Source organism: Spodoptera frugiperda, chromosome 23 (genome assembly GCF_023101765.2).
Source record: "Spodoptera frugiperda isolate SF20-4 chromosome 23, AGI-APGP_CSIRO_Sfru_2.0, whole genome shotgun sequence".
NCBI classification, from domain to species: Eukaryota; Metazoa; Arthropoda; class Insecta; order Lepidoptera; family Noctuidae; genus Spodoptera; species Spodoptera frugiperda.
The window spans coordinates 10040179-10160679 of NC_064234.1; the positions used below are offsets into that span (position 1 = coordinate 10040179).

The 120501-nt window shown below is 35.7% G+C and overlaps 4 protein-coding genes across 7 annotated transcripts; 3 read left to right on the forward strand and 1 right to left on the reverse strand.

Annotated features, from left to right (window-relative positions):
- The first annotated feature begins 11807 nt into the window (after positions 1-11807).
- Positions 11808-14571, forward strand: LOC118272174 (piggyBac transposable element-derived protein 3). The gene is made up of 2 exons (XM_035588526.2): positions 11808-12021; positions 12305-14571. The coding sequence occupies exons 1-2, from the start codon at positions 11986-11988 to the stop codon at positions 14270-14272; spliced, it is 2004 nt and encodes a 667-aa protein (XP_035444419.2). The 5' UTR covers positions 11808-11985; the 3' UTR covers positions 14273-14571.
- Positions 14572-17698: 3127 nt separating this feature from the next.
- LOC118267103 (ras-related protein Rab-37) lies at positions 17699-116982 on the forward strand. 4 transcript variants are annotated; one of them, XM_035580896.2, is made up of 6 exons: positions 17699-18059; positions 42513-42686; positions 48753-48863; positions 112935-113043; positions 114089-114199; positions 114840-116973. In XM_035580896.2, the coding sequence occupies exons 1-6, from the start codon at positions 18054-18056 to the stop codon at positions 115079-115081; spliced, it is 753 nt and encodes a 250-aa protein (XP_035436789.1). In that variant the 5' UTR covers positions 17699-18053; the 3' UTR covers positions 115082-116973. The 4 variants fall into 4 exon arrangements, with proteins under 4 accessions (XP_035436789.1, XP_050558986.1, XP_035436785.1 ...); XM_050703029.1 differs by lacking the exons at positions 17699-18059; positions 42513-42686; positions 48753-48863 and adding exons at positions 56929-57097; positions 110608-110929; positions 111908-112018 and having other exon boundaries at positions 114840-116982; XM_035580892.2 differs by lacking the exons at positions 17699-18059; positions 42513-42686; positions 48753-48863 and adding exons at positions 56929-57081; positions 110608-110929; positions 111908-112018 and having other exon boundaries at positions 114840-116981.
- LOC118267138 (uncharacterized) lies at positions 30581-32247 on the forward strand. The gene is made up of 2 exons (XM_035580948.2): positions 30581-30999; positions 32036-32247. Exons 1-2 carry the CDS (start codon positions 30673-30675, stop codon positions 32192-32194), a joined length of 486 nt encoding a protein of 161 aa, XP_035436841.2. The 5' UTR covers positions 30581-30672; the 3' UTR covers positions 32195-32247.
- LOC118267137 (3-oxoacyl-[acyl-carrier-protein] reductase FabG-like) lies at positions 51154-52187 on the reverse strand. Its single transcript, XM_035580947.2, has one exon. The coding sequence runs from the start codon at positions 52042-52044 to the stop codon at positions 51292-51294; it is 753 nt and encodes a 250-aa protein (XP_035436840.1). The 5' UTR covers positions 52045-52187; the 3' UTR covers positions 51154-51291.
- Positions 116983-120501: the final 3519 nt, after the last annotated feature.

Genomic DNA, 120501 nt, shown 5'->3' on the forward strand with positions numbered 1-120501 from the left:
TACAAAATGATTGTAATAATGCAATGGTTCCATATTATGTCTGTATATGCAAAACAAGTAGCGCCACCTGTTGAGCTAATTATGAACAAGATAAAGTTGAAAGAAGTCTCAGATCTGGAAATCACTCTGTGAGTTGCGAGCGTATGTCTTGTGACTGGTAGATATAATGACGATGATGATGAATAAAAGAATCATTCTCTTTGTCTTTGTCAGTTGTGATTCTTTTAATGCGACCAAAGCACTCACCTCTTCCTCCCAATCCCGCTACAACTCTTATAAGCTACGGTCTATAGTAGATAAAACCACAAAAACACTGGAATACTGAAGACCGTCCGTTATGGATCCCGCAATGAAATAAATCAAAAGATATTATTAGAGGAGAAAGATCAGTACGGATTTGTAGGTAATATTATAAATATGAAAGATTGTTTGTTTGGATGTTTTTTTGTCAATCACGCTGAAACTAGTGAACGGATTTTGATGAAATTTGGTATACAGACAGGGTATGAGCTGACTGGAGTGATAGGATATTATCCCACGGGAACACGGGCAAAACCGCTAGCAGAAGCTAGTACTCTATATTTCTTAAGTTACCTATTCAGATAAGAACTTGTTTGGCACGCGATAAACTAATTTTATGAAAAATGATGTATGTGAACAAATGGTGTAAACACACCCACGACAGAGGAGAAAATCCTAGTGTAGCGAAGTATTTTTTTACACTCTAGTTTTGACGAATTTTGATAGTCAAATTGCCTATTTACCTGTAATTTACGATGGAACCCAACCAATTTACGATGGAATTATTGAAAATATTCATTATGATTTTTGCACAACCAGAATCGGTCAGTTAAAAAGTCGAATCAGTCCACGATGCGCGGTCACAATCGTGCGCACTAAAAGTCTCAGCAATTAAAAAATATTCTTTGTTCATTACATTTTTAGTTAATCCAATTTTACGTTCATATTTTAGCTTGGTATTGGATGAAATTTTAATTACTTTTACTTTTAAAAGAAAGAAATAACGAATTTAAGGAAAATAAAGTTAAGTAGTTAGATACCTAATAAGTAAATGCTTAAGTTATGTCAATTTTGACTTTCTCGGTACTTATCTGAAACAATATCAGAATCTTTATAAGTAATGGTGGAATCTAGAAATTGTCTGATGCAATACTTTAGCTGCACGCTGCACCTAAATCAAAATAAAAATTATCTAGCTGATGCCCGCAGCTACGCTCGTAGATCACGGACTTTGTGACTTCATTTTCTAAAATAAAAGTAGCCTTACTTACTCTTTAGTATACCACCTACCTACTAATAATAGCCCGTAAAAATCGATCCAGACATTACAGAGTTTAGTCGGATTAAACAGACAGACAGACAAAAATTTAAAAAAATGTTATTTTTATTAACAGTCACACCAATTTTATTAATTAATCTGGACATCTACGTTGTTAGTGTTATGATACTATGTAGTCAATTCTATTCGTAATCAGTGAAGAAAATCCATCCAGTCCAATAACCATTCACCCACTGGTTACCAAAGAAAACTGAACTCTTGTCATTTCACCACCGCACGGAACCCTAATAAATATTTATCAAGTTATAGTTGCACAAGAGATAAGGCCATGTTCGACAAACTTTAACTACGTGTCGATCATCCCTCGTCCCTCTTCCCTCCGAGCGACCCTCCGGGAGGGAAGCCCCGTGATGGAGGCCACGGGTTAGTAATTAATAATTCACAATATCCAGCATGATATTTTGTTTGCTTGGCTTGTGTTTGGAGTTTAAAATTTAATCATTTTAATGATTTTAGTAGTTTTAAAGTTAGAGGGTGGTAGTAATTGCAAAGGTTAAATGTAGTTGCTAAATGAAAATATTTATATTGGAGGAAAAAGTAAGACTGCAGACAAAAATGTTTCGGATTCGATTCCTGGGTCGGACAAAGTATTTGTTACTGAGCTAAGTCTCAATTAATAAAAGTTCGGAGTCTTAAATTGTGCCCGGTATACCTATATTACACACAATATATACCCCAATATATGTAATTATATTGGGCTTATGACATAACTGGTCGAAAAGAACTGTTACATAAATAACTATCACGAAAATATGTATGACAAAATAAAAATAAAAAATGTATTTACAGTCAAGTTCGTTAATGTTACCCTAGCTGATTGACTTCATTAGTCGAGTGGTTGCAAGAGCGGCAGGCGAACAAGAGGTCTCGTCACATACGTGAATTATTTTAGAAAATACTAATGAATAGTGAAATTACATAATTTCACTGCAACCCAAGATTGGTTTGCTATTATAAGTAGATTAACATAACATTTTTTTTATACGACGGTGGTCAAGTAAAAACAGCTTTACTCTAGTATTGCGGATATCCATGAGCGAAGCCGATTGCTTCCCATCAAGTTATTTGTCTGCTCGTTTGCCGACCCATGTAAAAAATCATGTATGGATCCATAAAGGTGTTCCCACACAGCAATTATATAACGTTATACAACATTGTGTAACACTTATAATAGCATGTAACATGCTCTACAACCACTGTTATAATTTGTTTAAACACAAATGTTATTGTTACACATTGTTGTATAACGTTATATAACCTCTGTGTGGGAGCACCTTAAGAGTCTCCCATGTACTCCCTTCTTGAAGATCCCTATATTGTAGGCTTCTGGGGAAACTTCCTCAGGGTGTCCATTCCATATATTTAGAACTGGTGGAGGAGTACCTAAGCAGTTTTTGTAAAAAAAAAACAAAAATCTTAGAAAATATACTTTGTACTTTGTTTGATACACGCATTTTTCTTCTAATAATATGTTATAACTATGGGCTCCTGAACAGTTCGTGTGACTAATGTGCTATCGTATCTAAAAGTTAATAAATAATAATTAGTTCGGTATATCGCTATAAAACTCCTGTAACACTATTTGAACTTGAAACTTGAACTTTTGTCTATTTCGTTACCGAAATAACTTTGCCTTTTCAGAGTATTCAGCAACTACATTTCCATAGAATTAGCTTCTCTATTCACAAAACTTTTCAAAACATGTTCACTGCTTCGTTAGTCTACTTACTTAATTAAATTATCTAATTAAAGGGCAAGGTTAAAAGGAAGTTTCAGAGTCAAAGTATTTTAGTTCTGATTTTGTATAATTACCTGGATAGATAGTACCTATGTAACTTCACGAAAAGGCCAGGGGAGAAAGTTTTAAAAAAAGTACCGTATCTGTAATAAGAACTATAGATAAGAATTAATAAATATTTTGTTTTTATGAGAGTAATGATGGAGTTTCTTACTTGATATTCTCTAAGTACTTATTCAAATCTAGTAAGTACTAGACTTCATTGATGAACCCACTAACGGACTGGATTAATTAATGAAAGACAGGCTTTGAGTTAACTTTAACCCAATCTTCCGCGTTACCTTTTTAATTATTATACTCCTTCTCCTTAAAAATCACGTTAATCCGTAGCACTGCTTTAATTTAAAAATTAGAACTACCGTAGTGTAAGCACAGCTAGCCGTTCTCACTGAATTCTTCAGTAATTTGTCATTTCGTGTGGGACACCATAGTAGTTTTTAGTCAATAAATGTAAGAGTCTGATAGCCCCTTACATCTTCTCGAAGCAGTCTTTCATGAAGATCTAGATATATATATATCCAAAACATGGTAAACTATGTCTTACTCATTTAGTAAAAAGAGAAAATTTGAGTGCTTATACTTAAATGAAACCTATTAGCCTACCATCCGAAGAAATTGTAATGTTCGAAAATAGGTAACCCACTTGCAATTTAAATTATATGGGCGTAATAATATTGCCCTAAAACTACTGCTCCTCTACTTATCCCTTGACAGAAAAAGGGTGATAGTAATGTATACATACTATTGTAGGTAACTTAATTGTGAGATTCACGTAACTCTAAAGGGAACAAATAAAATTTTACTACTTAGCTGTAGCACTCAAGCAAAAGAGATAATTAAAAAAAAAAAAAAAAATAAGAAAAAGGCTCAAAATTGTTACATCTACCTATATTTATTATTTAAAAAACACCCAGACTCTATGATACTTATTTAATAGTTACCAATTTTTTTCATAAAAATTTCAGTGCTACTACGAGTTTTACTCTCTGAACGACTTTCTAAGACCTTTGTGATTATTATTTTACTTTTAAGTTAATTATTATTTCACTTCTATCATAAATCTTTTTATTTCTCCACCAAAACATCTTCCTTACACCTTAGTCGTTTATTTAAAGGACTTTAACTATCATTATTTTCACGCACAATCGCCATGACAGAACACAAACAACATTTGTTCAAAAACTAATCCTTTTTAGCACTAAAATAAATTATAATCCTTTCGTAAACAGTGTCTACAATCATATTAAAGTGTTAAAAATAATATTTAATCTAATTTTGTAATAATATAAAGAGTAAAACGTTCCCCTTTACAAACGCGCGCCCTACGCTCTCTCGAATATTTAGGCCTACATGAACGGTACAGCGGACTAAAGAATTCCGCGCTGCGCTGTTCGCCTAGTACATATTGTTATAATTATTGCTTCATTATTACCCGTAATACTATTATAACTTATAACTGAGCATTATTAATAATAGTGTTTGCAATATAACATTGATTTTAATAAATTGGTTATGTTAGTAAGCTGAATTATAAATGTCGGTCGGAGAGTATAGAGATTGGTAGCCTGTTTCCTACTTTAAAACATGATTAAGTTCTAGAAATAGATCTGTTTTTAGAATTAATAATTTGTCTTTATAATAGTTGATATGTTAAAAGACATTATTTATAGGTCGTTTATGTAGCAAACGTTAGTTCTAATAATAAAATTCCCAGTTCAATTTATTAGTGTTTAAATGTCGTCCTCATTATCATTAAAAGTTTCATTAATGAGAAAACTGTACGATAAATTGGAATAGTTGTAACCAAACAATATTTACTGTAAGTAAAGTAAAATTATTGATTGATGTAATAAATTAATTATTTTAAATACCGGCTCAAAACTCATTCATCAAGTTCATATAAAAATCATTTAGGCCTACAATTACGTTCAAAACGAACGACACTGATCTTGATAGCCTTAATTGCAAAAAACGTACTTGAAAATGAATAAAAACTCCTTTCTAATTTATTCTTAAAAATTCAGTTTGTATCGGCCGCTTTCTCGCGGGTCACGACTTCACAACATCCGTTCTCTTCTGAATGCACAATGGGAATACTGACGTCTCTTTCTGGCGTATGTAGTTTGGAGTGTTCTTGTCTCTTTCCCGCCGTCACGCGACGTTGTCAATCCTCCGTGCCGTACGCGGCGACCTTGTCATGATGTGTTCACGATACGAACACTAGGTATAATTACTGAAGATTTATAGTTTAATTTACGACGCCACATTATTTTTACTTGAGAATAAAATGTAATAGATGAGCTGTGACGTAATTCGGTAATTTGTTATGATTTTTAACATGTTTTCGACGTTCCGTCAAGTGATTTGTTTAGGTAGGTAGGTGATGTCATGCTGTCATCGTTGTTTTAAGTTTTTATTTAGTTAGTAAAATGTGTTTTTGTAATGAAATAGGAAAACTGTGATGGTTATAATTTTATTGGAACTTGAGTAGTTTCGTTTAGTTAGTGACTACACGCTTTTTATCCCCAAAGGGGTGAGCAGAGGTGCACATTACGGCACGTAGTGCTACTGTACAATGTAGGCCCATTGTCTAATGTTTGAGGCCCAGTAATACTTTGCCCGACCAGGGAATCGAACTCGAACCAGTTTCATTTAGTACTCAAGCAATTAAAATAAATAGCGTTACCTATGTTACTGAAATTCAAGAAACAGTTCAGGGCCCTGAAACCAATGGAAATTGTACTAAAAGAACTTAATAGTTGTTTTGATGATAAAAAGATGCTAATTGACGTCAAGATAAATAGTCATGACCAATGTGGAGAAATAACAATAACGACCTTCAAACCACCAAGAAAAGAGCGTATGATTCCTTTCGTCCGGCAACGTACCTGTGACTCCTCTGGTGTTACGGGTGGCCATGGGCGGAGCTGATCGCTTACCAAGTTAGCACAAGGTTACCATCTGTCCCCCTCCCATTATACATATAAAAAAACAATGACGTATCTACTTACATGAATAAGAACTCGAAGGAATATGAAATCAAATAAACCGACTTCACTAAAAAAGTTAAAAATAACCTTAATTTCGGAAGTCGGTGTTTCTCGGTATTATTTGTTTGTTACACCGACTTCCGAAATTAAAGTTATTTTTAACTTTTTTAGTGAAGTCGGTTTATTTTTTTGTAAAAATTATTTTATTTCACACTTTTTAGTTGCGATACTCAGTATCGCAACTAAAAAAGTCGGTTAAAATTCTCTATCTCAATAACTACTTTATTTATTTGTATTGTCACAGTCACTTAATTAACTTTATTGTGATTTCTATGTGAGTATGAAGTTCCATTGGCCATTTCTGGTCTTCTTTATCAGTTCCACCTCTTCAAAGGTTACTTTTTGACCGTAAATGCTTCAATTCTAGATGAATATACCAAAATCACTATACAATGTGATAGGGGCGAGACTTCTAACCCGTTAAGGCTGAATACTACATCTAATTTTAACGACAAAAGTCCTGGGTCGAAGGGGTCGAATCCCCTCCCCCTAAAAATTATGGCTATTTTAATATTTTTTTTTACTTTTTTTGATATCAAAGGTTGTATGCGTCGTAGAAACAAAAAAAAAAACGACAAACGGTAGCTAATAACCTTGGCTTACTAATTGAATACTTTTTTCATATGTTTGATAATGTTTTAGTCAGAAAAAAATCATTGGTGAATAATTTTTACCGAAAAAATCACTATTTTCCAATATTTTCGATTAGGGGTTCAACCCCCCATATTTTTTTTGTCGATAAAATTAGATGTAGTACTCAGCCTTAACGGGTTAGAAGTCCCAAGCCTATCACATTGTATAGTTCCCTATAATATTTGAGGAGTTCCCTCGATTTCTCTAAGATTCCATCATCAGATCCTAACTTGGTGACAATGGAACCACCTCAGAACTATCTACTTTCGAACAAAAAAAGGATTTTGAAAATCCGTCGACAATTGACGGAGTATTAATTAACTTTATTGTGATTCCTATGTGAGTATGAAGTTCCATTGGCCATTTCTGGTCTTCTTCATCAGTTCCACCTCTTCAAAGGTTACTTTTTGACTGTAAATGCTTCAATTCTAGATGAATATACCAAAATCACTATATAGTTCCCTATAATATTTGAGGAGTTCCCTCGATTTCTCTAAGATCCCATCATCAGATCCTAACTTGGTGACAATGGGACCACCTCAGAACTATCTACTTTCGAACAAAAAAGAATTTTGAAAATCCGTCGACAATTGACGGAGTATTCGATGAACAAACATACAAAAAAAAAAAAAAAACATGACATACAAACAGCCGAACATAGTACCTCCTCCTTTTTGTGAAGTCGGTAATTAACTAAAGTGCAACACGAGGTATCAAACAGATATTTTACAAGTTACAAGCCTCACAGTACTGCACACCTATTGTCACAATGCATATGACTATTCAATACTAGACAATACACATAACTAAGTAATGCAAATGAATAAAATAATTGTTGGTGTGTATTAATATATATACGGCCACACGTCAACCCATTTAACATAAAATATATATATATTATAATGTCGTGGTGACCCACGACACGGTTTACGACGCCCGCTTCTCATGCATGAGGGTGCGACTTCGATACTCAGCAACGGCAAGCACCAAAGTTACTTTTTCCGAGTTATAATGTACATTGTAAGGATTATGAGTAATACTCATAACAAACACACCACTGACAAACTGTGAAGGAAAACATCGGTAGGAAACCTGGACTTATAATTTCTAATTAAGTCTGAAATTGCCAACCCGCCATTAGCAAGCGTGGCGATTAATGTTCATCTTCTCCGTGTGAGAAGAGGCCTTTGGTCAGGAGTCAGGAGTGACCACTTATAGATTGTTGATGTATATCATTTATATACTCCTACTGAAGAAGATATTTATGATGATGCAATGATAAGCACCGTGACGAAGATCGACCGTTTTTAGGGGAAACTATGTTAACCAAGAATAGTTTGTAAATAGAAAAATGCTCCGAAACGAATGCCTACAAATCGTCGAAAGAATATAATTTAACAACTATTACGAATGTAATGATACGGATGCGTAATGTACCTTTTTTTTGAAGGGGAAAATAAATCCATTGACTTCTTCCGCCTTGGGTGAGGCGGAGTGTCAGAAATTCTTACTGACTAAAAACCACCCCGTTCTTTCTCCTGCTTTAAGCCGGAGCACCGGTAACCTGTTACTTTGTCCGCTGCTCCGGATCCGGTCCCAGAATATTTATAGATCCGATCAAAGATAATGGCCCATAGTACCGTACGGATGATACTGATGACAGCCACCCATGTCATCATGCCATGACATTGAGTCGAACTAAAAGACTCGGCCAACCCTAACCTAGGGAAAAGCCAGGGGATAGATAGATGTAGATATAGGCAGGTATAACTAATCTAATTATAAAGCGTGGACAGATGACATTGTCAGACAGGGCAATCATGCGGTGAATGCAAGGGTCATTTAGTGAAGGGGACGTAGGGGCATTCGTCATCAAGCGTTGGCTCTGTGATGACAAATCTTGTGACAATCCACCACCAATAAATAATGGACTACGGGACAAAGGATTAAATAATGAATGATGATCAACATCACCTATGTACATACATGCACGCCTGTAATACCAAAGGAGTTCCCATAAACTTTGATGAGTAGGAATTGTTTTGAATGGTTATCTAGATGATTGACATTAGATTCCAAAATTCAATCACGAGGGTGAGTAGTGAGAGATAATGGTCAGTAATTAGATATAGAGAGAGAAATGATCTAGTATAAGTAGCACTTGTCTAGACAAACAGGCTACAGATACTGAATTGATTAGCGTATTCACAGCAGCCCACGTTTAGATAATTAGCATGAATTAGTGATAGATATGACTATTAAAATAGCGATTTTTATTTTCTCGGCATTTTATTATTGTCAAAGTTTTATTTCATTTTTATGTGATAAGATAATTATTAGATAATAAGATACTTATTGGACACATCAATATGAAATATTAACTTGTTGTTATTTTACCTTGTAGTAAAGTTATTGTGCTCCATCTCGAGATGGGAGTCCTCTGAGGATGTCCTCTGCCCTATATAGGGGACATCACACACATCATCATCAACAGCCTATAAGTGGGCAACTGCTGACAAAGGCCTCTTCTCACACGGAGAAAGAAACAGTACGCTTGCTCAATGCGGGATGGCTATTTCAAACTCATAATTAATTAGATTTTTTTAGGGGACATAGTACTTAAAAATCAAGTCAAGTCAAACTTATTTCCGTGTGTTGGTGTACTTGCATCTAAAGTATCAAGTTAAGTAAGCAATTAAGTATATGACTGAAACCGACTCCAAAAAAAATGGCACCAAGTGACTAAATCCCCTTTTCTATCACTACTAGAAATAGGTCACATGCTTAAGAAATAGAAATCCAAAAAGTTAAAGATAACATTATAGTAAAACATAAAGAAAACACTTGCAATATCATAACATCTTATTCAAATGCAAACGGTGAAGTCTAAATAATCCGACATCACATTATCAATGGCCCAAAACGCTCGCGTGCATTGCTTTATTTAAAAACTTACAGCCGAACACGTCCTGGGAATAATTTCTTCTGCTGACATGTAAACACGGATGCCTGGACCAACCACACCAAAAAATCATAAGTCCATCTCACCAACAACGTGAAAGAAACTCTAGAGTATCAGGATAAAGTTGTTAATTCATTGTGCTGATTTTGGATTTACGTTTTGGTTTCCAGAATGTTTTGTATTTATTCGTAGTCTATTTTTGGCTGCGGTAGGCGGTCGCTCCAATACATCTTGATTTTTTATATCTTTTTAAGAGCCTTTTTGTAGCTCCGGGCTATGTCTGGATTTAGTCCGTATTTCCGGCTATTGTGTTCGGGTAATTTTTCAATTAAAAAGTCCTTGGTATTTGATTTTAAGGTTACTGCGGAACGGGTGCGAGTTGTTGATGATTGTTTTTATACGAGTAGTGGCAATATGCAATAATAAATGAATCAGGTCGCCGATTATTGATAAACATGGTTGTAAAATTGGAACTGATGAAAAATAACAAACTTCTTCCACAAACTGAAACACTTATTTAAGTTTTCTTCTTACTAGTTCTTACGATGTATTTTAAACATACTAATATATTTTTAATATTTACCTAATAGTAATGTGACAATGGGACAAGGACTAACTGCAAATAACGTTACTAATGAATTGTGAATGTCTATTAGGTAAATATTATTCTGCAAACAACAGTTTTTTTATTTATATATTTTAGTGCTTAAGCATGTTTTAATGCTAACAGCATTCTCTATCACTCATCCTTTGAGTAGTGCAGAAACGTACGTGGTAGATGATAAAGCTGCAAAATGGCTATGGGAGGTACATACCCCGTATTACATACATACATAACCTCACACCTATCTACCTGGAGGTAGGCAGAAATAATGGAACTCCAATTGCTAAATACGAATAGGTACATACCTCTTTCCCTTCATACCCCGTGTTCTATTCCATAAACTATTTTTATCCTATACTTAATTAACTTAATAGAGAAGAAAATAATTGACGAAGCACTACAAAACGAAAGACCAAGAAAAAGTTCACATAACGCTACAGTTACAGTATAAGTTTTCCTCAAAGTTAGCCTCAAGTTTTCTGAAACCAACAAACAAGTCTAGCTCACTCCTTCGATACAGGAGCTATAATATTTTATGGGAAGTCTATAAAAGTGCACTACACTGATGCCATCTACCAGTTTATTGGTTATGATCCAATTTCGATACGTTGGAGAATTTATATCTCAACACATTTCGTTTTATTTTTCGTTCCACTGCGACCGTTCAAAGTTTATTTGATTGTGTCGTCAAGTCGATTATGTTGCCTTCTACATTGCTGTTGGTATTGGGTTATGAGAGAATGTTGTCGATAACATTGAAATTGAAGATAGTATAAAAAATCGAAATTGCTAGATAGCTTGTATTGGAAACTATGGTATTCGATTGTTGTGTATAGCCAAAGCATCTGTGTTTACGTTCATAATTGAGCGGTATAATAAGATATTTTCTGCATCCACAGCTACGTAATACAGCACATCTTTGGTGGAATAGCACCCTAAAGTATTTGACGGCTAAGAAGACATTTTTGTCATCACTCCTATTCTTCTCGCGAGTGTGGTCGGAACTGATTAATGTTAAGCAATAAACTGTCATGAGCTATTGATGCTAATAAAGCTTTCTTTTTGAAGGGGAGAAAATCAAATGACTTATCCCGCCTTGGGCGAGCTGAGAGGGCGTATCAGACTGACAGACTAAAAACAGACGGACAACAGAATGCTGTTCCTACTCCTGCTTTTTTAAATGCGAGTCCCGCTAGGCAGTCAGCAGCTCCGGGTCTAATTAATAAAGCTAAAGAGTTTATTTCAGTTCGTAATTACTTGAAACCATCTATCGATTTTATAAACATATCTATGTTCTTTAAGCCTTATTTATTTTGAATGTTTTTAAACCGTCTAATATTTTTCATGGTTAGATACTTCACAACGTATGACGTAGTTCAAAAAAGGAAGAGCCCTGTATTAACCCTTAAATTGACATTGTATGCCCCAACATACATCAACTTTGAAAAAATATATTGTTAAAGGAAATAATAATACGACATGGATTAATGTTTTTACCAGCTTGCAATAGTAACTATTTTTGGTAGGAAATATAAAACAGATACCTGGCATCACTAATTTTGACATTAGTAGAAGAAAATGGCGACCCGGCGGCCGGCTGTTGTTCTGTCCAAGGTATTTATATTATTTTATAAATTAATATAAGGTTTAGAAAAAATTCAATGACTGAATTCTATGCTTGATATTATGATAATATAATTTCAATAATAAGTTTGAAGTTTTTACGTCTTGAAATGGTTTTATTTTGGGTGCTAACATGAAGTATGCTGTGACATACATTGCCAAGTTTGCAGTAAAATACCCCTAAAACAATTTGTATGTCACGGCATACATTGCCAGTTCTGGGGATATGCTTTGCTTACTTTATGTTTTAGTATTGCTTTTTCTTTGTCTGCAGCAAAAGCTTGAAACTCGTGGTGGTAGAATTTTAGCGCTTGTTCCTGCTCATAATGCACCTTCTGACGATAGCGAACCTTCCGATATTGAAGATGAGATACGTGTGCACGCTCCGCTTTCTATGGCCAGTTCTTCTGCACCCTCAATTGAAAGCTCCTTAGAAAGACTAAACCTTTTAAATGATGAACAAGAGCCCACTAACGACAATGTTCGCCTTACACCCATTTTCCAAACTGTTTATTCCAGCCCATCTCTAGAACCGAATTGTAATAAAGTACCAATATTGAGTGACATCCCATCATTTCCCGCAACACCTGCGTCACCTGTAACTCCTGCTACTCCTTCTGCAACAGCTTCACTTCTTGCACGCTCTGCATCTGTTGGTTTAGAAACACCACGAAGAAGAACAAGATCACAACGTCCTATAATTAGTGTTGCTCAACGACCTAGACGAATACAAAAGTTCACTCTGAGCTATCGTTGGAAAAAAGCTGTGTTTCGTCATTTGGCTTCTGTGGAAGAGGAATCGGATCCTATCGGCGACGCCACTATCCAAACCCCCCTGGAATATTTCTATAAGTTTTTTTCTCCTGATATTTTGACACACATTCTGGAACAATCAAATGCTTATGCAGTATCTAAAACTGGACGTACTCTAGGTTTATCTGAAGACGAATTGCGAGACTTTATAGCTATACATATCATAATGGGTGTTGTGAGCATGCCATCTTACACTGACTATTGGAGTTTGCGATATAGGTACAAACTAGTGGCTAATCTGATGCCACTAAAACGCTATCAACAGATACGTCGCTATTTACATTTCGTTGACAACAATATCGAAGATTCTGATAGATATTATAAAATTAGGCCGTTGGTGCAAAAAATAAGGGAAAATTGTTTAGCTCAAGAAAATGAGAGGAGGTTTAGTATTGATGAGATGATGATCCCATATAAAGGGACAAAAGCGGGCAAGCGTCGTCAATACATGAAAGACAAACCAAATAAGTGGGGGTTTAAAAACTATGTACGCGCTGGAGTGTCTGGCATGATATACGATTTCATCTTGTATGGAGGAGAGGATACATTTAGATTCCATACTTTTAGCGAACAAGAAGCCTCTATCGGATTTGGAGCGCAAGTGGTGATCGCTTTGTGCAAAACTATAAAATCTAAACCTGCTTTTGTATTCTGTGATAACTTTTTTAGCTGCCCAGAGTTATTTTACATACTTAGAGAAGAGTATGGGATCTTTGGACTGGGAACCATCAGAAACAACAGGTTACGAGGTGCAGAAGCTAGTCTGCCTTCAGAAAAAGAAATGAAGAAGAAACCCCGGGGTAGTCATGCTCAAGCCATATGCAACAAAAACCGCCTGGCCGTAGTACGTTGGCATGATAACAAAGCAGTGACATTGATAAGTTCCTATGTAGGCGTTGAACCAGTAGCTACAATAAAAAGGTACTGCAAGGACTCTAAAACTAAAGTTGACGTTCAATGTCCGCAAATAGTGAAGGAGTACAACAAGCATATGGGAGGGGTTGACTTGGCCGATATGCTTATATCCTTATATAGAACCCCCTTCAAGACAAGGAGGTGGTATATTGGCATATTTGCCCAACTCCTGGATATATGCATAAATAACGCATGGCTTCTCCACAGAAAGGATTCAAAGTCAAAATCTATGCCTCTGAAGGACTTTAGATTCGAGCTGTACGAGGGTCTAACAAAATACCAACGTTCCGAAAATGGTACCAAAGGCACAAAAAAACGAGCACCACAAGCTGCTCCTGCGGAAACGTCACGGTATGATAACGTTGGTCATTTTATGACCATGACCACCCAAGGACGATGTCGACTGTGCTCCAAATTAACTGTAGTACAATGCCTGAAGTGCCAAGTCCGACTGTGTTTTGTTACCGGTAAAAATTCTCGCAACTGTCAACTACAATACCACATACCAAAGTAATTTTTGCTCATTTAAATTTATTTTTGCATTAATAAACATTTATTTTTATAATAATGGTGTTTTTGTTTCAAATACTTAATAAGTCCAGTAATTGGTAATGTATGTCCCTACATACTACACTTTTACAGTATGCAGTCTTGAGAAGTTGGCAGTGTATGTCGTGGCATACATGAGTTTTCAGGAAAAGCGAGCTTTTCAGATTTTTTCTGAAATTTTTCTTTAACAGTTTTAGATGTGTTTATTAACTTTTTATTAAAAAAATACTGTTTTTATCAATTTTTTTTCTATGCCAAATTAAGGGTTAAGATATTATGCCACTTAGTCTGTCCGTCTGTGTAGGTATATTATAAGCCCGCTCCTTAAAATTTCCAAAGATAAAATCTTCGTAGCAACAAGATAATTGAGGCACATTACGCAATTGATGTTCTCACGGCTATGTAATGCGACGTGACTTATCTGATAAGAGGATGAAGATATAAAGATGTGGAGAAAGGAAATGAGCATCTTATATTATTAGGGACGTAGGTAGGTAGATAGATACTTACACAACCTTATATGACGTAGATAGATACTTACACATTACTTATAAGAAGCTAAAGTCTTACTTATGGGATTTTTGTTTTTGAGAGGGAGAAAATCATTCATTGACAGTCAATGGATGATTTTCTCCTTTCTTTCTTCTAGTCAATGATTGACTTCTTCCGCTTTGAGCGAGTCGAGAGGGAGTATCAGACTCGTATTGACTAAAAACTACCCCGTCCCTACTCCTGATTTTTTTATGGAACTAAACGACCTTCTTTTCAAGCTGGAGCCTCGGTAACCCGCTAGGCAGCTAGGCAGACCACAGCTCCGAGTAGTTTCTTATGGGATGGACCGGTAAACGAATAAAAGGATCACTCAGTGGTACGCAACCGCCGCTGCCTATGGACTTATTGCCACTCACAAGACCTGCGATGCTACAGGTGTGCTGCTAGCCTTTTAGGCGAATCAGGCCTCCGGTATCCATACGCACATGGTTAAATACTACGCAAGCGTTGATTGACATCAGTTTTTGATGAGGCCGTGGTATGACTCCGTTCAAGCCGGCCCAATCACGCCGAAGCATGGCTCTCCGATTTGTTGGTTGGGTCAGTTAGTTGAAGATCGAGCACAGGGACGTACTATTTTAGAGGAATTTATATCCAGCAGATGATGGAAAGGGACTGAAGAAGATGATGATGATGAATGTTAGTTTACTTTAAATTCCTTGTTGTTTAATAGGAATTGTAGATAACAAGGTTTTTTCCTGTCAAAGTATAAGAAAGATATCTTTTTCCATGCAGAGAATACTTAAAAAGCAGGTGGTTTAACTATGTACATTTTGCTGCAGGCGATAAAAACAGTAGGTAAAATAGTAAAACAATAATTATAATCAAACACAGAATAATTACTCATTAAATTCAACTTTTTACAACAATGGCTTCCTCAACTCGTTATAAACAGCAGCCGTGTTTATAAAGGCAATAATGTTTGTGTTGCTGCAAACTAATGATGCAGTAATAAGATAATTACTATTCTACTAGACACTGCAACACGTATCAACTCATAATTAAATAGCTCTATTACAAAAGCCACTTCAATCAGAAGGTCAGAAAATCAATTGATCTTGCCAAGCGTAAATTCCTGCACGGAATTTAAAACATCGACCACTAACGCCATCTAGTTCAATAAATGCGAACTACTAAGACAGCGTGCGTCGCTTTTCATTGGGTGAAAATGACGTTATCGTCACCTTGACGTGCGAGACAGATGTATTGGTGTGTTCTGTGTGTTAGAGTGAGACAAAACAATAACAAAGAGGCATCGATTCGGAGGTCAGCCGCGCATGTCAAGTGCATTTCGATAAAAATAAATTGAGTTGCGACTGGCTGTTTAGACGTTTCGTTTTAGCAGATAAGGAACGCGCGCATTGATGTTTTATGCTGCACGTTTGTATATGCTAGATAATAATTGAAATAAATTACATACTGTTATGTACACTACATATATTTTAATAATTTAAACATCAAACGTCATTCGTGTCTTAAGTTTAAAGGATACTTATTGATAGAAATTAATAAATCTTAAATTCCATTTTAGGCAAACATAAAATGCAAAGTTATGAAAAAAAGCAAACACCGATGTTTTCTAATTAAAACTGCGCTCCTATAATAAATGAATCCAATTTTCCTAAAAAAGCCTAAACATACATCAACACATTGACAACTGTGAATACAATAAGACTTATCCGCACATACTAATGGTTACTTAATGTCGTGGCGGATTGTACAAATAAAGATAACTCACGCAACCATTACTATCCACACAAAACCACACATACAAAAAAATACTATCAGAATACTTCCACTATCAACCTCTCTTTCTATCCCCATATTAAAGTCTATTCTCATCCCTCTCCCACGCTTTTCACTTATCCTCAATTAACAATTACAAAGAAATACTTGTCAAAGCATTTTCAATCCTATCCCTAAGGCAAATGGGTTGCATTTTTACTAATAAATCTTTTTTCGACAGATAAAATATTGTTGCGCCAATTTCAATGTATGTGTGTTTAATTCACTCGTACAAATAAATGAAAAGAGGGAAGTGCCTACTAAGGTAATCGATCTCGATTGTGAAAATAATCTCACTTAGTGACTTGCTCTGTCTCTTTCTACTGTATGGAATTAGAAGATGACAAGTATAATACGATTGACGGGAAAATCCGATGAGTTTGTGAAGTAAGGTTCACCCTTAAGCGCGTGGATCGATCCTTTTCAGTCGCTTGAAACACACGGTACGAGTTTTCCACGGATTTATGTGGTCAGGACAATTTATTTTTCGTGCCTACATGTGATGTGTGTGCATTCTTTAGGTATACAAAATAACTTACTGTTGTAGTTGTTACATTATTTAAACCATATTGGTACGACATTTTCCGGGCAATCGGGGATTGGGAAGATTACGGTAGGGTCTCCGATAACCTCACAGAACAAAAGACAGCGCAATCTTTGTTTCACACCAGTTTTCTGTGTGGTTGTGGTATTATTTCGGTCGAACTAAGAATTAACAAGTACTGTAATAGGGGTCTATCTATCTAGATATTTTTTCGAATAAGATGAATCATACCAACGACTTTTACTTAAATATCAGATGAGACAGTGATACTACAGGATTGTCTCTTTTATGTTTAAATCAATTCGCAAAACAATCTCAAGATATGACCGCACGTCGAGATACATCGCGAAAACCCTCACCCCGTGTGTACAGGAACTCAATCACACACACAAAGACATTCCACCCTAAACATACCCTTCCTCACACGCCAACAGCACACACAAACGCAATTCCATGACGTTGAACCCCGCACACATACACAAAACAGCATGCAATTTTCAACCTTATAGCTTCAGGGCAGTTCTGAATGTGTCCTACATCCACCGATCCCTTAGATAACCTCAAAATTTCAGTTTTTGACCCGAAGTGATCATGTTATCGACTATGCACAGATTCCTTTGGACTTTGGCCTTCAGTGTTTGCTTAGATACGTAGTATTTCGTTGTTTTTATATAGTGTGTCGTTTTTTGTGCGGTGTGGGTGTGTTGTGGTGGTATTTGGGACGGTTTCGGCCAATATTCGGTTGTGTCTGGATGGGAACAGTTGTAGGATGTGTCGTGCAGTGCGACCGTCATTTGTCTCCGTCTTATGATAGTGTTGGGTTTTGGGGCTAGTGGATGATTGGCAGCTGTCCTCGGTGCATAGAATGAGCGTAAGTATTTACTTATTTTTTAATATTTTTCTATTTTTTGTGCAGTGCCTTTAACTATTAGTATTTTTTTTATAGGAAGCAACAATTATGTAGGTACCTAAATTTACCGTGTAATATGAGATGAATTTTTAACATTCATCAGAAAAAAATATCTCGACAAATATTTTCATTTCAAAATAATTTCCCTTTATCCGTAACACTAGATTTGCCTGCAATTTTCCTCCAAGCCGGCACCACGTCTCGCAATAACCTCTTTAAAATATTTCCATCAATATTTTACAATATAACAGTGTTAAAATAATGATCATTGTTATCTAATAATTCAAGGTTACGTTATCAGACGACCATGAAAGTTAAATGCAAGGGTGACCATGGCAACCATATGGATTCAATACAATGCAAATATACCTATTATAATGCTTATTATCTAATATTTATCTTCAGCTGATAACAATAAATTATTACGAATATAATATTATTGGTTTTGGACAATGTAAGCTTATTAACTGTCGCTTTTAGTATTAGTGGCTAGCTGAACTTGTATAGGGTGTAATACATTATGAAAATATTTAGGGTGAGTCGTTTTGTTATGTGTTTCTTTGACAGTACTTTTCTTATCTACTTTAGAAGTATTTTTCCTACTAATACATATTATTATAAATACGAACTCTTTGACTACTCTACTTTATAATTATTTTAATTTAGTAATGCGAAAGTTTGTGACCATTTGTGAGTGTGTGAATTTTTGTTAATCAATCACGTAAAAACGGTTGAAAGGATCGAGATGAAATTTGGAATTGGGGCAGATTATGGTCTGGAATAACACCTAGTAGCCTATATGTGCCTTTTTATCCTACGGGAACGCGGTCTAAAAGCTAGTATATTAATAATTATATGTTCATTTAAATATCCATGGTAAGTAAAAATGTGCTATTTATCGTTCATTTTTATTGTTAATTTAGAAGTCGTTAAATATGGCCGTAAATGTGTCATGAACTTTATTAAGATATACGATCGACTTTACCTATTTTGTGATCAATACATTTTCTACCTAATGCCCTTGGTAATTAGGTAGTTACTCAATTAATATCACGTGGAAAATGTCGTTATGTATAATTACTTATATAGGCAGGCGTCCTCAGGCTCATGCGAGGGTGCTCCATACACATTTTCCACTTTGGGGTAAAAAAGGGCGCTTCTTTCAATGAGTACCTACCTATATCGAAAGAGTTTTGTTACCCGACTTAATGTATTGTGTTATCCGACTAATGAAGGTTCTCAGTTTAACCTTTATGTATGTATGTATGTATGTATGTCTGTGCGCGATTATCTCGCGTATGGCTGAAACGATTTGATTCTTTCAGCATTGTATTTTACAGACTTAGAAAAAGATACTACTACTTATAGAAATATTTCCTGACTTAAAAAAATGGAAGGAATTAAAGAATGGAAGAAAATTGAAGGCGTTTCGCCTTTTTTATTTAAAAAAGTTTTTTGTAATGTTGTTCGCTCCTGTTTAAGAGCCAACCTCTGACATTTCGTTTCGAACAAAATTCCGTCGAAACTTTCTCAATAGGTACTCATCATAATATCGTTAAGCCCTTTTGTATCGGATTGAAAGTTTCCAAAGAGAACAGTTACGGTACATTCCTTGGTTCCTTTAATTAAACATCTTTTACGTTGTTTTTGGTCTAAAATTTCTTAGTACAATGCTGCTAATACAATGATAACTTTAGAACAGTTATTTTAACAACACTAACTTATTTTTGAGGGGGTCAAAGTCAAAGTCAAAGCATTTATTTCAATTAATCCTAAATAAGGCACTTTTGAAACGTCAAATTGAATTGTCCGTCAGTCTGTCTGTCAGTGAAGCTAGGCGCTCGTTCCAAAGTGTAGCTTCGAATGGAGAAGAACGAGCAAGAAACTCCATCGTTACTCTTTTAAAAAAGAAGTTTTTTACAATTTCTCTGATACACTATTTATCTATTGTATATATATGTAGGAACAATGTAACTACAATACGTCAAAACTAACGGGACAATAAAACCAATTTGTAAAGAAAATAAAATAGCGGGTTATTTCAAACATAGTGCCCACATATGTACACTTACAATTTTGAAATAATGCTTCTATACAAATAATAATAATATATAATTTAATCTTTCACATAAAAAAAAATATCTGCTTGATGCCACAGGATCCCTAGACTGCATTGGAATAAATTAATACTTTAAGTTAACGTGTAACTAGTGATCGTATTTGAGCATTGTCTAGTGTGAGCGAGTGTCCAGTGGAGCCGGACCAACATGCTGCCACGCATTTTTATCCTCAATATAATCTGACAGTTTATAATATGCCTGTTTACACAGTTCACGCTTTATACAAGATTTAAATTTTTTCTCGTTCAGATTCAGTATGGTAGTTGGTAGTTTATTATAACATTTAACACAAAAACCCATGAAGGATTTCTGCACTTTGGACAATCGGAATTGCGGTATAGCCAACTTATTTTTACCTCTCGTATTAAAATTGTGTCTGTCGCTTCTTTTTTCAAACAATTGTTGATTTTTTCTTACGTACATAATATTTTCGTAAATGAATTGAGAAGGCACTGTAAGAATATTTATAGTTTTAAAAAGTTCTCTCAAAGATTCACGACGGGGCAAGTTATATATTGCTCGAATAGCTCGCTTTTGCAAAATAAAAATTGATTCTACATCCGCGGCCCGACCCCACAGCAAAATGCCGTAAGACATTATGCTGTGGAAATAGCTAAAATAAACAAGCCTTGCTGTATTTACATCCGTTAGCTGCCTAATTTGTCTGACTGCATAAGCAGCGGAGCTTAGTCTCCCCGAAAGTGCTTTTATGTGGGGCCCCCATTGTAATCTGTCATCTAGTGTGATACCCAAAAATATAGTCTCCTTAACAAATTCCAACTTTTGTCCGTTCAAAGCAACATAACATTCGTTATTTTGTACGTTTGGCAAGCAAAATTTAATACATTTGGTTTTTTTCTCATTAAGCGCCAAGTTATTAATAGTAAACCTATCATAGACTCGAAGAATAGAGCTGTTTACGTCGTCAAAATTATTCGTAAGTCGACCTATTTTAAAAATCAGTGATGTACCTATCATCTGCAAACAGCACCATTTTTGGTTCATTTTCGAATATGAGAGGCAAATCGTTAACGTAGACTGAAAAAGGAAAGGACCCAATATTGAACCTTGGGGAACGCCCATTTTTATCTCAGACCCTTGTGAATTAACACCGTTTATATGAAATTTTAGCTGCCTATCCTCTAAATATGATTTCAATAGACGGAGCGCAGTGTTTCTAATCCCGTATACCTAATCATCCACTGATTTCTCTCCCCTTGGGCGAGGCGAAAGGGACTGTCAGACTCTTGCTGACTAAAAACCACCCCGTTCCTACTCCTGCTTTTTGAGCCGGAGCCCCGATAACCCGCTAGGCAGTCCGAAACTCCGGGTTGGCATCAGCCCTACTGGGCCCCATCTGTGATTTTAACAACACTTAGGTTAATTAAAGACCACTTTTGTTCTTGTCTCGGTCTGGTCTTGGATTTGTTTAAAGTCCACGTTGGGTAAAGGTGCATATAGACGATCGATGAACAATTCAACGGATGACGTCATAAATCCTACATCGCACATTTGAAGTTTAATTGCTAATAAACATATAGGCCCAAAGCTTACATACAGTCCAGTAGCCTTAATACGAGTGTCCTCTACGTTTAAAGCAATCGAAACGAGAGCGCGTCGGACGCCTAGTGCCACGGACAATCGATGACGATGATTGATGATACATTTGTGCTCTATGTAATTTAAACTTTCTCAAGTTATGATTAGTCTAGCTTCTGCACGCGGCTTCGCTGACGGTCCCGTGGGATAAAAGTCTAGTCTATGCGTTATTCCAGACCATAATCTATCCCTTTTCCAAATTTCATCCCGATGCCTTCAGTCGTTTTGACATGATTGAGTAACAAACATATACACCAACACACGAAGTCACATTTAATTATAATATTAGTAAGATTAAAATGGTTATGGGTATTTCATACTTATGTCGAACCCTGTGTAAATGTAACTTTACATGATATTGTTATATCCTGTTATTATGTTAAACTAAACTCAATACCGAAGTTATTAAAGTCGTTAATAGTTCATCAATATACCTACCAACGGAAAGTTGATCGAAGAAGTTTGAGTTATAGGGACATAATTATTTTAATGACATGGATAGACAAGTTATGATATTACTGATCGAAACGAGAGCGCGTTCGGCGTTCTGATTGGTTGATTTATTCTAGCTAGCCAATCAGAGCGCCGAACACGCTCTGTTTTCGATCTCGTTGAACGTAAAGAAAATCGTACTAAGGCCTTAACTGAAGTTAATAATTAACTAATTTTACGGGCTGCAAGTGCGACCGCCAAGCAAAATAAGGATGTTGAACTAAGTAAGTAGATATAATTGGGCTATTATAGGTATTGAAAAAAAAAACTGTAATAGCACGGAATTTTAATGGTATAAGCTGATAAAGAATCAGACTGATCACCATGGTAAGCAATCGCCGCCGCCCATGGACATCGGAAACACGTTACAAGTGCGTTGCCGGCCTTCTGGGGTTTAGGAAATTAAGGGTTGTAAGGGAATCGGGGATTGGGAAAATTAGGGACAGGGGTAATTGGGCCTCCGGTAACCTCACACCACGAAACACAACACAAGCGTTATCACGTCGGTTTTCTGTGAGGCCGAGGTATCACTCCGGTCAAGCCGACCCATTCGTGCCGAACCATGGCTCTCTCACACTTCTGGAATTGTTCCTAGTATTTGCCATTGGGCTCATCTTTTATTTTCTATTACTTGGAACTGATAAGATAAAACTAGTAAAAGGGAATTCAATTTATATTAAATTGAATTCCCTGAATTGATGTGTACTTGGGGTAGGTATGTAAAAATTCAAACCTACATATGCCCAGACATAACTAAAGTCAAAGACAATGTCAAATCATTTATTCCAATCAAACCATTAATAGTTAGGCACTTTTCAAATGTTATGAAATAAATAATAGTCTGTTTGATCATCAGTGAAGCTCTCGTTCCAAAGTGTAGCTTCGAATGCAGAAGAACGAGCAAGAAACTCCATAATACCTTTGCTAAAGAAATTTGTAAATATATTTTTCTTTCTCCTAGACCTACAATAGGTACAGTTCTTCTTTTGATTAATTAATTAAGGTTGTGACATCAATGAGAAACAGTACAGCCGTGTCTTCAATATTTCATCAACTAATAACGTACGAAGCAGTGCCTCATTCAATTACGTGCCTAATTCCTCTTGTTAGCCGGAATGAGGTAAATAGTCAATAGTATCTAATATTAGAAACTAGTCTGTAATATTTCTGTGACCTTTATTTACTAGAAGGGCAGAATATTTATTTACTTACTTATTTATTTCACATGTAAGAATACCTCATTGGCCGAGTGGTTGCAACTGCGATTGCCGGGCAAAAGGTCTCAGTTCGGGCAAAGTATTACTGAGCCTTTTTCGGTTTTTTGAAAATTTCTCAGTAGTAGCACGGAGTTTGAAAATGTGCCCAGTACATGGCAATAGACACAAAATCTATTACGTGGGAGTTACCTATAACATAATTGTGCAAAGTGGGTGTACATCGTACAGTGGCATTACGTGCCTTAATGTGCTCCTCTGCCTACCTCTTCGGGGATAAAAGGCGTGACGATTATTTCACATATTACGTTTGCCATTAGACTTATGATCCATTACAGAGTGCGACAAAGTAACTTAACATTAAATAAACTTCTTTACATGAAAACTATACTTATATTCTATTAACAACATAAGTTAACTGGAAACTCAACTCAACATAAATTAACTCAATAAATTGACTGGAGCTATATTATATTTTCATGTACATAGGTAAGTAAATTAGCACTAATTTCACTAGGTACTTAGGTACATAAGTTTAACTGGCAAATGGTTCATATAAATTACATTCCATGTCCAAAATTAGTTAGCATAGTGGCTCTCTAGAGCCTTTAAAACCAGCCTGCCCTCGGTCTTTCATAAAACATTTTTTTATTTGTTAACTTACGCAGTTTAGAATGAAACCATTTGAATAATATAACCAGCCATGACTAAGCACACGATTTCCAACCTTCTTGTCAACTGCGGACTACGTAGCGGGTTAAGCAGGAGGAGAAACGGGGTGGTTTTTAGTCAGTAAGAGTCTGACACTCCCTCTCGCCTCGCCTAAGACGGGAGAAGCCACTGGATGATTTTGCCCCCTAAAAAAAAACTTAGCGGGGGTACAGGGGCTCCAGCTCGAAAAGCAAGATTAGGAATAGGTAGGAATTTAGTTAGTAAGAGTTTGACACTCCCTGTCGCCTCACCCTAGGCGAGAAAAGTCATTGGATGATTTTCTTCCCACAAAAAAACCTTCCTGTCAAAAGTGGAGATTGCTTATCGCTAATCTTCATATTATGTGAAGGCAAATTATAATACTCCAACATCGGGTTGTCACGAGCTATTTGTATATTTGTAAATGATATTGCATGAGTACCTAATAAAATTGTTAGTTATGCTTTACCGCGGCACTGTTCCAAATGATTCACGCTACATTAAAATTAAATGATAATTTCATTAAAACAATGGACATGACGGGATGTTCCAGCCATTGATATCACCAAACATTACTAATTCTGTTATAATATCATAATAATAGATATTGTATTATGTATGGGATGAATTATCTCTACAATACAAAAGTGTTCATCATTCCATTGGTGAAGTAGTTACCACGAAAATCAGTTCACGAACAAAGGGAGTTTTAAAAACCTAATGCGATCCCTATTACCATGTCTGTTGTTAAAAAATACTTTAATCATGTCTTGTAACTCCCATAAAACACTGCTTTATTTGGCACGGGTAGGTACTGGGACTCCGGCTCAAAAAGCAGGAGTAGTAACGGGTGGTTTTTAGTCAGTAAGAGTTTGACATTTTGTCTCACCTCACCCAAGCCGGGAGAAGTCATTGAATAATTTTTCCAAAAACTACGTAGTTATGTTGAAACAGGATATAATATATCAAAAAAAAAAACAGTTTACTAAACACTTCTGCCAATGCATTTTATATCGTAAGAAATGAGATAAACAAATGTTAAAGAGCTGGTATCATTATTCACTACCTACTACTTATAGTTAGGTACTTACATTTTTTTCTTCCAATTCGATTCTCACGTCCACAAATAATGGCAAAATCATTTGAACAAATATTGACAGATATGATGGTGAGATTTTATTAGGTTCTAAGAAATAAATAACTCATTGTCAGCCTCTTACTTGGGTATAAGAAAAACTAACAGCAAATATATCACGTAACCGATGCCATTAGGACATTCTGTCTTGTTTGTAGAGCATATATCTAAGTCACTGAGAAAATCTGACACCCACACTTATTCTAGGTATATGTTTTGCCCGCAGTTTCTTTTAAGGTATTGCCGTACAGTTTTACGTACGATACAAGACATATATTAAGAAATCTCACAAAAAGGCTTCTGTTTTATAAACAAAAAATCACTCATCAGACACAATATTTAAAATTAATTACATACAAACGTAACCTCACGCCTGTCTCCTGTCTCTTATTGGGGTAGGCGAAGACAATGGAACGAATCTTACATACCTCTTTCGCTTCATCAACAGTTTTTACTCTTTTCATTCATGCTCGTCTGTTAATGTCGCTTTTGATTTATCGCCATTCTTTAATATATCGCCGATCTGGTCGTTATATTCAAATTTATTACCCATAAATTAATTTCACCTACCTATATCCATACACACATCTATCAAACACAGCCCAGCAGTTTTGGCGTGCCAAGCTTCACTAAACCATTTAACATGTTATAGACAGCATTTCTTTGTTCGTATTTCGATATCTGTGACCCGTCCTATTCGCCCTCGGTTAACGACATAGCCAATCGTAAAACATCCGATTACAAAGGTTAGGTTAGATTACAAAGCGTGTTTATTGCTGTGAAGCACTTAGAACGGTCCTGTTTAGCACGCAATGTATACGTTACTTTATATAAACGATTATTGCTTAAGGAAAATGCTTTGACAATAGATTTTGTTTTATATTTGCATGCTTGCATTACTCAGGCTATTTTTGTGTTTGAATAAATAAGTAGAGACAGAGATAGGTTATGCGAGAATAAAACATGAAGGTCGTTGGAAAGACGTGCCATTTTTGAGTAGGTATTTTAGTAGAAAGAAAGTTTTGCAATCTTCTTTAGATCGTAAAGGAAGATTTTGTATCATGTTTCAAAAAATGTACTGGGGGCCTATAAAGGTTAAATCGGGTGAAACATTTCTAATACAATTAATTTGAAGAATTTATTGTAGGAGAATTACTTACCTAAAGCATTATAAAATGGTAACTAACAATAAAATATGAAACAACTGCAATTCATTTAATAACTGAATCGTGTGTTTCTTAATTAAATATTCCCTGACGGACAGACTATAATTTGTTGATTTTTGAAAAGTGACCTGGTAAGTTATGGTTAAGTTGAAATAAATCCTTTTGGACTTTTGAAACATATCCAACTCCTCAATACACACAAATAACAATGTATTCAAAATAGCCGATTAAGAAAAATACTTAACAAATCTTCGTCTGCGTCTCATTTCTGAACAGACAAAAGTTCACAAGCGAATTATGTTAAAATGAATCTGTACGTACAACTCAAAATGAAATTAAAACCATGAATAATTGATTACAACGAATCCCCAAATTTCCCAAGCTTTGAAATCCCACGATCGTTTCGTATTAAACTTGAGAAATATAAGTAGCTATTTTACAAAGGTACAGTCGGCAAAATTTCTCTTGACCCAACAGGTAGAACTTGAGTTTATTGACCCAATACTTGAGTAGGTATATTAGATTACTAGCTTTTACTCGCGACTAAAAGATCCCGTTTCTAAAGGAATATTGAAAAGTCTTAGTGGTTTACTGTTCAAATAAACTAATGCCAGGCAATTTTCAGACGTTCTCAAACATATTTCTGGCATGACAAATACTTTTTTTTATGGTATAAGCCGGTAAACGAGCAGACGAATCATCTGATGGTACCCATGGACACCAAACACTTGAGGCGTTACAAGTGTGTTGCCAGCTTTTTGGGGGTTAGGAATTTAAGGGTTGTTGGGGAATCGGAGATTGGAGAGTGGAGTAATTAAACCTCCAGTAACCTCACTCACACAACGAAATACAGCGTCATTTAACGACGGTTTTCTGTGAGGCCGTGGTATCACTCCGGTCGAGCCGGCCCATTCGTGCCGAAGCATGACTGTCCCACACTTTACTAAAGGACAGAGATAGAGCGATATTTAAGAACGTATAAGATGAAATTGAGTAGCATTTACGAGTAGATAAACCAAGTTTTAGCTTTCCACAACCAATATTGACTCTGCATTGTCTATCAATCACTCCGTCCCAATGTCACTCGGATACCAGCAAGCGAAGAGTTTTACATAAGATATATTGGAGTCCAGATTCACCTTTGATTCTGGTTTATTTATCTCTGACATTTTTGGAGAATGTTTTCAGAGAGAGGATTTAAACTAGATTAGGCTTATCTGCTGAGTTTTAGAATTTTTGGAGCTCCATTTTTTGCGGGCGATACGACATTTTAGAGTTCGGCCATTTGAACTTAGATAAAAAGTGGTTTAAGACTCCTCTTGTATGAGATTGGTTGAGTGGTCGCGACTCCCGGACAAGGTGTCTGGCGTTCGATTCGTAGGTCGGACAAAGTATTGCTGAGCTTTTTACGGCTTTTAGAAAATTTGTCATTAGTAGCGCGGAGCCTGGAATTTTGCCCAGTATATGGCAATAGGCTCAACCCCTATTACATGGGACTTATAACACAAATGGTGAAAAGTGGGTATACATTATATAGCAGCATTAGATTCATGACGTAATTTACACCTCTGCCTACTCCTTCGGGTATAAAAGGCGTGACGTTGCACTCATATAAGATTAAAATTAAATAGTTGCTCATAGAAGCACTACCTATTACGGACTAATAACATTGAATTCATTACTCTGATTGATTTTAGCAATCCAAAGGTATTTATTACGTACTAGGTGTGGTGATACCAGGGCTAGTATACCTAGCCAAGTGTAGACTAATGTCCTCTTTATATGCACTTACATAATATTTAAATATAATTTATTTATCTTTTATCAAAAGTCAATTTGATCAAAATATAAATAAAATACGGTGTTCGATATTTTCCCAGATTTAAAAGATTAATTTCGTCACGACATCGACAAGCGGGTATAATTAAGGTACCTACCTGTCTTTTATGTTGACTGTACTTATTTCGGATTAGGCTCAGGAAAGCCGCTTCCGAAATTCTCGCAAGATAAAAAAGATTTTCGAGAAAAATCCGTCACAATGTCAGTTTAATATCTTTTAGAAGAAATCTTACGTTGTGGAGATGAATTATTTTCCGTTAAATTATTTTAATATGTGGTAAGAATTTCTGTGTAAACTTCGAAATATATGGGCGTGCTACGAAACTTTAGATTTTAAAAAATCTACTTTAGATTAAAAACATCTAAGTAGTTTCATACTTTGTTTAAGTTTTTGTAGAATAATCTAAATGTTTCTGTATTCTGTCGTCTAATTAATTACCTCTCTCCTGTGTGTGTTAACAGCAACGTCACGCCTTTTATCCCAGAAGAGGTAGGCAGAGGTGCGCATTACGGCACGTAATGCCGTTTGTGTTATAAGTCCCATGTAATAGGGGGAGAGCCTATTGCCATATACTGGGCACAATTCCAGACTCCGTGCTAATACAAAAAAAAGAACTGAAAAAAACCCAGTAATACTTTACCCGACCCGGGAATCGAACCCGAGACCTCTTGTCCGGCAATCGCACTTGCGACCACTCGACCAACGAGGCAGTCTGTGTGTTAGGCTGTATGTTAACGTAATTAATAAAAACTTCAAACCTTGCATGTATTACAACAAAAATTATTTCAATAATCATCTCCAAAACAGCATCTCAATCACTCAAAGTATCGTCCTCTCGCTACCCTAAGAGATTATTTGCGGATTTTACATTGTATTCATACAACAGCAGCGAAATCTATTCTTATACTCGTATACAAAAGAAATATGGGACTTGCCATTCATTTGTCATTCTTTATCCCCATTGGTGGGCTTATTTATATGTTTGAGAGTAATGCTGAATGAATGCGTTGGGCGAGTGGCCGCAACGATTGTGGTTCATTACGTATTTTGAGTCTAAGATTGTGGTAAAACAGTGTTAATATATAACCGAACTGTGATTAACAAGAGAGAGAGGGAGTATCAGAATTTTACTGACAAAAACTACCCAATCCTTACTCCTAATTTTCGAACCGGATCCCCGGTAACCCGCTAGGCAGTCCGTAGGTCTTGTTTTTTGTATAGATAAGGCTTTATGAATGCGATAAACTCAGGAACTACTAGCCGTAGTATTTACGGTTTCTACTTTCTACTTATATATAGTGTGATCCCAAAAGAAAGTTTAAATATAATTGTTTCTTATAGTTTTGACTACGCGAGTGAAGCAGCATGCGGAAAGCGAGTAAATAAACAAAAACAATCACCCTTTAGGCTTTGCACCGACATCCCACATACTGTACAGTATATTAAAGTAGACAGGATCCACTCCAGACCCAGTGGCTCTCTAGAATATTTATGTGAACATGTTGTCTTACTTACAACTTAGTTTACAGGCTCGGGTCGAGGAATGTGTGCTTAGGGACTTTAAGTTTATTACGTTTTCTTAAAATTAACTTAAACTAAGTATGCTAACGTCTTTGGGTATCTTATTTTTAGTCTTAATATGAGCACTTGGTAATTACTCAGGAGTGAGGAGACAAACTCCGTAATTTAATTAAAAGGTATGAAAGGTAAGAGTGTTGTAGTTATAACGAAGAGATTAGTTTAAGTACCTTCTAGAATAGCTGCACTAATAATACTGATTTGTTGCACTCATCTCTGCCCCAACTAAAAACGGCCCCATGAAGCAAATACAAAGAGGAAATGTTATAACTGGATTTCCCTTTAAAATAATGCGTGACACATTCCAAAAAGCCATGCCCCTCTCTATTTTGCAACATGCAGTCCCATGCTACAAACATATTGCCAACTGTCCAAATTTAATGTGCCGCTTTCTGAGCGCTTATTACCTATCTACATCTTTTTACTTATAATATTATTGGACAAGCCCCATTTGTTTTGTCACTGTGCACAATCACATTATGGCATCTCCTCTTTAAACTAGATTCATGGACGCTTCAACAATAAAACGAAAATTACAACAATCTTCAAAATAAATCTTATTTTTTAATCTGTGGTAAGCGCGTTAGAAACCTTTATTTAATCAGTTTCATTTTGACATCTATGTGCTGTCAAATCAAAAAGCAACAATTACCAGTGAAACAGTTTGTTGTGAACATTTGTTTACAAACAATAATTATAATAATCTTTAAGTACTTTTGAATTCCTATAACTCGTTAAAAATGCCACGGCGCAGAAAATCCAATCTTTCTAGAAGAACCCGAGCCGCAACTAAACGTCGGAATGTTAAGAAAGAATTCACTGATGAAGAGCTTGCGAGCGCACGGGAGAAGAATCGGTTAAGTACGGCCAGATACCGTGCTTCAAGGACCCAAGAGGAGAAGGAGAAAGCACGTGAAAAGGCCAAATTGGCTATGAGAAGACGTAGAGCTGGTCGCAAAGATCAACAGCGTCTTAGAAGCTTTAGCAGTGACGCTTCTAGTGATATTTTAATTCCGATTGATGTCTGTGATAACGATATACTTCAGCGCATTGAAACAGGCAGTAAGGTGCAGTTTACGGTACTTATGTAGTTTAAAAAGGAATAGGCTTTAAACAAAACATACATACCTTTTTTAACGTTGCCCCAGACTAGGGTTCTTTCCTGTGTCGTGGGTTTACAAACATACAATTTCACATGCATAATGATATCTAGACCCGACACAACAATTTGTAGATCTCACAAAGAGGTTCCGTGCGTTGCACGGCAGCAGGTTGCCCAGCTACCTCGTCTAGTGTGCAGTCAATATACCTACTTGTGAATTCGAATCCCATCAGCTCTGCAAATCCAATTGAGTCTTGATTTTCGTTACGAATGAACGCCTTTTAAAGTAAAAGTAGCTTTAACCGACGAGCATGCATGAAAAGACTTTTTGTCACATATTTTGGCCACTTTTCATCTATTTATTCACTTGACACTTCCGAATATTCACAAAATATAATAATTAACTAACTATAGCTACTATCGGTCATTTTGGAGTGACAAAAATTTAGTGAAGCGTGAAAAGGTAACGATGGGATAAGCGCCTGGGGTAACAAACACTTGAAGTTTTTTGTTTTTACCCTTAAACTTACCCTTTCGTCTCGATCCATGCTAAGGCAATGGAGCTCGAGATAGGCGTGGTGTCCATGTATGTATTTACATGTATATTATGTACTACGTGTTGTGTTCAAGGCATTTATTATAAGTAGTAAGTGAACTTCGGTCTAATAACAAAGAAGGTTTGAATAACTTTTTTTTTTTAAATGGGAACCGCATTCGCCGTTTAAAGTGCGAACCACAATTGTTTTAAGTCGGTTCCTATACCTAAACCTTCTCCTAAGTCTGAAAAATACTATGCTAAAAACCGCATCAAAATTGGTTCAGCCAAACACGAAATAATCGCATACATACATACAGGTTAAACTGAGAACCTCCGTTTTTTTTTGATCGGTTAAAATTTGAGAAAATTTATAGAAAAACAATAATGTAAAGAGGCATCTATTGCAAAATACCTACCTACCTGTCTACACCAGAAAAATAATCATCATACTTCGTTCTTTTAGGTACCAACGTCTAAGAAAATAAAGGACCAAGAAATGACCGAGAATGACCTTAGACAAGCATTTGAAGAATTAAAATGCAAGAATTTAGCAAATAACCATACGAAGTATTTCATTACTAGTGAACGAGCAACATACTTAATTTATATCAACAAGTTTTAAGAGGAACTTGCTATAAAACTAAATACAATAATAAAAATTGTGTTATATTTTAACTTTAGTATTCTCTTCGATAACCTATATCAACAATTACAGAAATTTAAAGCTAAAGTTATTAGACATTTTACATTTGCTAGCAATAGGCATGCTAGTTTTAAGTATGTTACCTAGTAGTTTTAAGTTTCTCAGTAATAGCACGAAGTCTAGAATTGTGCCCAGTATATGGCAATAGGCCTCCCTATTACATGGGACTTATCCAAGAGAAAATAATTTTGAAAAGTGGGTGTACATTGTACGTGCCGTAATGATCACCTCTGCCTACTCCTTGTGGTTAATTCTTTTTAGTTTTAAGTATAAACTCTTAAGACGCACTTAACTCATATTCCCTTCGAGTCGTACCGTTGGTAGTACGCTCAAAAATCAATCAATTTACAAGCATGCTCAAAAGTAAGCAAGCTAATTTAGAGAAACATGTTGAAAGTTGCAATTATAATTCTAATATAATTCTACCAAATCTATATATTAATACGTGATGCAAAAACTTTGGACCACATTTTACGAAAATTGCGCGGACGTAGGAGCATAAAATTTGGTATACTTATAGTTTATGTGTAGGAGAAGTGCATAGCGCTAATATTTTTCAAAAATAATGCTTATAAAGTACATTAAATCAATAAATAAAACATTACTCACACATGCATAGTATCTGATCGTATTTGACAAAACGTCAAAATCGATAGACATTGCGATGATATTCTCACGTCTCATATGAAAAGAGTTTTATAAAAGAGTTTGAATTAAATAAAAATTATCCTTCAACGTACGTTAAGTGGTATTGTAAATTAAATCATATATGGTCGAATTTCGGCCACTAGGCGACCACTAGTTAAAGTAAATCCACAAAAAGAGAATTCTACCAAAACCTGTACGAATATCATTAGAACTTAAAACGGGATTTTTACCATGTTTATTAATGTCTATGAGTTTCCGATATTTCGGCACTGTTGCAAGCGCCATGATCATGGATGAACTCATAGAAATTAATAAACATGGTAAATATCCCGTTTCAAATTCTAATGATATTGTTAGTGACCAGTTTAAAAACTTATACCTATACAAATATCAAAAATAGATAACGTTATGCAACGATTTCATATAAAATTCAACTTTAATATCAAGCCATCTAAATCCAAAATCCAATTTTCATGGACCTAATTTCTACCAATAATGTCATAGCTATTTGTCGAACAAATTGAGGGTGAAATGACGCTCGTTAGATGCGTGGGATTCGGTTCCGAGCTATTAAACACCAATTGCGAACGAGTTACATAAGTATATGGAATATGTACTAAACTAAGATAGGCACATATCAACATTTTCTGCCTGAAAAAGCTTTTATCCACGACGTTCTGTGTCCGTAAAAGTCTCATTTTTGTCTTATTCTGAGAATCTCCGGATTTTTCTTAGGAAGTATTTTCGTACATTTGCAGTTTGCTTAAGAATCTACTTATCTTTATGCCTAATATGTAAGATTCACGCTCTTTTTTATCTGAGAAAGCGAATATTCTTTGTAAATACTACTTAACTAGCTTAAGAGAGCGGTTTCACCCGTGCCGCGTTCCCATGGAATAAAAAGTATCACCCAAGTCACTCCATAACCCTGTCTGTATACCAAATATCTTTAAAATATAGCCTGATTGACGGACAAACCTCCGACTCCACAATATTAGTGTGATTAGTGTGAATACGCTGCAAGCTTATGCTCTGCGCGATGATACAAATGATCAATTTCCAAAATCCAAAAATATCAATAATGCTTCGTCTGACTCAGAAAATCAACCCAAGTACCTTTGCTCAGCAGGGTGCCCTGAAAAACACTCAAGACCATTTGAATTAAAACCTAACCTAAAAAGATCACAAATCATTTTAAAAGATAGGGCACGACACTGAGGAATCAATACAGTCAATCTAATTTACACAATTACTCCAACGCGGCCCCTTTTCCTCACCAGTTGAATGCGACATTGACCTATTTATGGGGGGAGAGTGGGGCTACTCGACCCGGTAAAAATTATTATGGAAATTTCGTTTCCTTTTTACTTTACATGCATATTGGGTGGATAATAGAATCTCGCCCATCAATGACGTGTTAGGGGAGTGCACTATTTATTTTTTATATGAAATTGTATTTCATTTTTGTGATTTTCAATATTTATTTATGTAAAGTGATGTAATAGATTTATATTTTGTATTTGTAGAACGTCAACTTTTTGTTAACTAGGTGAATAATTTAATTGTACAATTTGTAGGGTGGACAGAACGCCAAAAAATTTCGTGTGATTAAAATTAATTAAATTAAATTATATGTATGTATGTCACGCATACTATACCCGAAAGGGTAGACACAGGTGCACATTATGACACTACAATGTACACCCACTGTTCACAATTTATGCTGTAGGTAACTACCATGTAATAGGGGGTGAGCCTATTGCCTTATACCGGGCACGTTTCCAGAATCCGTGCTACTAATGAGAACGGTTTTGCTCGATACAGTATAGCAATACCGTGTCGGCCAAAACCCGGATCAAACCCGAGGCCCCTTGCCCGGTAGTTGCACTTACGATCATTGGCCAACGACGCAGTCAATGAATATTATTATTATTCTAATTAAATTAAAATATAATAATAATATTCCATACGGTCAGCAAGGTCCAAATAGTTACTAGTTAATTAAAAACCATACTTCATATACTTACTACTACTTCAATACACTGGTAATATAGTTCCATCCAATCAATACATTTCTCTCATCTGAAATTCGTCGAAATATTAATTTACATCTGAATTTTGCTGAAAATTCATCGCCGCTGGTATTTTGATTGAACGATTCACAGTAGCTATACGGTAAAATTCGGTCTGTGGTTGATTAAAATCTTCTGTAGGTGTATATTTACTTTTATGTAGGTATGTGATTGTATGCAGTAGCTGGATTTTTAATTTAGAACCTTTTTGTTTAATATTTAAGGTTTGTTTTGTCTTGTTCGAGTTAGTGATCGCATATATATTGCAAAGTATGGCGATAGGAGTTATATGTACTTTCTAAGATTATTTAGATACCACTGACAAACGATGAAGGAAAATATCGTGAAGAAACTAGGACTTATAATTTCTAATTAAAAGTTTGAAATCCAACCCGCATTGAGCAAACCTGGTGATTAATGCTCAAAACGTTTCCGTGCGAGAAGAGGCCTTTGGTCAGCAGTGGTCACTTATAGGCTGTTGATGTGATGTTATAGCGATAGGCTCAAGAACTTTTGCCTACTCTTTTGGCATTAAAAGCTGATATGTTATGTTTTATTTACTTTTCAACATCAGCACCGCTTCTTGAATTAATATCCATGAAGATAGATCTATGTTCCATAAGCGTGACATCTTGAAGAGATTTCACGAACTAAATAATATCGGCGTAGCTAGCGACACGGGCGACAGAGCCTGAAGTTCAGGCGGACGAGATCACTGAAACTTTGCTCACTTTCCCAAGACGCTGGATAGATGGCGTTGTTTTAGAATTTAGTTTGGGAATATATTTTCTAGTGTTATTTTCTATGCTAGTCGCATGTTTTTATAACGTTTTCATAAAAAATATTGAAGGTCCATCCGTTCTTTAAAGGGATGCAATCTGCAGGGTGCATCCTCTCACAGTTACACAACACGTCTAAAAAATTAACATTCTTACTCAGGATACTAACAGTCAGTTGCAGGAACGATCATAAGTGTGGGAGATTATTGCTTCGGCACGAATAGACCGGCTCGACCGGAGTGATGCCACAGCCTCGCAGAAAACCGACGTGAAACAACGCTTGCGTTTCGTTGTGTGAAGGAGATTACCCAATCTTCCTAATCCCCGATTCCCCAACAACAACTAAATTCCTAACCCACAAAAGGCAGGTAACACACTTGTAACGCCTCTGGTATTGTGGGTGTCCACAGACGGCAGCGATTACTTACCATCGGGTGATCGGTCTGCTCGTTTTCGTTTTACATCATAATCATACCTATTAATTTTCCGTCTACAATAATCAGTTTCAACCTAAAAATAACTGAAGTAAACTCAATTTTACAAGCAAATAAGTTAAAAGGTTTTATTTATACCTACGTTGAGAGAAATTATAAAAAAAGACGTTATTCGAAGAAGCTGTATAAAACGTTAACTTTAATTGAAGTTCGAGTGGCCGTTGGAAATCTTTTGATTAAAAAAAAATGTATTTCGACGAATCTGGAACTTCAATTTAGAAGTCGTTTTACAAATATAGTAGACACGTGTCAGATTTATGAAAAAATATTACTTTTCTAAGTATAACTTGCCTGGATTTTTGGGCAAGTTATTAGTAGGTATTAACTACTTACAAGCCCTTATAGATTATATACTTATAATAGGTGTCATGTATTCTTACTATATTTATGTATAAGACTGATATGAAGATGAAGTGTATTTTACACTGCTAAAAAAAACTACATATTATTTTTTTTTTTATGAAACACGTCGGTAAACGAGCAGACGTATCACCTGTTGTTAAGCAAGCGGCGCCGCCCATTGACACTTGAAACACCAGAGGCGTTACAAGTGCGTTGCCTGCTTTTTGGGGGTTAGGAATTTAAGGGTTGTTGTTCGGGAATCGGGGATTGGGAAGATTGGATACCTAATAGACCAAAAAGTTTATCTATACTCATAATCGTCACTGATTCAGAATTTCAGATGAAGTGACAATCTAATGTGTTTCGATTTTGAAGAATTGTTGATAATAGCAGATTTTGAAGGTTGATAAATAACAGCACGGATTTCTAAACCCACCATTTCCCTTTCTACATAAAGACACAATCAATCCCCTACCCCAGGTTTTAAGGTCGTATATTACCTCGGAAATAAAATGAGCGTTACACGGAGAGCGTTTTATCGCGAGATTTATTATATTCTTTCGGGAACGACATTTTGATGGCGATGCAAACAGCCGACGGCGAATCGTTGTAATGGAGTGATGATACTGACACCTCGTTTACATAGATCGAGACCTTTATTATTCACGGTTATAGGTATCATGTTCTTTTTTTATACGGTAGGTACGCGTAAGGTAATGGATATGTGGTATGCAGATGAAGGAAACTTATATGGCCACTGTCCTATATACGTAAACAACTTTATATCATATGGACAGAATGTCTCATTGGTCGAGTGGTCGCAAGTGCGACTGGGCTTTTTTCGATTTTTGGAATACATTTCATTTACAGTTCTTAGCACAGAGTCTGAAATTGTGCTGAGTACATAGCAATAGGCTCACATTACATGGGACTTATAAGACAATAGTGAAAAGTGAGTGTACATTGTATAGCGGCATTACGTGCCGTAATGTGCACCTCTGCCTACCCCCTCGGGGATAAAAGGCGTGACGTTACTATAGACAGACAAAAGAGAGAAACCATAGAGTAGACATTTATGCTATCACCCCATCTATAAAGTAAAACAATTAAACACTCCTCACAAGCACCCATTAAAGTTTACAACTTCATATCAGATAGGGTCTTGTTCCACTTGTCCTGTCCGTCCCGGGACATAGGGACCTCTGGGATACACGTCTGGCGATAAGATAGATGATGTTATTATGTTTTACTACAAAACATATAACGAGGAACCAGAATAAATAAGAGAATGTATCTTTTCTGTCTGACGTTATTATAAATTTATTGTAGAGTAAATAAATCGAACAAATCTTTAATAAATTAATTATGATGTTATCGGCTTAACCGATATACATAAGGATATATCTCACGAAGGTTATAAAGGAGATGAGACAAAATTGCGCCACGTACTATAACAACGTGGCATGTCATATAAAAAAGTTTTTTTTTTAATATACCTGTTTTTAATATATCCAACAACTGTAAACAAAACATACAAATGTACATTTCGTACAGGAAGAGTAGAATTAAATATCGACGCTCGGAACTACTCGCTGCGCTGAGGTAAACAACGGCTTCAGTAATTGATCAATATTGAGTTGCCAGGTACAACAGTACCTGTATATTCCAACTGTGGAATGAGGTTCCTGCCGAGGTTTTCTGTTCTCAGTAGGTAACAAAATGGGTTACTTCAAGAAGGTAGTAGAGTAGAGTAAATAGGTTTCTTAAGGATTGGCAATGCATCTAATGCCCAAAGTGCTGCCAGCTTATAAAAAGCCAAAAGCTTAAAAGGGCCGAGTATAAAAAGAGGGAAACCATCCATAGCATGTAGGTATCTTCCCATATATAAAACATACCTTAACTAAATCCGTTTCCACCAGTGGTATACTATGTGGAGGTACCAATGAATACGATTGGTGGAAACCAAACGCATCCACAGCAACGTAACATAGCACATCTTAGGTGACAACACCTTAAGACATCGATGCATACACCATATCAAACGACAAGCCAATCAATACTACAACCATTTCATAGAACAGCAAAAGTACGTATTAACCAGTACGTAACAATTCCTCATATTACTTAGAAATTCTAAAGACCTCTATAATGTTAGCAACATACACATGAAGCTATACAGTACCAGTTTATCATTATCTCGCTTTGTATCACCTTTCCGCACTTCCAAAGTTCAGTTTATACTGGCTATTGTAACTTGATATGCAGCCGTGTGTGCAAACTCACACAAACACGGAATAGACACGCTTTTGAAGCTTAGAGATTCAGTTATAAGCTGGTCTTTGGCACTGGTAGGTACTTTGGTTATGTAAGGATATTACCAAGCTGAAGACGGGTATGACTCAATTAGGCATACGTCTTTGAGTCACAGATTAATTTGTTTATCGAGATATTGATCCTGTATGTAATAATGTATGATTTCTATAGATTTATCTCTAAAGATAGAGAGTGGAGTTTTTGTAATTCTGGATTCTGATCTGATTCGATTGGAGGCCCGGAGATGCGGACTACCTAGTGAGTAACCGGGGTTCCGGTTCGAAAAGTAGCAGTAGGAACGGGGTGGTTTTTAGTCAGTAAGAGTCTGATACTTCCTCACGCCTTGCCCAAGGTACGGGAGGAGTAACTGGACGACGAACTCCTCCTCTCAAAAAGAAAAGAAAAGTTACCAAAAAATAGATACTTACTGCGGACTACCTAGCGGGTTTACCGGGGCTCCAGCTCGAAAGGCAGGAGTAGGAAAGGGGTTGTTCTTAGTCAGTACGAGTTTAAATGAAACGAAGACAAGAGAATAAGACGGTAAACGAAGATGAAATGTATATTTTAATTAAATTAAAACTTACAATTTCATAGTAATTTAAATGTAAATGTAAATTAAAGGAAAATAAACATTTCAGTAAATACAATTTTCATTTGAAAACTTGAAACTTGAATCGTTTTCTAAGAACTCTTCAGTTGTATCTGTCTAACTCTCTGGTTTCATTTCAGGGAATATTTTCTGTTAAAATACTGTTCCTCTAAATTCTAAATAATTACTTATTACAGACTAGCTTCTACCAGCTGCTTCGCTTGCATTCTCGTGGGATAAAAAGTATCCTACACCCAAGTCAGCTCATACTCTGTCTGTATACCAAATATCATCAAAATCCGTTTGCTTCTTCCACAAAGTTGTGTCGGGTCTGGGTTCAAGTATGTGAACTTGTAACTGTCTAAAAGCACCCACGATTCAGTTGGAAGAAAAATAAAACGTCCAGATTTGTAAAATATACTAAAATAATATTTTGTTTATGAATATCTTCTAAATATTCTCAACTGAGCGTTAATATGCTCCAGATTTGTGTTTTATATAGTTTTATTAAAATATACTAAAATATGTTGTTTATGAAACTTTATTTTTGTTGAAATCACTTTTGTTAATAAAATATTAAAAATTTGTATACCTATCGAGGTTTTTATGAAGAAAATGCAATAAGTAGCTATGTTTTATATTCGGCTTTTATTTTACACCGAAATTGAAAATGGCCGACACGTTTCCCATTCCCCTTCAAACGCGAATATTTTTATAATTAAACTTCAATCATTGATGTTCTTTTGAAGTTTTCAAAATTTAAGGGGAAAAGGAGCAGTAATTTTGATAAATAAATCAAACGAGTTGGCCTCGAAAAATACACAAAAGCCGTACTGCTTTTAAAAAATATATTTTTCATAATTATTTAAAGTGGACTCACATTTAATTGTGTCACTTGTGACGTAATATTATTTTTTTCAATTCTTGTAAAATATATTTTTTTTATTTGAGGGGGATAATCATCCAAATACTACTCCTGCCTTGGGTGAGGTGAGACGGAGTGTCAGACTCTTATTTACTAAAAACAATCCCGTTCGTACTCTTGCTTTTCGAGCCGTAGCCCGGTAAACCCGCTAGGTAGTCCGCAGCTCCGGATACATGGACTAGTTACTAGTCCAGTGTTAATTGAAATATTTTTGTGATTTTTAATAGTTACTCTTGCTGTTCCGTAGCGCAACTGTACCTCGCACATAGGTACTGGTACATTGTCGCCAGTTACTCATATTATTGCATTTCAGTAGTGTTGTATTTCACGTATTTCAAACGTAAATATTAATCGTGCATTCGAATTTCAACCTTATGACACTGCATTACGTTACATTCATTAAAACTTCAACCTTTGAGCTAAAACTAGACTTGTACACTATTCCTTTAGCATCAAGTTTTCTAAGGAAATTGTACACATCGCTTCACAGGAAAACGCTCAAAGAGTGCATTTTAAAACGTATTTTATGTGCATTTAAATAAGATGTTATTTACTTTGAAATGTTTTGAAGAGTACCTACTTTGTAAAGTTGGACGTGGACGTATTTTTATGGAGTAGAAGAACTTATCTTTATATCATTTTATGTTGCATATTAAAAAGAAAGAAAGAAAAGACATGAATTCCCAAGCAAATCAAGGAACATTGTATACCTACTTTATTAGAGACTGCTATGTCTAGTACTCTGTGCTATACTATGTTGTTTGTATTAGGTACTAAGTCTAATACATAGTTGTATAAGGTGTGAGGGTTCAAGTCTCTTTGTACTAAGATGGGCACTACGGACACCAAGTCAGCAGGACAGGACCTAGCATGAATATTTTAGCCACTTACGGGGCTCGTGGATGTCAAGTAAATAAGTAAAATAGAAACTCCTCAGTAAAAAATCCATCTAATAAATGATTGGCAGACCACAACTGTGCGTTTCTCTCACAACTTTCTGCCAAGTACCTAAGTAAATAATGACTTTAAAAAAAGAGCGTATTCTTTTTGTAAAGACCCGCAACGCACTTAGGCCTCCTCTGGTGTTGCGGGTATATCCATTGGCGGCAGTAATCTTTTGCCATCAGATGAGACGTTTGCTCGTTTGCCTCCTATTCCATAAAAAAAAACAGAACATAAACGTTTTATTTTCGCAAATAATGAGAAATGAGATAAATGAACCCCTAAAACTAGTCAGGGTTGAAAGAAACCTTAGATAAAGCTTCTGACAGATATCTAGGTATCTACAATGACCTAGATATAAACTAAACTGACAGGCTAATAACTCTGGCAAAAGCCCTTTATATTATTTTTTTGTTTTATAAACATAAAATGACGTCTTATACTATATCGTGTAAAACAGTGGTTTACAAAGGGACTAGGTACTTTAATGCTGTACAACATAGGTACATATAACCATACGCCTGTCTCCCATGAGGTAGGCAGAGACAATGCAACTCTTTCGCTTCTTTGCTCTTGTCTCTCTCATCTATAGGTAATCCATTTTTAACTAAAAATCTGTATTTACCGAATTGAGAACCTCCTCTTTTTTGAAATTAGTTCAAAACAAACAAGAACAAATTCACATCAAATCACCATCAAATTTTAGCTCAAATGAGAAGTACCTAGCATCTATATATTAATACGTGATGCAAAAACTTTGGACCACATTTTACGAAAATTGCGCGGACGTAGGAGCATAAAATTTGGTATACTTATAGTTTATGTGTAGGAGAAGTGCATAGCGCTAATATTTTTCAAAAATAATGCTTATATAGTACATTAAATCAATAAATAAAACATTACACACACATGCATAGTATCTGATCGTATTTGACAAAACGTCAAAATCGATAGACATTGCGATGATATTCTTACGTCTCATATGAAAAGAGTTTTATAAAAGAGTTTGAATTAAATAAAAATTATCCTTCAACGTACGTTAAGTGGTATTGTAAATTAAATCATATATGGTCGAATTTCGGCCACTAGGCGACCACTAGTTTATCTAAATCCGCCATTTTGTTTTGTTACAGCAAATGGCGACAGACGACAGTATGAGTGACGATGTGTTTGAAGACGACACGCTGCGTGCGCCTGCGCAGTCAGCACAACGAAGCACCCCCTCCCCCACTGGGTACAGGGACTACCACCCCCCTGCTGTCACCCCTTCCCGAACACAGGATGATGATGATGTGATTATTCATAAGGTATGACGCTGTTCTACTTTCGTAATTTTTTTTTAATAATGTTCGCACCAGAATTTTCTTAATACTTTTTTTGAGAGGGGAAGATCATCCAATGACTTCTCCCGCCTTGGGTGAGACGAGAGGGAGTGTCAGACTCTTACTGACTAAAAACCACCCCGTTCCTTCTCCTGCTTTGAGCCGGAGCCTTTGTAACCTTTTACGTTGTCCGCAACTCCAGAAATTTTCTTAATACTTGTCAAACAAATTGTTCTGAGCGCAAATAGATCTCACGATTATTTTTAATTATTAACTAATCAATTCTCCCAAACGATGATGTCATAGATTTCTAATAATAATGACATTGACATACAGACAGTAGGCAACCGCATTGACTATGTAATAAATAAATTAGCACTTACGATATGATCATGATTCCAATAAGTGCAGTTGAATGACCTGGTAATGACGGACTATCATCGTCATTAGCGTCATCGGGATGATGCCATTCTGTTTGTTTAGGTCATCTACCTGTTTTAAATCGATGACCGTTCAATTTACTGTATAATGTATGTATGTATGAGTGGTTATTGGCATACCAAAACTTTCATTAAATTTAGTGCAAGTCTGCAACGGAATTTCAGTGAAGATTGTGATTGATAAAAAACGTTGGCAGATTATATTTAATCACATAAATTTAGATCATCATCGTCCCACTGCAGGGCAAAGGTCAAAAATAAAATAATTTAAGTCGTAGACTGTTGTCTATCTCCAAGATCTTATCCTTAAATGAAAATTCGTCACAATTACTTTAGTTGTTTCGGAGTAAAGTGTAGCAAACGAACTATCATCTGTATTTACCACAGTAATATAAATTGTTATATGAACTAGATTTTCTTCTCATCATTTTTCATCCACATTTAAATCTCATTAACATACACTAAGTATATTATAATTCTTTTATAATCGATATAATATACTACACACACTAGTCTTTGTCTCGCTGGAGCCTCACTAGTCCTATTGTCTGCTAATCTTGTTGGCTCAGCATACAAATTGCTTGAAGTATAGCAAGTACGAGTAGAGTAGCAAACGTTTTATTATGTTGAGATTTTTTCCAAAATTTATTTTTTAAACATTTCCCTACACTATGTTTTTCTCTTGTATCGTGGGATTCGTAGGTACGTTTACAAACATACAATTTCACATGCACAAGACACCCAGACCCATAACAAAAATTTGTGGATCACAAAAAGAGTTGCTCCGAGCGGGAATCGAACCCACTATAAGTTGCACGACAGCCAGTTGCCTAGCCACTACACCAACTGTGCAGTCAAGTTGATATAAATTACTAGGTATAGACTTGTCAAGTGGTTGCATGTAAGCCTGCTGAGCAAGGGATCTCGGCTGCCATTGCCGGTTCGGGAAAAGTATTTATTAAACCCATCAAAAACATCCTGTAAAAAACCCAAGTCTCGCAGCTCAGTCTTTCTACCGTCAAAAGTTGTGAGATCCATGTAATACCAAGTCGGTTAATCTATTTAGTGTCTACTTGAAGGACCTTCTGTCTTAAGTTATTACATAAGTTATTATCATGCCAATATTAAAAATATTTAACGTTTTAAACAAATAGATCGACTTGGACATCGCTTGATTTGATTATTAGTATGTATCACACTACACAGCACGACGGGCCAGCGACCAACAGGAACGAGAGTTTCAATCGCGTGAGGCGCGAGAGACTAAAGAATCTAATATAATATTGTAATATTCATTTTGTTTTCATGCGATGTCCAAGTCGATCTATTTGTTTAAAACGTTAAATATTTTTAATATTGGCATGATAATAACTTATGTAATAACTTAAGACAGAAGGTCCTTCAAGTAGACACTAAATAGATTAACCGACTTGGTATTACATGGATCTCACAACTTTTGACGGTAGAAAGACTGAGCTGCGAGACTTGGGTTTTTTACAGGATGTTTTTGATGGGATCTCACTTCTTTTTGTAGAGCCTTTCTTTTTGATACCATCTACTTCTAACGAATTTTGTTAAAGGTCTTACAACCACCAACTGCATAAATAACTTTGTAATCCCATATATTTATATGGGATTACAAAGTTATTGATGCAGTTGGTGTATTTGGAAAACTGGACCGAAATTACAAAATATTTAAGTTTTCCCATGATTAAGACACTAAACTCTATATGTATTCCAAATATGAAGCTTCTAAGTCTGCTAGAAGTGCCTTGGACTTTTGATGATCGGTGAGTCAGTGAGTGACAAAATTTAGAAACTTTAACAAGTTGTCATTCTTAAACTACTGGTTCAAATTGACTGAAATTTTAAATATTCCGTGTTTATACAATGCCGGATTAGTTACTGAAGATTCAGGTTTCTTGCTTTATCCACAACCGAATTATAGGGGTCGAAAAAGGCCCGAATTGCTTCGAGAAAAGGATGGTACCGCCGTGCCGCTTTTTTTTTGCTCGACTTGGCGGGGGCACTGCCGTGCCCCAAATTTTCAAACACAGATACGGAGTCCGCATTGGTACAGACCTGCTATGAGACAGGCTCACATGTATAATGAGTACGTTATGATATTTTACCTACATAGGTAGGAAAGTACATACTTTTACATACATATATTTTTGACAAAGCATACGTGTCCCGTACTATTTACCTCCGTGTGTAAAGGTCCATTATTGTCCCAGAAACGGAACACCAATAAAATTCTACCCCAACCACAAACCAGGGCTTTTAGGTAGTTTGAAACATTTTAAAACCAATCTTCTATAAAGGCACAAAGGCAAAAATAGAGCACCCACTATAAATAAACCCTTTATGAATTAATCTGCTTTGTTGAACGATACCTTTTATAGCTAGATAAGAGACTAAAGACTAAGCTACCATATATAAGTACCAGCTTATCATCCTACCCTTACCTGCCAAACTGATTTATCAACCTTATGTTCATTGCAATAAAGTTGAAAATCCATTGACGAGTTTTGATATTTTAGTATACTTTCATGTGCCGCTATTGGTCAGTTATTACGTTATACAGTGAACGGTAGCAAAGAGCTTTGATAACCTTGTCTGTCCTTTGAGCGACCTTTGGAATACTTCATCAATCTGTGGTACTGGAGCTAAACTGATAGGCTGGGATTGGATTTGGTATAGCATGAGATCGGTTCTTTATTGGCAGTTGAAGGGGTTCTAAAATTTATAGAATAGAATCAGGCGTTTCTTTGCGGAAATCCATACTACACTAACAATAGAGTAAGATTTTTAGTTTTCATTTTTTTTATGAAACACGCCGGTAATCGAGCAGACGTATTACCTGATGGTAAGCAATCGCCGCCGTCCATGGATACTTGAAACACCAGAGGCGTTACAAGTGCGTTGCCGGCTTTTTGGGAGTTAGGAATTAAAGGGTTGTTGTTCGGGAATCGGGGATGGGGAAGATTGGGAAGGGGGGAATTGGGCCTCCGGTAACCTCACACACACAACGAAACACAACGCAAGCGTTGTTTCACGTCGGTATTCTGTGAGGCCGTGGTATCACTCCGGTCGAGCCGGCCCATTCGTGCCGAAGCATGGCTCTCCCACACTTTCATTCCTTAGTTTTCCTAAAAAACAGCTTAGTTATTACATTTTCGTAGCATAGCAACATAGCGCATCTTCAGTAGCAAAGAGCCCAAAAGAGTAGGTATCTAAGCATAATGAATTCAAACAAAAATGTGACTAATTACTGACCATCAAGCGAACCGTCTGCTCAATTACGGTGGTAAATGAGCTCTCATAAAAGGGAGCTCATAAAAAATATTAATAACTGGCGAGAATTACATATATAAGTAAATATTTGGCCACCCTCTTCGTGGAAGGACAGGGTTATAATGTGTTCATATACAACTTCTAATTACCAAAACCCAAGTTACCATTGCTAAACGCTATGTTTACTAAACACAAACATATTTAAGGTGAAAATGAAAAAAAAACAACGTCACACCTTTTACCCCCGAAGGGGGGCCTTTTATCTCTCAAGCACGTAATGCGGCAATGTACACCCACTTTTCACCATTTGTGTTATAAGTCCCATGTAATAGGGGGTGAGCCTATTGCCACTGAGCCTACTGGGTACAATTCCAGAATCCGTGCTACCACTGAGAAATTTTCGAAAAACCGAAAAAAAAAACCTTGCCCGACCCGGGAATCGAACCCGAAACCTCTTGTCCGGCAAAATTGCGATCACTCAACCAACAAGTCAGTTAAAATGAAAATATACCTTTTAATTACTCTCAGAACAATAAAATTCTTAACGCTGAGAAATTTTTCTTTCAAACTTTTTAACAAACAAGGAGTTCGGTTAATTAAAACGTTGCGATTAATTAAGTACCTTTTCTAAACAAAAAAAAAGGGAATTGGCAGTTTATCGAGAAGTTGCTAACAAGAAAATATTGGAAAATGTAGAAAGTACGAGTAGCTCTTTAATTGATTGGTTCGATCGTTTCTATTAAGAAAAATCGAGAAGTAAATCGAGTTGCAAGTGATACAAGTGACAGTGGTAGCGGTGTCGTTGGCAAAACGAACTAGAAAGAGAATAGACCGATTTGTCTGCTCTTAAACATCCACCCGCATATACTCCAGTTCATCCGTGATCATGGCGCTTGCAACAGTGCCGAAATATCAGAAACTCATACACATAAATAAACATGGTAAATATCCTGTCTCAAGTTCTAATGACAGTTTTTAGTAACGAAACTACTGGTCTAATTTAATTAATTTTTGTGTGGATGGGCAAGAAACGCTGATGAAGAGCTGGAGCTGAACAGCTGGTTTATAATTATAAACTATAGATTTTTTGTCGACTAGAGCTAGATTGGCGTGATGGCTAGGCAACTGGCTGCTGTACAACATGTCGCAGGTTCAATACCCGCACGGAACAACTCTTCGTCAATCATAAACGTTATTTATAAATTGTTATTGCGGGTCTTGGTGTCATGTGTATGTTTGTAAACAAACCCACGACACAGGAGAAAATCCTAGTGTGGGGGCAATGTTAAAAAACAAACTTCTTAAGCTGAAGTTTCGTGAATACCTAATAACTTAGGAATATTGACAAGGACATAGCAGCTACATGCATTTTGTCTACCTCTCTGGAGTTACAAACATTATAATATGTTTACATACAATTGAAATATATTTCAGGAAAACAATAATAAAGACCAAAATACAACTTGTTCCCGCTTTCAGTTTATTTTCATAAGAAAAAGTGGGCGAAAGAAAATATGACTTTATAAGCTTTTGATGTTTGTTATATGGGAGTTATTGAAAACGATGTTATTGTGTGTATTTGGAAACGTGTTTTTATATTATCTGTAGAATTATTGACTTCGCTTTGCTTTCATTTTTCCTCTTAACAATGGAGAACGGTAAAACTTGAAGCCGTACTCTTGGTATGAATTTTTATTATTTATTTTTATGTTTTATCGTATGAAGTATACATGGAACATAAAAATAAGTTCAAGGCTTCAAGTTTTACTCTAATATTTAATTCAAGACTAAAGACATAGGCCCAATTCCCCTTCCCAACCCCCGATTTCCCAACAACCCTTAAATTCCTAACCCCGGCAACGCACTTGTAAAGATGGTAACCTTTGGTGTTTCAAATTCCCATGGGCGGCGGCGATTGCTTACCATTGTTCCATAAAAAAATACTTGTTTTCATAGTAATGTCGTACCAATAGTCATACAATAACTCATTTACAGGACTGAATATGATTGAGATCTTTTGATACTTATGGCTTTTTAAGAAATATTTAGAAGAAAATACCTTTTAAAATCTCTTTAGTAAGTGTCATGCACATTTTTATATTTTGTCATGAAACAAAGGGTCTTCTTCATTCAAACTTACCTTGAAATTTGCAACGAAATATAATCTCAAATATAGCTCCGTCCAATCTAATACAGACACAGGGAGCCTACCGCCAATTTCCATTAAACCCTCTCAGCGTCCAACCGAGATGCATCTCCCATCAATTATCCGAACTCGGCTCCAAAACAATTATCACTCGCTTTCCATTCACAGACGATCCTGTTGGGTGACAGTGGAGTGGGTAAAACCTCTTTGTTAGTCCAGTTCGAGACTGGAAAATTCCAAGCTGGAAACTTCTCAGCGACTGTCGGTATCGGATTCACGGTAAGTGAACGCATCAATTGTGGCAAATTCGCCATAACACGAACGTGCCGATATCAAATTGGCGTTCCAGAATTCGAAATTTGAATTCAATTGCAACGCATTCGACCGTTTTGTTTTTGTGGCTGATTTGTTTACAATTTTGTAGTTTGTAATTGTTAATTTAAGTGCTCTAAGGTAAACGTCCACATGCCAGCATAGTACGCAACGGATTTTAGTTTGTCTTGTATAGAATTTCATACAACTGCGTCCACTGATCCGCACCGTACGGACCGCATCATCGGCAATGCCTACATGCGATGCGTGCTGATGACGTCATACGGAATGCGTACGATGCGTGCGATTCGTACGATACGGGCCTGTGGACGCTTACCTTTAATTTAAATGCGTATTGGATACAGAATTAATGGTTCTACGAAGGTGATTATTAACTATTAATTATTCCAAAAACCACTGTGTAAAATTTCATGGAAGCCCATAATATTAACTGATATAAACCAGTTGCTTTTTAAATAACATTTTTAAGTTCTTGTATCCAATGCATATTTTATTAACGTAATAAGTATATGGAAAATATGCCACAGGTTTTTTGTTCAAATATGATAAAACCATTGTTCTACTATTATACTCTTAATAACTGTTTTTATTTAAACCAATAATTTCAAATCGTAATAAATATGAAGAATTAATAATCCGATAACCTAAATTGAAAATTTAATCATATGTCATATTAATAGCTTACACGCAAATCAAAGGTAATTAGCATCTCTATTCCGAAACATTAAAGTTTAAATTACAATAAAATAAACATTATACTCACTAAATAACCGCTGCTCATTAAGTTCAAGGTTCGAGTACATATTTTCATGAGAAACTGGGAAATTCAATACAATGATAATATACAATATAATGGTCTATGTATTTGTATAGTATTTATTTATATATGTATTGTATAGTATGTTATTGTATGTCTGTATGGTTAAGATGTATATTTATTATATAATATATTGTAAGTTCCTATATCTACTAGTATAGTTATCGCAGAGAACCGACGGCCGCTGGGCCAGAAAGGTCCTCGAGTGGAGGCCGTGTACCGGTATTTTCACAGTATATGTGCAATAAAGTAAAAAAAATAATAATAGGAAAATAAATAAAATCTAACTTACAGCACCGAAGAAATTGTCCTCATCGTAGTCGTGAGGTATGGTGCCCAAAAGCCTGGCAGCATTGCCACGTTGAATGGCAAATAAAAGTTGAATTTTTAAATAAATAAATATTAATTGTTGACAATAAACAAAAACAAACAATTAATGAATGGCATTAGGACCACTTAACAATTTACATTACTGAGTGGTCCGGATTACCCCTGGGTAATTAATTAATAAGGATAATTAAGCCGTGCTTTGTCTAACTTTGAAACAGTTTAACTGATTTCCTGTTTATTTGTGTGGCTATCCTACTAATATTATAAATGCGAAAGTTTGTTGTTTGTGTGTGTATGTATGTTACATGTACTGTTACTGTGTAATGTAGTACTCAATCACGTCAAAACGGCTGAAGGGATCGGGATGAAATTTGGAAGAAGCATATATTATGGTCTGGAATAACACATAGGATACTGGCAAAAGCTAGTATTATTTATGAGTAGCAATAAGAAGTAGTTTTTTATGAGTATTTTAGTTTAATGTAACTGCGTATGTAATTGCGTCAATGTTCGTATGGTTATACGTTTGTCGTGTCGTGTTTCAGCAAATGTCATCAGAGTAGTTTTTTAGACTAAGTATTATTAAAATACCATTGATTTACCACCACGTTTAGATCGGACCAATATTTCAATTTTATAAAATGTACAACATCAACATAATGTCACCAAACATGCTTGCTCTACGTTCATAAACTCATTTCTCTATAAAAAAGAGTACCTACAAAAGCATTTCAATACCCTTTATAGGTTCCAAGCCATTTTCTATAGGAATCCTGCCTGAAGTAAGCTGCTTTAAGCTCATTATACGAGTAGCGCCTTGCAGCTCACCTATTAATATAGTTCGAGCAGTCAAAGTTCCGCCCTCCATTGAACTATAAAATCAGCTTAAAGTTAGGTATTCAGCCTTCTATTACCTATAAGTAAAAATCAATAGCCCAATAGTAGTAGAAAAGCTACATAAAATTGGGTAAGAAATAAAAAAGCAATACAAATATTAAATGTGCCTTTTTATTCAAGTCAACAAATAAAATGTAACACCAAAAGAAAGTATGTAATGTAAACAATAAAAATAAGAAAACCAAAATACTAAAACTAACAAGTAACAAATCTAGCCTTTACCATAAACGAAAAAATATTGCACATCATAATAAATGTTATCATAACAAACATAGTTAAAATATTACAATACAATAAAACATGAACAAACAATAAATAACCTTAAACGACCTACACAAGGTTCATTCCATTATCAATTTCATAGCAAACACCGGTAATACTCTTAGCCTTATCACTGGCCAAATACAAAATCAGATTGCCAACCTCCTTAGGATCCGAACCTTTCTTTAAAGCAGTAAACTGCGCATATTCTTCCCAAGTGCCAGGAAGCCCATTATGAATGAGAAGGTTTGTGTAGACTGGTCCAGGATTAACAGCATTGACTCTTATTCCTGATGAAGCAAGTTCCAAGGCAGCCACACGAGTAAAAGTATCAATCCCTGCTTTAGAAGCACAGTATGATGGGAAAATAGTTCCATGTCTTAACGCAGTGCTGAATATACTTGATGTGTTTACCACACAGCCTTTTGTTTTGGCCAAATGAGGAGCAGCTAAGCTTGTTAACACCACCACAGCTCTCAGATTGGTATTCACAACTTCATCGAATGTATCTATGATGGTCCCATCCAAGATTCGTCCTACTTTACCAGTCCCAGCGTTGTTTACTAAAACATCAATTCTTCCAAATTCATCAATAGTGTCATTAATAATTCTCTCATCATCTTCTTTTTTGGAGACATCAGCAATGATGACAAAGACTTTGTTTCCATGTTTCTTACATTCTTCTGCAGTTTTCTTGGCTCTTTCTTCACTAAAGTCTACTATCACAACGTGAGCTCCTTCTTCAGCAAAGAGTAGTGCTGTCGCCGCTCCCATACCAGACCCAGATCCAGTTACTATAACAACTTTATCTTTGAAAGACATGGCGTCTGGAAACACGACTGTCTTCTATAAAGTAACAAAAACTACTAAATGAGATAATATATTCATAATAGTTATGTAAACTGTATAATCTCATTTATTATCTTCATTGTTTTCGTTTATTATGTCTTTTTTTAAATTGATTGCACTGACGCGTAGCGAAACCGGTGGATCTGGTATTTTTTGTAATGTTTCGCGTTTGTCCTCTGTCTAAGGATGAAGCGATCGATAACTCTTTCGTTTTTATTGTTCTGTTTTTATCTACGAGACGAGACAAGTACATAATTTAAGTAAATAAATGCATGTACTAGATGTATGTCTGTATTAAAACAACAGTTTTTCGGATCGCTGATGTTGAAGTCTCTTTTCATCCTCTGTAACAAAAAGATAATTATTTAAATAGATGCAAAGTAATATCAAGCGACTCCCATGGACACCCGCAACACCAGAGGAGTCACAGGTGCGTTGCCGGAATTTGTTCCAAAAATGGAAAGGAAAGTACGGAAAATTCGGAAATCACTAACAAGTAACAACGTAATTTTCCCGTTTCCTGGTTCCCGGTTTCTCAAAATGATTCAAATGAAGGAAAAAGATAAATGAAAATTGTTAGGATTTTTAAATAATTCTCTTAAGTACGGAGTCAACAAGATGAAAATGTTTATAGATATAATTAATTAACTTTTGGGTAAAGCGGCCCTTATCCGGGGTATAATATTTAAGTAAGAGCCATGCTTTGGCACAAATGGGCCGGCTCGACCGGAGTGATACGGCTTCACAGAAAACCGACGTGAAACAATACTTGCGTTGTGTTTCGTTGTGTTAGTAAGGTTACTGGAAGCCTACATAATAACGCCCTTATTTAATCTTTCCAATCCCTGATTCCCCGACAACCCTTAAATTTCTAACCCCCAACATGCCGACTTATAATCCCTATAGTGTTTCGGGTGTCCATGGGCGGTGGCGATTGCTTACAATCAGATGATTCGTCTGTTTGTCTACCGCTTATATCATAAAAAAAACTACTTTTTCCATCCTTCCATCATGTAGCCGAAGGCGCAAGAAACAATCTTGTGTCAAGATATCGTCCAAAGATAATAATTTTACATTCATTTAGGCTCACTATTTATACCTAAACATTTTAGACTTAGACCGAAATTGCTTTCAATTAATTTCCAAAGAAAAACGAGGTATTTATCCGAGCCAAGAGCCAGGCAATATTATTTAGTTCAATCATTCGATTTGACTTTATTTACAGCTAAGACGGGGAATTTGGCGAAATTGAGATATTTTCCAAAGACTAAATTAATAAAGTAAGTTTTAGTTGGTAACAGAATATTTAAAGACATTTTTGGATGTGATTTTCTGATAGAATTATTGTTACTATGTACTAGTTATTTACTACTCATAGATAGTAGCTACCTCATAGGTTCTTACGTCACAAATACAACTTCCGAGTAAAGGTTCCTAGGTTTTATTTTAGAATCACGCAGTGTAAAAAAAACTGCCGTGGTGGCCCGGAGGTTTAAGACACCCGCTTTTCATGCATGAGGCTGCGGGTTCGAAACCTACCAACGGCAAGTACCAATCTGACATTTTCCGAGTTATATGTACTTTCTAAGACTATTTAGACACCACTGACAAACGGTGAAGGAAAACATCGTGAGGAAATCTGGTCTTCTTATTATAAGTTTGCAATCGCCAACCCGCATTGAGCAAGTGTGGTGATTGATGCTCAAGCCAAGTGGAAAATTACATACTGTTGATGAGATGTGTACATGTACAATACCTACAAATATACCCAGATAGTAGATGTGTTACTATGTATGTTACAAACCGATCCTCTTTTCATGCCAAAGATACTTAAATAAATACATATGGATTTCTGTTTACCGTTAAGTACCATTAAAAATTATGTACCTACACATGAAACCATTAAAATAATTAGGTGTTTGCGTCCCACTTTGGAAAGCAGAGTAAAGTTACTCTAGACATTTATGAATTTTGTATGAACTCTCTCGATCAATGTGCAAAGTGTGTACTTATGTCTATTTTACATTCGAAATTGACATACTTATTTACATAATCAGTATATTATAAACAGATAATCTTGCTCGTCGTTTTCTCAAGCTGCAAATACGTACAATAATTAGGGTGTTTTTCCACCAGAGATGTGCTATGCTACGTTGCTGTGGATGCGTTTGGTTTCCACCAATCATATTCATTGGTATACACAGCTTAGCACTAGTGAAAATGGACTCAGCTAAGCTATGTTTTTATATGGAAAGATGCGTGCTATGGATAGCTTCCCTACTACATATTCATAGCATCTCGCACAGCTTAGAATCAATGGCAATGGTCACATAGTTTCACAGCATAGTTTATTACATCTTCGTAGCATAGCTACATAACAAAGCACCCTTAAGCGTAAATAAATATTAATTACATATCGGAAGCAATTTCATTTTCCAACCAACTATTGAGTATTTTTAAACTTAATAATTCTTATCCAGCCCGAATCTTCATCAATAAGTTAAAATTTCAACCTTAAATCTCTTTTACTAACGTCAAAATTACTTTAACATAGGAAATTATTTGGGGAAGTTACCACCGACGCGTGACCACATTTTTGCAAAGGGTCAACATTCTTATATGTATTAATATTGTTTATCCCAGCTTTATAATATAATATGAATACAAAATAATGGGCTTCGTGGTTACAAATACAATTATCGAGTTAGATATCCCGGCTACTTTTTCTCAAATTTGGCAAAGAGTATCTAATTTTCTTAGGAAATAAAGAACTATCAAGTCAATTTATGGCAAAAGACTCGCTCCTTATTCAGAACGATTAACAAATAACTAAAGTGAGCTAGAGGGTTATTAATCATTTGCAAGCCACGTCGTGTGTCGCGGAATTCTGCTCATAAATATGAGCCTCTAGCATGGCTTGAAACTAGTTGAGTACCTTATAAAACAATTACTGTAAGTAAATAAGTTTATTATATTATGTGCTCTTATCAGTTTTGTCGAATACTGAAAAAGCGTATAGAATAAAATAATTTTGTGTTATTAATTTAACTTGACCTATGTCTAATTCTCAGTTTAATAAAAATTACCCATTTGTTTGTTCGTGCGGGTATTAAAATAGACAATGATGGAAATAATTAACATGATGCTAACACGAGCGAGACGGTGCACAAAAGCTAGTTTTCTAATAATGTTCAAAAGAACTTGAGAGTGCTTTAAAGAGAGCGCTCAAAGGGTTGTCTAGATGTCTGCCTAGGTATATAATATTATAATATCAAAGTAATGAGAGCCTCTGACATTGAAAGAGAAGCTAATATTATTAAAATGTGAAATTAAACGAAATACAGAGTAGATTAATACAATATATTCACTAATTCTGATACTTATGTATAACTAGCTTCTATAAGCGGTTTCGCTCGCATTCCTGTGAAATAAAAATTATCATCAAGTTTCCTATCACCAATATTAGCTCATACTCTGTCTGTATACCAAATTTCATCAATATCTGTTCAGTAGTTTCAGCGTGATTGACGGACAAATATCTAAACATCAAACACTAGGATTTTCCCCTGTGTCGTACACATGATACCCAGACCCGAAACAATTTGTGGATGCTCCATATCCCCGCTACACGTTGCGCGGCAGTCCCACAGCACCAACTGTCAAGGTAGTCAGGTTTTATGATATTTACTTTAGTCTACAAGTCTACATAGATGCAATAAACATCAAAACACTAAACAAAACAAGTCAACAATGACTTCAAAACAATCTTACTCCGTATTTATTCGAACAAGTCATTAGTGAATTCAATTCAAAGGTGTTTAATTAATTAACGAGTATTTTCACATTGTCATGTGAGCACTAACCACATGTAATTTACGTTAGCTCGCACAAAAGCTAGAACACAATACTTACCTACGTATCAAATAGAAGACGAGAAGAGAAGACTCACTTTTAACAAACAACAAACAGAATAGAATATAGTGTTTGATTGGTCTTTGTATTCTTAGTATGAGTACGAAAACGAAACGAGAGCGCATTATTGGTTGCTTCATTCGCGCCGACCAATCAGTGCGCGAAAGCGCGTTCGAATGCGCTCTCGTTTCGTTTTCGTTCAACGTAAAGCAAACTCATACTAAGGGTATTCAACAATGCACTATGTACAAAATTATTTTATGTCGAAGAAAATAATCGGATTACCTTCTTACTACAAGCAAAATTCACTACATTTTTCGAAACGTCAAAAACTATATTTTCTATGAACTTTGTATGTTATGACGTCATCAGGGTTTTACGTCAAATAGCAGACTTATTTCTAGAAAATTAACTAGAAATATTCGAAAATTAATTAGATCATCAAATCTATGAATGAAAGTGTGATTATTTTTGAATATTTTATCGTATTGAAAGTCGGAATAATTTATTTTTTGGCTGAGGAAACTACACAATTGTGTAAATATGTATAACATTTACTCATATAGCATTTAATTAATATCCTGCATCGTTCATTATCGAATAACCAAAATGTTTTATTAATTTATGTAATAAAATATTAAAAGACTTTAGTTCAAACATAAATGTACATCACCATAATACAAACCAATAAAAAAAAATACTCCTAAACCCAATTTACTAGTTTTCAGAACAAGTCTTTTACAGAACCATTAAAAAAACCCAACAAAACGTAAACTAAACTCCATCACATATTCAATTCCTTTGGCCATCAAAACACACATTTTCAGAAGCTACTAGCAATTAATTAACTGACCTTAGTAGAAACCAAATAAACCTTCTGTACTTGTGTATTTAGCGGTATCAGGCAGAGGGAGGGGATGTGCCCGGGTCCCAGCATCCCTCGCGATGGATCTCGACCAGTCGACACGGGACAACGGGCGCGCGCTCCCGCCATTTTGAAGCGGGAAAATCGCGACAACTTTTCGCTCCTAAAGTGACAGTTGATATTCAAAATTCGAATTTCGCGAGTGATTCTTTTGTTACGTGCCAGGATCTGTGGTTGTTTTTTTATAGTGTATTTATTTTTTTATTTATGAAATATTACTTTTAATTTTAAAATACACATAACAAAAAAATCGAAAATTAAATCTTGTAATTTTATACACCGATGGATTAAATAAAAAATCAAAAATATTTTTTAAACACATTCCAAAAAAAATAACAAACATCTCCTTTATTTAACAAAAGAAGAACACAGACTTTCCAGAACAATAAATAAAGCTGAAAACATACTATCAACGTCGATAATACGATGAACGATAATAAATAACCTATCCGTAGCTTAGTTAGTAGGAAACGTGAGGCGTGGTTGAAAACTCAATTACTATTAATTTTAATAGCACGCGTAACATCACTATGGTGGGAGCTACGCCACAGTGGCTAATTGATTCTGGGATTACAAATAGGGATGTCCTTCGTATCAAGGTTTATTCATATTATTATATTTATTAGTAATCTCTAGCGTAATTGGGATTTTTATTAATATCGTCTGAGATTAATTTGCTCCATAATTGGGATAGAAGTTATATACATATAAGTATTATATTAATAGTTCAGTAACAGAAATTGAGCGTGGTACACTAATATGGCAATATAGCCTCTATTACATTATGAGATTCATAACATAACTGGTGAAAATTGGGTGTAACATTGCTTATAATGTACATCTCTATCTACCACCTTTGATTAAAGCATGACGTTATATGCATAGATAAATGTTCATGGTAAAGATGGTAATTAATATATCTTGGCTATAACTTATGGTGTTGAGGGTAACCGCACTTATGGGGCGATCAGTCTTTTAATTGGTAAGAAGATCCCTCACTTCGGACAGCATGTGAAGCTTTTGATCTCAAACAAACTAAATATCCAAGATACTTGATCATCTACATTTAGATTGAACTGAAAAATAAAAGTTCAGAAGTCAAACTATGACTGTAATAAAAAAGATTGAATCACCGTTTTGGTTGATCAATCAACAATCAGTATTGTGAAAATGTAAATTAGTATTGAATTTGATTATTATCAGCCTATGTTGACGTCCATATTAATTTATGATTAAAAGTAATAAAACATTATTTTTTTGATACTTCTGTAGTAAATAATTATAATGTATTTTCCAAAATTGTTGAATTTAAGTTTTGGCTGATTTTTATTGCACAAATTGTCGTATAAAGGCGTACCATTTTAAAGCTTGGGTTAGATTTACAGTCATCTGGAGCTGCAAATAACCTAACGGGTTACCGAAGGTACCAATGGTTCTTAGCAGGAGTAAAAACGGGTTGGTTTTAGTCAGTAAGAGTCTGACATTCTCGGCTCAACCAAGGCGGGAGAAGTCATTGGATTGATTTTCCCTCTTCAGAAAAAGTCGTAACAGTCATAATATAAATGATCATTCATTTAATTCCACGTTCATTTTACAAACACGGACTTAATCACAAGAAAAGTACTTCAGTAAATTAATATACTGGTTTTTACTTTAAACTAATAACTCATTAACATCAAAGTATTTAAAGTTCTACCAATCACGCAATACCAACAGCGTTTGTTTGTACCAATAGAAAAACCTCTCGAACGAATATTTCGCAATATTTTATCTGTGAACACCAAAGCGGTGAATACCTCAAATCTTTTTTTTTCTAGTTTTATTGGCTCGCTTTTAGCTTAGCCCCGATGGATTCTATTCAGTACTCCAATCAACAAGGAGTTTCGAATTTGATTAAAACCTTTGCAATTGCAACTATTTTCAATTGAAACCTTCGGTGGACCTCAAACATTCGTGTATTGAAATTGAGTTGTTAAGTTTTGAACTTATTTTGATTCATGTATTTTGGAAATTTTGAGTTGGAATATTTTCGAAAAAGCTGGGTAAGGATAACAGAGAGATTGGTTCGAGTTGGGTTTACGTTTACCGATCGGAATGAGAGTACGTTCAGCGCTCTGATTGGCGAGCGCGAATGAACTAACCAATCAGAGCGCCGAGCAATTCAACGTAAAGCAAACTCACGCCTTTTATTCTAAGGATAACAGATTTGGGGTTGGAGGTTATAAAATTAAAATATAGAAGAAAAACTAAGGTATGAATTATATTTTAAAGCTATAACTACTTAATAAGCGTCGTGAAGCATAATCAATTAAATTATTAAGTTTACAAACTTTTGTCACGTCACAGATGAAGTCATTCGACTGGTTTCAAACTACACCAGGGACCCATTGATAACTATGCGCAACAACCAACACTCATACTGTAACCTAGTTATTTTACGTCAGTCTTAAAAACATACACATAATTTCTACCGTATGTAATTGTTCTATACATATCTCACACAGTGGACTTGCCACAAAATAGGTTTCCTCAACATACCACCCCCTTTCGCTGCTTCCCCTTCTGGACAAGACAGTCGTAATGTTATAATGCTAGGGACGAATAATGAACAGATTATTATCAACTGTGAATAGATCATAATGAGGTCAACCTACTTATCGCATCGTACCTACCATACTGTTGAAAATAGGGAAGGGAAACCACATGAAAATCTACATATGTGTATGTGTATATTTTCCGAGCCACACAATCATGTTACGCTGTCAAAATGTTCATTTTGTATTCTGTCTATCTGATATATACTATACCCACGTATATCAATTTAATCTTAAATGAAATAAAACTTTATTTACAAAGCTTTTTTTTCGATGGGAAGAAAATCCAATCTAATGACTTCTCCCGCCTTGGACGAGTCGAGAGGGAGTGTCAGACTCTTACTGACTAAAAACCACCCCGTTCCTACTCCTGCTTTTCGAGCCGGAGCCCCGATAAACCCGTTAGGTAGTTCACAGCTCCAGGTCAGGTGTCAACCCCTACTGGGCGCCACCTGTAGTGGTCTGATGATAGCTCTTTGAGGCTATTTACAGTGTTAGGTTCATATAAGAAAAGAAATTGTAATTTATTTCAGTGTCCATTCTGAAATGATAACTTAGTTTGATGTGAGTTTTCATGGACATGCTTTTTGTATATTGAAACAAAATGTTTTTTTTATTTTCCTTTTATTTCATATTCCTATCCATACTTTTATATATTATTTATTTATCACTTTAAGTACATTTTCTAGAGCACAAATGTGGATTTTGATCAACTTATCATAGAAATATATGACGACCGATTTGAAGTGAGGATCCTATTTTACCTTCGTCTGCAAACAGATTAGGTACTTGTCGAAGAAAGGTAAGAATCTTTAGGAAACCCTTTTTCACCGGGTTTATCGACATTTCATAAGCACTTTTTTGTCTTCTAACAAATGCTTGAAGCAAAATTATGGGTGTTACTTGAATAATATATTTGGAAACCCAATCCCCTGTTGATACAAGTGAAAATCTGATGATTGACTATTAAATCTAGAAAATATACCTGCGTATATGTTCTAGGTTTAGGCTTAGGGCATTTTAGCTACTGTTCGTATATGTGAAAATCTTTTTTAATTTTATGGAATTCCATTTGAATCATTTGGCTTTTAAACAACATTGGAGACTCTGATTGCTTACAAGGTTATATCCATCTGCTCTTTTGTGCCTTCTATTCTAAAGAAAGCTATTCATAGTTCTAGAAACAAAAAAATAGTTTTATGTCATTGTAACACAAAAAGACTAACTAAAGATGATATTTTTTTTGCAAATTGGTTTGACATAAACACTTTTACACGTCAAAGTTTAAAATAACTAGATGAGACCGACGTAAATAAAATAGATGATAAGTTTATTACTACTACGCATGCTCATAGGAGGTTTAGGTACAAAACTCGATCAAAACACCGCTAAATCCTAAAACACAATACCTTAACTTCAATAATCCACTAACAACTTAGGTACCTAACAAACTTCTCCCGTACCCACTACCTTGCTCATTCATGAACAGGTTTACCGACGCACCGATGCATACCGCCATTCTTTGAGCCCATCAGTGCGAGAAAATCGAGCGGTGTCGCATGTACTTATTAGTTTTATTACTCCGGTTATCCGACCTGAACATTCATGTGGCTCACTGGATAAATGGGACACCAAATTGTGATAGTGATTCAATGAGCTCGGTCGCCCTCAACGCTCTTAGGAAGGGGATGGTAAGCTGCTACTGCCGATCAAGGGGTGACAGGTATTCCTGAGTTGGGCAAAATGTTATTGGACATGTTTTGGGTTTTTTGGAAATGCTTACTAAGTGATAGTGGTCCAGAGGAAAGTAATTCACTCTGTATATTGTGGGACTCATAACATAACTGGTGCAAAGTGGCCCAGCTTAATACTTTAAGGATTAAAATTTACATGGCTACAATAATCATAAGTATTGAGTAGTGTAATTGGTTTTTGTACCGTTCTTTTCAATAATTAAATAAATAAGTAGTGACATGTACGACTGCTTACAAAAAGTTACATGTTCAATTCACGTGACAAATAGTCATTGGATAAATAGGACACGAAAATGTGATGGTGATCTATGGTCTTGTTTAAGGGAAGATAAAGTGACGTGATAGATGCAATAGAAAGGGAACGATAGCTCTGAGCTTAGAGACGATTAGACTATCACTTCAACTCTTCCCACGTCTATCTTAACCACCGACTAGAGGACCGTACATTTGACAGAATGAATAAAACTGCGATTTGTGTCAAACTTGTAAATTATGGCGCTCTTGTATAGAGGAGGTCTGTAGTCCACCTGTAGAGTGTTGAGGTGTGAATGCTATTGATTATGCAGACAAAATTAAACCCTTGATATCTAAAACTCCAAACATTTTCAAAGCTGATAAAAACCAAACATAAACTACCAAAACGATACTCGTATCTACGAAATTAAATAGTTTTTTCCCTCGAACCGAAGCGATCGGCTATCGAGTTTATTGTTGAATATCTTCATCCTTTATCCCGAGGCAAGTGATTGCAATATCGCTAAGTGTAGCTCCGTAAAACGATTAATATATACAGATGGCACAAAAAGTATCTTAGTGTATTGTAATATCTAAAATTGTTGCTGGTTTCAAGTGCATAAACCGATCAAATGGGTCTTGGGTATATTTCTAGTGTCAAGTAAAAGGTAATTAAGATTTGTTAGGATTTTTGAAAATTTACTCAGGAACACACGTATTTTGGTATTCTGGCAAGAGGGTCATTCTATTAACGAGGACTCAAAACATATGATAACCTCCTCCTTTTTTGGGAAGTCTGTTAATAAAATGTGAGATTTCATAATGTATATTACGTGCAATTATGCTAGGATTAAAAGACATGACATTCTTTTTGGGAAATCGGTTAATAAAAAGACTTTAAGCATTGTATAATTTGTGCAATTATGCTAGGTATAAAAGATGTGACATTGTATTATGTTATCTTTAAAAAAAATAGGTAATCAAATCAGCCGGTGTCTGCAGATTGAGAGGCCGAGAACTCGAGAGTAGTAACGTACTTTAATAACATTTGAAGTAAAATGTAAGGGCCTTACTCTTAGATCTATGGAAGAATATTTCGTCTAAAGAGGTTGATGGAAATACAGGAGTAGAATACTAAGTAGCCTGTACTAAGTGTACGTACAATTTATTGTTTTAGGGATCTATCTACTTGCGCTGTTTTATTGAAACATAAAGATTAGTTATCTTCAGCCATATAAAGATATACTAAGCTACTTCTGCGCGGTTTCACCCGTTTTGCTCGGCTCCTATTGATTTTAGTATGATGTTGTACCAATACAACCTTCTTTAATAAATGCACTATCTAGCACAAAAAAAAGCAATTCAAATCGGACTAGTAGTTCCAGAGATTCGCTCTTTCAAACAAACAAACAAACAAACTTTTCAGCTTTATACAGAGTATAGATTATACACACACATAAAAAATTACAAAATCAAATTAAAATACAAAATAAATAAACCCTAAATTGCTCACTTTAGTTATTAAACGTTGAAACAAAATATGCTACAAATGTAATTCGGCAAACCTAATGCCATCTAGCGTCGATATTGAAAATTAATCGGTGCCATTGTATACTGGCTTTAATTGGGTTCTGATGTAATCCGCAAATTAACGACTTAAAAGGGGTCAAGTTTCAAATCCGTGCACTTAACGAAAAATTGATTAGGTTAAACAGTGGTTGGTATAAGTTTATCCACGGTTGTTGCTTCATCCACGTGATTATCCTGTAACCTTAGTATGAAATTGCTTTACTTGCTCTGATTGGTTGGTTTTATTAAAGCCGGCCATTTAGAGCGCCGAATGCGCTCTCATTACGATTACTGGTACGAAGGGCGCTGCACCTTTGTCTGAAACTCGCCAGAATCGCTCTCTGATAAACCCCAACATAGAGATTACTGCAAACCCTTCAAAGTAGGAGAAGCCCATCGGCCACCTGTAGAATGATACTGCTGTTGTTAACCTTTTAACCGGTATATTTCCGTGTCCCTACCGCTCATGTCGAATTGCTGCGACAGAGAACATGCATGATTTTTACGTTCTATTCACAGATTGCTCCTTATTTAGTGTAAATACATTTTTTTCAATTTCTAGCCGCGCCCTTGGGGCTCGGTAATTGATATTTAACGTGGCGGTTAAAGGGTTAATGAACATGAGTTAATTACTGTACCAACGTCCATTTTTGAAAAAAAAAGTATGTAAAAACATGCAACAACCCTTTGACGTTTAAAACGTTTATTTTAATGAAGCCATGAGTGGACAAAAGTACGAGTGAAATGAAATAACACAAGCGTTGCAAGCCTATAGCATCATCAGCCGCTCAAAAACACAAATTGGACGAATGAAGGACAACTCAATTTGTGCTTTAACTGTGTTATTTGAAAGTGAAAATTTGAATGGCAAGTGCTTTTTTGGATTATGTATGTGTATGTAATAAACGAGATGATTTAAAAGTGTTGGTAGTTACTAAGTGAGTGCTGATAGAAATTGATAATGATAGTCATCAAGGCAAGGAAGGTTATGAAAAAGAAATAGATTTAATTGTAATGATGACATTTAAAAATAGAAAAATGAAGATAACAATAGGAAGGTATAATTATTTATTTATTTAACACTTTATGTATAAAACGAACATAGGCGGGCTTAATGCCGAATGGCATTCTTAACCACCCGATCGTAGAGTGGTGCAGATAGTAGTTACGGTAGGTAGATAATTATTTTTTCGTCAGTATTATTTCGTATTAGAAAAGTTTCAAGTAACAAACAAAATTTTTACAACACAAGTAGTATACATAAACATAAAGCAAGCACAATACCGGTCATTGTTTTTTGATAAGAAAAAAATACTGATATTTTTTACGCGCCTGTCGAGAGAATGACAAAGTCTAAAGGTCGTCTTTTTATTAAATCTCATTCCAATTTTCTCTGTTATTTATGTGTTGTGAACCGTAATTACAAGTTTATTGCTAGAAAATATTTTTGATAAAGATGAAATATAAATTAGGTACTTTCTTATTTGTCCGAAATATTTATTGTAGTTGTTTTAGGGTCCTTTCTGGTCCACCAGAGATGTGCTATACTACGTTGCTGTGGATACGTTTAGCTTCCACCAATCATATTCATTGGTGCTCATAGCTTAGCACTGGTGAAAACAGGCTCACCTAAGCTACGCCTATTTGCATGGAAAGATGCGTGTTATGGCTGACGTTGGTGGCTTTCCTACTATCGATATCCCGTATACTCGAGCTGCACATCTTCCTCACACAGCTACTTTTCGGCGGCAAATCTTACTCGCACAGCTACATAACTGGTATCGGTGGAAAGGGTCACCTAAATGTAATCATGTCCGTAGCATATCTCTGGTGAAAAAGCACCCTTATACAGAAAGATCGTGCTGAGAACAGGAGGATAGTTCAGAAAATTTAATTTAGAACCTACCAGTTATTTTATTTTTTTATTACATTTAATGGGTCGACGTTTGGCCGCTATCACACCTGATGGTAAGTGATGATGCGGCCTACTTATCTAAATTATTGACTCGTACTGATATAGCAACTACCACAAAACCTACTTTTATTTTACCGTTTTCTATTGAAACGTAACTTCCAACTTAATCAAAATATTTTGTGTTGAAAAAATAAAATAAAAAAAACAAAAAAGTTTCCGATGAATTTATTTTTCGTCCATGTTTACATAAAATGGCGTTCGTATTTGCTGCAGTCAGTTTGGACAAGCGGACGAACAAACAAGTGAACGTTTTCTTTTGTTTTGCTAAACCAATTAATTACTTTTCGGCACCAAACGACAGGTGGCGTTGGGTGCTGGAACCGGCCATTAATTAATCTGTGGGCGAGTACCGCCAAAACAACACCAAGTTTTTTGATAGGGTTGCGCTTTTATGAATTTTAATTTGTTTGTTTTTTTTTTCGTATTTACTTTTTTGAAGTATTATTGAGTTCCGAGATTAAGGACAAATTATATTTATTAGTTTTTCCGACTAGTGCTTATCACGAGTCAACAAATGTAACGGAACTAAATAGCGTAGGACTTTAATGGAATGAGTGGTTGGAGGGATCAAAAAAGCTGTTTGAAGGTTGACACTGCTGACCGACAAGTTGTACCTTTTACCCGAATACTGAACGGATTTTAATGAAATTTTGTATATAGACAGACAGACAGACGAGATACTTTATATCCAAAGCCGCAAAATCGTCGAAAACGCGGGTGAAGCCGCTGGTAGAAGCTAATAAGTAATTTCATAAATACAATACGATACAAAAATCCCATCAATTAATTAGGTCCTTGCTTCTCATTTCAAAACCAAATAATAATAAAACCGACTGGTTGACGTTAAACTGACATTGAACAAGCTTGATGCCTTTGTTTCAAGTGTGCAAGATGTCAGTCTGAGTACATAACCCTCTTTGGGTCATGTTTACCCTGCTATATTAGTTAGTGGATGATCGGATAAACCCTTATAATGTAAACAGGATTTCAATTACTGAGTCATAGCTACTGTTAACGTTGTTTCTCAATGGTATAGGTTATGTTGGTTTAGGAATTCTACCGTCGATTTGATGCGTAGCTAAACTAAAAATAATAGTATAGTTTTTGATCCGAACTGATGTGAGAAAAAGAATACAACACCACGTTTTAGTATTGAAGAGAAAATAAGTGCGGCACTTATTTTCTTCAAAGCTTCAGTTACCGAACACACTTTGGTGTTACACCATCTAGCTCCACAATTCAATAGTTTCAAACACCTTTACAGCCTCCTTCCATTAGCTGACAAACAATAGAACCATCAGTTTCAATGCAGATAGACTTTTTTTGTAAATGCACGGAGATTATTTGTGGCTCAGAATCTGCATAAATATGTACCTAAATCCTGTGATTATTAACAGATCAACTATAGAAAGCATTTATAAACATGGTTTGATCTTTTTATCATCCTTCACCTAACTATTTTTTTATGGAATATGTCGGTAAACGAGCAGTCGGGTCACCTGATGGTAAGCAATCGCCGCTGCCCATGGACACTTGAAACACCAGAGGCGTTACAAGTGCGTTGCCAGCCTTTTGGCGGTTAAGAATTTAAGGATTGTTGGGGAATCGGTGTTTAGGAAGATAGGCGATGCTGCTGCTCATATCGTTTTCTCTATAAATTATTTCACTCCCACTATCATCCACCTCATAACTTCCAGTTAGCTCATCTATATTCCTTTATATAACAGTAGTTCAAGTGGCTAAAGTTCAGAGCAGGAGTACTACTGCTCTTGTTCGACGCTTTGCATTCAACTTTGAACTAGGTAACTTTGCAACACCAACGCGCTTTAATTAAGGAAAAATCTAATGAGTTTCTCATGTGTTTGTGCACCTGTATTATTTTGTTTTAAAAGTCTATAATAGCCTTTGGATGAGGACTATTGTCAATGTATATGAATTTAAATCAGACCACCTCTAGCCTTCCTCTTACTGAATCAGTTCAATCTTGACATTGGTTTTGGCATAATTTATATTCTTATTCACTCATTAGACTAGTTTGTTTATAAGGTCATTTGTTTAAAACAGCAGAATATTTAATATTATCTTGGCTCCATTATCATAATATTTTACAGTCACCTTTTATTTGAAGGGGAAAACTATCCTATGATTATTCCTGCCTTGGGTGATGCGAGAGGAAGTGTTAGACTCTTATTGACTAAAAGTTACCCCGTCCCCTCTCCTGCTTTGAGTCGGAGCCCCGGTAACCTTTTATGTTGTCCGCAACTCCGGGCAGGCATCAGCCATACTGGGCCACATCGGTGGTGGTCCGCTCTTAAAGGCGCGCGCGGAACGCGACGCGCTCTACGCCTATTAACAGATAATTTAAACACATTTAAAACGTTACGCAACACAATATACCTTTATATACTTACATAATAAGGTCATCAAAACGTACATTTCCATTTCGTTCATGGAAACGGCGCGCCAGTCGCCACTAATTAATCCACCAATAAGCTGGGAAACAATGTGAAGTTGATAATTTGCGGAAACAATGTTATTTTATATTGAAATTGAAATTACAATGTTATTCGCGGTAATCGTTTTGTTGTATCATTTAACCGCATGACTCAGTTTCCAAACTGTGAATTGGATGCAATTAACAAGAATTTTATTGAATAACAAGAAATTCGTTTGTTTTTAATATAGGTTTTTTTGTAATTTCTATTTCAACGGTTTAGTTTTCAGCATTCGGTAGATATTTTTAAAAACAAAGCAGACTTAATGTTACTCTGCTCGCCGTATGGTTTAATGATGTAGAGTTTGACTGCATAGTTGGCGCAGTGATTGGGCAGGTTAGCAGGTTTGATTCTCACACGTAGGAACTCTGTGTGATCCAAATTTGTTGTTTCTGGTCTAGGCGCGATGTGTATGTTTATTAATTACCATAACACTAGAGGAAAAAAAATTGTTAGGCAACGGTTTAAAAAAACAGTTATGTGTTAATCATTTGATAGATAGCCCAGTTTTGTATACAAAATACAAGGATCCAATACAAAGAAAATACATGGATACAAGCCTATCGGCTAACTCATCCTTGCATTTTGATATTGTGCTTGATACAAGACGTTCACCACCGAACATAGGTCTCCAGCAAAGACTTCCAAACTAACCAATCACCGTCCAAAATCATCAGATTCAAATCAATCATTACTATTTTAACAACTAACGAACCAATTAAAAAACCGTACATAATTATATACAGTACACTAACTACGTCACAATACAATTCGTCACTTAGTTGCTTTGTTGCCCAACTAATTTCCCAACTGCCAACTACACAGGGGTGTCACTCGACCCCAATTGGGATAAACACCTGAGCAAGGGGACTTGGGATTAATTAATTGAGTTTTAGGATAGGTACATCTATTTGTAGTGGCTTTAGTTTTTGATTGAAATTTAATATTCTTGACTGCTTCTGTGTAGGTATAATAGGATTAAAATGGGATTATTGAGTGGTTGGTTAGTTGGGTTGCAGATGAATGGCTAAGGTAAGTAAGTTTACCTTAGTTCGCATAGCCGACGCAGTTTTACATACACACTTAACTTACATCGGGGGAGAGGGGAGTCAGGTCTCAATATTATAGACTTCAAAGGCAATAAAATGTTGAAATTACAAACTTGAAAATGTTGAAGACGCATTTGAATTTGGCATTGGCATGAATTAGCATATACTTCTTAAAGAAAAGAAGAGAAGAGAATCCTCCTCCATAAAATTAATTAAAATTGGTTAGAGTAACCGAGAATCAAATACGAAAGTATAGTCCCAAGTTCTAAGTTCCTAGTTCATTCAAATACTTGTAATGTAACGGCAAACTTTTATGTTCTTGATGTTTTAGTTTCAAAGCAAGGCTCAGAAACTTTAATTCCGACATCTTGAAGGTCAAGTTTGTATGTCCTTTGTTAAGCTTCCGCGTACTCCTCTACCAATATCCTAATTATCTTTTTAATTGGATAAGTCTTCATCTAATGAAATTGTCATGAAACTTTTCTTTTTCCTAACCCTTTCCTTTGTCTCTGGCGTGGGTGTCTTAACCAGATTTCGCCAAAATATTAGTATTTTCCTGCAATATCTATTATAAGTTCCACATTTTATGATTAAGGGTGCCTGTTCAATTCTTATTATAAATGTCACATTTATGATTAAGGGTGCTTTTCCACCAGATATGTTCTATGTAGATATGCTATGAAGATGTAATAGCTAAGCTGTGAAACTATTTGACCGTTTCTACTGATACTAAGCTATTGAGTTTTGCTACGAAGATGTGCCGTTACGATACGAAGAAGATAGTCCACTGTGGACTATTTGTTCTCCTTTACATTAGACCGTTTGCCATAATTTTACTGTAGTCATTATGTTTTCTCTGCTATGACTCAAATCTTAGCTCATTTATCATACCCCACTTTACACATGTAAACAACTCAAGCAAAACAACACAGTCTTTGTATTTACTCTCCTCATATTCCTACTAATTAATTCACAACGATGCATGCACTTTGAAAGTTATATACAAGACCTACATCACATAATATATGCATAAAGCTTTCATCCGGCATCCTTCACTAGCAATTTATATACATGAGAGCAAAGTAATAATAGGTACTAATACTTTACATCAGCTATTGATTATAGGTAGCTAAACTCTAGAAGGGCCCAGATAAATAGCGCAGACACGGCACGGGATTTCGCTTTGGGAAACAAAACCGAAAATGCTTTAAGCTCGCTGACAGTGTGCGGGCCACGCGCTGACAGCCTTTTTGTATTAACATTATAAATTATATCATACGATATAAGATTTAATGTTCAAAATTACTAGTTTATTACTGGGTTGGAGTGTTGCCGTTAGTGTGATATGCCTTTTAGGATTCACTACATATTATTATTATTCTATGTATGTACAAACAGTTGCAAACAATATTAATATTCCATTATGTATTAGACCGTAATAATTACTATTGTTCACTGTTTATTTGTGTTATATAGTACCTATTGATTTCAATAATACATGATTATATAGGTAATATGCAAATATGTACCTATATGATACGAGTTAGAGTATCTATTTGCATGTTGCCAGTAAACAGGTAATCGATCGCTATTATGTTACAGCCTTTGTTTAGTTGCATTGACTGTTTTTATATATGTTTCGTGGCACAAAATGTCACTCAACGAAATTGATAACTTTAATAATATGACAAATGGTCAAATAAATACCCAGACGCCACTCAATTTTAAGACGCTCTGAAGAATAGATCCGTCTCTACAAATTCCTAGTAAATTAACAACATAGCACAACTTAAAAATAAGTAACATTTCAGCATCGGTTGAAAATCTTCAAAACTATTACAAAATGTCATCAGAATAAAGACTTGAAGGTTGAACGCGGACCCAATATGCAGCCAAATCTGTTTCAAACACACCAATTACAATATGAATAGAAACCCACGAGTATGAATAACCGTAAATACATTTCAAACTCATTTTCCACTCGGAAGATGAAAAGCATTAAGACTTGAAACATATAAACCAACATTCATCTAATTTCTTCGAACCAATCTTAAGTAGAACCAAAACAGGTATTAAAATAACAAACCAATCTCCATTTAAACAGAGGTAATTATATACGTTTCCCCAATTAACGGTTACTCAATACGATTCCTAGAACAGAGTTAAATCTCCGTTTCTCAATTAACATTAACACAAAGATACAAGCAGGTAACACTTAACAATGTTATTTAAATTAAACGTTTTGTTAACATTCGTGTAATCTGTTCCCCAACCAATTAGTCGCTGTACTTAATTCCATTCACATTAATTTAAACAAACCGAAACCCCATCGATTTCCAATACCTTTGTAGGTGTACGCTTACCCTGTTTGTTTTTGATGCATTAACGTGTACTATGTAGTTAAATATATGTTGTGTGTACTGTTAAAGCTTTTCAACGGTATGTATTAAATTAAGCTGTAGTAGGTATTTTGTTTTCGAACATTGATTTTGCGTTGTTGGTGGCGCTAGTATCGTTTTATGTCTTGTTAAACTTAATCCAGTAATAAATTGGTGATAATGGTAAAGAAACTTTATTTTTTAAACTTAAGGAAATTCTTCTGTGTCGTGGGTTCGTTTACAAACAAACAATTTCACATACACATGACACCCAGACCCGGAACAACAATCTGTGGATCACACAAAAAGTTGTTCCGTACGAAAATTGAACTCACGACACGTTGCACGGCAGTTGATCAGCCACCTCGCCAACTGTGCATCAAAACTGAAACTACAACTGTTACTATTATTAAAACAATTTCGTTATTATGAAAATAATGAAATGAAAATGTATAATTCCTATTCAAATCTGAGCCTACAACTACAGCCTACAGAACACAAATTCCTACCCATAATACTATCAAACTACCTACGAAAGGGTCTATCCCTATTAGGCGATCTTGCCCTCAAGTCACGTAGGTAAGATCTAACGCAAACGGAGAACAAAATACGGCCCAGACTTCGCAATAAGCCAAATTGAAAACAATAATACGCTACCTCTATAATTTCCAACTACGGATGATGTAAACCTTTCAATTTCATGTTGCATCGTGGCCTGTCAATACAAAATAGGTATTTGCGAATATGGAAGGTAAATCCTGTGGAGTTTGTGTGTTACGTAATCATGATTTTCGGAACTATGCAGGTTTTGCTTTGAGTTGGTTTACATTAGTGTACAATGCTGGTTGTAATTGTATACCTAGTTTGGAAGATTGGAAGTGAGTGCTCATGAGCGATAGCCAAGTAAAAGATCTCGTGTTAGTTCCTCCGGATCTGCAGGAAAAAATAGTGGCAAATTCCTTTTTTGCAGAAGAAGTCTATAGTCTTGAACTGTCACGGGCTGTTGATGGTGATAAATCTGATTAATTATTATGTTTTTCGGCTTACTTACTACTCGACTAGTTAAGTGTCGAGCCATGCTAGAGGCTCATCAGAGCACCATTCCGCGACATACGACGCGGCGACTGTCGCGTTGCTTCTAGCCCAAAAAATATAATTAATTTAGTCTTGTCTCATGAAAGTTATAATATAAACATGATGAATTTAATGATTGAAGAGATTTAAATGATTTATTTTGTTTATGGATTTCTATCTATAGATAAACAGAGATGATTAATTTGTAAATGCACGATAATTTTGAATACTGTAATCATTAACACGTTTATTGATTTTGCGGCACCAAGTTCCACGAATATACTGGACTTAATAGCTTTCAGTGTACACATGTGCGAATATAGCAACATAATAGTCTGGCTTTACACTCGATATACGCACAACGCACACCGTTTTTATTTGATTAAAAAATATTCTGACGATGCATCGTACAAAGGAGAATTCAGTTTGGCATCCTTTGTCCATATTTTTTCGTTCAAAATTTTTAGTAAACGTACCAGAATGTTTTATAGTGTTACAGCATAATGTTACATAATACTTTTATCTCTAGTAAAACAATACACATTACATCAACAGCCTATAAGTGGCTACTGCTGACCAAAGGCCTCTTCTCTCACGGAGAAGGTTTGAGCATTAAGTCTTTAACTGCCAATTGAAAACTGTTGAAGGCTAATCTTCCATTGGTTTCGGTCAGCATTGACCGCCTTAGCAGTAAATGTATTAATCACCACGCTTGATCAATGCGGGTTGGCGATTTCAAACTTATAATTAGAAATTATAAGCCCAGGTTTTCTTACGATGTTTTCCTTCACCGTTTGTCAGTGGTGTCTAAATAATCTTAGAAAGTACATATAGCTCGGAAAAAGTCACATTGGTAGTTGCTGTTGGTAGGTTTCGAACCCGTTTTGTCGTCGAGTCCCTCCGACCGACCTCCGGGCCTCCACGACATTACATTACTGTAGTAAAATAATACCAAGATGTAATTACATTTCCTTTGTGAAGGATTAATAGAGTTCTGATGAGATTTTTTCCTGTTACTGTCATAGTGTTATCTCTTTCTGACAGTTACCTAAGATTGTAATATAAATAACAATTACATAAATAGTTAGCTTTGACATTAATTTACTGACTTTGAAATTAATTAATTATCTGCCTCGTTTGTCGTGTGGTTGAAACTGCGATTACTGAGTAAGGGGTCTCGTTTTAGAGTCCCGGAACGGAGAAAGTACTGCTTTTTAATGGGACAGCCCGCCACAACCTCCCTTACCGCTACAACTCCTGTAAGCCTAGATCTTTAATAGATGCAACCATGAAAACACTGGAATTCAGTGTCCGGTGCGTTTCAAGGAAATGTATTGGATCCCGCAACGAAATAAATCAGAAGATATTATTAGAGGAGAAGAAAAAGAAAACTATAGCAGTGGCGGGCTTGTCCCAATAAAAAAAATTAACCACAAAAGCTCGTACTATAAAATTATTATTATATCTACCTACGAGTACCTCTGTAAAATATGAAATTCACGCATTTCAAGCCGCAAGGCAAACGCGAAGCTATTGAATTTTACTGTTATTATCGCCAAAAGGCTTACTGTAAAAATACAGCCTTCAAATACATGAAAAAATATGAAAATCCGATAAGTAGAATTTTCTGTAAATTGGTTTATCCCACGCACAGTTTGCTTCGCAGAAATTATTATTACGAAAAATAACTGTTCGCACGTTTCCTTACTGTTTTGTTTATTCGCATATAATTTCACGAAGAGTAAATTTTTATGTTTCATTAAATAATATATTTACCTACGTTTTTGTTCAAAGGGATTGACAAAGCCGGAGCCGTGCTTGTTAAATGAGGCTTGACTTTAACCGTAAAACAAACTCGTAGGTACAGGTATATGCAACTTTTTTTCAGTCATTATTCTCGTTAGGCCCAAAACTCGTGTGCTTGGCAGTTACTCGCGAAATCATTGGTCTTCTAAGAGACAGAGGGTTTAGTATGCATGTGTATTACGTTAAAAACGAGATTGTAACGATACTGCGTTCGGCGCTCTGATTGGCCTGCTCCAAAGAACTAACCAATCAGAACGCCAAACACGGTCACGTTTCGATCTTGCGAAACGTAAAACAAACTCCTACTAAGCCCTCAGTCTTTATAGAAATAAAATATAATTATTAAGACAAAAGGTTCATTTACTTTTAAACATTAAATTACATTATATTTATACATCTGCGTTTTATTAAGACACGCATTAACAAAGGTGTCTTTTAATGTTATTTTAATTAAGTATGTTTAAAAGAAAAGTCTAAAACAGTGGCCACTCTATTTACTTACAAGATTTTATTCTTAATCTTAATGATACAAAGAGCTAATTTCACAAACCGTTTAACATAAAATGAGTTGCCCTTTTTATCTTAATAACTTACCTTATTAAGCATCTACATAAATGAAGCAGCTACTTACCTTAATATAGTTCAAGACAATTACCATTTGTAGCTATTTTTAGTATAATTGTTATAAGTGAGATTACTAAATACGGCCCTGGTGTAAATATATACTGTCATCATGTTCATTATAATCATCAGCTTGTTTTTGTCCAATATATTCATTTAAGTATAATGAGCAGACGTATCACCTGATGGTACGCAATCACCGCCGTCCATAGCCATTCGAAATACCAGAGGCGTTACAAGTGCATTGTCGGCCTTTTGGGGGTTAGAAAATTAAGAGTTGTTGGGGTCACACAAAGACTTGATCCATGCGGGAATCGAACCCGCTACAAGCTGCACGACAGACAGTTGCCCAGCCACCGTGTAGTCAATCTGTACAATCTTTAAGCCGTCCTTTGATTGGTGATCTAGACACACGGCAGTGTGTCCGCCAAGTTCGAGCAAAAAAACCGACACACCGGCCGTGGGTTATATTACACGAACCATTTCGGGCCAAGTTCGACCCACCTATAACTCAAAATCTATTTTATCTACGCATATGAAATTTATAGTATCTGTCGAGATCTACTTACTTATCTAAAATACAAAATTTCATTAATGTGCCTATTGTAGGTCTTGAGATATTGACGTCAGAAAATCGCTATTTTTACTATACACTCACTGACTGACTGACTCACTCACTCATCAAAAACCTAGACCACTTCCAATAGTCGTATTGACTTGAAATTTGGCATGGAGGTAGGTCTTTAGGTCAAGGTAAAGGAAAAAATCTGAAAATGGCCAAGTGTGAGTCGGTTTTAAAAATAATTAAGGTGTAAATTCATACCCCTAAGGAACTAAAACAAAAAAATTATCTATATCTTCCAATGGTCGTACCGACCTAAAATTCGTTACGAAGGTTTGTATTTAGTCAAAGTAAAGTAAAATAAGAAAAAAAGAAAATAAACCTTACAAAAATAAATGAAATCCCACCCAAAACATAAATGTGAAAGGCTGCCAAGTTCGATAATATTGGAATGCTTCGCCTATAAAAGAAGTGAGATCTAAATAAGTACCAAGTTCCATACACAGACCTCAGTTAAAAATGATATAACTTGGCAAGTTTTAATAGAAAATTATATACTTGACTCATTGCGTTTAGTAGGTTTATAACAAAGTGTGTGAAAACTTGCCAACTTGTTAGATCATTTTTAACTGAGGTCTGTGTATGGAACTTGGTACTTATTTAGATCTCACTTCTTTTATAGGCGAAGCATTCCAATATTATCGAACTTGGCAGCCTTTCACATTTATGTTTTGGGTGGGATAATAATGACATCACTATCCTCCTGAGTACTGAAGTTCTAAATTTAGGACAACCAAAAAAATAAAATATTTTACCGAAGTGCACCAGTTTAGCATCAAGTTTTTTTCGTGAAACGAAACGCTGTAATTTTTAGTTAATAATTATAATTTTAATTTTAATTTTAAAATTTTATTTTTTCTTGTGTCTATATAATGGGAAGATATCATGTTGTAAAAATCAAATCAATAAACGAAAATATCATACCCTCGGACTCAGGAGGCTATATTAAACTAGATTTTTGAAACTTTAGCAATTGACTATTATTCTTAATTCTATGCATCTCTTATCCACTTGTTTCATGACTCCATTAAACCACCTACGAAGTTGAAATAACATTCCTCTCTTCATGTTTCTACAACGCTCGAAGCTATCACAAGGACTTTGTAAGGAAATTGTGTAACTTATAATACCGTCCTGAAAATGTTGAAATAAGTATCTTCATAATTTCGTATTTGAGATTGTAAAGACTAAAGGAGATGTCTATTAAAATGCTTAGACAATTTAAACTTATACGTATTAAGGTAAGGTACAAATTTGCTTGATACCAAAAATCTTTTCTGTTTTACGCAGTTTAAATAAATTTTAACAGCATTCGACTGTATCAATTTCAAATTGTTATCTACTGGTACTCGTACTTAGGGTGTACCTTAAGTACGAGTTTGCTTTACGTTAAAACGAAACGAGAAGAATCGTGTTCGGTGCTGTGATTGGTTGGTTCATCCTCGCCGGCTAATCAGAACGCCGAAGGCGCTCTCGTTTCGTTTTGGTTCAACGTAAAGCAAACTCGTACTAAGGATACAATATTTTAGCAGTATTTAAATAAGAATATCTAATTCTTCAGCTAACTAAATCAACAAAATCATAAATGAACACTCTATTCTTCAATTTATTCTAGAAAATGACATATTTAATTCAAGCAGCAATCAATCCCACGCGTCATACCCACATTAATTGAATAAAGTTGTACCTATAATAAAGCATTTTATTCTATACACAAATGTCGCCTCGCCTTCCATACACACCACAGTGGGGCGTCTGATAGCATCGAAGTGAATTATCGTATCGTTTTAGTGAAATAGCACTCTCTTAACATTATCAGAGTTAGTGATAAATCATTAAGTTTCTTTAGTTTCCATTCCCTGTTCGGGTAAAGTATTATTATGTTTCAGTTTTCGAAATCTTCGGTAATATTTTTGTATAATAACTTTCGTGAGACACCCTAATTACTAAACTAATATGACTTACCTACTCACGGAATTATTCGAGAAAAGCTCTACCAGTTTCAAGTTACACCGGCTAATATTCATGAGCGCAGCGTGGCCAATTATTGTCCTCAATTATAGCATAGAATTCGGAATTGACACGTATACCATATACATACATGTGTATGCTATGTAAGGCAATTTGCTACACAAGACAGAGGAAATAATTGTGTTACATTAAATATATAATCTTCATAAGAAATAAATAACATAATGTGAAGTTACGTTATTCTCTACTTTAATTCTTGCCTCTCCTACAGAGAATATTATCCAAACCTATTAATGTTACAAACGCTAAAGCTGTGTGGAAGTTTATAACTCTTTCACTCTAGAATCTGCTCGTTGAATTTACCTGAAACTTCGCGTAGGTACGCGTACGATTACACGAATATTTAAGCTATACATGATTTATCTTTATAATGAAACAACTTCTTACAGAAATCTTGAATTTAAAGTCTTCAGTACCTATGTTATGAATATGAATGGGACCATAGGTAGAGGGTGCCCTAGTTGGGCATTTATAGACAAGATTAGCGAGATATATTAAAGAAAGGTCAAATAAAAAGTGCCCTCAACCGACGAGCGTGCGTGAAAGACTGAAGACTGTTGATGAAGCGAAAGAGGTATGTAAGACTCATAACAATTGGTGTAGTGTCTGCCTACCTCTATGGTAGATAGTAGAAAAATAATACCTTGTAATGTGAAAGATTAAGTGCCTTAAATTCCTAACCCCCAAAAGGCATCGCACTTGTAACGCCTCTGGTGTTTCGGGTGTCCATGGGCGGCGGTGATTGCTGACCATCAGGTGATCCGTCTGGTCATTTAGCGACTTACACCTATAATAAAAAGCTACTGCATCTGTACTGAAATAATCTCTATTTTTATCTATCTACCAAATATTTTGATTGACAATACCTACACAATTAAATAAAATACATATCCAAATCTATGGAATAATCCGAGAATTCACAAACTAATCAAAACTAGACAGACATTGAATTTATACAATTTAAATTAAAATATCACAATGTCTAACAAATCAGTCTCCAATCAAGATTTGAATTGAAATTGATATCGCCGAAATTAATAAAGTAATCCAATACATTTTAATATTAATACTGATGATATTTAGAATTTATATTAAAAGCATTGAGTATCTAAGAATTCTGAATTCATAAATTAACTTCTAGATAAGTTAATCTGGAGCTCAGTTTTTTAATATAAAATTGTATCTCAGATACTTATCGATACTAAGTTAATCTGATTATTGTGATACCTATCTGTATTAAATAAATACAAGTCTGATTAACTGTTTGTTTGAACGATATAATTTGTAGAAGAAATCTAATTAACAGTTTTTGTAAAGCTAAAGAGTTTGTTTGTTTAGTTGAATGCATAAAAGCTGCCAGAGACCTAGCTATAATATACTGATTAATATATCGAACTACAAGAGCTATAGTATAGCTAGCTACAAAACACTGGAGCTATTATTATACATATAATATAGGGTGACTGGTAATTAGTCAAGGATATTTAAACACATGATTGTACTTATGATTACAGACAACTTTAGGGTGACCCTATATATATATTTGTGTTAAGTAGATGGTCGATTTACGGTGGTAAACTATGGCTAAAACTGTACGATGTCTCGTTTCGACCAAAATATGCCAAAAACTGCCGAAGGTGAAATCGCGCAGCTATATGAAATCGTTAAGTAGAATTTATACCTACATAAATTAACTAAAAATCATGATGAAGAGTCCCTCTGTGAATAGAGCTTTTCGCCATTAATACATGAGCCGTGATTTTTCGTTAATTTACTATATCTCACGATAGTTATTATACGAATTTATACATACGTATAAACTAGATATAGTCAAATACCAAAAGATTTGTAGCGAGGACGCCTACCTCCTATTTTAAGAAACCTATTTATTTTGAAGGTTACATGGCAGATTTTTGAGAAACGAATTGATTAAGTAGGTAACTATTAAAATTTTAAATGGTCTGAATAAATTATACAGTTTTTATTTCATTTTAGGATTGAATTCGTGATTCTACGATGTCCTTGATTCGATTTATTGAATTAAAGATTTTATTAATAAAAATATAAGGTGTTATAAAATTATTATCTGCCACGGCTTTAATGGGACGTAGTGCTGTGTTTAAAGATTACAATAGTGAAGAAATTACGTACGACAGATCAGTTAATTCAATTTGAGAAAATAAAGAAGTTAAATAAACATTGACAATTCTGCATAACCTCCGTAAAACATAAATTACAACATAAATAATTGTGAAGGTACATTGTAAAGTGACATTACATGTCATAATGTACACTTCTGCCTACCCCTTAGGGGATAAAAAGGCGTGACGATGTATATAAGAGAAAAAAAAAGTCTCTAAATCGTCTGACCTTTCTACCAGACAGGATTCTTTATGACATTGTCACTTTTGTCTCGAGTACATTGCAGGATGACCTTTGTCTTTCTATCTCGACGCTCAATAATGAAATGTACTATATTTAGCCACGACATTTCGCATCATACGTTCCTGCAATGAAATTATGCGAACGAATAAAATTCAATTCATCAATGAAAGTCTTCATATGTGATATACATAAATAGATTCATGAAGTCTATAAAAAGTGTTTGAAAGGAATTGTACTTGATATATGAAAATAGACTTAGCTCGCATTACATAGGACTTATAATGTAGGTAGCTCACCGGCTACCTACATAATATATTATAAGTCTCTCCTCACCAGAAGTGGTGTTAAATTGTACATAAGCTCGCCTTTACCTACTGCGGGGACTAAAAGACATAGCGTTATGTTATGCAATATACATGCGAGAAAGTCCCTTTAGTTTCTTAATATTGAGAATTGTTTAATTAATGGCAAAGTTTAAAAGAAAAAAATAGAGTACTTTGAATCAAGTAAGGATATACTTAATAATCTTTCAAACAACAACCCTAGTTTTCAGTAAAATATACCTAGTGTAAAACTATTAGTATTTGTTCATTCCATTCTCGTCCACATGGGGACAGTACTGAGCTAAAACAGTAAACGATCTTCCCTTGTGTAGGGTGACAATAATGTATTAGGATAGTTACAATAAAGATTTTTGATTTTAATTATATTGTAAAATTGATTGTTATTTCAAGTTTTTTTTTTACATTAAGCTAGTAAACATTTTCTCCTGTTTACCACGACTACAAAAAACAGATTCATATATTCATCATCATCATCATATCAGCCATAAGACATCCACTGCTAAACATAGGCCTCACCAATGACTTCCAGATAGGCCGGTTGGAAGCGACCTAGCAATATTCGATACATCATACAGAAATAGGTAATTTGCAAAGTCAATTTTGCTTGCTTCATCGCTATTGCATGTATACCGTTACGCCTACTTATTCTATTACACAATCAATATAACAAAAAAAAAACGTTCTACAAAGAATAAAAAAAAAACAACAAGCAATAAAACCGAAAAAAAGCACAAATATAAAACAAGAGTCGTTGCTAACTCGGGATTTCTCGCGCAAACCGGTTGCGAGCAAATCGATTTCGATGCCCGTCGTAAAACAACTTTGACTATCCGAGTATCGACGCGCAATGTTTAACAATTTCATTGGAACGGTTGTAAACTGATTAACTTGTTTAACTGTAAATGTCAAAACATTCGAGATGACAGCCAAGTTTACTGATTGGTCCTCTGATATAATGTTTGAAAATTAATGGTTTGGAACCTGGCTTTTTGTATTGGTTTTCGTTTATTTTCCTATGATGTAAAATTCTAGATTTATGTTAATTGGACTGCAATGAATATTAAATGCAAGGTTTATTAGTAACGTTTATGGATATTATTGTTTATTTTGGATCCGTTTATGAGTAATATTAGGATCAGCTAATTAAATCTTAGGAACATCCAAAATTCATGTAGATCCACGTAATGTTTCGTGTTTAAAAGATATTGTTTTTGCTACCAAAGATTTACGGATATGTACAGTCCCTCCAATATTCTTTTTAACCAAATTTTCCTGTCCACCCGAAAAACTTGACAGTATCAACAACCGGCAATATTAAATCAAACCAGTTATTGACATTTGATATAAACCCAAAACAAACAACGTAAAGCCTTCCCAATCTGTCAGTTGCAAACAAACCGGAACGCCTGAATAAACAGTTTGGATTTCGAATTCAATAATTGTCCCGCTTTAGTGGGAAACTATGGTCGCCGTACTTAACCCTTCGTCGCTAAATATAACTCGCATGTATTCATTGGGCCAATCCATGTGGATTTAATTCTTCTTGCTTGTATAGGCTTTCATCGTGGCTCGGTGTTATGGAAATGCATTTATTTTTAGCTTTTCAGTCTACTTACGCACGTTCTATAAATGGGAATCTATTTCGTTGGGTGCTGTTTATAAATTGTTCAATAAAGCTTTAGTAGGTATTTTTTGTTGAGGGAGGAAAATCATCCAATGAGAGCGAAAAGCTAAAAACCACCCCGTTCCTACTCCTGCTTTTCGCTTTTCTTTAGCACAGTATGTAGAGTGGCCTACAATGTAGACTATAACTAGTGATTGTCACAAAATATTCACTTATCTCTTTGAAGTACAACAGGCGACATAACATCAAGAAAATAGCGAATTTTCACCTCTATTAATTGCTATTACATAAATATCTACATTTATAACATGTTTCGTCCATCTTTTAAACTGATACTATTACAAACCAGCAAAAACAAACCTTATTATCTCGGAATAAAACTCAAAATAAATCATTTCAACATTTTTCACACGTTTTTCCCTCATTAAAAACAAAAAGTTCTTGTTACATCAAAACCTTTTTGACGCAAATGATAAGATAATCCTTCGTTCATTAAAAATAATTGTCCATGTATAAATATTTTTATAATAAACAACATTTTAAAACGTTATTATGAGTACAGAAAGTCTTTGATATTCTATAGCCTTTACCTACATAGATACAATTTTCAAATCCTGCTGGAAACGAGGAGTGTTCTGCTTCCAATCACCTTCATGCAGTCCACCATAAACTATGGACTCCTCTTCATATAAGGGATTTGTCATCCAAGACGAGAGAAGTCAGTCAATGCTTTACCCCCCTCAAGAAAGGGGGTTTGTCATAATCATCAATCCTCCCAATGACTTCTCCCGCTTTGGGCGAGGTGAGAGAGAATGTCAGACTCTTAGAGACTAAAAACCACCCCGTTTCTACTCCAGCTTTGAGCCCAAGCCACGGTAACTCGTTACGTTGTTCACAGCTCTAGATAATTCTCACTATTGGCAGGCGGATAGACACTCATCACAAAATCGTAACTTTGATCGCCATTTTTTGCTCCATCCATCTTTAAATTCCTCATTCCTTTTAGTCACTAAACTTTCATCGCTTCTCAACTGTGAGATCGTACAAAACACAATAAAGCTACTTGAACCAAGAATATTAAAAACGGATACTAGAAGCTAGCATATCTTGATTTCCCCAGGGTGGTAGGAAGGTCAGTCAGTCAGTCTATGTCAACTTTGCTTTGAGGAATTATCACTATAGGTACAATATTTATTTATACAGTTCGTCCTGCAATTTGTAAATGAATAGAAGTTTTAAGGCAACTGTCATTAAGTTGATGATTGAATAAACAGTATTTTGCTAGAAAATGTAGATAAACCGGTACTCCAAACATCTCAAACTCCAACTCCGTTGCGACGAAGGGTAGGTACAAACGACATTATAAATACACTTTCGCATTTAATTTTACAAGTAGGAAATATTATTTGACAAGTCATGTAAAATAGATGGTGTGGGTGTCATGCGCGTGTGAACTTGTATGATTGGAAACGCACCCACACGACACAGACGAAATCCTAATGCGTTCCTTTGAAAAACAAAATCAGGAAACATCCCAACAGTTTTTGTTATCACTGTCACGCTTGCAACATAATAAATTGAGGTCACATACACATAATGCACACACATACAGGTACATGTATACCTAACTGACCTAAAAACGATAATGCCCCAACATAATAATCTTTCGCCATTTCCTCTCTTTAAAAGATACAAAACTTTGCACACACATGAAACTACACATAACCAATTTTACATGATCTCGCTTTATATGCCCTTTTCGTGCATTCGACGGTCATTTTATACTGGTTTTGTATCACTTGATGAGGAAAGCGTGGACCAAGTCCCTCGAGTACGGCTTTTATCCCCAAATTGGATTAATTATCGCTTACGACCGAACAACAGCGGGGATCGCCCATTGTACTCCTGTTTATAAGATTTTTTATTATTACGTTTTGTGAAATCGGCATTTCCTCTTGTTTGGTAGTTCAGTCGTGTTTTTCCGTCACGATGCCGATGGTCGGTGACTAGTTAAGGGTTGGTTGTAAATAAGTTTAGTTTTTTTGTCGTGCTGTGATGAATAACTAACATCAACCCATCTTTCTCGTTGGAGTTGTAAGAGCTGAACTATTAGCATTAAATTAAATACTGATCAGCAAATCAACTGCGATTTCTAAACTGTCTACCAAACGTGGAGAATATATATAATATTCTTCATAACAAACGTATCTTTTTATATAGCGAAAGCTTGGGTATTATTCAAAAGTGAACTATACCGTGGTAATCCCATTAAATATAAAACATATATTAATTTTAATAAATAAATCTGATTGTTTTTAATCTCCACACATGACTATCTGTATCTTTGTCTTAGGTATAACTTTCCAAAAAAAGGGGTATAACTTTCTACATCCCTATAATATTAATCTCTATAAAAGAAGCTAAAAATAAACTCTTGTTAAAGTAAATTAATTAACTCATCACAAAGTAACTTAGTAAACAATATCACGGCTGCTCCCCTAAAGGGGAATCCTATAATCAGTGAACCAAATACAAGTGCGGTAAACTTCGATAAAATTTCGAAAGTAGCATCCCTCAGGGGTAATTCGGATACTTGTTTCCCCAAATTCTACAATACTCCTGAGGCGTATTTAATGATGATGTTGGAGCCAAATCCACGTGGACACGAAGCGGAGAAGCCTCGGGCTCAACAATAGATTAAGTATTTTCTAAAGTGAGAAATAGTCCCGGTGGGTAATTAAAACGATGAAGCAAATATAAAGAGATGTCATTGCTGGATTACCTTTTAACATAATGCTGTAAGTGACACTATACGGGGAGCGCAGGATGTTACAAACCACGCCCCTCTCTATTTTCCATCTAGCGATCCCATACCAATCGTGCACATTTTAATTTGCCACTTTCTGAGCACTATTTATTTCATTCAAAAGTTACAACAGTAGACAAACCTATAGACACTATAACCTATCTATATCTATATCTTTTTACTTATAATACGTAGGGCAGTTTTTTGTGTCACAGTGCACAATCGCACAATCAGATTATGGCATCTCCTCTTTGTACTTCATTATTATAACTTTCTTTTGAATTGAAAACTATGAAGATAGTTAAATTTGTCACCTATACTCATAGCAAAATAGGGCATAATTGCAAACGTCATGCTTTTTCGTCGTAGATATCATTAGACCAATGATAATATAAAAATCTCGAATTGTATGTAAATCTTACCCTTGTATTCTCGGGTTTACCGAGGCTCCGGCTCGAAAAGGAGGAGTAGGAACGGGATGATCTTTAGTTAATAATAAGAGTCTGTCACTCTCTTTCGCCTCGCCCAAGGCGGGAGAAGCCATTGGATGATTTTCCTCCCTTGAAAAAATACCCATGTATTCTCCAAATTACTAAAACAAAGCAAAAATTAAACGTGTCTCTAACAAAACCATACAAAAGCAAACAAGGAACAAATAAAATAATTTGAACAAGGAAAACTCCATAAGAAAATGAGCTCCATCGGCCATCTTGAAAACGCGTCATACCTGGAGCCATTTCAATAAAGCAACGTTTATAAACTGATATTTTCATCTTTATTAAAACTTGTTCAAAGCGTCCTCCGTTTCGTATTGCGAGTTTTGTTAGTGGAATGTCGATTGTTAGCTATTGTCCTGTGACGGTAACTGTCGTTTCTATCTATATTAATATTATAAATGAAAAAGTAAGTAAGTTTGTGTGTCTGTTTGTTTGACCGTCTTTCACGGCAGAACGCAAATGATAGAGATGGAGAGTGACAACTACTTTTGTCGTTTTCTAATCCCCCGCTTCCATAAAATCGGATCGGATGAAAGCTTGTATGGAGCATTCCTTAATTTTCTAGGCAGAAAGTGAAAAAAATTGGTATGTGGATTATTTGTAACTACCAAAAAAAAAACTACTAAACCCTCAAAAATCATACTTTTTTATTTTTTTACAACCTAACAGTATTGTATCTTACAGCTAATTCCAATACAATATCATACAAATTCAAATTCATATATATCTGTGTTCTAAAGCGTGTTACCCCGAATTTACCGCGAGCAAACCCGCTTTCAGGAACTAGTGTTTCATAAATAAACGATCTTTAACAAACGTTGTTAAGGAAAATGCAAAACGCAATAACGATTTAACTTGTAATAAGAGACGAGACTAGAGTTTTAGTAATTTTAGACGTTGACAACAGGAGTAAGTCATTTTGTTTGTTAAATTACTCTATTTTGTTTGTTTACACTAAAAGCAAACAAAATTGAGTAATATTACTCTAACGTTTAAGTAGATATTTGATTGTACGATGTCATTAAATTGTTTATGTAACTATTGTGGGTAAGTTGATAACATTACTGTCTGTACACTATATTATGTTTTAATGAAACCTCGTTTTGGAATAATTTGGAGTGGGATTCAATGAAAAACCCAACAAAGATTGCCAACGAGATGTGTAAAGAAAATTTTAATTGATCAAAATTAAAATGCAGCGCTGTACCCTTTATTATTCCTAGAACATGGCAAGAACAACGTATATTATATGATGCATTTAAATATGAGATGCATAATATATAATAATAATATACTTTGTTTGTATATTGTTTAAATGCCTGGAAAGACATATACTATACTATATACGTAGACCGCATCATCACTTACCATCAGGCGAAATAGCGGCCAAATGTCGGCCCATTTAACATTAAAAAAAAAACATACTAAATCTCAGATTTACCTATACTGAAACAGCATTACATTCACAATAGAATGAAGTTCCCGTAACAACGTCTTATCGATTACTGTATCATAATAAGCTTAAAGAACCATTCAATTCCAATCGCTTTTCCATACAATCTCTACCTACATTTTTAACAACACATCTTGAAATAAATCGTCATATCGAACATTGAAAACGATAATAATTGGCCCCTTAAAACATTTTCAAGCGCGATTTTATATACTCGACAATATTCAGGAGAAAATAGGTACCGTAAAACATGGCAACTTTACCATATTTTGGAACAAAAATCGAAATATATTTTTAACCATAAGACGCATAGAAACCAAAACTGTATATTTAGAATTGTAGTCTATCTGGCTCACTTTACCGTAATCGTCATTATATACGAACGCTTACTTTAGCCGTAGTAAAGAAAAAACAACATGGGTAAAGATACCAAATTTTTGGCAACTTTACCTACGCGCCGTATTCATCGTGTATTGCATATTAAAGAGTTGTTGAGGTACAGAGGGCTTCATCTAGGACCTCTTCGTATTATAATGCAAACAATATGAGGAAATCTATAAAGATAACGGCTACACAGACAGTAGGTATAGTTGCCACGGGTTTCATCGTAATTTACATACAAATAATTTGTTACGCTCGGGGTTGTCAAAAAATGAGATTTTTTTTTATGACATGTATATTTAAAAAAAAATTTATAAAACTTAAACCTAAAGTAAAAAAAAGCATAAATATCTGACAAAAATATTGTTCCCTTTTAAACTAAATTAAGTTCTAAAATTTTAAGTATTTATGTTTAAAATTGTAAAAAAAGGCTACAAAATAATGTTTAATCTTTTGACTTTTTAATTTTTTGACTTTACTATCTCTATAGCTAATTCTAACATTACTTTCGTATACTTTTTATATTGTCTAGCTCCGAGTTTTCTGCGGTTTTGTTTCATGTGAGCCATTTTGGCTCTAAAACAAAAGGTATTATTAAATACATTATAACTTATCATCCAGGATATTCACTATTATGCTGGGAAATTTAGGTATTCGAAAATGGTTACATACACACAAACAAGGAAAAAAACATTTATTGCCAACCCTAACTGTAGGTAAAGTTGCCACAAAGCAGGCCGTGGCAACTTTACCTAACCTGTGTCAACATTACCGAAGCGATTATTTATCAATAAATTAAAGAAAAAGCAATTGCTGACATTACAACAGTAATCCCAACTATATTATACATACAAGATCAAAATTTCACTCACCTGTGACAAATAATTTAGGCTCTGTGAGCACAATTTAGGAACTACTAACTTTTAGCACATTTTCACGCACTACACTGTAACGGCCATTACTGGCATAATAGCAGTCTTACGTCTACGCAAAATATCTTCTATACTTATAATAAATCTGTAGAGAGGTCAATTCTGTACATGAAATATATTTCCAAAATAACTATCAGCGGGTGATTAGTGATCGATACTGACGCCAAAAATGCAATCAGAAATTTTTTTGTCTGTCTGTCTGTCTGTCTGTCTGTCTGTCTGTCTGTCTGTCTGTCTGTATGTTCTTTATAGAAATAAAAACCACTCGACAGATTTCAACGAAAATTGGTACAATTGTTCTTCATACTCCTGGGCAGGTTATAGTATACTTTTCATTGCGCTACGATCAATAGAAGCAGAGCAGTGAAGGGAAATGTTGAAAAAACGAGAGAACTTACTCCATTTTTTAAGCTTCCGTCGCGTGTACAGCTTTAATGGTTAAAGCTACACAGAAATAATGTATGACGGAAATGTTCTCCTTAAAATTGTTTAAAAAATATTCCACGACAGCAAATGTCTATCTCTTATGGTTGACTCACAATAACACGTATAACTCCCGATAGCTTAGCAGGGCATCACGTGAAATGGTATAATTATACCTTATTATCCTGGGCATAAAATAGGATACTTTTTATCCTGGAAAAATACGTAGAAAAAAAAAACTTTATTTTTCAGTTTTATTCTACAGAACGCGAGCTCAACAGCAGTAGCTCAATAGAGGGATCTCCTTAATTATTATGGGCCTCGCCGTATTTGGGTCCAATAGATATTTATAAGATGTCATTGTCAGATTTACTCAAAATGGAGAAATAAAACTTCCACGCGAAGACCGACATCCGCGCGGACGGAGTCGCAGGCGGAAGCTAGTAGTAAATATTTCCTTTTAAAGTCTAAAAAATACTACTATTACAAAACAGAATTCTAGTGGGTAGATTTTTAGATAAATGAGTTTAAACCGAATACCTATAGTATGGTAAAGTTGCCAAGGGTCTGGTAAAGTTGCCATAGTTTACCGGTACTACGTTTTATAGAAATACGCACAAAAAATATGATATCACTACTAGTATAAAACAAAGTCGCTTTCTCTGTCCCTATGTCCCTTTGTATAATCTTTCAAATTATGCAACGGATTTCGACGCGGTTTTTTTAGTAGATAGAGTAATTCAAGAGGATTGTTTATATGCATAATACGTGCATAATATATCACCATTGCACCCATGCGAAGCTGGGGCGGGTCACTAGTTACTCAATAAGATATACCACGGTTGAATTGGCCCTACGTCGTGTCGTGAGTCCCGGATTGAATTCTTGCACGGAACTAATAATTTTGCAGGTAGCAAGCCAATAGAGTTAGTTGCGTTCGTGATCCTATTTTTGTACACATAGCTTCACATCAAGCTATGCAAAACCAGTATAAAATGACCGTCGTATGTGTAGAAAGATCATACAAAGCGAGACCATATTGAACTGGATGTATAGGTGTGTGTTCAGGCCATATCAAGAGACCCCAAACTACATGCGATTTGACATTTTTATTTGGGTAAAGTAAAATTTTATGTACTATTGAAAAAAAGGTAAGAATCTCCCTAAAACAATAAATTGTAGGTACTACTTAATAATCTAAGACCCTTAGATACATTTTGTTTCTAATATCTTTTGATCATTCATTTATTTCTTTTACTTGGTTGTTACATTTTTAAATATTAAATTAAAAAAAAAAAAATAAAACATTTAAAAATATAAAAAGCAGTAGCCCACCAGTAACGGGATAAATCCAAGCTACCGGTGGTCAGGGCTCAAGAGAGAGGAATTTCCGGACAATACGCGCCGTGTCCAGAAGTACTGCCTTCTGCATCAGGCTCTTGATCCAACCATCTAACGTTAGCCTACTCAGGTGTTGGTCGAGGCTTTTGGCTATAAGGCCATTGGCAGATACGACTATCGGCACAATGATTGCTGAATCTACATCCCACATGTCGACAACCTCATGAGCTAAATCAAGATATTTACTGGCTTTATCTTTTTCAGCTTTCACAAGATTCTCGTCATGTGGGATTGTTATATCAATTATCATTGTGCGACGGCTTGGTCGATCTATCACCACAATGTCAGGTTTGTTAGCAACAATTGTCCTGTCTGTGATGATAGTTCGATCCCAATACAGTGTGACATCTCCATTTTCAAGAACTGGGTCAGGCAGATACTTATAATACGGCACTTCAGATTCAACAAGTTTGTATTTTAAAGCAAGTTGTTGATGAATAATCCTGGCTACAAGATTGTGTCTATGCAAGTACTCTCCGTTAGCTAAGTGAGAACAACCCGAAATTATATGTCGAATGGATTCCCCTGGGCGATGACATGCCCGACAAATGTCAGCCGTTCCATCCTTTATAATATACTTTCGGTAGTTGTTCGTCAACATAACTTCGTCCATAATTGCACAGACAAAACCTTCCGTTTCTCCAAATAAGTTACCAAAACGTAGCCAGGATACGGACGCTAAGAAATCTGTATCTGGCCCATGTAAGGCCCGATAGTAGCGTCCGTGCAACTCCTTACTTTGCCATACATTCTTGCGATCCTTAGTGCTTAGTATTATAGGTTCTCTCCAGTCCTTATTAGCCAAGGAGAGCGGAGTAAGTCCTTTGTCCACTGAGACAACATCTCGATGCATCCCCACCTCCATTTTGAAAAAATATTTTCGGAGACTGCACACTTCACTATTGTGTAGGGTTTTGGCATTTAAAAAGCCTCGCCCCCCACATTTACGTGGTATGTACAGTCTCATTACTGATGATCGTGGGTGATGCATCCGATGCTCAGTCAACAATGAACGGACTTTTCTGTCCAGGGCGTCCAGTTCCGTTTGAGTCCACTTGAGTATGCCAAAAGAGTACATCAGTACTGGCATGACCCAACCGTTGTAAGCGCGCACCTTGTTACCACCTGATAAAAGACTGTTGAGAACTTTCTTCAGGCGGCCAAAGAAGCGCTCCCGCAACGATTGCTTCATGACAGCTACATCAATGCCTAACGCTTCTGACATACCCAAGTATTTATAGGTTTCGGTTGAAGAGAGAAGTCTAAAGTTTGTGGTATCAGAGTTTCGTGTTTCATCTGATTCCACAATTTCCCCCCTCTTTACATGCATGATTGCACATTTGTCCACACCAAATTCCATCCTAATGGCATTACTGAACGTTTCAGTGACATTTAGTAATTTCATTAGATGCGAGTTGTTTGGAGCAAATAGCTTTAAATCATCCATGTAAAGTAGGTGGGATATAATTTCTCCCCCTCTTCTCAACCTGTAACCTAACCCGGAATCCTCAAGCAAAGTGCTTAGAGGATTCAGAGCTAAGCAAAACCATAATGGACTCAAACTATCACCCTGGAATATACCACGCTCTATCCTAATGGGTTCATCGTTCTCACAAATTTGTCGACATCCTGGATAGCGAAGAACTGTTCTCCATTGTCTCATACATGACATCAGGAAAGCACGCAGAGCTGTATCGACTTTGTACAGCTCCAGTACCCTCATGAGCCATGTATGTGGCACGGAGTCGTAGGCCTTCTTATAATCTATCCAGCATGTGGACAAATTCTTGTGAGATCTACGAACCTGTTGGCAAATGGACATGTCAATGAGGAGAAGCTCCTTAGTACCACGGGACCTATTCCTACATCCATTTTGAGAGGTAGACATGATATTATTGTCTTCAATATGCTTATTAAGTTTTTCTCTCAAAATGGATGTTAGGAGTTTATAAATTGTCGGTAGGCACGTAATCGGCCGATAATTTTTGGGTTCCGCGGTACTTCCAGATTTATGGAGCAGGTGGGTTAACCCAGTCGTAAAGAATTGAGGCAAAGATCCAGACTCCAAAGCTGACTGAAATTGAGATGCCAAGCGACTATGCGAACTGGTAAACCATCTTAACCAGAAATTGTGCAGCCCATCCGGGCCTGGAGCTTTCCAGTTAGCCAACGGATAGGCTGCATTAGACACATCTTCCGTGGTTATGGAGATTTGTTCCATTTCTGGTACCAGTTCACATTTTCGCCTAACCTTCTCAATCCAATCCCCTTCAGTGTGACAAACAGGTGCCGACCAAATGCTACGCCAGAACGACGTCGTAACATCAGCATCTGGTAGGCACGTGTCAGTCCTAGTCTGTTCTTTTAGCTCCCAATTTCTATACACCCACCTTTGATCCCTTTGGAATGTGCGATTCTGTGTATACCGTTCCACTCGCTTCTTATACCGACGAATACGGTTTGCCCATGCATAAATTCTCTGTTTCAGGAAGTCAAGACGCTCCGTAATATGTGAGACATAGTCCTGGGGGTTTATATCCATCCCCAGGAACGCCCGCCTCACAAAACGCATCACTCTTGGGCGCGTGTTGCCCTCCCTGAAACAGATCAATTTGGCAATAAGTGTCCTAGCCTCATCGATACGTCGTTCAATCCTGCACTGCCAAGCTGGTACAGCTGGTTTCTGCCGTGTGCTGTTGTTTTCTCTTTCGAGTAGTTTTACGTTAGCTACACGGCATGCTGCTATTGCTCCACAGTACAGAATTGAATGACTATCGATAAGGTCCTCAGAACTATCAAAATAATTTGATAGCTCCGAGTCCAGGGCACATACTAGCGCCCTGTTCTTTTTATGCATGGGCAGACGAGGTAAACGCGGTCTAAGAGAGGGCGATATAAACCGGTATTCCCGGATCGCATCCTCCAAAGCCCTCCTCAATTCTTCACTGCATTTGTGAGTACTTACCTCCGTAGTCCTATCATCATTCGGTGCAACAACAGGTTCAATTTGTGTTGGTTCCTCTATATTTTGTTGCAGCGGAATGATGACACGACTCCTGAGTTCTTCACTTTGCAGTCGATCAAGTACAATATCATCCAACATACGATTACGCTGAATGACTCGCACCTGATCCGACAGTCTTTGTGCCGACACGTTGATGGTTGGATGTAATATGTATTATTAAACTGCGTAATAATTCGCAACTAACCAATCTGCAGATCACTACATAGCATAAAACAAAGTGCCTTTCTCTGTCTCATGTCCCTTTGTATGCTTAAATCTTTAAAACTACGCAACGGATTTTGATGCAGTTTTTTTAATAGATAGAGTGATTCAAGAGAAAGGTTTATATGTATAATACATGCATAATATATCACTCATGCGAAGCTGGGGCGGGTCGCTACTGAGATATAAATGTGAATGTCACAATTAACCCCGTTCACCGTTACAATTGATATGGAGATAACAGTTTAACACAAACCGCTACTTAACCACCAATTAGTATTATCTAGGGCTCGTGTTATCTGCATAATAATTATACTGAAGGTAAACCCAGCTAAAGCCTTGTTCAAGATCTAGTAACTCGTTAAAGTACCAAAGACAATTAACTGGGCGCTTAGTACAAATTTGCTTCACATTCAACGACATCGAAACGAGAGCGCGTTCGGCACTCTGATTGGTTGGTAATATCGCGCCGGCCAATCAAAGCGCAGAAAACGCTCTCGTTTCGTTTTCGTTCAACGTAAAGCGAACTCATACTAAGGTTACTGATATATTGAAGAACTTTCAAATGTCAATTGAACGCCGCCATTTTGAATTTAACGTCAGATTCGGACTAAAGAAAAAATGTTTCATCAAAATAATAAAAGTTTTGATTGGTATGTTTGATGTCTTGTCGTATTTTTATATTTACTTTACTTTTGATTTTGAAATGAGTTTGGAATGAATGTTTTTTTAATCAGTAGAACATTAATACGCTGTGGAATGATCAAGACATTTTCGGTATTCGAGACTTATTTATACGTATTTTTAAACTTGTCTTTATTTATGGATTTACTATGTTTACTATGATTTTTAAGTACAAGTTGAATATCTCTATACTTCTGTTACTCAATCTTATTCCACTTCTCTTTTAATAGAGTATTAACAATTCTTAGATACTTATTTCACCCTTTCAACGCCATAAGACATTTACCGAATCGTCCATCCATCTTCTCTCAAAGCCATTCAAAAATACACTCTAATCTATCACCCGACCAATCAAAATCCAATAACACGAAGATCACAATCACGGAACAAAGTGCGAACAATTGTGTTAACAAGATTAGTTGTCATCTTGACGTCGCATCGTGCGGACGTCTATTTGACTTCATTACCTTGACGTTCCCGCTTCATTGCCTTTCGATTCCTTCCATTATTGCACGTTTTTTACCCCCTTTGTCTTCGCAATATTGTTCTGGACTTCGGAAGTGCCGAAGGGAAGGGATTGGAAGTAGGATCTGTTAATCAAAGGGTTTTGGTATCTCTGCGTTTGAATTGCGTTGATGTGGTTTTGGTGATATGTCTTTTGTTAGCTAATAGTGTAGTTTCCAACTAGTCAAATTCAATGTTGTATGTAGTCAATAATACAAAAAATTACAAAAGCGATAATTTTCTTTGAATTTGTAGGAGATTGCAAATTTGACGTCATCATTAAGTAGAATGGTCAAATTAATGAATGAAAGAACGATTATTTTAGGATATTTTATTGTATTAAAATGTCAAAATAATTTATTTTTGGCCTATGAAACTACCGAATTAATATTTACCTAAAATTAACACATTAAACGCAGCTTTATACAACGTTTACAAGTTTTTTAAACTAAAAACTAAATAAAATCGGTTTTTAACGCGTTCATTGTTGTTCGATTCCAAATATATTTGCTCTCTGTCTCTCTGTCACTCTGTCATCGAACGCGTCTACAAGGAAAAAAATTAAAAGATCACAGACAACCAGTGACACGAAATCTGTGTAATTATCATCTGTATTATCTGTGGCAGCCAAATAACCGAAACGTCTTTTGTTTAAACCGTTTGATTTTCCTCCGTGTTGCCTTCTGCTTTGGTGATCAAAAAGATTCAAATATTTTGAACATTTCTTTAATAATTTAAGCTCTGCCTTACTTATGTACCGTTTTATCATTTTTATAAAATAAAATAGGGCGTTAGGCTCGCAGTCTGTAAATTTAAATTGAGAATTATTTAAATATACTTAGACTTTACTTTTTTATTTAGCAAAAAGTGTATGAATGGAATCCCTTGAAATTAAATTACGGTTCAAAAATAAATTACTCTTGTTATTCTTTACGAATATAATTATATATACCGGTGACCGTACTTCGTGTTAAAAATGTTTAATTTTCCGGTTTCGTCGCCTCCATTTTAAAAACTCCGAAAAATGACGAAAGTATCGCCTTCAAGGTTTCCGTAATTCAAGTTTTTCACAATTATTTCTTTCTTAATCTTTTACTTGTTTCCTTGTTTGTGAAGGATCCTCTTGTAGCAACTTTGATTTTACTCCAAAAACTGTAGCGTTAAAATTGTAATAGACGTAATGTCTGTATTGTGTTGTGACCTAAGAAAGTATAATACATATAATTTTTTGAGGGGGGTAAAATCATTCTCCTGTTTTGGGTGAGGCGAGGTAAAATGTCAAACTGACTAAACACCACCCATTCCTACTCCTAGTCTTCGAGCCGAAGCTCCGGCAATCCATCAGGTCTTCCACGGTTCCGTATCAGGCATCTGGGTTCCATCTGTGTAGTTTGAAGGTTCTTTAAAGAGCACTCGGAACGCGACGCGCCCTACGTTCGGATAGTACGAATTTGCTTTACGTTTAAAATAATCGAAACGAGAACGCTTTCGGCGCTCTGATTGGCAGGCTCGAATAGCAAACTCACACTAAGGGTACTGGCCAGGCGACGAGACGGCGAGACGACGAGATATTGACCCCAACTTCATCACAAATGACATCGTTAGTTCTAAAATATTCTGTTAATTCAATAGTAAACTAATTCAACTATTTCATAGTCATTCACAATTCTCAAACAAGTGTCGTTAAAAAACTTACTAACACAGGTAAGTTGACACAAAACTTTTTCCATTAACTCTTAGAATATTAAATAAACTATTTACAAGTTTTATGACTTTAGCACTGAGATAATTATTGCTGTATTTTAAGAGCATAATGAAGTCTTGGGTTCGATTCACGGAATTAGCTAATAATTTTATCAGCTAATCGATGTGTCACGGGCCATGATGGAGTTGTATGAGATGTTTTAACGTAACAGTGACGAAATGTACTTTTTTTAGTAGCATGGGTATTTGATCTCCTTTAGAAAACAACAGTTTTGTGTTATTTTTTTGAATCAAACATTACAAGTGTGCTCAACCGGAGCGATACCGACCTCAAAGAAAACAGATGTGAAACAACGCTTGCCTTGTGTTTCGTTGTGTGAGTGCGGTTACCGGAGGCCCAATTACCTCCTTCTTAAACCTCAATTCCCCAACAACCCTTAAATTCCTAACCCCCAAAAGTCCGACGACGAACTTCAACATCATCATCCTATCATATCAATATTTATCTATCTATTTATAAAACGTATATTTTCCATCTGTTCAAAAGTTTCATAACAAGCGCTAACGAACTGAATATACTAACGGTACGTTCTACCTATATTATGACGTCAGCATATACTTATGTGCATTATGACGTCACAGCATGAACACTCCTGACATTGCAGGGGATATTATATTCGAATTACATTTCCTGTCGAAGGAACTGCAGCTCGTTCTACTAGTTGTGTGATACTGGTTTATTTTATAGTTCATTAGTTTTACTAGTAAGTTGGGTATTTATAAACTGTACCGTGACTGCAGATAGGAATATATCTATCATCACTCTATTTCTTCCAGTGGATGTTGGTAAGAGTCTATCAAAAGACTACATAATATTTGAACAGAAACAACTGTTGAGCAAATAGCCCGCCAGACACGATTACCTCGCCTGGTCGGAGGATCTCCCTTTTCTCAGAACATTTTACTCCCTGTTCCATAAATAACTACAACTATGGTGTAACTGCCTATCTTTTTACGTCATCAAAGATATAAATAAGACAGACCTTATTGACCTATTTTGAACCTGACACAAATCTATGCCATCAGCCCATTCATACGTTCAAAACTAGATCACTCAACCATACAACAGATTGTAAACAAAGCATACTACCTCTTTATACATACATACTTGTTCCCCGCGACTTCACCCGCGTGGAAATTGATTTTATACTTGACTAGTGACCCTCTGTGCAGTCTTGTGGACAAAATACGTTATCGATCCGTCAGCGTGACTTGCAAAGACAGATTTATTGGCATATTTTTTGTTTCATATGAATGTATGATGAAAATACTTATTCTACGATGCTGTCCCTTATTTTTATGTATTGGATGTTATGTACCTGTTCCAAGCTATACCTATTATCATTATTACGTACATAAACTTTAAATACTTAAGAATTCAAGAATAACAAAGATTATAAAAATAACGATTTCGCTCAAACGTGCTGTTTCAGGTTTTTATCATATTCCGTTCGGATTGAACATTTTTATAAGCATTTCAGTAGCGCATAGTACGGAGCTCTGATTACGTTGAACGCATAAACCAACCAATCAGCTCCGTCCCTCTCGCACTGCTCAGTGATCGACCATTCTGACACAATTGTAATAGCAGACTAAGGCCCCAGAGCGCCGAACGCGCTCTCGTTTCGATTACTTTAAACGTAAAGCAAACTCTAAGACTAGATATTACTGGCTTCCATTTTATATAGTGTATCAACAATAGTTTATAATATAAGGCTGTAATCATGTGCCTAAACTCTATAGTTATGAGACGGTATTATTTTAACTTTAATCATTAACCTCATTATTTTAAATGAGAAACCACAAACCCAAAAAGAGTAAAGAACACACAAGTACCTGTCTACACAGCTACAACATTTCAACGCGTGTATTTAGCGAATGTTTCGAAAACTTTATACGTACGAGTAGGTACATTCAGAGTCCTCGTTATACCAGCACAACTTTGGCATACGACTTGATACTGAAAAGTTACCATTCGCTTCTGATTCTGGAAGTTGCTTCAATCGGATGCTATGTGACTTTTTTCCCAGTGAAAGTCACGGTACAGAAGTTGTTTGTAAGGTATAATGAGAGCTGTTTTAAAGGAAATCGATTCATTAACGAATGTGATGTGATAATGTAAATTTTTAGAGCTTAGTTAGAAATTTACTCTTATGCCTTGTTCAAAGCAATAGCATGTCTTTTATCCCCGAAAGGGTAGGCAGAGAAGCACATTACAGCACATACTGGCACTCTACATTGTACACGCACTTTTAACATTTGTGTTACAAGTCCCATGTAATAGGAGGTGAGCCTATTACCATATACTGAGCACAATTACAGACTCCGTGCTACTACTGAGAAGTTTTGAAAAACCGAAAATATCCCAGCAATACTTTGCCCGAACCGGGAATCGAACCCGAGACCTCTTGTCCGGCAGTCGCACTTGCGACCACACGACCAACGAGACAGTCGTTATTAACTATTTTAAACATTCAATAATATAACAAACTTTTCCCAATGAATAAATATTCAAATTAAAACAATTACAATCTGTATGTACCGTACGAGAATGTAATTTCACAATTTTTTTAACGAGGGCCGGAGTTGTGACACAGGCAACGCTTCATTCTGCCTCTGGCATTGACACTCGTGTCCGTAAAGGTTTAATTAAAATACGAAATTTTAGACTTTCAATATGTGCGTTTAAAGGTTTTAATATGTTTCGATGTAATTTAAAGTTTTTAAAGCTTGTATTAATTACTTTCGAATTGATAATAAGTATTAGTTGAGTTGGCGTGTTGTGAATAAAGTGTCAATATACATTTCCAAAATACATAATAATACAAATGATGACGTTTTATGAAAATTAACAATCTATTTAGTCCGTCAAAAAATATTAGACACGTATTTTTTTATTTTGTCGTCTAAGAAAACATTACTTTGATAAAACGCAACAAACTTTAGGATTGGTAGCAAATACGTCATTTCAACGTGTCACGCGATATGTCAAATCCATATATATTCGAAATATATGTTTTCGTAAGAAAATAAAAATACGTGTCTTATATTTTAAAATGATCTACAAAACGAACATTATAATTAAAATTAGTCATCTACCCTATTTTCTTCTTTGATCATTCTCTAATACCTACAATTTACACGAAGGTACTTAATCAATAATTTACTCACGTGAACACCTAACTATAAAGCGTTCATTGTTAGAGAGCCATATAGGTACCTGGCACATATAACCACTTAATTATTAGAAAGCTTACAACCGAAAGTGTACCTATTATTAACTTTAATAAGACCCAATTTCAATACATCACTCACTGAGGTAAACAGCCTAAACATTGTAAACTAATTAAACACAGTTTTGAGTTTCTGAGTATATATAAAATTACATGCTGCCTCGTTGGTCGAGCGGTCGCAAGAGCGACTGCCGTGCAAGGGGTCTCGGGTTCGATTCCCGGGTCGGGCAAAGTATTACTGGGCTTTTTTCAGTTTTTCGAAAGTTTCTCAGTATTAGCACGGATTCTGGAATTGTGCCCAGTATATGGCAATAGACTCACCCCCCATTACAAAGGACTTATAACACATATGGTGAAAAGTGGGTGTACATTGTATGACGGCATTACATGTCGTACTGTGCACCTCTGCCTACCCCTTCGAGGATAAAAGGCGTGACGTTACTAAAATTACATAGAGTTATTTTTGATACCACGCATAAACGATACATATAATAATGATAATGAATATAATTATAACAAAAAGGACGAAATACAAGCGATATTTCGTATCTACATATTGAATAAACTCAGTCTCATTAAATTACTTCATGCATTCAATCGCAATTTACTCTGAAAGGCTTTTACGTTGCTGAAAATGTGAGAAAAAATGATCAACGCAAGCACACTTGGGTTTCGGCTGATAGCTGTGTGGAGCAGGGGATAATGAACCTTGTTACGTTGGCATAAAATATATTCTCTCATGATTGCAGGATTAAAGAGAATACTTATTTAAAGTTCTTCAGTGCATAGGTACATGAGTCCACTCTATTTTAACAGTTTTTGTTATTTTGTTTGATGCTAGTAGACAGCTTTTTTTAAGGGGGGAAAATCATCCAATGACTTCTCCCGCCTTGAGCGAGGCATGAGGGAGTGTCAGACTCTTACTGACTAAAAACCACTCCGTTCCGCTAGGTAGTCCGCAGCTTTCTAGTAGACAAAGAACTAAATTACTAAGATTCACTGTAAAATAATGCAAAAATACATTAGGTAGTTTTCTATTTTAATTACAATTCAATTTAAATATAGGCATAAACAGATACCTAGCCGTTTTGCTATAATATGTAATGACTAGCGTTTGCCAGTGGCTTCAGTCGCGTTCCCGTAAGATAAATAAATATCCTATCACCCAAGTCTGCTCATACTCTGTCTGTATCCCAAATTTTATGAAAATCCGTTAAGTAATTTCAGCGTGTTTGACGAACAAAACATCCAAACAAACAAACTTTCACATTTATAATATTAACGTGATTAATTTTCCTTTGAACCTGCAGACTATATTTATTCGACACCCCTGATTTAAGAGCGAGAGGCAACCTTGTACCTACATTGTAATCAGCTGATCCAGTAATTGGAATAACAGGCGTAAAATTAAATATGCAGATTCCCAGTAAATTCAATAATGTAGTCAGTCTGTAATTTGACGGATTATAGTACTTTGTTCCTTTAGTCGACGAATGAAGCGAAGATGCGAATTATAATGATACTGAAACTGAAAGATACTGTGTAATAACACAGTTAACTAGTTAACAAAATCAATTATGTCATTAACTACTTAAATTAATAATCGACTTCAATCCAAAATTCTGAGATTGTGATTAATTTCTAAAATTAGTTCTTTAGATTTTGGTAAAAGATCGCTTATCATTTTCAGCGATAACATGAGTAAATGTCATTAGTGTTTATCCCAAAGTTCTGTTTAATATCCTGTTTAGTTTGGATAACTAGAATTTTGTTTTCATATATGTTTTATAGCTCTTCATGAACATAAATAGGTCCACAGGTGGGCTTAATGCCGTTAAACAACTTTGGGTGATGCAGACACAAATCAGTGGTAGGTGCACGAAGCAAGTATATTTCTAAATAGGTATAGACAACATAAAATTCAGAAAGCTCCATTATCCCTTCATAATAACTAATTTTAAAAAATTCAATCACCCATCAACATCTTCTTACATTAACTCCATAAAGTAATAAACATCTTGATTTTAAAGTTAAATTAATTATTATTCAGCACCTTGACGAGCAAAGTCCAAAGTTCGGACTTTGTTTGTTATCGGAGGTTCACAAGAGAGGGCGATAAAGTCCTCTTTTGACAAGTGACACGTACATTTTAGTACACAATGAGGGGTCTTCGAAAATAGACTGTTTAAGGGATGCCCTTATCATTTTGCTGTGTAAAAATAGACAGCTTTGTTCTTTCGTTTAAATCTGTGTCGGTACTCAGTACGTAATCTGACGCGTGTATGAAATGAGATCTTTCTTTATATAAGTATATGATTGTGAGATTTCTGTTAGTCTAGACTCTAAGAGTTTACTTTGTATGAGTTTACTGCGTATTTCGCATTGCGTTCTGCTCGTCTTAAAGAGTCATCAGACCGCCACATAATATGGTGCCCAGTGGGGTTGATGTCTACCAGGAGTTGCAGACTGCCTAGCGGGTTACCGAGGCTCCCGCTAAAAAGCAGGAGTAGGAACAGGGTGGTTTTTAGTCAGTAAGAGTCTGACACTCCCTCTGACCTCGTCCATGGCCGGAGAAGGGATTCGATGAGTTTCCTCCCTCAAAAATAGCGGCCTCCACTATATGTATAACGTGTGACCAAAGACAAGTAAGTACATCAAAACAATCATACAAAAAAACAATCATTAACGTAGGACTCTTTTTTGAAGTCCATAAAAAGTTAAATATGGCGTTGCTAACCAGAACCGATTCGTAACAAAGTTATTTCAAACGAACTAGTTAAAGTCCATACAGCACTAGACAAATAGATATTTTCATCCAAACTATACCAATATACCATCAAAAGACTTGCCCAAATGAATTCTCTTTCAAACTCCATTACTAATAGATAAAACGTCCATTAAGTATTCAGTGCCTTGGGAATACAATGTACATATATACACAAACCATTTCTACAAACTAGCTTTTTGCCCGCGGCATGATCTATGTGAAATTAACCAAATTTCTTTCAAATCAATCTTAATCTTGGATCCAAAATATTGGGGTTAAAAAATAACCTAGGTATGTTACTTCCCCGGAGCTGCGGACAACGTAACAGGTTACCGGGGCTCCGGCTCAAAGCAGAAGAAGGAACAGGGTGGTTTTTAATCAGTAAGAGTCTGACACTCCCTCCCGTCTCACCCAAAGCGGGAGAAGTAATTGGATGATTTTCCCCCCTCAAAAAAAGGGTATGTTACTTCCTACAATTTATGCTTTTCAATGGTGAAAAATCGTTCAAATGTGTTCAGTCGTTTTAGAGTCAATGCAATGACAAACAAACAATCACTTCTGTTCTTTCTATAACATACATGATAGTATGGATAAAAGACAACTACCCCAGCTTACACGGCGTTCTATTATAAATTTAATATACTTGTAATACAAGGTTCTTTTTGATTCAAAGCCGAGGGAATATAAAGAGAAGCGAGGTCCACAATCTCGTGCTTGCCAGTCTAACTACGTAAAAGTAGTGTACAGTACCCGGCGATAAATATCGCACATCAGCACGTTTATTTACAATCATTCTGAAGAGAAAAGAGACATTGAGAACAACACTTTATGAGATTGGATTTCGGTTCACTAAAATGGAAGATAATTGAAAACTTCTAATGGAAAAGTTCTTTGTAAGAAATACCTTAAAGGCCCCACACAGGCGCGTTATTGCGATATCTGTTTTCAGTACATTTTGTATTAAGACGGTCATAACGGTAGTAACTATACTACAGCGATAATAACACCGCAAGAAGTAAGACGTTGCGTTTCTCCGTCCTGCGATATTCCGATATGAGTTCTACAATGTTTTGTATCAGGACGCAAACGACCGTACACACAAATACGATAATAACGCGATCTCTCGTAAGAAATACCTATCGAACGATAAAAACGCACCTGTGTGCAAGGAATCGGGACGCAGTATCGCAATAACGCATGCACTATTATCGACCGATAATAACGGGCCTGTGTGGGATTCTCTTGTGGCGACACTCTGACATGTGACAAAAGACAGATGACAGAAGTCACACATAGACTATGACGAGCAAATCAACGAATGACGTCATAAAAATGCTGCATCGCACATATGAAGTTTACATGCGAATTAACACGGATAGAAAATCCCAACGAACAACAGTCGGGCAGAAAGTCCGCCAGGCTGAACACCTCACCTGGTCGGAGGATCCTCCTTTTCTTAGGGATCTTTACTCGCTGTTCCCTAAACCCTAATAAAACATGAACATTTTTCAACAGCCGATGTGCAATGTTTATCGCCGGGTAGTGTACGTACTTTGAGCCCTTTCAATATCGTAGCAAATTGGCTAAAGGCTCACTGTAGTCTTTTTCTTCGATATTGTACGGTACAGCATTTGCAAGGCTTTCAGTTTGCTGAAAGAATGGAAGGCAAAATTTGTTAGTGATCTGGAAATAGACGAAATTGTTAAGTTTTAAATTATTGATTGCTGTGGAAGTTGTATGCAATTTATTCAAATGTGTTTATAATATTGAAATTGTTTTATTATTCTCTGTCCATCGGATTTAATGTGAACCTCTGCCTACCCCATCGGGGATAAAAGGCGTTACCATAAAAACTATGAGTTACCAAAGACCGGTAGAAGTCATAATTATATGAACTACAAGACGTCGCCTGCTGTGCGTCTTCTAATAACTTTCAAGAACTGAGGACAGTAGGTACGTTAGTAGTAAAGTTAGAAATCCAACATTGTCTAAAACAGAGAATATAATACGCAACTTAACAAAAGTAAGCAACGTATACCTACGTATAATGTACAAATTCCCAAATGAAATAATTTTTGTTTCAACATAATATTCCAAGTCAGACGGGGATTTAAATTCTATCATCTCAGTAATATTTCTACCCCGAGGCATTTTTCGTCTGACAGATAAAATCTACTAAATACTCGTACATTTTGTTGAAATACAAGTTTATTCTGTTATCTTTAGATATTAGAGAAACAGCTACGTTTACAGTCTGTGTGTACTTTGTAAGGTTTTGCTTTCACTCATAATAATGTTATTATGATGTTACTGCCTCGTTGGTCGAGTGGTCGCAAGTGCGACTGTCGGGCAAACGGTCTCGGATCGGCAAAGCATTACATGGCTTTTTTCAGACTTTCGAAAATGTCTCAGTATAGTTGCACGGAATCTGGTATTGGGTCAAGAATGTGACAAGGCTCACCCGCTATTACATGGGACTTATAACACCAATGGTGAAAAGTCGGTGTGCATTGTACAGTGATATGCACCTCTGCCTACCTCTGCTACATTATTTGATGCAACTTGCTTTTCATAAAAATATCTACGTATGAGTTCGTTATGAAAGAGTAATCTCTTTCACGGTCTACCAAACACTACCATCAAAACCATGGCAGATGAATTTAGAACACCTTATAGATAAGAACAATAGACCTATACACAAAGCAAGCTACCCATACTACCTAAGGAACTATGTATTAATCCGTGCCTATATCACAGTTTCATCGCATCGAGTATAATTGGCTACAATCGATAGGGATGTAGCAAACTGTCCCGGGATTTATCGATGTGTAAAGATATTGCAAACTGCTTGTTGAACGTGTTATGGCCGTCCTTATCGTCACTGATGCTAAGGCATTATAATGAAGGTGAACAGCTGCACAGGTTATTGAGCTGTTAGACATTAATTTTCTGGTAATATCAATACGATTAAAGTGATTATATTGGTGAGAGTTGTAATATCAACATGTATAAAGTGATTAGAGTGCTTTTCCACCAGAGATGTGCTATGTAACTATGCTACTAAGATGTAATAGCTAAGCTGTGTAACTATGTGACCGTTTCCACTAATACTAAGCTATGTAGCTATGCGAGACAGATGCGTAGCTCGAGTATGCGATGTATCGATAGTAGTAGCCTATTGAAGACATATTATCTACTAATTATATTAAGATAACTATAGGTAAGTACCTAAAGGAATAGGTAGGCTTATAACATGTATGTATGTGACATAATAATATTAGGCCTGATAAACCAGCTTAATTTTATTAATTACTTTTGTAGAGTTTTACCTGTACTTGAAATCACTTGACTAACTACAAACGTCAGTTTTTTTTGATGGGGGAAAATCATCCAATGACTTCTCCCGCCCTGATTCAGGTGAGAGAGAATGTCAAACTCTTTTTGACTAAAACCCACACCGTTCCTACTCCTACGTTGAACCGGAGCTCCGTTAACCTTTTACGTTGTCCGCAGCTCCGGATCGGGCATCAGCCCTACTGGGCCTCATCTATGGTGGTCATCAGCTCTTTGAGGCGCGCGCAGAACGCGACGAGTCGTACGCACAGGAACTACAGACGACCTAGTGAAAATAATTTGTAGCGTTGGTGATTTACTTAATTTAAGTTCAATAACTTAATAACTAAGATTGCATTTCGAGCAATAAATAATAAAAGCTTCTCAATTACTCAAATGAAGAACCTATAAACCTAGATACTGATATAAAACGTAGAAAAAGAGGCTTTATGTTAAGGTTCAATGTTCGTAGCTTTTATTCTGAGCGACCAATACAGATAGAAGAAGCCTTACCTTCGCTGAAGGACCTTTGTATTGATTTCAGTAAATCAAGGCGACATTGAGATTTTTTCAATTTGGAAATTTTCAATTACAGTAGCTTTAGATACTGGGAGTTTCAATTGTTGTACAATTGATTTGGAATGTAATTTGACTTCTTACCTAATTATTTTTGGCTAGGAAAGGAGTGTAGGTATACGATTGAATGAAACATATTAGATGGGTACGTGTTTTTTCAAAAGAATAATGAATACAATTAGTTTTTGGGTTCGATACTGATTCTTAACCAGATTTGGCTTATCTGTACCTATTATACTCGTACCTGTTTATTTTGAGATTAGTGCAATGCTATGTACCGATGTACCTACTTATATTAATTATGTATCACTAGACACATATAAATTGTGTATCACATACACCCAAATCGTATTATATCACTCTTACGCCCTACCAATCGGAAATAAATTGAGTAAATTGGAATTATCTCACAATATTAGGCCAAAATGTATTTTTGTTGCTGAAAATGGCTGCCACGTTTATCATATTCCTGTCGGCTGAGACCTTGTATTCGAATCCTCTGGTCGGACAAAGTGTTATTTGACTTTAGAGGGATATCTAATGGATCGATTCTTGAATAATATTCGCTTTTAACAATAAATTAATGGTTCTCTAATCTATAATGGGACTAGTTACTAAACTTGACTATGTGTGGGAGACAGGTTTAACCGAAGTGATACCACGGCCTCAAAGAAAACTGACGTGAAACAACGCTTGCGTTATATTTCAACGTTTTAGTTAAGTTACCGAAGGCCCAATTACCCCTCTTCTGGGTTTTGGGTGTCCATGGGCGGCACCGATAGCTTACCATCAGGTGATCCGTGTACTCGTTTACTGGCCTAGGTATACGATAAAAAAGTTTTAAGATCGTTTAGGAATTATTCTAACTAGTAGATATTCAATTTTTTATATGTATTTGTAGACTGTTCCTATCGATGTTGCTAAGTCCAAATATTGTTTCTAACTCCTGCTGATATTATGTTAGTCAGTAGCAGGGTGACATGACATTGTATTCTCGTCTGTATAGAGTCCTACAGACGTCGCCGCGGGGCGCCTCAAGAAATGCCTCGCATTAAAAGAATATTGTTCGAAAGAAAATACAATGGAAACGTCGATATGATCCGTGTGTGACTGTGACTGTTTCTTGCTAAGAACTATGTTCTACTTAAACGATTATTTATTTATTCAATAATGTTCTTATAGGTAAAAGTAACAATTATGGACCCAGTTTGGGCACAGCAATTTTAAAGATATAAAAATTCAGGCTTAATAATTATATAATTTTAATTATTTCTCTGAAAGTGTCATCTGAATAAGTTTTTGTCAGTACCTAAGGTGATTTACTTTACTACTCTTAATTAGCGAAATACTAGATGACATTATTGATTTTTTTAATGTATCACGTTCCTTGCCACCCTGTGTGTGTGTGTGTGTGTGTGTGTGTGTGTGTGTGTGTGTGTGTGTGTTAATAAAAGTTGGTAACCATTAAATTTCTCTAAGTGCGGCACTCAGAAGCATTAATTAATTAGATACAATTATTAAACATTCTATTACCTACGTAGGTAAATGATGTCTGCATAGTAAGCAGCTGTTACGCCTAACTAAGATCGCGTAAGCCGATTAGTTAACAGCGCATTATGAGACAAAGATTAGCGAAGATACTCGTGCAATAATGATGCGGTATTGAGATTATTTTTGTTACTTGCATTTCTAGATTACAAAGGTATAGTAAGTGTAGATATTACCTATGCCTAAATCATTGGTTGTTTGTTCAGCAGTGGACGTCTCTCGGCTGATGATGATGATGATGATGATGAAAAATCATTGGTTGAGTAGTTTTTAGTTCGATTGTCTCGGTCTGGGTCCAAAGCCTAAGTGAACACAAAAATATTATGGAGTTTCTTCGGGAAGTATTCAGTATGAGCATTTTCTTGAGGTGTAAAATCATCGAATGACTCCTTCCGCTCTGAGTGAAGCGAGAGGGAGTAAGCTCTTACTGACTAAATACCACCTAGTTCCAACTCCTGTCTCGAGCCGGAGCCACGGTAACTTCTTGCGCTTTTCCACAGCCCCGATTCATCGGATCATATGTTGGCTTGGAGTTGCAAATTGTGTCCTGTGTTTTAATAGAGGCAAACACAACTCTAGATACTTACCTTTTTTGTAACATGGTTTTGGATCCAACAGTAGATAGGTACCTAATTAAATTACAGCGCGTTCTACCACGAAATTCCCGGTACAAAGTGAAATCGTTTCTAAATGTAATTAATCGATTTACCGGCTCTGATTCGATTACCCCGTAATGAATATGCGACCAGAGACGTATCTTGTCAATTTATTCCGTTGTAAGTGGTTTAATACATAATTATGTCAACATGTAACTTTACGCCTTTCATTTTATGCTATATTCTTGTAATTTATACAGGTCCATTAGACAGCTTTTTTAGGGGGATTGTTATCAAATGGCGTCTCCCGCCTTGGGTTAGGCGAGAGGGAGTGTCAGACTCTTACTGAGTAAAAACCACCCCGTTTCTACTCCTGCTTCGAGCCGGAGACTCAGTATCCCATTATCCTGTCCGCATTAGAAAGTCATGGGCTGTTGATGATAATGGTGATGATAGTGTCAGGGTTATTGGTAAATCATCATTAACCTTGTAGTGCTGTAGTACTGAAATCATAAATAAATACATACCATTACTAAATAATTCATAAATAATGTCGCTTTCGACTCATTCGATCTATAAAACCGTAGGTAATTAATAACTAATAACTTGGTACCTGATAAACCTGATATCGATTCGTCTGTCTGTGGTCTGTTTGTGAGTCTACTTCAGCAGGATAATTTAGGTGTAATATGTCTACCTAATTATGAGTGACAAGCTAGGCAAATGTCTGCGGTTAGGTCGTACATTACTCATGAGTTAGTATCGGGATGGGAATCAAATTTCAGACAGGAACAAAGGTATTAAATATTCTACTGTCGTGAATTACGTCTCGAGTTTTGAACTTGGCGAAAATGGACAACTTTTTTTAACAATTTATTGTGATGATTCGACGACTATATGCCTTTTATCCCCGAAAGGCACACACATTACGGCACTTCATGCCATTTTAAAATGTATTTAACAACTAATTTCTGGGGGTCCGTAAACGGCTGAAGGGATTTTATCCCGATCCCTTTAGCCTTTTTGACGTGATTGAGTAACAAACATTCACACAAACATTCGCATTTATAATATTAGTAAAACATTATTAAGTAAAATATTAAAAATGCTACTGGTGATCAATACATAGATTTCTGTTAGACACAGTGATAAAAATAATACCTATAATTTTCTACGCATCATTAATCACGAAAGAAATGCAAAGGACCAAAATCACTTCCCTGTGGCATTCCACAAACATAAATGTTAAATATTTACAAACACATTCGACAAATAAATTCATACTGAACTCATTTCTGACATATCAAATATAAATATTTTGAAAGCAAACATTTCAAAGTAAATGGAATATTATTTCGCTGTATTAAAGCTGGTTTCCCTATAAATCGAAATTTTAATGCGCCACGGGGACCGGGTTTTGCATTAAGACGTCAGGTAAAAGGCTTTTCATGAATCCGAACAGCTTAGGATAGTGCTTAGGGGTTTATGGAAAATCACTTTAGTAGGTATGTGTGGTTATAGGTATACTTACTATTTAATTTAGTATTTTAGCATAGGTACAGAATAGTTTAACATAGGCGGCATGCCTATTTAAATCTTATTACATAGTTAGATACACATTCAGTAAACCTAATATTTGTTAGTTTAGTTTCTTTAATAACATTGCCCCACATTAGGATTTTCTCCTGTGTACAAACATATAAGTTCGCATACACATGACATTCAAACCCGAAACATTAATTTGTGGATCACAAAGAGTTGTTCCGTGCGGGAATCGAACCGACTACATGTTGTGCAGTTGCCGGTCACCCAGTCACAGCGCCAAACGTGCAGTATTTCTTAATTTATCTTTGTAAATTATATTCAAATGACATTACAACAAACATTAAACACACATATGGGATTAATATCACAGATCTTCAAAAGCTCGCAACATAAATACGAGATACAGATATTAGACGCAACTCGATCGAACTTTGCTAGAACAAACTCAACTTGTGCAAACAAATGACTTAGGTATATTTGTGATGAGGGATACTTAAAGTTTACGCCTGTTATTTGTTAGGGTAAGTAGAGATCGACCTACCTACAGATAACTAAGTTTTCGTCAGTTATGTTGTGAACTACAAAAGCAGTAACTAATTAGGGTTTTTTGAGGAGCAAAATCACCTAATTACTTCTCCCGCCTTGGGCGAGGTCAGAGCTCTACTGAGTGATCTGAACTGTGGTGGTCTGCCTCTTTGAGGTGCGCGCGGAACCCGACACGCTGTACGGGTCTAATTCTGGTCTGCAAGCAAGCTACCCAGTGTGAGCACCTTCGCCACCAGATCCCATGGCGGTAATCTGGCAAGGAATAATAGAAAACTAGCATCAGATCTAAATGATAATAAAATTGTTTTACTTTCTTTGACGGAGATAATACAATTGATAGTGATCGTGGTTGCTCAGATAGCGGACAAAGTTAATAAGTTTTGTATATAGGTACTTAAAAGAAAATAAACGAACAAAAGGTTCTCTTAATTTGTTTTGAGTAGTCAACTATAAAGAACTTTCAAAACTTACACCGCTTTGTTTATTTTCTTCTACAAGTTCCAAGACAGAACAGTCTTTCGGATCGTCTAGAATAATATCTTGTTCTTCTAATAAAATTAAAACTACACTTTGAAAACTCTGATTGTTGCCAACATTGTTCACTAAAGGAGAAATCTTTACTTATTTTCATCTATCTTCTTTTCTTAGTTTTCGATATCCATTAACTTTGATTTGCCTTAACAATAAGCCGTCAATTATTTACGTTAACAAGAAGAAAATCTTCAGATTTCTTTATAAACATCCAGCTTTTAATAAAACAAAATTGAATAAAATCTTTCCTTTTGTTCTTTGAGTAGATACTTATTGGTTTATCTATAGAAATTTCTGGAAAACTAAAATTAAGGAAAGTGTAGGTAAATCTAAAATAGAATAGAAATATTGATCTGGAAAGTCATTGTTCTATCTTCTTAAGTTAATCTTGTGTTTAGTGAGAAGGATACAACAATGAAATAAAACATAAAATAAAAACAATAGTCAGACCAATGAGAGACTAAAAGAGGATTTTATAGTGGTTCTAAAAAAACAAGCTTAAAAATGTGGAATCCAAACATGGATAACAGACAAATGGAGAAGCGGGTTGTGGTGGGTAGAGTACGACCAACTTGGGCCAGAAACCTCCCCGAAGCCAGAGAAGATGATGAGAAGAGTGAGGCAGAAGCTGGAGTGATGCCTCACAGCGAACCACCTTCTCCTACAGAAACCTGGGAACAACACTCAAAACATGAAGACAAATACGATGTATTTGGCAAAGTAAGTAAAATATTTTATACATACTTGCAATTAGGGGATAATGAAGATAATATTGAAAAGGGTTCAGGACAAGTCGCCTTCAAAAGGGTTAAAAGAGAATAGCCCAAAATATTTTGTTTCCATTCCGTAAAGATAAAAGGTTTCTCTGCACCAATAATAATGGGAATACATACATTAGGAACTTGAGCATTAGCTTCAAGGACATGCCTAAATAATCCATTAGGATTCGGTATGTCCATAATAGATACCTTATTATAAGTAACCAAAGTGACTACACTCGTTAATAAATGCACTTAAAGAATTTGGTCTCGTTGACAACTGATATTAAAACCAATTTTATTTGCTTAGACCATGCTCTAAAAATATTTAAAGAGTCAGTATAATATTTAGGCAATTTTTGATATAATTTGAAATATGACATCAAAATTACCTCTGATTTTAAGTACTTGCCTTTCATTACTTCCAAACTTACCTACAGCTATTCCGATTTAACATTTGATGTGTCATCTAGCTTAGTTTCTCTAATTAAACGTAACTCTACCTAGGTAGTAGGTATATCCGACTGAACGCTTTAGAAGCTTCGAAATTGGTTATAGTTAGGCACCGGCACTAATTAACGTCGTCCCTAACTTGGCTTTTATTGACATTTCAATCACATTTTGCTAGTTTCATAATTAAGCATATAGGGACTAGAGAGATTTAATTCTACTGGTTATGTCGGTAAATCATTACTTGGATTTGAATCAATATTTAGATAAAATTTTTAAACAAGCTGATGGATCACCTGATGGTAAGCAATCGGCATCCGCTACGTCAGAGGAATAATATTATAAACGCGCTGCCGGCCTTCTGGTCTTTAAAATGTTTGCCAATGGGGTAAAATATTAAATTGTTCATTATCGTTTCTAGTCTACCATAATTATTAGGTTTATCAATGTCTGGATCTTATATTCCTAATAATTTTATATCATGTTGCAGGTAATGCTGCTCGGCGACAGCGGTGTCGGCAAGACTTGCATGCTAGTTCGCTTCCGGGACGGAACCTTCCTCGCAGGAAACTACATATCCACCGTCGGCATCGACTTCCGGGTACAATGACTCACGTTGCACGTGCCGACTCTAATCTTCATGTCTTTTACATACCTAACCTATAAATAAGGATAAAATTAAAACCTCCTAAATACCTACTTAAACTCTTTTATAATCACAAAATCAAATTAGCAACCGCCTCAGTAAAGCTTTTCAAAACCCTCGACAACTTACGCAGAAAACAGTCAGTTCAACATCCAGCAAAAAGGTTTCATCGAGTTTTATTCGTCGAAACGAAAGCAAAAAGTTCCAATATCAATTGGCAAGAAGTGATTAATGCTATTATAATTTTTAATTCGTGCAAAAAAAAAGTAATTAATGACCGTCAAGGGTTCCAAGTTCAAATGGGCCAGTGAATGGCTGCACGCGACCGGTTCGCCGCAACGCTATTGGTGTTCGAAGTTTGGCGCGCTTTTTCCGTTCCCGCCCCTTGCCCATGACAGCTGTGATTGAATCGGCTGCTCGCCTGAGTGATTTATTGTTGCAAAGGTTTTTTTTCCAACTTGTACAGTTTTTGCAGTTTGATTTATTATAGCTGTCTTTATGGGCTAGAAAAAGTATGTGGGTAGCCAATAACAAGTTTACAGCCAACTTTTTATGATACGAGAAAAAACTAGTCATAATTATTTTGTTTAATTGCTCAACGAATATAAATGATCTGATAGTAAAATTAATAATGTGTTTTAGTTGTGTGTTAGGTGTTTTACACATGTTTTACAACATAATGACAAACTTTCTACTGAGTACCTACTTTTCGGTTCAGTCCAAAACTAACTTTAAACTGTGGCATATTTTCTTTGATTTCTACAATTTATATTTAAAAAACTATTTCACATAAGCATTATTCAGGATGCAGAAACTTTCCCAAATAACCAGTGATTTGCAATGTAGTACAACTAGCGCCATCTGTCCACAGAACAAGGTAGTGACTGTAGACGGCGTCAAAGTGAAGCTTCAGATTTGGGACACCGCCGGCCAAGAGCGCTTCCGTAGCGTAACGCATGCATACTACAGAGATGCACATGGTAATTATTAAACTGCATTTTTATTTTTATCTTTATAAGTAATGTATAATTTAAAATATTGATAGTTGAATATGTTGCAATCACTGTTACCATTATTGTAATCCGAACACCTAACGCCATCTATCGACAAAACATAGTCATCAAAACACAATTCAACTCCAAATGACTATGATGTCTACCACATGGCATGGCTTGCGCGTCTGTTTCTGAGAAGTCTACATTGAGCGTCACCCGTACCCAACTATCCTTGATAATAACAATAATTATATCGTATTTTAATCAACTTATGACAGTTTCTGCTTTAGCATTTTTTTTGGAACAGTTCAGCACTTATTGAGTCATTATATTTAGGTGTGTCGGGAATATAGAAAAGCGAAGCCATCAAGGTCTGGCCTCGACCTGTTTCTTAGCAAACCGGCTCACGTATTCACACGAGACACGAGTAGAACTAGATTGGGTCACATTCAACTGGTCATAGCCACATCATGTCATTAGCTTAGTCCAGTATCCTTATCGGGGGCCGTTCTTAATTGATTCATGGTAGGCCTCTATTTTGTCTCGATTTCAATCGTATGTTCTAGAAAATATATGAGTTATGGCTATGCTGTTTATTGGTGCACCAGGTTTTACTTATTATTCTGTGACCAGGTTTGGTGACGTGGGATTTTATTTGAAAATTTACTTTAGGTATTTGGGTATTTAACTATGGATGTTAACCATTGGTGCACACTGGATATTGACTATGCTTCATAAATTAATTCCCTACTATAGGTACTCTCTATAGGTCTGTCTGTTACGCATTCACACTTTCCAAACCACAAACCGCAGAGCTGATTCCTATGAATTTCCATACAAACATAGGTACCTACTTACTAAGAACTTTAAAACAGACTTTGAAATAGGACTACCTATAGTACCTACTACCCATTTTCATCTGGACCTAAATAAAGAAAAGACATCCATCCCAATTTAGACCTTCAAACCACACATTGCCTTTAAGATTAATAAAAAATCCTTTATCTAATGTCCTAATCTTCTCCACCAGCGTTGCTGCTCTTGTATGACGTGACAAACAAGATTAGTTTCGACAACATCCGAGCGTGGCTGGGCGAGATCCGGGAGTATGCGCAAGATGATGTGGTCATCATGTTATTAGGTGAGTATAAGACATGGAACCTCCAGGACTCTTTGTAGGAGGATTTGGTTCTGTTCGAATATCCTAGTCCTTGAGTGTTAATCGATCAAAGTTGTTCTAAGGTTTATAAAATTAGATGGTTTAATATTCGGTGCATATTTGGCTAGCTATTTATTAGTATCTATCTAGTGCCAGGCTCGTAAAAGAGAGCTAGGAAGTAGACAAAATAAAGGATAGGTATCTTTTAAAATTATCATCCAACAGTTCTTGGTGCCTACCTAGATTCTATTGATCTAGACTTTTTAACATTGGTCTGACCTTTTTAAGCTTTTAGATTTATAACAATCAAAGAGAACCTTTTATACAAAATTTCATCGTCTACGTACTCAAGGTATTGGGTAGACGCACTAAAGGTAAGTATTTAGTTTTATGAGCCACTCTCATGATCAAGATCTGCGAAGGCGGATAGATAGTAGCCATTAGGTTAGCAGACTTCTTTTCTAAATTTTGTAGTTCAAAAATAATATAATCGACCTTGCTTCTCAGCCCTGTTCTGATGTAAATGAACTGCCGTAACCGTCACAAACAAATACACAGTTGAGGGGTTCTCAATGCTCAACAAAGCCACATGAAAAGAGGTCGTGTTACATTATGCTTGCAGGTAACAAATCCGACAGCGGCCTAGAGAGGGCGGTGAGGCGGGAGGAGGGGCAGCGCTTAGCGAGAGAATACCAAGTGTCGTTTATGGAGACATCAGCCAAAACCGGACTGAATGTCGAAGCTGCCTTCGCCCATGTGGCACGCTCTCTAGTAGCGAAAGCGAACCCCGTCGACCCCTCGAGGCTGGCGGTGCGCGCGCAGCCAACGCAGGAACAACGGTCTTCGTGCCCGCCATGTTCGTAATTCCGCGGCAAATTCAAATTGAGAATGTTGAACGATGTGGACCAATGTTGGTGAACGATTTCATCAGTTGATTAGTTGATGCTGTGTTGAAAGGACGTATCGTGTGTGCATGGAAATGGTTATTATAAAACGGCTAAAGTATTGCTATGCGTCGGACAAGGTCTATGAATGTGAAATGTTATATAAATTTTATCAAATGTATAGTATAATAAAGTACCGAGTTCTATTGTAATTTTTGATAAGGTACTTCGTATATTGTTTATAGCTAAATGTATTATGAGAACATAATTAATGTTCTTACTTATTTCCTTACTCATTTTCCTGTTAGCCCGAGGAAGTTACCAACCTTTGATGTTAAAAAGTCTGCTTTGTACTTTGGTCAGAAAATGTTTGAAAGGGCTTATAAAATGTACTTTGATAAAATATATTTATTGGAATAATATTTACAATTGTAGTTGCATACTTGTCGACAAATAAGATATTGTATTGTACCTATGGACTTGGAAAACCTATTGTTTCTCGGAAAATGAAGTAGATACACCCATACACAAGTGTGCAAGTGTGGTAACTGCATATTTTCTCACGGATACTCTATCATGTTGTGTTATTAGTTACTTATATCAAGTTTTCCAGAATTATAGTTAGTGCCTGGATTATGTGAGACTAACTGCCGTACTCAGAGACATTTAATGATTACTTAAACTATTCCTTACGGCCATATTCAGAGACGTTTAATGATTACCTACTTAAACTATTCCTAAGTAAAGATAGTGTTCCTAAAACAATTGCTAAGGAATGGGTTAAGTACTTAACCATTAAATAACTCTGAGTACCTACGGCTGTTACTATCCTGCTCGTACTTTCTAAGTCATCGAAAGAGGTGACCTAATTTATGTAAAGCGTGAATATTATTACTTACTTAATGACTTCATAAAATCGTGGTTTTCCCGAGAAATAACCGCAGATATCACGTCATTGACAAATGATTACCTATACAAGCTTCATACTACTTTCACTGTTTGTAAATGTTCATAAATTAGGTCTTAAACACGGTCCAAAGTTCAGGCAAAATGACACCTCTAACGCACAAATCAAATTCGACCTTATTCTTCGCCTACGAAAGTGGATTTTTCTATGTTATAAACTTAAGACAATAGTAGATAGATAATATACTTACTGTATGTAATGTAACCATAGTTTGAATTCACTCAATCAATTTATCTTCTACAGTATAATAGCTGCGTATAATCCATAGAATTAAAAAAAAGTTTCATCTCACAACTACAGACACCAGCAGATCAAACTACTCCAATCTGTTAATTTCTTCATTGAATTTCCGACTTTATCTCCAAACAATAAAGTTCAAAATCCAAAGTGATAGAAAGGAGTAGGTTGATATGCTGTGTATTAAAACTAGAGTAGAAAAACTAAGTAAGGAACCCTTATCCCTGTGATATCTATTAAATATGTAACCTTTATGTATATTTATGTGTGTTATACTTATAAACCTAAGTCAACATATCGAAGTAAATTACTCAAAGAGAATCAATCTTGGATTTACTGAAGAGCTTTTTGTTGCAAAAGGAAATCAGATATAAGATTATGAGGAGGTAATAGTAATATTTTTATTATACATTGTCATTGAAGGGATAAGCTTATCAAAGAGAATAATATTGCAAAGAAAAAAGATTATCTTACGAATAAAGGAACAAGCCCTTCATGTGCCAGTATCTGGTTGCCGGTTTGTTTCGCTGCACGGAACAACTCTTGGTGTGAATCATAAATTGTTGTTCCGGGTCTGGGTATCATTAAACTTGTATGTTTCTAAACTTACCCACGACACAAGAGAAAACGTTAGCGCAGGGGTAATGAAAAAAAGTATCTACAATAGTTAATTAAAACTTGGACAAAATACAGAATGAATTTATATTTTTAAAGACATAAGTACGTACCTACTGGGCCAGAACTCCAGAAGAGTTCATCTCAGATCTCAGTACTGATTCTCTCCTTGATTTGCATTTACCTGTACCGTTTGTTTTGATTGGTTGATTTATTCGAGCCGGCCAATCAGAGTGCCGATCACGCTCTCATTAAAGCAAACTCCTACTAATGCTACAGTATGGTTACAAACTTGGTAAAATCTTTAAAATTCTCATGTTGCCAATTACTGAAAATCCCGTAAAAATCGGATACAATAATTTCCTATTCTATTTATGTACCTAAGTACTTCTAGGTATTTTCAATTCCACTTGTATTTCCGAAACTGTAGTTTGACTATCTGTTAAAAATGTATGATATGATACCTAAATAAATAAATAATATATGTATATTGAAATGAACAACAAACCTTACCTACTTGTAAAGTATTGTAAAATTATATTGTCGTTGCAAATTTTGTTTAAATGTTGTGTGACGTTGGGTGTTGCTTGTGCAGAAAATAATAAATAAATGCAATTGAATTAATTTCTTTGTTTTATTTTTCTACAACTTATTCACAGGAGACTGCTTACACAGGGTAGAAGATTGAGCTTTGTAAATGGCCCACTGCTGGGTAAAGACCATATTAACAATCTCAAACAGGAGAGGAGCTTCAGCACAGGCATCAGCTTACACATGGTAGAAATAAGATTGAGCTTTGTAATTGGCCCACTGGTTGTTAAAAAACTTAAAGCCTCAAATAGGAAACGAGCATTTTCAGTTTTACTGTAACTATCTATGAATGAAGGATGTACAGGTCCCTAATTTGAAAAGATAACACAGGCATCTTGATAGAATTCGAACTATAGACCTAGATATAGCCTTACATTTGGACCTCCGCGACATAACAATGGACTATCGAATTCTTACTAGGTAGGTACTTACCTACTCAGAATTCTACAACCAAAAATCTCAATAAAATCTGGACAAGACTAACTAAACACAGCAAACTAGCTTATTACTTATCTTAATTAGGGCAAACTATTTTATCAAGCACCACTGACTAACGGATACAGATTAGTAAACGCGTGCCGTTTACCATAAATGAGGAAGTTTTAACATGTATAACAGATTTACAATACATGTTCTGTCATTATATCCGTCTACTATACTTAACTAAAGAACGTTAGGACAGGGAACAATGCACCCTTAGGACACGTTTCAACGAGATCCCGTCCAAGGGGAACCAACTACCAAATTAACCGTCTTTTGAATAGGGACGCAACGGCGTGTGTCTTGAGTCTTGAGGGAACATCGCGACGTTTAGTTGTACAATTTTTTTAGTAGGTTTTTTAATACAGTAACGTACGTGGTCTGTGCATCGAGCACCTAGCTTCACTGATGGGCAGACTGACAGATTCAAAGTATGTGTTTATGGTTCATTTAGAATAAATAATTTGACTTTGACTTTGTAGTTATACCTACTTATTTATTTCTATGGGTAGGTACCTATACATCTGGACACCATATTCATAAGTAAATTAACTAAAATACCTACCTAACTAACTAACTAGAATGCCTAGGTACAGGTAGATATTCGATGGGTACTATCAGGTATCCTGAAACTGTATTCTTTAAGGACATCCTTAAAGATTCATAGTTTGATAATATCAAGCAATCAATGTATGTACTGAGAATATCGATTACCTATCGTAAGCTTATATAGGTACAAAAAAAAAATACATCTCTAATACTTTTTCATTACCTAACTGACGGACTAAATAGATTTTTAATTTTCATACCTTAACATCATCCCTATTATCGTAAGTGACCCGGTTGTGGCCACTTTAAGAATTTTGTCGACTTTGAGGCTTTCTTAACTTATAGTATTTGTTATCACGAACATATTTCTTGTAAAAAGTCATGTAACATGTATTAACCTTGCCTAAGAAAACCCTTTTTTAAAGAACGTCCAATAGAAAAATAACTGTATAAGAAAGAAAAAAAAAGGGAGTTTGTGCCATTTTTGGCCAGATTCGTGCCATTTATGGCCACGGTCGTGTGCCAGTTCTGGCCATCAAAACATACAATAAGAGTAATCAAAATTTATTAATTAAATTGGACATTTTACAAACAATGGTTTTTATTTAGTTTGGAAAATATGAAATATTATTACTTCACTTGAATTTAACTTACAAATAAAGAGATCAACATTTATATGACGTTGGTAAAAGCTGCAAAGTAAACTGACCTCCCCTTCGTGTGAAGGCAATTTATTGCATCTCTGAAAATTAAAAATATGTATTTGTTGATATGTAAAGCCAAGGGAAAAAAGCCACGATAAAATAAAGGGGAAGAAGTCGGGTTTCTGTGTACATTAGTTTTGGCCAGCCATGTGGCCAAAGATGGAGAAATTCATAATTTTGTCTCCATTAGTGGCCACCTTCTAATAACCGCACTTCAGAAACATACGGCGACAAAATAACTTTAGTTTCACTTAAACAATATATTCTTCATGTAGTATTAACATAAACATCCAAACAATAAGCAAAGATTTAAAAAATAAAAACCAAATCCTCACACGCTCGCCTTAGCCTTTTTGTTAAGATTTTAACAATTTCACCCTCAACTAAAAAGAATGACTTGTTGCATCGAAGTGAAGTTTGACACATCAAAGCTGCCAACGGTATCAGTGTCTCCAATATTCAATATTTTAAATACTGTACATCACAGAGTAATTTATTTGTCCATGCCTTAGTTATAAATATTTGAAGGTCCAAATGGCCACAAAGGGGTCGGTGGCCACAACCGGGTCACTTGCCCTATAAGACCTATTCGACTAACAAGGCTTTCGATAAAAGGTATAAATCAACACGATGAGAGAGGAATTCTATAAAATACCACCACCAGATACTCCAGAAACTACCACGTGAAACACCAGGTGTCTAATACTAAGAATGATGTTTATAACCTATCGAAGTAGGTAAAGACTAACGCTTCTCGTCAATATACCATGCTATCAGTTTAAGCCCACACCCATTGTTGTTAGGAGCGAGACCATCGCCAAACAATGGGTTTCTAAACAAACATCTTGCATCCCACTCTACTTGATGGTAATTTACTGACAAATTAGGTGAAAAATATTGTTTAGATGATTAGAAAGAGCGTGGTATTTATTTTGTTAGGTATTAACTAGGTTAGGTACTCAAATTAGTACCAATAGCATTAGGTAGGTACGTATTATGCACCATATGTTAGGTTCTACAGCGCATTAGAGCTATTATTAAAATTATGTTTTTGTTATACCTACTTAGTCATAAGCAGAATTTCTGACATTAAAGTACCTATTTACTTACGTAGGTTCGACATTGTAACGTAATAACCGGAGTGGTAAACAATTTCATCTTTTACTCTATTCTCTTAACTCTTAAGTATGACCTCATAATCTAGAATAGGTATTTCCATAGTTCAATGACTCAACTTAATGTTATTTTCGTTTAATA

Bases quoted from the DNA above. Each gene is read 5' to 3' on its own strand.
- LOC118267137 (XM_035580947.2), bottom strand. From the start codon at position 52,044: ATGTCTTTCAAAGATAAAGTTGTTATAGTAACTGGATCTGGGTCTGGT.
- LOC118267103 (XM_050703029.1), top strand. From the start codon at position 110,714: ATGTGGAATCCAAACATGGATAACAGACAAATGGAGAAGCGGGTTGTG. The intron at 110,930-111,907 runs GTAAGTAAAATA...ATCATGTTGCAG, and splicing joins AATACGATGTATTTGGCAAA to GTAATGCTGCTCGGCGACAG. The intron at 112,019-112,934 runs GTACAATGACTC...ATCTGTCCACAG, and splicing joins CCGTCGGCATCGACTTCCGG to AACAAGGTAGTGACTGTAGA.
- LOC118267138 (XM_035580948.2), top strand. From the start codon at position 30,673: ATGCCACGGCGCAGAAAATCCAATCTTTCTAGAAGAACCCGAGCCGCA. The intron at 31,000-32,035 runs GTGCAGTTTACG...TCGTTCTTTTAG, and splicing joins GCATTGAAACAGGCAGTAAG to GTACCAACGTCTAAGAAAAT.
- LOC118272174 (XM_035588526.2), top strand. From the start codon at position 11,986: ATGGCGACCCGGCGGCCGGCTGTTGTTCTGTCCAAG. The intron at 12,022-12,304 runs GTATTTATATTA...CTTTGTCTGCAG, and splicing joins CGGCTGTTGTTCTGTCCAAG to CAAAAGCTTGAAACTCGTGG.